Source organism: Rhinatrema bivittatum, chromosome 16, assembly GCF_901001135.1.
Source record: "Rhinatrema bivittatum chromosome 16, aRhiBiv1.1, whole genome shotgun sequence".
Classification (NCBI taxonomy): Eukaryota; Metazoa; Chordata; class Amphibia; order Gymnophiona; family Rhinatrematidae; genus Rhinatrema; species Rhinatrema bivittatum.
In genome coordinates, this window is record NC_042630.1 from 15309314 (window position 1) to 15449111 (window position 139798).

General features: G+C 51.3%; 5 protein-coding genes and 1 pseudogene across 10 annotated transcripts; 3 read left to right on the forward strand and 3 right to left on the reverse strand.

Moving 5' to 3' along the window:
* Window positions 1-10824: 10824 nt before the first annotated feature.
* On the reverse strand, window positions 10825-12813 carry LOC115078189 (annotated as a pseudogene).
* A 221-nt stretch (window positions 12814-13034) lies between these two features.
* Window positions 13035-26779, forward strand: ALOXE3 (arachidonate lipoxygenase 3). 2 transcript variants are annotated; one of them, XM_029580957.1, is made up of 14 exons: window positions 13035-13219; window positions 15622-15826; window positions 16004-16085; window positions 17567-17689; window positions 17778-17881; window positions 18040-18212; window positions 22247-22390; window positions 22490-22693; window positions 23750-23836; window positions 24364-24533; window positions 24999-25120; window positions 25422-25522; window positions 25985-26155; window positions 26428-26779. In XM_029580957.1, the coding sequence occupies exons 1-14, from the start codon at window positions 13073-13075 to the stop codon at window positions 26605-26607; spliced, it is 2013 nt and encodes a 670-aa protein (XP_029436817.1). In that variant the 5' UTR covers window positions 13035-13072; the 3' UTR covers window positions 26608-26779. The 2 variants fall into 2 exon arrangements, with proteins under 2 accessions (XP_029436817.1, XP_029436818.1); XM_029580958.1 differs by lacking the exon at window positions 22490-22693.
* Window positions 26780-31547: 4768 nt separating this feature from the next.
* On the reverse strand, window positions 31548-47844 carry GUCY2D (guanylate cyclase 2D, retinal). Its single transcript, XM_029580908.1, has 20 exons — window positions 47703-47844; window positions 43913-44779; window positions 43177-43478; window positions 41807-42158; window positions 41601-41685; window positions 40916-41012; window positions 40462-40599; window positions 39621-39701; window positions 39190-39366; window positions 38755-38911; window positions 38121-38270; window positions 37648-37796; window positions 36457-36620; window positions 36130-36322; window positions 34509-34683; window positions 33977-34075; window positions 33724-33818; window positions 33401-33486; window positions 32904-33033; window positions 31548-32477 (listed from the first exon to the last, which is right to left on the reverse strand). The coding sequence occupies exons 2-19, from the start codon at window positions 44637-44639 to the stop codon at window positions 32934-32936; spliced, it is 3327 nt and encodes a 1108-aa protein (XP_029436768.1). The 5' UTR covers window positions 44640-44779; window positions 47703-47844; the 3' UTR covers window positions 31548-32477; window positions 32904-32933.
* Window positions 47845-50135: 2291 nt separating this feature from the next.
* CNTROB (centrobin, centriole duplication and spindle assembly protein) lies at window positions 50136-96282 on the reverse strand. 3 transcript variants are annotated; one of them, XM_029580429.1, is made up of 20 exons: window positions 96126-96282; window positions 82586-83314; window positions 79081-79165; window positions 78740-78824; window positions 77830-77995; window positions 77360-77476; window positions 76353-76469; window positions 76037-76135; window positions 75389-75625; window positions 75151-75297; window positions 74304-74437; window positions 74076-74201; window positions 73829-73991; window positions 72881-73328; window positions 64202-64356; window positions 63551-63608; window positions 62633-62809; window positions 51345-51483; window positions 51175-51262; window positions 50136-51081 (listed from the first exon to the last, which is right to left on the reverse strand). In XM_029580429.1, the coding sequence occupies exons 1-20, from the start codon at window positions 96186-96188 to the stop codon at window positions 50944-50946; spliced, it is 3471 nt and encodes a 1156-aa protein (XP_029436289.1). In that variant the 5' UTR covers window positions 96189-96282; the 3' UTR covers window positions 50136-50943. The 3 variants fall into 3 exon arrangements, with proteins under 3 accessions (XP_029436289.1, XP_029436292.1, XP_029436290.1); XM_029580432.1 differs by having other exon boundaries at window positions 96070-96170; XM_029580430.1 differs by lacking the exon at window positions 96126-96282 and adding an exon at window positions 95949-96064.
* A 5-nt stretch (window positions 96283-96287) lies between these two features.
* On the forward strand, window positions 96288-100392 carry TRAPPC1 (trafficking protein particle complex 1). Of its 2 annotated transcripts, none has more exons than XM_029580433.1 (5): window positions 96288-96429; window positions 97753-97851; window positions 98950-99020; window positions 99431-99569; window positions 99697-100392. In XM_029580433.1, exons 2-5 carry the CDS (start codon window positions 97753-97755, stop codon window positions 99823-99825), a joined length of 438 nt encoding a protein of 145 aa, XP_029436293.1. In that variant the 5' UTR covers window positions 96288-96429; the 3' UTR covers window positions 99826-100392. The 2 variants fall into 2 exon arrangements, with proteins under 2 accessions (XP_029436293.1, XP_029436294.1); XM_029580434.1 differs by having other exon boundaries at window positions 96404-96540.
* A 17282-nt stretch (window positions 100393-117674) lies between these two features.
* KCNAB3 (potassium voltage-gated channel subfamily A regulatory beta subunit 3) lies at window positions 117675-134391 on the forward strand. 2 transcript variants are annotated; one of them, XM_029581826.1, is made up of 15 exons: window positions 117675-117898; window positions 120151-120194; window positions 120514-120551; window positions 121052-121131; window positions 121789-121833; window positions 123002-123046; window positions 123210-123253; window positions 124894-124986; window positions 126045-126092; window positions 128711-128796; window positions 130453-130573; window positions 131186-131280; window positions 131562-131682; window positions 132025-132113; window positions 133043-134391. In XM_029581826.1, the coding sequence occupies exons 1-15, from the start codon at window positions 117675-117677 to the stop codon at window positions 133127-133129; spliced, it is 1260 nt and encodes a 419-aa protein (XP_029437686.1). In that variant the 3' UTR covers window positions 133130-134391. The 2 variants fall into 2 exon arrangements, with proteins under 2 accessions (XP_029437686.1, XP_029437685.1); XM_029581825.1 differs by lacking the exon at window positions 126045-126092 and having other exon boundaries at window positions 124894-124980.
* The last annotated feature ends 5407 nt before the right edge of the window (window positions 134392-139798 follow it).

Below are 139798 nucleotides of genomic sequence, written 5' to 3' on the forward strand. Positions count from 1 at the left end.
TCAACTGAATATTTTATTTGTAAAATATAATTTTGATTGTAAGTTTTTATTGAACACCAAAGCTGTACATGTTTTTAGCAATTTAACTTCACCTTCAGGAAGCATTTCAATACAGATCACTTCCGAAACTTGTTTGAATTTTTTTAATCTCTTCGTTTTTTTTTCTTTCCTGTCTTCTCTTCCCAGTGCTTCTTCTTCTGTTCACCTCCTTTCCATATTGTTTCTTCTCTCCCCATCCTCTCCAGCCATTCTTTCCCTCTCCCCTCACATCCCATCAGTTTTCCCTCCCGCTCCCACAACCTTCCTCTCTCCCACTGATGCCACGGCTTCTGAAGCCCAGATCTCTCTTCCCAGGGAAAAACAACAACAACAACAACTGGTCCATGTTTGCTTTGGGCAGGACCCAGGGTGGTCACCCCTGTCGGTTCCCTCTAAGTGTAGCCGTGGCTCTGGCAGCTGCGCAGTGGCCCGCCGTTATTTGCTTATTTTTAGCAGTTCCTGAAAAACAAGACGGTGCATAATTAGGGAAGGCAATGATCCTAAGAGAGTTTACCATGAGAATTCGGAGCTACCGCCCTGGGCCATCTGGAGTTGGGTGGCGTGGGGTGGAAATCCGAGGTGGGACGGGGGGGGGGGGGGGGGTTGGAAACAAGGCTTGTGGTCCTGAGCCCATTGGGTAGCGGTGATGGTAGCAGCTGGGCCGAAGGCAGGGAGGTGGCATGGTGGTGGCACGACAGGTTGGGAGTGCAGCGGAGGGCAATCTCTACCAGCCCGTGGCCGGAGATTCAGATTTGTGGCAGTGGGGGAACGGCGGGCCCTGCCCAGGACTCAGTAGAGCCCCTCGGAAAAGAGTCATTCCTGTAAGTGGGCAGGGAGGCAGGAGCGCCTCCATGCAAAGCCAACTAAGTGGAATATTGCAGCACATAGCGCCTGGGATTTTGGAGGGGGTGAGGTTTGCAGGCTGAAAAAATAATCAGACCCCTAATTCTAACAGGAGAGAACAGGGTTGTTGTTTTTTTTTTAAGAACCCAGTAAGTCCCAAGCCCTGAAGTTCTGTGGGGGAAATCATAGGGCCGATTATTTTTAGAATCGAGTTCTTGTGAACAGCATTCAGCCGCTATCGGGGTCCTTGATCGGCGCTGGGCCCCTTATCAGTAGGAAGCTGGCGCTTCTCAGGAAGAGGATGTGAAATGCTCTGACCACATTTAAACTCCCTCCCTCGCCGCCCCAAACCAAAGATAACACGGCAGATGTCCCCAGATAAGGAACGTAACCGTGGCATCATCTTAGACCCCCGATCTGTCCGTGCCTCATCAGGTAAAATCAGCGGTGCCTGCCACCTTTGCAAAACCCGGGATGTTGCGACACATAAAACCCCCTTTTGCAACCCGCCTGCCTTTGGGACGCTCTTACAAGCACCGATCCTTCCTGCTTTAGACTATTGCAACTCTGCCTACCCTGGTCTCCCTCACTACCCACTTAGACCTCTTCAGTTAGCCCTGAATGCGGCTGCCCGGTTGCTCGCCGGGACTTAAGTATCGCTCCTGTCCGACAGCGGATGCAGTGCGAGTTGGCAGGGACCATCCGCAGCCTTAGCGATAATGCTAACTCCACCTGGATCAGTTCAGTCCTTGAGTTATCTACCCCTTCCCGAGCCCTATGATCATCTTCCGTCCTATCCATTACTGGTAAATGGGCCACCTCGATTCCCGGGCCTGCTCTCCGGAACTCCCTCGCTCCACTGGTGCGCTCTTTAAAAGATCCGAAAGAATTAGAAAAAAAAAAAGCACTGAAAAGGCACTTTTTGGGAGCAGCTTTGCCTCCAGACGGCTGGACTTCCTTGCCCTTCCCGTCGCAGTAGCGGTACAGTCTTCCTCCTGGAGGCCTTGCCCTGGTTTTATGTGTGGTATCAACGCTGAGCCTTTCTGTTTTCTTTTCATCTGATTTCCTCGCTGTTTCTCTCATGTTTTAAATTATTATTATGTGTGTGTCGTTGGAAACCCCCCCCCACCGAACCGTGGAAGGCACGGGCATTTAAATAAATAAATAATATATATATACATAGGGACCCATTTGGCCCAACTTGTCTGCCTGGCGGCTCCTGCTCGCACGTCCCTAGGTGAGGGGAGGCGGGCCCCCAACCTCCACCCTCTCCCATATCCGCATCCGTGATCTCCCCACGCTACTGGGGAGCTCCTCAGCTGCAGGACTTAGGTGTCAAGGACTCGGAAATCGGATGCCTGCTGTGTACAGAGGATCAGGCCACCCTCTCCCTCGCCTTAGAAAGCCTACACGGAAACCGAAACCTGCTAGGAGACACCCGGAGGAAACGAAAATGATGGTTTTCCAGAAAAGGCCAAAAGGTCGCCAACACAAATAAACAAGAAGAAGTTGAGCGTTGGCTGGACAATACGTAACTCGACTGGAGACTAAATGCATCTGGGGATTTTAAACTGGCCACAAGACACTACAAGAAAAAGCCCTGAGATCCTTATATACAACAAAGAAACCTCTGAACAAATACAACTCCCCTGATGAAACTACTATAACAATTATTCAATAGCATCATTCAGCCGCTATATGGTAGTGAGATAATCTGGGGCCTATTATTAGTCCCAAACTATACAGAATGGCACAGAATCCCAGGAGAAATCCCACACCTTCAGTTCTGCAAACACAGAAGCATCCCGAATCATGGCTGCAGAGCAGAATTGGGACACTTCCCCTTGCTGATCACCATGCAAAAAACAAAAAACAAACAATATTCAAATTCTGGCAGCTCAATACAATAACTGCGACACCAACTCCCTTCAGCGCCAGGCGCACTCTGTGATGAAACAAAAAAACCCTGCAAAAACCACACTCGGCATCCGTGCAGAAGACCTGCCGTACCAATCCAGCATTAACACTAGGATCAAAAACAACTATGAAAAGGCAGCAATGCAAATATCGCCACATGCCCTAGAACACCAATATACTTCCTGTGTGGAGGAGCAAAATTGGAAAACAGAACAAACTGGCCTGCTATGGATCCAGGGATGGATTTGATTGACTGCTGTCCTAGGCACTGATTTGGTGCTGGTGCCATGTACCCCTCTTCCTTGCAACCCCCCCCCCCCCCCCCCCCCGGGCAAACCTCCAAGCTCTGTGTGATGCCCCTGGACCTCTGCTCCAGTAGCCACCCTCAAAGTGCAGTGAGTGCAGGGACTGAACCCTGGCTCGCAGGCCCTGCTCCGACATGCAAGCCCACAGAGAATGGGGCCAGCAAGCACAGCCTTGGCTCCTGGCTCACTGCACACGGAGAATCGCTGCTCGAAGTCCGGGCGATGTAGGCAGTGGGAGGGGCAGGAATTTGCCGCCCGCCAAATTTTGCCGCCCTGTGCGTAATCCCGGCTTGATTCCATGCACCCAGCCCTCTCTTGAGTAAAGAACTATTTTTCTTCGTGTTTCAATTTTATATCGTGACGCATGGTCCCTGAATTTCTGATTTCCATGGAAAATCCCCTTTTCTCACCTTTCTTTCCTCCAGTGAGTTCATTTTGAGCCTCTCTGTGTAGGGGTTGGGTTGCGCCATTTTGGTTGCCCTCTTCTGAACTCCTTCCCTTCCATCTCTGGGCTCGTGTCACCTGCCCCTTTGCCCTCATCCCATAAGGTCTGGACCTCCACTTGACAAATAGCAGGCTTTTCTGGATCTTTCTTGTCATGAAAGGCGATATTCATCTGCTATTCATTGTGTTTTGAAACGCCTTAAAGTTTAGTTGGAAAAGAAAGATATTTGGAGCATGCAGGAGGAGGAGCCAGCTTCCCAGCCCCAAAGGGTCAATCGGCCTTAAATATCTCCTCCCCCCCTCCCCGGGAGATCTTAAGAACATAAAAATGACCATGCTGGGTCTGACCAAGGTCCAGCGAGCCCAGCTTCCTGTAGATCCAGTTCCTGTTACTCCCCAATGGCTATCCTAAATCTTCCTGGCTAACGACTCTTTCCGGACTTTTCCTCCACCTTGTCTAAGCCTATTCTAAACCCAACCCGGCTGGTGACCGCCTTTTCTGGCAAACATATGAGCGGTGGAGACGCAACCCAGGACCTCATCCATGCAAAGCATGCTCGCCAACGTTGAGCTACATCCCCCTTATATATTAGAGCTACTCAAGAGTATCAACCAGCAGAAGGCAAAAGTATGGGTGAAACCGTACGAAACCACAACGCTGAATCACTCGGATAGGTTCAAGCACCCAATTACGATACTGACTATAATAGCACGACCTCTTATACTGTGCCCATCAGATCTCTGAGCATCATCATGACTTAGAGAGTTTTGAATTTTTATGTGAAAATGCACATAAAAGCGAAACATATCTGGAGGAGAAGAATGGCCTTCAAAGATGGCAAGATACGAAGAATGCGGTTATTCCACAATAACGTTCAAGATCAGAGTTGCAGGGAGGTGGTGTTAACGAATCCCCATCCCCGATGTAGCAAAGCCCTTTATAGCACAGTGACCACTGACCACCACCCTTAGGCGATTTCTAGTTGGAGACTATGCACAGAGTAAATTACAAATGCGCGTTCTTCCTCAGCCTGCAGACAGTCACAATACAAGCTAGCCAGAAAAAAAAAAAAGGGGGGTAATATGGCAAAAACAGGGAGAGGTCGTGGAGGGGACTGGAAACTTTCTCCACATGTGAAGTCAAGGCCGAGTGGAGCAGAGCTGGTGAGAGAGGGGCTGCTCATCACTGACCGGGTAAGAATCAGCCCAGTACCCCTGCATCCCAGCGGGGTTGGGGGCCTGGTTTCCTTAAATTGTCCCCATAATGCCAGCAGGATCTCAGGGCTGTGCGTTTTTACAGGCTCATTCCTGGAGTGGGAGGTTGATCGTGATTGTGGAACGTAATGGTCAAAATCTCAGGGGGGGGGGGGGGGGGGGGGGGGAGACCGTGTGGGTCCGTACCCCAAATCTTCTGGGTTCCCATCGACGTCTCTGCCGGTTAGATTGCATTTCTAGCCTGGCGACAGGATGCAACATATTTGGCTGCTGTTTCCCAGGATTAGATGGAGGTGGGAGGTGTCTTGGTGTTCTAGTGCCCGGTGGGATATTTTGCAATGCTGCTCTTACATCGGTCGGGCTGTTGCTGGGAATTTGTGCTTTGCTATGGCAGGTTTGCAGGGTTCTGTGCTAATCCACCAGAATATTTGAATATTCCTTTTTTGTACGGCGAGTTTCTATTTGCAGAGCTAGAGGGGCAGGGTTTCTGTCTTGGCTTAGTGATAGACCCCATCTTATGGATATCTCCTCCTTCTCTCATTTCTGTGTCGTCCCCCCCCCCCACCCCCCGTTTTCTTCCGCCTCCTTTCTCCCTTGTTGCTATCTCTCCTTCCTGTCCTCTCCTTCTTGGTGGGGGTGGGAGGGGGCACAGTAGTTCCAGCTGAGCCTCAGTTCTAGCACCATGTGCCTTCATTCTCAATCACTTGGGGATTTTTTCTCTATTTTTATTGACACAAATCTTGCCCTTGCAGCAATGTTCCTAAGGCTGGGAGCCATACACCAGGGCTCCCTTCCTGTACCTTGTATCATGGGCTCAAAATCCAAGCACCCAGGGCCACCCTTAGCCATGACCACAGCTCAGCATCCCAGGGTGTAGAAGAACTGGTCTGATGAGTGTTTAGGAGTGGGGGGTCTAAATCCCACTACTGACACTGCACGAGTTTGCTTTTTCATATCTGTGTGTGTGAGTGTGTGTGTGTGTGTGTTTGTATAGATATAGATAGATATGCACACAATTGTGTGTGTGTTACTGTATGATTGCATGTTTGTGTATGAATGTGTATGTGTCTGCATGATTGCATGTTTGTGTGTCATTGCATGATTGCATGTTTGTGTATGAATGTGTATATGTCTGCATGATTGCATGTTTGTGTATGTGTGTGTGTCACTGCATGATTGCATGTTTGTGTATGAATGTGTATATGTCTGCATGATTGCATGTTTGTGTATGAATGTGTATATGTTTGCATGATTGCATGTTTGTGTGTCACTGCATGATTTCATGTTTGTGTATGAATGTGTATGTGTCTGCATGATTGCATGTTTGTGTGTCATTGCATGATTGCATGTTTGTGTATGAATGTGTATATGTCTGCATGATTGCATGTTTGTGTATGAATGTGTATATGTTTGCATGATTGCATGTTTGTGTGTCACTGCATGATTTCATGTTTGTGTATGAATGTGTATGTGTCTGCATGATTGCATGTTTGTGTATGAATGTGTATATGTCTGCATGATTGCATGTTTGTGTATGAATGTGTATATGTTTGCATGATTTGCATGTTTGTGTAAGAATGTGTGTGTGTGTGTGTATGTGTAACAAAAGGTGACTCAAAACATGAGGCAGCATTATGGGAAGAGGTGTCGTTTGCATTTGCCATGGTGATTAGTATAAAGGAGGTTTCGGAGAGCAGATGTTGATAAGAGGAGACAAGGATCTGTTTGTGCTCAGTGCCAAAACACAATAGAAGTACAGTCACAGAAGTTAATTTCTGGGCAAGAGCCAGGCACACACACGCTGCAATATCACACCTACAAGCGCACACACACGCATATGCACTGTCATATTCACATGCAGAGATGCACACCCAGCATCGCATCACACACACACACACATACCCTGTCACACTGCACACACATTCAGAATCCGATCACGTTATTGGCATGGCAGTTTTACATGTTTTACCAAAGTCATGTACAGAATGAGTGAAATAAAAGGAGAAGGAAAAGAATTATAAAAAGATAATAAGTCGAGCAGAGGTACAGCACCTGGAAAGTACAGCTTCAGAGACCTGTCTTAGGTTTAGTGCTGGTCCATATTGCCCTTGGTCGTATTGTGCTGCTCTAGCTGCTGTTTCTCCTGTCTCTCCGGGGATTAGACGGCGTTTTCCCTGCTCATTCTTTTTGTAGGAAGTCTTAGATTTTGTCTCTCAGCTTTGGAAAATGTGTCTTTCTGATCTCTTTGTATTTTGCACAGCACAGGAGTTAATGCATTTCTGTTTCTATTTCTCCAGTGAGTCGTTGTTTCCTGGGGTTTCCAGTTCCGTTTTTGCCTGCATCTTTCTATTTCTAATCGGTGATCACTTATCACTGTCGGGCTGATACAGTAAGGAGCGGTAGGAAGAGCTGCGTTAGTGCTGGGCGCACCCGCGTTTGCCGCACGCACAGTCCGGCTCACCTACCGCTCGATACTGTATTTAAATAGCTTGCAAATGCAAGCCGCGTCCAAGAAGCGTCCGTGAAGCGTTAGGCCTGCACAACCCATTTTACTGTATAGGCGCTTTATACAGCGCCTATACAGTATCCTGGGAGGCGGGAGCCGGCAGGCGCGCGTTCATCGAGCCAGAGGGAGCCGGCGGCGAAAGCGGCCTCCAACAGCCCCTGCCGGCGCGAATGAATGCACGCCTGTATACGCCTGTGCAATTTGGGTGCTCAAGGCGTGACGTCACACTTGACGCCAAACGTCATGACGTCACGCTTTGAGCGCCCAAATTGCACAGGCGTATACTAGCGTGCATTCATTCGCCGCCGGCAGGGGCTGTTGGAGGCCGCTTTCACCGCCGGCTCCCGCCTCCCTCGATGAACGCGCGCCCGCCGGCTCCCGCCAGTAAGTTTACTTTTATTACTCTTTATTCACTTTTGTTTTAACTTTTGCCCTGCGCCTTGCCTCCTTTTTCGCTTTCGTTGCTTCGGGAGGAGGGTAGAGAGGACTGGGCTGTCCCTTTTTCGCTCACCGGCCAGGGCAGGTGAGCAAGGCTGGGGGAAAGTTTGCTGCCTACCCTTACCCCTGCCTCTAACGCAGGGGTAAGGGTAGGCGGTAAGTTAGCAGGTTAAACGCGCAGCAAAACTGCAGGTTAAAAAGGCGATAGTCGGGGCGCGCGTTACTGAATGTGGGGGGGAATAGCTAATCCGATCGTTTACATCTCATATACATGCCGCGGGCAGAAAGGGTTACTTGTTGATTTAAAGAGGCGGTAAGGATGGGTTAAAGGGGAAAGTGGATTGCAGGTTGGGTTAACGCGGCCAAATTGTGAGTAGAAGGCGGGTTAGAAACAGGGTAACCGCGGCCGCACTTTACCGTATTGACCTGTGTATTTGCTTAGAGTCTCCCTGTTTCCTGCATTTGTGACCGAGGTGAGGTACTCTGCTAGCATGTATTTTCTGCGTAGGGATCTGTAGCAGTCCAACTTATTCTATTTTCCAATTTGCACTTCCCAGTAGGAGGTGTATTGGTGTTCTGGGGCAGACTGCACTAGTTGCATTGCTGTCTTTTCATAGGCTGGGCTGTAGTTTGAATTTTGAGTGTTAGTGCAGTGAGATACACACACACACATACATATACACAGACGCACACACACACACAGATAGTGTCACATCACATTCCGGGGCTGGCTTTGTGTCTCTCCTGCAGGTGCATCATGGGACCCCCTTCAGCAGAAAAGGCCAGACTGGGAGTACAGGGCCCCCCCCCGCACTGACTCTGAGACTTTGAGCCTCTCCTCTGCTTTCCCACCCCTCCTCCTTGTGCTTTTCTGGGACCTGCCGTGCTGTATTCAGCTCAGAAATTTTGTCCCTGCGGAAAATCAGGATGAGGGAGTGGAGCACGTTTTCCTGTCATTCCAATAGTTCCTTTCTTAAAGTGAATGGCTGCACGTTTATCGGTGGGAGGGAGAGGGAGGGAGTGGCAGGGGAAGGCACAGCACTCCCCCCCCCCCCCCATGATATACTTAAATTCAAGACTGTTTGGTTTTTTGGGGTTTTTTTTTACAAAAATACAATTATATTTTATTGAAGAGAAAAGTTTACAATTTCAGTCCTCTGAAGGGAATACTAACAAAAAACAAATACTGTATTAGTCCACATATGAACAAATCACACATCTGTGGAAACTGCATTTCATCATGAGCTTTAAGCTTTAAAGGAAACTGCGTGCCCTCTGGGTGCCATGCAGTTTTTCAGAAGTACACACCACAATGTTTTTTCCCTATCAGGCAGCGTGGATTTGTGCACACATACACATTTCCATAACTGTGCATGCGCTGTCATTTTCTTGCCAAACAAAAGTCCAGATTAAGCTTTCTCTTGTCATTGTTTTTATTTTTACAAATGGTGTTGACCTGTCTCTTACTTCTCAGTGTCCTGTGACCTCTATCTTTCAACTTCACTCTTTTCACCTCCATGCATTTGTATTTATTTATTTATTTATTTATTTTACTTTCCCTCACAGCTGTTTTCCCTTCCTTGCTCTCCTGGGCACACTACAAACATATGTGCGCTCTAAACCCAATGCGTAAGCTACAGCTGCACACAAGCAACTCTTCTCACACATGCTTCATTCCCACCACTGCCCAAGCAGCAATCGTTCCAGGGCTAGTATGGAGGCTCCTGCTCGAGAATTGGAGGGGAGTGGGAGAAAGAAAGAGGAAGACAATCTCTCTGGGGGCTGAAAGGAGACCCCTAGTACTTATGAACCCGGGGACAGGACAGCAGAAGGAAGATGGCTTCCCCTGAGTTCCAAATGAGGTACAGAAAAGCAGGAGCAGAAGGATAATCTCTCTAAGAATACAGGGACCTGGCACTGGGGGGATTAGAGGGAGCAAGACGAGCTTTCGTGGAAAGAGCAACGAAAAACAGAAAGCAGCTCATGTGCAAGGCCCCTCTGGAGGGGACTCCATGCCTGACAGGGGACACTAGCACACAGTGATGCTCACCTTGCACTGCTCGCAAGCTCTGTTTATTGTGCACTATTGAAAACAGAAGGAACCCCATTACCCAATCCCATTATTAAACTGAAATCTATAATCCAGCTAACAATTTTGAATAGTGATATCCCTGAATGTGCTATCACATCTTGATAAAAGTTCATAAAATTTAACAGTGGTTTATTTTCAGTCCTGTGCATGTTTATCCCTTTGAACCGTAATGCATAGCAGTGAAAAAGAAAGTCTAACCATCCGTTTCACTCGGTTACCTGCCGAAGAAAGACACTGACTTCATCAGTGACATCACTGTTCAATGGGACATATCTTTCCATGCAAACTGGATTTGATATTCCAGTGATGTAGGGAAAACATAAATGGAAAGCTTTATTTGATTGTACAGCCATATTGCTCTTACACTGCTGTTACCTTCCACACCCTTTACAGCCTGCACCAAAAGCAGTTTCGCTTTAAATCAGGACTTCTTGGAGTATGTAAAGTTGCCTCCCTGTAATTCTCAGCTCCTTCCTGCACACATTTATTTTCAAGGGAGCTAACTGGTCCATTTTTGCTAGAATATCATATACCAAACCAATCAATGGGAAATAACTAACATTTTTCCAATCATGACTGCTTTCAGGAAGTCAGGAATTTGCACTTAAAGAGCTTGAAAGAATGAGCTTGGCAGAAAAGCTATTTAGCTGACAGAATCAGAGCATAACTACCCCACGTATTCATCTGAAATGCTGCACGGTACCCAGAGGGCATAGCTTTCTTTATCAGATCATAAGCAGATGAACCATAGCATTGGCAGCTCAGATTATTCAGTTCACATGCCAATACACATTTCTGTATGTAACCTTGATTTTTTTTTTTTTTAAACGTTGTGAATGGTGGGATATAAACTGCAAAATGTTTGTCTTTCCTTCCCCGCCCCCCCCTCCAAAAAGGACCCTATGTCCTCAAAGCGATTGGCACGCCATATTTCCACGGATACCTGAAGCTGGGGGCTTTAGTTTAAATATGTGGTATGTGCTATCTGAAAAACACAAAAGACAAGTGGAAAAAAACCACCTCTGTATATTATATACAATGAACACTAGCTATAGGGATATGAAAATCAGTCGTACTTCTTTTCCTCCATTATAGATCAATAAACTGAACATTAAACTTGCTTAAAGCAGAAAACTTCATGGAATGAGATTTTGGTTCCTATTCAGTGGGGAGAGATAGCAATAGTATACTTTGAGGTATGCAACACTTCATGAAAACAACATGGATTCACATATTTTATATTTTTCACTTTCAATTAGCTCTTTTCCTCAACTGATGCCCAACTCTTTAAAACAGAGATGGTATATGGGGGATAGGAGAAGGTAAGCTGAGGAAGGTTGGGTTTTTTTTTTCCCGCTGCTACTGCGCTGCTCATGTCACTAAGGGGAAATCCAAAAACCCTTGTGGTCTTCCTCATTTAAAGTTCCATGATGATCTCTAATGGGCTCAAAGTGTAAAAGAAATATATTACTCATATTGTTCAGTGCATGGCTATTTCCTCCATGTGAGCTTTCAGTTCAGTCTTGTGTCAGGTTTATGATGGTTTTGTTGCCCATAAATTTGCCCAGAAGCCTTTGCTCCGCACTGATGTTGTGGTATGCATTCTCCTTCATGAGAGACATGGTCTCATTTCCATAATAGTGCAATGAGCTGTTTTGGGATGTGAAGTTATATTTAAAGCCTGCTATATGAACCTCATTACAAATATGAAGTGCCAGGGCAATAGCAATTAGACCAGTTGTTGGATGAGTACGTGTTTTTGATTTGGGGAACAGTACAGGAAAATTAAGCATCTCATGTGCTACTTTTCGAAGAATAACAGGGTTGAGTATCCTGACTTGAGTGGAAGGGTATATCATCTTTAAGGCTGGTTTCCTCCAAAAGCCACGAGTACTCGCACGTCTGTGTTGCAGCAGGTCTGACAGCCACTTTACATCACGAGGCTTGAAAGTCAAGAGCACCACGGTTGTGTTGGGATCGTAGTGAATGGGATCTGAAAATACGGATTCTGGATAGCAAAGTCGGAATGTCGTTTTTCTCCCCACATCCTGCTCATATCCTATCACGGGGGCATCGTTCATCCGTATAATTATGTCGTAGGAATCAATTTTTTCCCCCAACGTCTTGTTTCGTAGAATCCCCCCATTTCCAACAACAATGCACCGCTTGCAAGGACATTTCTCGACCTCTGCAGGAAGATGGCAGTTTTCCAGTTTCGCCAGGGCTGCTTTAAAAAAACTTTCTCCTTTCCGGACTCCATAGGGCAAATTGAATTTATTATTGCCATGGATAATATTCTGCTGCTGAAAACTGTCGGAGCACAAGAATGGCTCCACGTCGGACATATTCAAAAGAAAGCGGAAGTTCTGATTGAAGCAAGTTTCTGCTATTTGGACCTTATCCACGTTGATGGCTGGCACCCAGTTAAAACTTGTCTTTTGAAGAATGCAGTGAAGGTTGAAATTCAAAAAGACAACAATCAGCGTTACTGCCAGCAGAAACTTTCTCAGGACCGGATGAACCTTTGGCATCCTTGCTGATTTGTCAGGCAGATCAGATTAAGCCATTTTCTTTCCAGTTCTCAAATACATTGGTATTAGTATAAACCAGATTCACTCAGCTCTCCTTCTCTAACCCTCCTTAATGAAGGCTGCAGCTCCTTGCCTGCAGCACAGCCCAAGCCAGTTGAATGTGATGGTTTCCTGAATGAAATCCCTCAGGCCTGGCACCACACATTTGACTCTTGCTTGCTTATGGGTGGACACAGGATGCATCCAGCTCCACACGCATTGCTTGAGATGGGCTCCTCTTTGCTCGGTGCACAAAGGGAGAGATTCTTAAAAAAAGACCGAGAAGCTCACGGGGCCGAGAGGGGAAGTGGGAGCCAGCAACGCGGCTTTCTTCCCTCGCTCCTGCTCCTACTGCCGCTGCAGCGCCGGCAGAATCACGGGCCCGGCACCGAGCGCCATGGGAGGCGCAGGAACTACGAATCCCACGATGCACTGGGGGGACGGAGGGCCCTCACTCTGGCCTGGCCCAAAGGTTTCTCCTCTCCACCCCCCCCCCCCTTCCCCTCTGAGACTAGGCCCCGAGGTAGCTGTGAAAAGACAAAGGCTGCCTGTGATGAGCTGGGTGTGGGACGTGAAGGGAGGGGGATAGGAAGGAGGTGTGGGGGAGGGGCTGCCCTGCTCTCTCTCTATATAAGAGCAGGGCAGGAGAGAGAGAGAGAGAGATCTCAGTCACTCGCTGCCGGTTGCCCTCCCTGCTCGGAGGATGCCGCTGTACCGGGTGACGGTGGCCACGGGCTCCTTCCCCACCGCCGCGACCTCTGACGCCATCTCCCTCACCCTGGTGGGGTCCCGCGGGGAGAGTGGCAAGCGCCGGCTGGACAGGGAGGGGGCAGGGCTCCTCGCCGGGGCAGTAAGTGTGCACGGGGGGGTAGAATGAGAGGGACAGATCGGACAGCAGCACGGGCTGAGGGGGCAGGCTAAGGCCAGGGCTGGATCCTGCCCCTAGAGCTCAGCTGGGGTTGGTTTTTGGTTTTGTTTTTGGATGACAGCGCCCGAAGCTCGCAATGCATGAGCAGGGCTCTGCCCTCCTGACTCTGTCGGACACTGCCCCCCCCCCCCCAATCCCAGGGGACCGAGGTGCCTCCGTTACAGCCGACTTCTCCCCGGGCGCGCAATCGCCCCTAGCGCCTCCTTGGCAGCGCGACTCCTTATTTAAATATTGCCTGGGGGCGCGTTAGGAGCCCTCAGCGCTCGCTTTCAGCGCATTTTTTTTAATTTTTTTTTTTTGCATCGGCCCCGTTGTGTTCATCCCGATGCAGCAAGGAGTTTTGTGCAGGTTAGCGCCCCTCTCATGCAAATCCCGGGCCGACGATGGCGTTAGCTATGTTATTACCCCCCCCATGCAGAGAGCTGCTCCGGCTGCAGACTTAACTCCCAGTGCACGGTAAAGTTTGCAGGGCAGAAACTGGGGGCGCCGGGACCTAATGTCAGGATTTAGCTTACTGCATCGGGAATTACACTTTTTTATTTTATTTTATTTTTTTTAGCATGCACATTATTAAACTATGAGCTGCCGTTCAGCTCAGCTTATTACATTCAGCCCTGGAGCTCAGGCAGGGGAGAAGAGCTCTCTGCTTTAGCTTCAATCCCTCCCCTCCCAGGCTGTGCCGGGAACTGGAGGGGAGGGGGCGAGCCTGGAGCGGAGCAGACCCACCCCCCCCCCCCCGTCCTGCAGGGAACAGGAGGGGGTGCAGTGAGGTTGGAGTGTCTGTATATTTCTATTTATAATTTGTAATCACTCTTTTTTTTTAAATGTATTTATTGTGTATTTAGCTTATGTCTTTTCATTGGTAATTCAAGGTGAGTTACAGTCAAGTACAGGAAGTATTTTCCCTGTCCGCAGGGGACTTACAGTCCAAGAGGTCTATGTACTAAAAGTTTTCTCCCAATTGTGTATCTGTGGTCAAAAGTCTTGGTAAATAGGGATCTGCATTTGTGACCGAGGCAATGGAGGATGAAGTGACTTCTCCAAGGTCACAAGAAGTAGGGGTGGGATTTGAACTCTGGTTTCCTTAGCTCGCAGTATACTGCTCCCCTGGTCTTTAGTTGGGGGGGGGGGGGGGGGAACGACACATTTGCTAATGCGTAGTTTCTAGGTATTCCGGCTTGTTCTATTTCCCCACTAGGAACGTGTATTGCTAATAATACATTTCACTTTATAGCCCTCATTTCCAAATAATGCTAAAGGCAGCTTATGGCATTTATAGGATTCAGATACAACAAGTCCCTTCCCCAAAGAGCTTATCATTTAAGTGGGTACCCGAGGCAACAGGAAATAAAGCGAATTGCTCAAGGTCACAGGGATTGTCAGTGGGGCAAGTGGTTTCCCTTTCCCACTGCTGTAACCCTGCTGGGAAGAGAGCCCAGGGTAACCCTGCAGTTCTGTTGTTGCTGTTTGAGTTCTGGGAGTCGGTGCCGTTTTAGTACGGCAGCAGGCTTGCTTCTGCAGGTCCCGAGTGACTCTTGTGCACTCCGCGATGTATCTGCTAAATGGAGGGCGTTCGTGTCACCGTTACTGAGGCGGCAAGATACATTTGAAACTTATTTTTTTTTTGGCATGGTGAGTAGTAAAGGGAAACGTCCTAGTTCAGGACAGGCCGTCATTTCAGAGACCACCCTCAGCCACGGCAGAATGGGTTGCTTTGAACTGATAGAGACGAGGCGTTCATCGGACATCGGGACGCGATTTCTGAAACCTAAGTGCACTGCATGCTTGTATAGGAAAGAAAGTTTGATATTTAAAAGTCTGAGGGTAATTTCCAAGTCTGTACAGTTTGGTGCAAAGTCTGGGGGTACGTTTACTGTTTAAGCTTTACCCCAGTTCTCTTGACCGTATGTAGTTTTAGGCGGTGTTAGGGCGCACAATTCCCAAAAAAGCCTTTTTAACCAGGTACAATGAGATTTACCTATGTAAATTCCCTAAGGCACCACCTGCCTCTTGCCGCTTTAGAAAACTGTTTTTCCTACGTCCAGTTATGTGTTTCCCATCATGATTGTTGAGTTTAATTATCAAAATCTCAGGGGAGGGGTGGCCTCTGGGCCTGAACGTTAAAGGTCGGGGGAGGGGCTCGAGGTTTGCCTAGGCACCGGCCCTCCCTTTGTTTGATGCTGGCATTCAGCGAGGGAGCCCCTCTCCCCGCGCCCGATACGTCAGGCAAGGCTGCGGGGAGCCCGCCTCCTAACTGCCGGAAGCCGACCGGCGTGACCCCCGGTGCCCAGTGCCTGCTTCTAACCCGGCCTCCCCTCGCTCAGGTCGACGAGTGCCAGCTCAGCACCCACGAGGACTTGGGGGAGATCCTGATGGTCCGACTGCACAAGGAGCCCTACGCCTTCTTTCCCGAGGACAGCTGGTACTGCAGCTCCGTCGCGGTGGAGGGCCCCGGCCAGAGGACCCACGTCTTCCCCTGCTACCGCTGGATGGAGGGGTACCTCACCGAGACCTTCCGAGAGGGAACAGGTGGGGCCAGGCACTCAGCTCATAGCGGTCCCCTAAGGATTTCATGCACCTTCCTCTTACCTCTGCATAGTCTCCTGGTTTCTTTACACCTGTCTCATGCGTGCTACTGTCTACCTGTCTCTGAGCTAAACAGGGGTATCAGTGTCATCCCTCTCATTTTGGCTTTTCCTTTTTTAGCTAAGAAAGTTACCGATGACAGGAGCCTCATCCTTCTGGAGCATCGGTGCTCTGAACTGAAGTGTAGGCAGGAGTTATACCGGTGAGAGCATGTGTTGGGAATTTGGGAGTGTGAAGTCTCTTGGGGGTCTAGGGTATACAAAGTCTCTGGCAAGTGCCAGTCATATGGGGTAGGGACAGATCTCTGGGATCAGGGCATCTGACTGGCGTCTTTTGCAGGCCCGGATTTAAGCTCTAGGCCACATAGGCCTCGGACTAGGGCAGCAGATTTTGAAGGCGCCTAAGAGGTGCCCTCTCTCATTTATTTTAGTGCCATGTACCACTGCCACTTCAAAGAGGTACCGTTGTGGCTTTCTTGCCAAACAGTTCTCCCCTGCTTTGCAATCTCTGATAGCGAAATTCCCCGCTATGCAAGTTTTTGGGAGGATACCCTGCCCTTGCCCCACAGTGTTGCCTAGGGGGCGCCAAAATCTTAAATCCGGCCCTGGTCTTTCGGTCTCTCTTGTTGTTGACATGTTGCCTGGGGTCCTTGTGACCCTTCTGGTTGTGATAGGTTGACTGTGGCCCTTGCATCTGTACTACTGTTGATGGATTGGCTGGGGTCCTTTGGTCTCTACTGCTGGTGACTGGCTCTAGTACTTGAGGCTCTGCTGTTGATGGACTGGCTGGGGTCCTTGAGTGTCCGCTCTTGGTGACAGGCTGACTGAGGTCCTAGTATCTCTTGTTGATGATGGATTGGCTGGGGTTCTTGAGTGTCCGCTCTTGGTGACAGGCTGACTGAGGTCCTAGTATCTCTTGTTGATGATGGATTGGCTGGGGTCCTTGAGTGTCCGCTCTTGGTGACAGGCTGACTGAGGTCCTAGTATCTCTTGTTGATGATGGATTGGCTGGGGTTCTTGAGTGTCCGCTCTTGGTGACAGGCTGACTGAGGTCCTAGTATCTCTTGTTGATGATGGATTGGCTGGGGTCCTTGAGTGTCCGCTCTTGGTGATAGGTTGACTGAGGTCCTAGTGTCTCTTGTTGATGATGGATTGGCTGAGGTCCTTGAGTGTCCGCTCTTGGTGACAGGCTGACTGAGGTCCTAGTGTCTCTTGTTGATGATGGATTGGCTGGGGTTCTTGAGTGTCCGCTCTTGGTGATAGGTTGACTGAGGTCCTAGTGTCTCTTGTTGATGATGGATTGGCTGGGGTCCTTGAGTGTCTGCTCTTGGTGACAGGCTGACTGAGGTCCTAGTGTCTCTTGTTGATGATGGATTGGCTGGGGTCCCTAGGCCTCTGCTGCCATTCATAGATTTTCCAGGGGTTCTTAGGTCTCTGCTGTTGGTGATCCGTTGCCTGGAGTCCTTGAGTCTCTGCTGTAGGTGATGGGCGCCTGTGATTCTTGGGTCTCTGTCACTGTTTATGGCTTGACTGGGGGCATTGGGTCTGTGTTGCTGGTAATGGATTGGCTGGCGTCTTTGAGTCTCTGGTGTCAGGATTGATTGGCTGGGGGCCTGGGGTGGGGGTGGGGTCTGCTGCTGGTGATTGGCTGACATAAATTACCGATGTCCTTATCTTTCCCCAGATGGAAGGATTTCCAGCCAGGCTGTCCACGGTGCATTGATATAGATTCCATGAAAGACTTAAATTCTGATGCAAAATATTCCCTTGTGAAGCTGGCTCCGCCCATGCTGATCAGGAGGCCTCAGTAAGTTACCATCAGCCCCAGGATGATCTATCTCCTTGTCTCCAGGGTCTCTGGTTCTCATACCTGGCTTTTCTCCTGTGATTCTCAGAAATGTGGAGATTAAACTAGAGGCATTTAGAAAAGTCCGGGGTAACTGGAAGAGCCTTCAAGAGTATCAGAGGGCTTTGTCTTTCGTCCAGACACCTATTTCAGGTTGGTGCCTATGGCCTTTGAGAGGCAGGTCACCCCAGCTCAGAGATTTATATCTCATTTTATTCTATGAACGTAACATTGTAAACCGCTTTGAATAGTTTCTTGGAGCGTGTGGTATATAAGAGCTTTTAAGTAAAAAATGCATCGCTCTGTCTCAGAGTACGTGTCTCAGCATTGGAGGGAAGACTCTTTTTTCGGTTACCAGTTTCTGAATGGAGCACACCCAAATGTAATCCGGAGATGCAACAAAATCCCGTCTAATTTCCCAGTGACTGGGGAGATGGTTGCAACATCCCTCGGGGGGTCCACAAACCTGGAGGATGAACTGAAGGTAGGAGCACCGACTGCTCTCAGCCCCAGCGCTGGCACGTCGAGTTCCAGTCCCTGCCTGGGCCCTCGCTGATATTCTCTACTATCCCCAGAGTCGTTCTGATCCTCTGCCGCCACTCCTGACCCCCTCTGTACGCTCTACCATCTCCAGACTCACTCCGTGCCCTCTGCTGCCTCTCCTGGACTCACTCTGTTCGCTCTACAATCTGCGGACTCGTCCTGTGCCCTGCCTCTCCTGGACTCACTCTGCACTCTCTGCCAGCTCCCAGAATCACTCTGTACGCTCTACAATCTGCGGACTCATCCTGTGCCCTTCCTCTCCTGGACTCACTCTGCACTCTCTGCCAGCTCCCAGACTCACTCTGTACGCTCTACAATCTGCGGACTCATCCTGTGCCCTGCTTCTCCCGGACTCACTCTGCACTCTCTGCCAGCTCCCAGACTCAGTCTGTACGCTCTACAATCTGCGGACTCGTCCTGTGCCCTGCCTCTCCTGGACTCACTCTGCACTCTCTGCCTCACTCCGCACTCTCTGCCAGCTCCCAGACTCACTCTGTACGCTCTACAATCTGCGGACTCATCCTGTGCCCTTCCTCTCCTGGACTCACTCTGCACTCTCTGCCAGCTCCCAGACTCACTCTGTACGCTCTACAATCTGCGGACTCATCCTGTGCCCTGCCTCTCCCAGCTCACTCTGCACTCTCTGCCAGCTCCCAGACTCACTCTGTACGCTCTACAATCTGCGGACTCGTCCTGTGCCCTGCCTCTCCTGGACTCACTCTGCACTCTCTGCCAGCTCCCAGACTCAGTCTGTACGCTCTACAATCTGCGGACTCGTCCTGTGCCCTGCCTCTCCTGGACTCACTCCGCACTCTCTGCCAGCTCCCAGACTCACTCTGTACGCTCTACAATCTGCGGACTCATCCTGTGCCCTGCTTCTCCCGGACTCACTCTGCACTCTCTGCCTCACTCCGCACTCTCTGCCAGCTCCCAGACTCACTCTGTACGCTCTACAATCTGCGGACTCGTCCTGTGCCCTGCCTCTCCTGGACTCACTCTGCACTCTCTGCCAGCTCCCAGACTCACTCTGTACGCTCTACAATCTGCGGACTCATCCTGTGCCCTGCTCTCTCCCGGACTCACTCTGCACTCTCTGCCAGCTCCCAGACTCACTCTGTACGCTCTACAATCTGCGGACTCATCCTGTGCCCTGCTTCTCCCGGACTCACTCTGCACTCTCTGCCAGCTCCCAGACTCAGTCTGTACGCTCTACAATCTGCGGACTCATCCTGTGCCCTTCCTCTCCCGGACTCACTCTGCACTCTCTGCCAGCTCCCAGACTCACTCTGTACGCTCTACAATCTGCGGACTCGTCCTGTGCCCTTCCTCTCCCGGACTCACTCTGCACTCTCTGCCAGCTCCCAGACTCACTCTGTACGCTCTACAATCTGCGGACTCGTCCTGTGCCCTTCCTCTCCCGGACTCACTCTGCACTCTCTGCCAGCTCCCAGACTCACTCTGTACGCTCTACAATCTGCAGACTCGTCCTGTGCCCTGCCTCTCCTGGACTCACTCTGCACTCTCTGCCAGCTCCCAGACTCACTCTGTACGCTCTACAATCTGCGGACTCATCCTGTGCCCTTCCTCTCCTGGACTCACTCTGCACTCTCTGCCAGCTCCCAGACTCACTCTGTACGCTCTACAATCTGCGGACTCATCCTGTGCCCTTCCTCTCCTGGACTCCCTCTGCACTCTCTGCCAGCTCCCAGACTCACTCTGTACGCTCTACAATCTGCGGACTCGTCCTGTGCCCTTCCTCTCCTGGACTCACTCTGCACTCTCTGCCAGCTCCCAGACTCAGTCTGTACGCTCTACAATCTGCGGACTCGTCCTGTGCCCTTCCTATCCTGGACTCACTCTGCACTCTCTGCCAGCTCCCAGACTCACTCTGTACGCTCTACAATCTGCGGACTCGTCCTGTGCCCTTCCTCTCCTGGACTCACTCTGCACTCTCTGCCAGCTCCCAGACTCACTCTGTACGCTCTACAATCTGCGGACTCGTCCTGTGCCCTGCTTCTCCCGGACTCACTCTGCACTCTCTGCCAGCTCCCAGACTCACTCTGTACGCTCTACAATCTGCGGACTCATCCTGTGCCCTGCTTCTCCCGGACTCACTCTGCACTCTCTGCCTCACTCCGCACTCTCTGCCAGCTCCCAGACTCACTCTGTACGCTCTACAATCTGCGGACTCATCCTGTGCCCTGCTTCTCCCGGACTCACTCTGCACTCTCTGCCTCACTCCGCACTCTCTGCCAGCTCCCAGACTCACTCTGTACGCTCTACAATCTGCGGACTCGTCCTGTGCCCTGCCTCTTCCAGCTCACTCTGCACTCTCTGCCAGCTCCCAGACTCACTCTGTATGCTCTACAATCTGCAGACTCGTCCTGTGCCCTGCCTCTTCCAGCTCACTCTGCACTCTCTGCCCGCTCCCAGACTCACTCTGTACGCTCTACAATCTGTGGACTCATCCTGTGCCCTGCCTCTCCTGGACTCACTCTGCACTCTCTGCCAGCTCCCAGACTCACTCTGTACGCTCTACAATCTGCGGACTCGTCCTGTGCCCTGCCTCTCCTGGACTCACTCTGCACTCTCTGCCAGCTCCCAGACTCACTCTGTACGCTCTACAATCTGCGGACTCGTCCTGTGCCCTGCTTCTCCCGGACTCACTCTGCACTCTCTGCCAGCTCCCAGACTCACTCTGTACGCTCTACAATCTGCGGACTCATCCTGTGCCCTGCTTCTCCCGGACTCACTCTGCACTCTCTGCCAGCTCCCAGACTCACTCTGTACGCTCTACAATCTGCAGATTCATCCTGTGCCCTGCCTCTTCCAGCTCACTCCGCACTCTCTGCCAGCTCCCAGACTCACTCTGTACGCTCTACAATCTGCGGACTCATCCTGTGCCCTGCTTCTCCCGGACTCACTCTGCACTCTCTGCCAGCTCCCAGACTCACTCTGTACGCTCTACAATCTGCGGACTCGTCCTGTGCCCTTCCTCTCCCGGACTCACTCTGCACTCTCTGCCAGCTCCCAGACTCAGTCTGTACGCTCTACAATCTGCGGACTCGTCCTGTGCCCTGCCTCTCCTGGACTCACTCCGCACTCTCTGCCAGCTCCCAGACTCACTCTGTACGCTCTACAATCTGCGGACTCATCCTGTGCCCTGCTTCTCCCGGACTCACTCTGCACTCTCTGCCAGCTCCCAGACTCAGTCTGTACGCTCTACAATCTGCGGACTCGTCCTGTGCCCTGCTTCTCCCGGACTCACTCTGCACTCTCTGCCAGCTCCCAGACTCACTCTGTACGCTCTACAATCTGCGGACTCATCCTGTGCCCTGCCTCTCCTGGACTCACTCTGCACTCTCTGCCAGCTCCCAGACTCAGTCTGTACGCTCTACAATCTGCGGACTCGTCCTGTGCCCTGCCTCTCCCGGACTCACTCTGCACTCTCTGCCAGCTCCCAGACTCAGTCTGTACGCTCTACAATCTGCGGACTCGTCCTGTGCCCTGCCTCTCCTGGACTCACTCTGCACTCTCTGCCAGCTCCCAGACTCAGTCTGTACGCTCTACAATCTGCGGATTCATCCTGTGCCCTGCTTCTCCCGGACTCACTCTGCACTCTCTGCCAGCTCCCAGACTCAGTCTGTACGCTCTACAATCTGCGGACTCATCCTGTGCCCTGCCTCTCCCAGCTCACTCCGCACTCTCTGCCAGCTCCCAGACTCACTCTGTACGCTCTACAATCTGCGGACTCGTCCTGTGCCCTGCTTCTCCCGGACTCACTCTGCACTCTCTGCCAGCTCCCAGACTCACTCTGTACGCTCTACAATCTGCGGACTCATCCTGTGCCCTGCTTCTCCCGGACTCACTCTGCACTCTCTGCCAGCTCCCAGACTCAGTCTGTACGCTCTACAATCTGCGGACTCGTCCTGTGCCCTGCCTCTCCCAGCTCACTCCGCACTCTCTGCTTTACAGGAAGGAAACATCTTCATTGTGGATTATAAGATCCTGGATGGAATCCCTGCCAATGTCATCAACGAGCATCAGCAGTACATCACAGCCCCCATGTGCCTTCTGTACAGCACCCCCCAGGGCGAGCTGATCCCCATCGCCATTCAGGTAACGAGTTTTTCCGGTCTCTGTGCAGGTCTCCCCCTGCCCCCTGATACTATAAAATGCTTTTTTTTCCCCCCCCCCCTCCCCCCCCCCTTCCCGTAGCTCTGTCAGAACCCGGGCCCAGAGAGCCCCATCTTCCTGCCCAGCGACTCCGAGTGGGACTGGACCCTGGCCAAGATGTGGGTGCGCAGCGGGGAATTCCACGTGCACCAGGCGCTGTCCCACGTGCTGCACACGCACCTCCTGGGGGAGGTCTTCTGCGTCTCCACCCTACGCCAGCTGCCCACGTGCCACCCACTTTACAAGGTAAAGCGGCCACGATAGGGGGGAAGTCGCTGATCTTTCCCCAGAAGACACGGCCACCTCCTAAAGGGTCCGACCTGCCCCCACCTTCTCTCCCCCCCCCCCCCCTGGCGGTCAGATGGGCGGCAGTGACGGCAGGCCAGCGGCTTGGGTAGGTAGCAAGCACGCGTTCCCCGTCACTGCGGCTGCCCCTCCTCCATCCTGCGCGTCCTGATTACAAAAGAAGGGTGCACGGGGGGAAGAGCAGATGAAGAGATGTGCTAACCATGTCCCCCAGACTGCTGACCTGGCACTACCCCGAAACCTAAGAGCACCCTGAAGGGTAGGAGGGAGAGAGATGATAAGGAACCTGGGAGTGGAGAGAAGGAGGAAAGGGGAGGTGGAGAAGAACCTAAAGGAAAGGAGCGGGGGAGAAAGAGAGAAATCCCCAGTGCAGGGGGAAATGGAGCCTGGCAGTGGAGGGGATGGAGAGGAACCTGTGGGGATATGAGCAGGAGAGGGAGCTTGATGAGGGAGGAGATGGAAAGGGTGGAGGAAGATACATTTAAGGGGCTTGGGAGATGGAGAGGTGGGGGAGGGAGGTGGTGGGGGAGGGGATGGAGAGGAAGCTGGTAGGGGTTGGGGAGAGAGAATGGGGAAGGAGTAGGTGGGGAGGACCCTGGAAGGAGCAGAAGGGAGGGGGAGAGAGAGAAGGAGGTGATGATGCATCCCCACCCTCTGTACCCCTTCTTTTAAAGATCCCAGATCTGCCCATGTGTGTCGCGTGTGAAGCTCAGTCACATTTCCTTTCCCATGTATGACCAGGACTGAAAAGCAGCACAGTCGTGCATCTTGGTCTTGCTTTAGTAGGTCAGAGGACAATGTCTTAAAGAACAGGAGAGTCCTGTCTAAAGGAGACACCTGGCAACGCCACGGGGAAGGGGGGGTCAGAGGTTAAGTGAGACTCCAAAGACTCTTAACAGGGCAACAGGGCCTGAGCAATGACGACTGGTGGGCTGGGAGGACTGGTCTATCCTACGTACCAGCCCCTGATCCTATTTCCTCCTCCTCCTCCTCCAGCTCCTGATACCGCACATGCAGTACACGCTCCAGATCAATGTCCAGGCTCGGGCTTGGCTACTTAAGGCTGGAGGAATCTTGGATCAGGTGAGAGATGCCTCGCCCCCCCCCCCCCCCATCCCCCGAGCAGACACGGGGAGCTGCAGCTATGCTCAGGGGCGGGCGTGGACTTCTGTGGGTGCAGAAACTGTACAAATGTGCCTGCGAATGTAAGATGTTTATTGATTAAATACTTTATTTTGCCACGTGGGACTTCCCTCCCTTTGGAGTACAATCTATAGAACTCATTCATGAGCCTGTAAGGCAATGTCTTGTTAATCTTTGTGAGGCAGAGGCAATAAACTGCCCCACAATGGGCTAAACACCAGCCAGTCTCATCCCCAAGGTCTGAGTAAATAGCCAGGCCTTGGCTTGTTCATGAAACTTTAAATAACGTTGCCCTTCTCTATGGAGCTGCTAGACCATAACAGCTAACTGCAGTGTTACAAGTTAAAGTCCGTGTCGGTATTCTGCTGTGGCGACGACGCGGCCTGGGTTCCTCTCCTCACTCCAGGCCCAGCACGGCGAGCAGCCTGTAGGCCCGCTTTTCACTGCCTGTATGTTTTGCAAATCAGGTATTAGCGGCCGGAGGGCCCGGGCTCCCCCTGCTTCTGAAGAGAGGCCTGGCGACCTTGACCTATGCCTCTCTCTGCCTCCCGGAGGACATCCGAGCCCGAGGGCTGGAGTCGCTGCCAAATTTCTACTACCGAGATGACGGGTTGAAGATCTGGAACGCGCTGGGGAGGTGAGGTGCAAGAGCAATATGGGCGTGCGTGGGTGTGGTGATGGAGAAGGCATTATTTGAACAGACAGAGAGGACGGCTGGCAGTGTAATTGACTGCTGAGAGCAGGAAGCTTTGATACTTGCAGACCTAGTTTACAATCCCACTGCTGCCACCAATCTCACTGAGAGAGAGCGCAGACTGCGACTCCTGAAGACCCAGGTTCTAATTCCGCTGCTTCCACCGGTCTCACTCTGTGACCGCCGGTCGGTTCCCCCCCCCCCCCCCCCACCCAAACCTGTGACGCTTGCGGGATCAGGTTCCGGTGCCACTGCCGACACCAATTAACAAGAGTTTTCTGGAGTTGGCAGGTTAGGAAGAAAGGGACGATTGTCGAAGGCGGCTGACCGCTTGCATTCAGGAAAATATCACGAGGCACGATGCAGAGATTCGGCCAACGTCATTCTTGTCCTCCCCTCTTCTCTCAGTTTCGTGTCCAGCGTTGTTAATTTTTATTATGAGAGCGACTGCTCAGTGCAGCAGGATACGGAGCTGCAGTCCTGGGTGGCAGAAATCTTTCAGGAGGGACTGCTGGGGAGAGCATCTTCAGGTAAGAGAAACCTTATGCCAGGAGGGAGAGGGAGGTAATCTGGACTCTTACTGGCAACACTCCCCCCTGCTTACATTTTATGTGGGCAAACAGGGGGACAAACCCACTGTCCGACTGCCAGCACCCGGCCCCATTTAATCCTCAGGGACCGGAGGGTCACATTCTCCCTCTGCCGCCCTGTTCCCTGCACAGATGGAATTAACCTGCCGTCCCGAGGTCTCCGAGCTGTTATACGGCTGGGATTCCTGGCTGCTGTGCTGCGTGGTGACGGAACGGCTTCTCTCTTTTTTTCACCTTTCAGGTTTCCCATCCGCGCTGCACACCTGCACCGATCTCAAGACGTTCCTGACCATGGTTATATTTACCTGTTCTGCTCAGCATGCTGCTGTCAACAGCGGGCAGGTACGAGAAATCCCGTTTCTCTGCTGCTGTTAACAGTTCCAGTCCCAGGCTCTGTCACTGACTTTCTGTATCTGGATCAGTCCAAATCACTTTATCTCCCTGTGCCTCAGTTCTAATCCCAGTTCTGTCACTGTGTGATCTTGGGGGAGTCACTTTACCTCCCAGTGCCTCAATGTTAATCCCTGGCTCTGCCTCTTTGTGTGTGACCTCAGGGATGAGTCACTTTATTTCCTTATATCTCAATTATAATTCCTGGCTCTGTCACTCACTCTGTCTGAGTGTGACCTCAGGGGAGTCACTTTCTCTTCCCGTGGCTGTGCTGCTGGCTCCCTACATGACCCGGGGCCTGACCCCCCTCACCTGGGACCTCACCGCCGGTCATACAGTTTTGCAAGTTAATTATTTTATCTGTTGCTTACTAAGAGGTTCTCTCATCTCTGTTTCATGCTGTGGGGGCTGCAGTTTGACTTCCTCTCCTGGCAGCCCAATGGGCCGGCTTCTATGAGAAATCCCCCTCCCAGCAGCAAGGGCACTGTCACGCTGAGGAGCATCCTGGAGACCCTGCCGGAGGTGAACAGTACCTTCTCCATCATCCTTGCACTGTGGATGCTGGGTCGTGAGCCAGGAGAGATGGTAGGAAAGCCTAGACTGACAGACTAAATAATAACAAATCACCGGGACCAGATGGTTTTCATCCCCAGAGTTCTGAAGGAACCCAAAAAATGAAATTGCAGACTTGTTTCTAGTGATTTGCAACCTATCATTTAAAGAAGCCATGGCACCAGAAGACTGGAGGGTGTATCTTATGATATGTGGCTTTGACTCTGTAAAGGGAATCAAATTTGTTTTCATTTCATTGTTTATTTTTATTTTTTAAATTGTTTTTATTTGTTTATTTTTCACAGAGTCCTTTAGGGACATACCCAGATCAGCACTTCACAGAAGAGGAGCCCCAGCGCTGCATCTCAGCCTTCCAGAAACGCCTGGCAGAGATCTCCTGCAAGATCGATCGCAGGAACTCGTCGCTGGAACTGAAATACAACTATCTGAACCCCAGGAACATTGAGAACAGTATATCCATCTAGCAAGAGACCGCAGACCCCCCCCCCACCCCCACCACAAAAAAACAAAAACAAAACCTAAACAGAAATTTCCAGCAAGGTGTCAGATCTCGCAAGTTCCCCACAGACTCTTCTGGTCCTGCGGGTCCTCAGCAGAGGAAGGGAAAACCAGGACTTGGGGACAGACTTTGCTTTCCACAGGGGTTGTTTGACTTGCCCTCTTATTTTGCCAAGACGGCTCCCCTTTTCAGTGCTGCACTTTCCCGACTCCAGTGCAGGTCTCTCCGTCTCCCCTGTGCAGATTGTCTGTCTGCGCGTTGCCGACACTGATTGCATTTGATTTTTGCGATCTGCCTCCCCCCTCCCGGTCCCTCACTTCTTGCCTGACGTCACTCTGATTCTGCTGCCCTGCCTGGCCAATGCTGGGTTTCTCAAGGGTAATGCAGAAAGAGACCAGCCTGCCCAGTCCAGTCTGCTCGGTTATGCCTGTCCACACTGCCAGGGGTCCAGCCCAGCTGCCGGCCCAGAGAGTCAGTGACAGAGCCAGGATTAGCATTCAGGCACAAGGAGATACAGTGACTTCCCTAGCGTCTCACACACACACATAGTGACAGAGCCGGGGATTAGAACTGAGGCTATACGAGTGCCTGGTCTTTCTCCTTGATACCTGACCACCTTGGGCAGGTGAGAACGTGCGGCTCCCCCAATTCAGTTCACACCCGGTACGCTCTCTTCTAATGTCAACCTTCCAAGGTCTTCCCTGAAAACCTGACCTCCCACGTCCCCTGCATGGGCTTGCTGGAAGGACCCAGCTGCTAATTTAATTCTGTCATCGCCATCCATGTCCCCGTCTTGTGCTCGTCTCCCTAAACACCTCCCAAATTACCCGTTCTCTTCTCGTCACCCTAACTTTCATGCCTATTTAGTTTCTCTGTACGCTGCTCGGGGATGATATTCAACAGGACGGTCCTAGCTCGGGGGAAGTAAAACGGTTATTCCGGTCATTCCTGTTCCTACTGCAAGCTTGACTTCCAGGCTGGGCTGCAAGGTCGGAGCCTCCTAGGCAGATCAGAATGGGAGATGGAAGGTGTTTGGTTCTGCTCTTGTACATTAAAGTTAGTTTCGGAGGGATCCAAGATGGCGGAGAGGTAAGACGTGTGTGTGAGCGTCTCTCCTTCCAGTTTGCCTTACCGTAGTTTGATGCCGCAAGAAGAGAGCGAGGGAGCGGCTCCTCCTCGACTCCTGCGATTTTGGGACCAATGGACGCCCATATATACGTCGGGGAGTTGAGACTCCAGGCAGGAGCTCGCTGGCAGCGGTTCGGAGGGAAGATGAGTCCGGAAGCAGCCCTGAGCAGTCGTTGGTATTCTCGCCGGAGGATAGACGCCGGCCCGAAAACCCAGCGCAGAGACACGCCGAGCAACAGAGAGAGGAACCAGAGGTACAACAAATGGGTGCCTCGGGGGTACCCTCTCTAGAGCCTACGTTGTCGGAGGGAAGTCTCTCCACGATATTACATCCGGGTTCCGAGTCGGGAGAAAGACTCGAAGCGGATCAACAAGTGGAGAGAGGGGAGACGCCAGAACTGCCTCGAAATTTGAGAGAAGGGATTTCTGCTGGCGCTGGTGAAGATTTTCAATTCTGTGAGCTGGTAAGACCACAAACCTTTACCTTACAGACTATTTGGGAAGCAATAAAAGAAGCTAATAGCAATATCCAGCGCCAGATTTTATCAACTGCTAAATCTGTGGAAAATCTAGAAACAAAAATGCTGAATGTTGAAAAAGATCTTTTGGAAAAAAACGAAGAAAATACAATCCGTAGATGTAAAAATTGAAAGTATGAATAATCTTCAAAGTGAATTAATTAAGGAGAATCAAATTCTTCATCAGAAAGTGGAAAATTTGGATAATCAGATGCGTGCTGGACATCTGAGATGCATTAATTTCCCAAAACTGCCGTATATGGCTGCTAAAGATCTATGGAGGAAATATGTGATTGAAAATTTAAAAATTACTGAAGAGACGCTCCCTATTATATCTAAAGTCTTTTATATCCCACCAAAGAAAAGTATTGAGTCTGATTTAGATAACTTTCAGATATTGGTCCCTAGAGAAACACCAACTATGGATATCTCAGAATTGCTTGAGCAATCGGAAGAAAGTGTAGCTACCCCAACAACCTTGATAGTAGTTTTTCTACTTCAATCTGACAGAGAATGGGTCTTTAAGAAATATTTCTCTCATCGAACTGAAACTTTTTTTTGGCTTTAAAGTTCAGATATTCCCTGACCTCTCGAGGCTGACGCAGAAAAGGCGTCAACAATTTTTGTTGTTAAAGCCTCAAGTGTTGGAGATGGGTGGATTGTTTTTGTTAAAGTTCCCTTGCAAGTGCTTGGTTAAGTTTCTAAGCAATTCTTTTATGTTTTTTCAACCCTCTCAATTAACATCTTTTATCGCTAGTAAAAAAAAAGGTTCTGTTGTATTCTCCTCTCCTGTAACTTGATATGTAAACTTCTAAAGGTGTGTCAAAAGGTCTGTTAGAAAAATAACTCACCCAATATTTGATTATTGATGTACAAATTTCCTTAAGGTTGTGTGAATCTTGGATCCATATTGTGGGCTACAAAATATACTACACAGATTTGTATAGTTAGGATTACAATTGAAATTATTATTATTAGATGGAAATTTGCTATGGTCCTTATTTTGTGTTGTTTATTTACTTAATGATTTGAATCGTGTGTAGTGTATGCATTTCAATTTCAAGTATTCTTGAATTAAAATTGTAAAACTGATAAATAAAAAAAAAAAAAGTTCATTTCGGTTGCTTCCCGCCTCCTTCTGGTTATTTCCATCCAGTGTGCGTGCACCTCTCACCATCATTCTCCTCTCTATGGCTCCCTTCTAAGTTGGACCCAAAACATAAAGCAGTGGCAGAAGATCCAAACTGCCTTCCACAGGGCCCCACCATCTCCGCCCACTGCTCCTCAGCTGGTAGAGCGCTGCCCTCAACCTGTTGAACCAACCCAGCAACCTCGGGGGGCGGGAGCAGATGCTGAAACCCAAGTGCACTGCGTCTAGCGCTCTCCCTCGATCCAACTCTCTGGTCTCCCAGTCAAAGAAATTGACAAGATTTAGCTCTGGTAAAACCCAAGCTGCCTCGGATCTTGCAATCCACTGGATTCCAAAAATTGCACCGTCCTCTGTTTTAGCAGCGATTCCGTTAGTTTGCTCAGCACAGAGGTCAGACTGACCGGCCTGTGGTTCCCAGCCTCCTCCTTACTTCCACTTTTATGAATAGGAATCACATCCGCCCTTTTCCAGTCCTCCCGAACTACTCCAGACTCTAAAGAGGCATTGGAAAGGTCACCAGCGGAGCTGCCAGGACATCTCTAACTTCCCTTAGTACCCTCGGACGTATCCTGTCCGGCCCCGCTGCCTTATCTACTTTAAGTTTCATTAGCTCCTCTCGAACACGCTGTTCTGAAACTGTACACATAAATACGTATATAATGTATTCACCCCCCTGAGTAAGCCGGCCTCAGGGTGCTGAGGACTTGTTCGTCTGCCTGCACAAGGGCCCCCGAACTTCTCCTTCCCCAAGGACCTCTACCTTCCCCTGCCACCAGCGGACTGAAGCTTGTGAGATGGTGGAGCTCCGGATCTGAAGAAGTAGGAATCATGGGGAAAAATGGACGCATCGCCCCCAGGTTTATGAGCAAAACCCTGGAATTCCTCTGAGTATCCGCCCCCTCCCTCATTGACCCTCTCTGAGCAGAGAGAAGCCACGTGCAGTTCACACCCTGCCTCTCCGGTTCATTTTAAAAACGAGAAGGCATTGCTTCTCCAGCCCAGCTTCCTGTTTCAGAAGCTGTGTTGAAGGGGCTTCCTGTCTTTCTATTCTTCTAAAAGCACAGAGCCCCGGAGTCCCCGAGGAAACCCAGAACGTCCTGCGATACCTTTTCCTGGACCAGCCTAAGAATTATCCTGGGCCAAGAGAAGGAGCTCATGTGATAACAATTCAGGATCATTCTTGGCCTGGAGGAAAATCCTTGTTTAAGAGAGAATCCTACTATTTGTGGAGCGATGCTGCCATCTGGTGGATATTGGGGAGATTGTAGCTTAACTTAGTCAAAAAAAAGGGGGTCAATGGTATACCACACAGATATAATCAGCAAAAAAATTAGTGGAAACCAAACAAAGGGTTTGTTGAAATAGAATGTGAAGAGTCTTTCACTACTGCATATTTGAAGACATTTTATAATAACCAAAAAATTAAAAAATATATATTTCATTAAAAATAATTTTTGAAGGTGGGTGATGTGTAGACCGGTTGGTCACTTGTTAAGTGTCACAACGACAGGCTTGCTGACACCTTTTAGGCTATAATATATATTTATCTTGGTTTCCACTAATTTTTTTGGAGATTGTAGCTTCCCAGCCCCTCTGTAATTGCTAATCTAATACAGATCAAACGGGGCTCGTCCATCCATGGGGGGTGGGCTGCTTTTAATTTTGCCCCCCATAAGCAGGACTGGAGGGCAAGGGCAGGGGGTTCATCCCTGGAGATTGGCAGATAGGGGAAGGGCCTGTTGGGAGAGACTAGTGAAGGTGAGGCACTAGAGTTGAAATGCACTTACCTGAACCCTGATAACAGTGAGGCCGTGTAATGCCAGCCAATTAGCCAGCACATCCCGCCAACCGTGCCCACTAGCTAACTTGTCCAGTTCCACCCCCCTCCCCCGCTGTTCTCCAGATCATAAAGTCTGTCATCAACCTTTCACTAGAAGTTAAATGGAGGCATCCATTGCAGAGCAAAGGGAAAAAAAAGGCAAAGAGATCCAGCCAGAAATTCCAGTGCGTTCTCTTTTATTTACAGTGTGGTATAATGGAAGTTACTAATCCCTAGCGACCCCTCTCCTCCTTCCCCCAGGCATAGCTGCAGCACAGAGGGGACCGGAGGGCTCCACGTCACAAAGCTGAGCCAGGGCTGCCTTTATTCCCGTCGCATCTGCAGAGCTGTAGCTCTCCCCTCTCTTACAGAGGCCTGGAGCTGCGGGGCCACAAACGCAGCCAAGCTCCAAGCAAACCTGGCTCAGTCTGCTCCTTATGGAATCGAGCAATCTACTGACCTCATGGTCAAGGTGCAGAGAAACAGCGTGTGCCTAGGCTAGGAAGGCACCCACACATCCTCTGGATATCAGGGATCAGGTGCCACCTCCTCCTTCCCTCCCCTGACTTTTGCTGAGGGGAAGGAATACAGAAGGGAACTACATCACTGAACATCTCCTTCCTCCTCCTCACTGTCAGTTTATATATATCACAAAGTGCAGGAGGATGGGGCACAGATATTGTACAAACTAATTTGTTGGGGTTTATTATTTTTTTTGAGGTGGCAAATTTACCAGGGGCCCGAAAAGGAAGCTCACAGTTTCCCCCGACCTGCCCTGGTGACCCCCACAGCTCGTGGGGTTTGCAGGCTGTCCACAATAATATGCGACTGGGCCCCAGGGTTTGAACGTGAATCTCATGCACATCTTTGTGGACAGCCAGCAAACCCCACGAGCTGTGGGGGGTCACCAGCGCAGGTCGCGGAAGCCCCGCGGCAGAGCACATAGGTTGGAAAGAGTGCTGCCCGTCCCTCGTGCTCGCTGCTCCAGTTCTACACGGCCGTGCTCCGCTCTCTCTCGGCGGGGGGAAAGAAAAGCTGCGGATCCAGAGGGCTGAAAATTGAAAAGGTCAGAAGGAGCACCAGCGGGGGTTCCTCACGTGGCCAAGAACGCGGCAGGCGGCTGAATGGAATCCATGATGGAAGGAAATGGAGCTTCTTAAAAGGCCTGGCCTCCTCCATCCGACCTCGAAGGGCGGAAGCGTCAGCGGAGCATCAAGTGGCTATAGAGAAATCCACACACAGCATTGGAAGGATGGAGAGGGGTCGGGTTGCCTAATTCGAAGCTTGGGTTCTTTCCCTGAGCCCTTAAGCACAGTAGGACTGGGAGGGAAGAAAATTTAAAAATGAGCCCATCCTTAACACACAAATCTAGCTTAGCTTGGATGGATTGGCCATTGGGCCGAAAACAGGAGCAGATGGCTGACAGCGTTGATGGATGGAAGGGTGGATGAGCGAGCTATAGGTTATTGGGTTGATGGATGGATGGATGGATGAGGCATAGGTGAGGGAGGGCTTGGTTGGTTGGATAGATTGAACGAGTGGGAGGGTGGTTGTGTGATGGGATGGACAAACGATGGACTGTACTCAGACACTCAACACTTGCCCGTTTAGCTTTTTCACACACCCCCTCCCCAAACTGACCGCACCTGTATGGGCGCCTTGCACGGACTCCCCTCTCACTTCAGCCTCTGCTTCTGGGCCATGCTTTGCTCTTTCTCCAGTTTCTTCCTCCGAGACTCGGGGATCTCGGCCAGGCTAATCCCGTGATTGCTGGCGCTGGAAAGGAAGCATCAGGCAGAGGTGCAAACTCAGAGGGTGCAGGTCGTGAAGAATCCCCTCCCCTTCCCTCAGTTCCAGAAAGTGCAGAGAGAGGGGGGGGGGGGGGGGAGGTGCACAATTATGGACACAGGATGCAGACTGTCCCCCCCGAAAACCTTTCTTCTCAGTGCTCTCACTGCCTCAGGGAAAGTGGAAAACTCGCAATCCACCAGTAGGTCTCCCAGCTCAGGACAAGCAGGCTTTGTGTCTTTGAAAGCAGAACACATCGCTCTCTCTCTTCCCTACCTCCCGATGACTGAAGAGGAGCGTCACTGTGCACCCCTGCTCCCCTCCCACCCCCCCCATACTGTTGTGCCATTCGTACCCTGGGAGAAGATCAGGCGGAGTTGGAATGGGCTTATCAAATCCAGCTCTTCCTATCAGCCAGTAGGTGTCTTCTATACCTTTACCCTGCGAAAATACAGAACCATAAAAGCACAGCAAGGGCTCCCCAGCAGAGTGAGGGATGCATCCACCACCGCGTTAGGGGGGGGCCAGGGCTCAGACCCCACGTGAAATGAGCTTGCCGGGTCTCAGCTGAATGCTGCCTGGATGTATCTCGGCCGAGAGGGGGGAGAGACCGCGGGTTTGTCCCCTTTCACGCGCGGGCGGGGGGGGGTCTGGGGACGGCGTCCCCGGCCGCGTTACCTTGAGCTCGGTCTTCCCCCTCACTTCCACCTGGAATCCTTCGTGCAGGGAGCGCAGGATGTTCACCGTGCTCACGTTCACATGGATTCGATAAGCTGCAAGAGGAGAGCACAGGCTGCCTCAGTGCCGGCTTTGTGAAAGGATTCCCCTTCCGTGCGCCCCCACCGCCCCCCCCCCCCACGCACAGGTCAGGAGGGGGGGGGGGGGGTGGTGTCTCCGAGCTGGGGAGGGCTAGCAAAGACGCGGCACGTACGTAGGCCTGTGGACTCCATGCGGGAGGCCGTGTTCACCGTGTCTCCGAAGAGGCAGTACCGGGGCATGGTGAGTCCCACGACTCCAGCCACACAGGGTCCTGAGAGAGGGGGACAAGGAAGGAGGGAGGGACAGAGTTAATTATGGACGTTGACAAGTGCACCACCTCGTGCTGGCTGCCAGCCCTGTCCTCTCATCAGCCCAGTAGCGCAGGATTGGAGAGGGAGCGAAGTCCAAACGGTTGGGTGCTCTGGACGGGTCCCTCCTGCTGCCACGGACTCTGTACTTGGTCTTTGGGGACGAATCACGTTATCGCCCTGTGCCTCAGTTCTAATCCCCGGATGGTGGCGTGGCGTGATGGTGGATAACCCCCCCCTCCCCCCCCCCTTCGAGAGATGACTGTTTCCCTGCTTCTCAAATATTACAGCTCAGCTGTCCAGATGTTTGGGTTTTTTTTGTGGATTCCCAGGGAATCCCGGTTCCTTCTCACCCCGCAAAAAAAAAAAAAAAAAAAAAATCCTGCATGGCCCCACCTGAATGCAGCCCGATCCGGATGCGCACCGGCACGTCGGGCATGTGCCTCATCTTGAAGGAGCCCACCGAGCTGAGGATGTCCAATGACATGTTGGAGATCTCGGCCGCGTGGCGGGTGCCGTTGCGCTTGGGAAGCCCCGACGCCACCATGTATGCATCGCCGATGGTCTCCACCTGCCGAAGAGACGTGGAAGGAGGCGGTGAGGGAGGGCAATCTGGGGGGGGGGGGGGGGGGCAAGAACTAGGGCTGGCTAAAAGGCAATATTGAAAAGGTTTCCTGCTCCTCTGGCTGGGTCGCGAGAGTAGCTCCTTCCCAGTAGGCCCCAACTCAAGATCTCAAGGGACTTTCACCTGAAAACGTGGGCGAGGGTGGCCAGAGTAATACCTGAAGGCCTGATTCATCAAGATCTTTTCCCATAGACCCAGAACGAGAGAAAAGCTGTGGTGAAACCAGGCTTTCCACCCCCCATCTCTCTGCCTTCACCCGATTTCCACCTTCCTATGGTCTCTCCCCTGCCCTGGCTTCACCACTTGAGCTGCTGGGGCCGGGGAGGAGAGAATGGGACATTCCCAGATTTCTGTATGAAGAGGGGCAGTGAACTCGAAGGGGATGGACGTCAAAGAGCTGGAGGTCAGCCCCTAGAAGCCTTGCAGCATTACATCTTCTGAGCCAAGGCCAAGATTTGGAGTTGCCTGCAAATCGGGATTTATCGTCAGCTCTTAACCACTCTAGAGACAAAGTTTCATGGACACAATCCACCCTTAACGTCTCCAACCTCGCTCGTGCTGGTTCGGATTCTTGCTTTGACTCGATTTAGTCCTTCCCTTTCCCCATCATTTTCCTCTTTCTAATCTCCACTAATTTCAGTTTCACTTCGTCACTCCTTTTCCAAGATTCCTTCTCTCCACCTAGACCAGCGTCTCTTCCTCCCCTTCATCTAAACCGTTCTTGCTCCACCTCGCCTTCAGGCCGATGCTCATGACTGAGCGCCTGCTCTCTTAATGTGCGCCAACCCATCTCTCCCGGGTGCCCAACTTACAGGTCGATGCAATACAGGCTCAACGCATGCGTTTTGGATGCACGTCAATAACCCCTGATGCAAGACGAGAGTTAGCATGTCCAATCAAGCGAGTAGGTAAAAGTGCTCATCACATGTAAATTTATGTGGATGAGACTATTACCTAATTCCCCCCAACTGAAAAAAAAATGCGCCTGATGCACACATTTTAACTCACAAAAATTAACATCTGCCTGGAGCAGGCATTAATTCTTAAGGAGCCCAAAAAAATTACATAAAAGCAGAAAATACTGCTTTTCTGTTCGCTTTTTCGGTTCCTCTGACTTAATATCATTGCGATGTTCTCCTGGGTCAAGGGCAGGAGGATATGAGGACGGCAGCTCTAATCATGGCAGTTCCCGAGACCTTGAACTCTGGCCCAGCGCCAAGGCTAACTCAAAGCATGGGGCAACGCCTCTCTGGCTTTGCAGCCCTAGGCAATGGCCAACTTTGCCCGGCAGGCACAGAGCATGCTGGGAAAAAGTTCAGGAGCTGAGGACCGGTGCGATGCATCAAGGGTGTCTTTAAGGGGTCCCTGGTACCCTCGGCGAGGCATTCGGACCTTGTAGACATCATGGGAGCCGATGATGGCGTCGAAGAGCGTGTACAGGTCATTGAGGAGGTCGACAACCTCAATGGGCTCGCTCAGGGCAGAGATGGTGGTGAACCCCACGATGTCACTGAAGTAGATCGTCACCTGGTCAAAATACTCCGGCTCCACCGGGGTGCCCATCTTAAGGGACTCTGCTACTGATCTGGAGGAGGAGGAGGAGGAGGAGGAGAAGAAGAAGGAACAGAGAGGGAGGAGATAAAACAGAGGGAGCTAGCGTGACACGTCTGGACACAGAGGTGGGAAAGCCACCCCAGCCCGGCCCCGTCGGCGACTTACGGGGGCAGCATCTGCGTCAGCAGCTTGTCCGTCTTCTGCTTCTCCACCTCCAGCTCCTCGGTGCGCTCCCGGATCAGATCCTCCAGGTTGCTGGAGTACTGCTCCAGCATCCGCAGCATCGAGTCGATGATGTTGGTTTTCCGGCCCCTGTTTATGCTTTTAAACTGCGAGAGGGGAGGGAAGGGGAAGGGGAAGGGGAGCGGCAGAGCAAGGGTCAGTCCTGTTGCGGGGCGTACCCGAGATCTTGACAAGAACAAATAAAAGCAGGGAGAGGCGCCCACCCCCACGAGAGGCAGGAAGCATAGTGGTACTCAGACCTGGTGCACGAGCAGCCGGTGGCGGACACTCCATCTCACCCTGGGCTTACTCCCACTTCTCCTAAGCTTTTTTTGCGGAAGGTTAAGGGAATTAAAAAAGGATGGCTGGACCCACCAAAGTAAAGGCAAAAAATAAAATAAAATAAAATAAAATGACCATTTAATAAAGATAGAATCATAAAAAGAAAGATGTCAATAGTAATACAAAACATTTTTAATTCAAAGTTCTACTGATTTTGAGGTGGACACCTGGCATTTTGTCCTTTCATCCTCACCAGTTTGCTAGGCAGGAAGAAAACCTATGACTCTTTTTATAGTATTGTCTGTGTTTGTGAGTTTGATGTGTGTGTAGTTGTTTTTGTGGGCCCTTCTGTATCATCTCTTATTGTGTCTTGTTTTTAGTGCTTGGCATATTTTTTTTTTACCATTATTGAGTGTGAATTATTCTTTGCTTTTGTTTATTATAATTGATTTATTGATTGTTTTGTATAAAGTGTTTAAAAATTTGAATGAAACATTTTTTTGTATTATTATTGACATCTTCCTTTTTTGATTGTCTTGCTTGGAAACATGTTTCATGTCACTGTGCGGGACTGTATTGTGTTAGCTAGTACTGAACTGCAAGGGTTTTCGTACTGCTCTGTATGTGTACCTGCTTGCGTCCTGTTTCTGGGCGAGGTGGGTTGCTAGCTGCTTACAGCTCCATTTTACCTTGCTAATAAAAGCAGTGCCATCTTACTGCTCTTGCAAAGAAGAAACCTTTTTTTTCCTTCAGAAGGCATTCTCTTATCTAAACTAATTCCGCTGTACCACAAAGCTCTAACAGTCTTCCCTTCCTCCCCTCTCTTTTCACCACATCATGACTCCCCCTCACCTGATCAAATATCTGGTCGATGGTGAGCCTCCGGTCGGGCTGCTCGCTCCAGCACTGCTTCATCAGCTGGATACACTCGATGGGTGCCTGGTCCACGGAGACAGAGGGCCGGCAGAGCGGCGGTGGCTTACGTACCTTCTTGATGATCTCTGTGGGGCAGAAAGAAAGGAAAAGTGGAGGGACATGGTTGTGTGTGTGTCAGCGCAAAGCAGCTTCCGACTGTGCAGGTTGACTGAACCATTTGCTCCTGGTCTTGTGGTTGCTACAAAACTAAAAGACAGATCTCTTCCCTCTCCACCCCCAAATGGACTACATAAATTCATCCCCATCCTGTAGGATTTCTCAGAGCAAACTCAGACCACCTCAAGAGAGGAGGGACGTCACCTTCTGGATAATAGGCCTCCATGGGTCCCGGCCGTCCTCCGTTGTGGGGAGGGGGAGGGACGGGATACAATACCGTGTTGGCCACGCACCTTCTGCGGGCAGCTCCAGCATGCAGAAGGGGGCCCCGCGCAGGATCAGCTCCTGCATGATGATCGAGAAGCTGTAGACGTCGCCCTTGAAGGTGCCCCGGCGCTCCAGGGCGGGATCCCGCAGCAGCTCGGGTGCCGTCCAGAACAGGTCTGCCGGGGACAGGAAGAGAGACCTCCCGTTATTTCCATCAATGACTCAGCATTGTCTATCTATGGATAACGCCAGCCATCAATACATACAGGCATGCACAGAATTTAGCATCCATGTATCCATCCATGTAGAGCATCCAGCCATCATCTACAAGATCCATCCATTGTATTCACCCATCTAGGCACAGTATTAATTTGTCCATCTACAATACGCATCATAATATCCATCCCTCTATGTATAATACCTATTCATCTCTTTTCAGGATCCAGCTGCATTATTTTTCAATCCACTCCTAGAGTCTACCTATCCATTAATTGATACTGCACACAGGTGGATAAATACCATCTTTCCATCCATCCACCACATCCATCTGCCCACCAAATGCATCTTTCCATCCTCTCTTCTGCTCCCCTTTCCTCTGCCTCCCGTCTTCTCCTGTGGTTCTCCTTGCCCGAATGCAAACCTCCTCCTCCTCCTCCATACCTCCAGGTCTGGACTCTGCCCTCGGGATCCTCTGCGCCTCCAGCAGCTCATTGTAGCCATAGTCTGTCACCTTCAGCACGAACCTCCCATCCACAACGCAGTTCCGGGATTTCAGCCGCCCGTGGGCCACCTCCCGATGATGGAGGTACTTCAGGCCCTGAGGGAGGAAAGGGACATGGCTCTCTCATTTCATTCGCTCCTTCATTCCTTAAAGCACCATAACGGAGCATCTAACACATATTGGAAGATGCTACTCAAAAGTCACCTGGGAAACTCCCATGGATGCCTTCGAGAATAAACCGAAGACATTCTTTGCTGTTAATAACAATAACGAATGCACTCGAGATGCTTTTGATATTTGTTCTGGGGTTGGGTTTTTTTTTTTCCCAAGAGGCTTCTGCCTTTTATTGCATCTGCCCCCTCCCCTGCTCCCACCTTGATGAGGTCCAGTAGGAGCGAAGACTTGAACATCCAGTCCAGCTTCATGTCATTGTTGCGGATCAGATCCTCCAGGCTGCCGCGGGAGCAGTGCTCGCATACGATGGCACAGACGCCGCAGTCATGGAAGAAGCCCAGGTACAGGTTCACGTTCTCGTGCCGCAGGTCTCGCAGCTGGATGGAAGATATGGCAGAGCTGAAATGTCTGATGCCCGCAGCCTCTCGGGCTCCAATCCCACTGCTGCCACCAATCTCATTGCTGAGAGCCCAGAGCTGCGGCATCCGCAGGCCCAGGCTATAATCCTACTGCCCCCGCCATGGCTGAACTCTTCGGTGCCTTCCCCTACCAGGGTACTCTGCAATACCCTCTGCTCACCCTGCCCTACCCGCAGCATCTTTCTAAACGCCCAACCCTTTGCAGAACGGACCTTGCAGAAGGCGGTCTTTGTAGCAGGTTTCATTTCACTGTATTTCTCTCCTGGGAACTTCTTAAGCCAGACCCAGTCCCCCTGTGGGAAGAGATGAATTATTACGCCAGGCTCGGCTAATTACATGGGGTTGACGATGTCACTACCAGCCTACATGCCACCAGTAGACATGACATCCCCTAAACACGACGACTCTTAAACTTTCTTGGGAGGCGGGAGACTTGACAATCACAGTGAAATATAAAGCGTTCCGGGAAATCACACAGCGCTCAGCTGCAAGGGAGGGAGGATGGAGTCAGGAGGGGACTCACTAAAGGCCAGATATGTTCATCTTTATTACCCCCCCAGAGACACAAAATGGAAAAAAAAAATCCCATCAGGACATTTAGAGCTAATAGCTAAAGAAAAAAAACATTAAAAATTCTTCCATATTCCCTTTCTGCTCACAGCCTCAAAAATGTAAGCATTCTATTTTCATTTTTTGCGGGGGGAGAGGGGAAGAAGAGAAAAAACTTCTTCCTGCCCCGCCGCGCTTCTAAATCATTAGGAACCCGTTCTCACTGGGGATACAGCGTTTAGAGCAGGGATTTCTCCTGCCCCTTGTAACCCATCATCCAGGCATCCTCGGGATGGTTCCCTGGCTTAGAGGTGCCTCCCTCCCGAGCCTCGCAGGCGTGCGCTCTTCAGCCAAGGGCACTCCCTCCACTTGCCCGGGGGGGGGCCCAAACGCAGCCTCCACCTATTTTTCCAATTAAAACATGTCTTGCCCTCATTCCAACGAGTTCCACTGTAGAATCGCTGCCCTGGCCAGCTGACTGGGGGAGAGGCATGGGGCAATCACCTCAAAAATGGCCACACTGGAGGTCTCGGGCGTGGCAGTGGTGCTCTTCCCGGAGGTGGAGTGGCGTGGGCTCTTGTTGCTCTTCAGTTCGCCGATGATCCTCCCCGACAGGCAGCTGCGGCTGTCCTGCTTCACCTTCTGCAAAGCGCAGATTCACAAGAGTGGATGAGAGAGGAAGCCTTTCCACTAATCCCACGTCACTGCCATCCCCTCTCTCAGCTCATCCCCCACACACTCTTCCTGCCCTTTCCCTCCACCACTCCCTCCCCTCTCTGCTTACCTCCAACAGAGTCATCTCTTCTCTGAGCTGCAGTTCTTTGTTCTTACCACTAGGTGGGGCTCATGCCAAGCAGGGCGGGCTAGAGGTAGAGCAGCACCAGGGGTGCGTGGGAGTAGGGGGGGGGGGGGGAGTGCCTCAGCCACTCCTGGGGCAGGGTCATCTCTAATCACTCACCTTCTTGCTGGTCTGGGAGTTGATAAAAGCCAGGTCTTCCAAAGTCAGGATGATCTTGTTGGGCCCCTTCAGCAGCTGGGCCTGCTGGATGCGGCGCCTGGGGAGGGCGTGGGAGGGGATGGAGGAGCAGAAACAGCAAGGCAGGATCAGTTCCCAGGTTTGCTTCCTTCTCTTAAATCTCATTTCTACTTAAAATGTGGTTTTCAGTTTTGGAACTTTATTGTCGGTGCCTATTGGTTTTCATTTGCTTGTTTGCCATGGGCCCCTGGCATAGGTGATTAATCCAACGTAAGTAAACAAAATAGAAATGAACACAAGATAAAACGCAGAGGGGGCCAAGCCAGTCTCTGTTTATTTCACATGCTGTGCTCCCTGCTGGGTTGCTGGTTTCACCCTCTTTCTCCCGGACCCCCCCTCCCGCCCAATAGCATCACCAGACAGAATCAGGGGTCAGTCATAGGCAGAAGCAGCTCCTGGTTTGCCTCCCACTCTGTTGTATCTACAGATTTGGTCTCCCTAAAGGAGCTTAAGGAATACGATTCCCAGCATGCAGCGGGAGCAGAGGCAGAGCCGACATCGACCTATCCCTGATGACCTGGGGGGGGGGGGGGCAGGGGGGTTTTCTCCTGAAAGGAAGCTCCAGAGTTTCATCCCCTCCTCCCCCACCTCATCGACCGATACGCACCTGAGGTAAAGTGCGAGGGAGGTGCCACCCAGGATCAGTGTGGCGATCAGGACAAAGACAAGCAGCAGGAAGGTGGGGTCCACGCCTGGAAAGGGGAGGAGACTACGGTAAGACACTCCCTGCGGCAGGGACAGGAGACAGGTAAGACGCTGGAAGGAGATTATGGCTGAGAAGTCCCAGAAAGACGGGGAGCCCCGGGGACTCACCTCCTGTGCAGATGACGCCGGTATGGAACCAACAGTCTGAGTCGGTGCCAGGGCCGGAGCTGTACGGGAAGTGAATCTCATCAATGTACCTCAGCGCGCCAGTGGCCGCGTGGATGGTATAGGTGGGCTTCAGCAGGGACCCCTCTCCATCTGTGTCCAGCAGGACATAATCCATCAGAAGCTCTCCATCCTCGTCCACGGACAATCCATGGCTGAAGCCTTCCACACTGAGGGACCTGGCGTGCCGAGCAATGCTGGCACCCGTCACCCATTCTCCTTCTGCTCGGGTGCGCTCCACCACTTTGGCCAGAAAGTAGATGGAGTTGTAGACAGTTCCAAAGAGAGGGGAGACCTACAAGGAACAAGACAACGAGGTTCCTGTGCAGATCTGAATTACTTCATAGAGAGTATGAAAGCAGCAGTATGATCTACATCACCTTACGAAGCAATCATCTCAGATGACTTCAAGGTAGCCAGTCAATACAATAAATCAATTGGGAAAGCTGACAGTATGATTGGTTGCATTATTAGCGGTATTTGCAGGCAAAAGGAGGCAATATTGCTTTGAGTAGATCACCTTTAAGACCCCTCTGTAAATACTGTGCTCATTTCTGGAGACAGGACCTTCATGGGGACATTGAGAGGAAAGAGGCGGTTCAGACAAGGAATACTAAAATGATACAGGTCGAGAAACTCAAACCCTATGGAGAGAGGCTTAGGACACTCAAATTATCTTACTGGAAGAAAGAAGGGATGCAGGGAGACAGGACAGAAACTTTCAAATATTTGAGGAGTGCCAAAGTATGGGAAGGTGATGACTTCCTAGAAGAAGAAATTCAAGAACAAGGGGTCATGATGTAAAGCCACAGAGAGGAAAGTGTAGAAGATGAGAAAATAATTCTTTACTGAGAGGTATGGTTGATACTTGGAACAGCCTACCAGTAGAGGAAGTGACAACCAAAACCAAATATTTGCGACAGGCACAGAGGTAAAGGGCAGGAGGGGAGGAGAGAAGAAAGGGATATACTTGGGACACTTGTAGAGGGAAGGCACGCAAGTACGTTTGAGATATTGAGTGAGGGAGCTAGTGTTGGTTTAGGCAGTGGTAATTTGTGTGCTCATCTACCCAAGTGGTAGAAAACCAGTGAGTGAGTCTCAATCTGGGCAGACTGAATAAGCCCGTTGGTCTCTATCTGCTGACGTTTGCTATGTTATGTTAGTTCTATAGCCTGGTGTCCCAGGCTCACTTGCCACCATGCTGAGTTCTTCCCAGTGCTACAGCCTTATAGCTTCTAATCATCTTGGAATCACCCTATTTTCGCTGATCAGTTTTTCCATTTCATCTTCCCTATTATGCTACCCCATAATACCTCAGTTGGCTCAATATCAGCTTGGATCATGTAGTCCTTCTGAGCTTTTTCAAAGTCTTGGTAGAAATTCCTCTTGCCAGAGTCGATGGTGATGGTGAGGACAGCATCGTAGGCCCTGCGAAGCTTGGTGTTGTTGGCCAGGAGGCGGTAGGGCACCTCATGGTATGGAAGGCTGTAATGCAATGTGTCATAGGGCATGAAGACGAAGGAGCCATCTGTCATCCTGAGATCAGCTGCCTTCTCCAGTAAGATCCTCTGATCTTCCCCACCAATCAGCACTGAATGCATGCACATGATGACAACTAGGGATAGAGAAGAAAAATGGGTCACATGAGGCTCCCCCATCATTACATCCCTTACTATAAGCTGTTCTAGGAGTGTATTACTCTTAGAGACCTCCAGGAGATAGATCCCAGGCTACAACCTCTATAAAGGAGCTACAGTGACTAGATGTGAAAAGTAAATTCTCTACAAATGTTTTAGGCAATAGGTTCCCCAGGCTGTTTTCTGTGTATAAAAGGTGGTACAATTACTAACGAGGTGACCTCTAGGGGTGTGTTCCATATGGATAGTACCAGGCTGTACTGTGAACAAAATGGTCTGCTGAGATGACTCCCAAGAGAGCATTCTCTATGGATAGACCTCTCCAGATCTCATCTTCTGTATATAAAAAGGTGGGACAATGAATAGTGAGAGGACTCTCTATGGTTATCTTATTTACTTATTATCCTCCTACCTCTTACTTTATATGCAGTCCGGATGTGCTTTAGAGCTTCATGAGCCCCTCTGGGCTCTGTCTTCATAGCAACCACCATGCTGACTGGCAGGCCGAAGCCACGGAGGGAAGTGGCCAGTTCCTGTCCCGTCTCTACCCAGAGGTCTTGTGTAGAAGTCACTATGGCAACATGGGCCCACTGGAAGAACTTGAGCACGGCAAAAAGAATGCTTGAAGAGAGGGGAAGAGGCTTAACAAAGGTGGTGAGGCTGCCTGCCTCAGGGTCCAGGTTCAGGCAGGCCCAAGAGAAGATGGCTTTGTTCCAGGTCTTTCCAAAGAGCCCGGCCGCAGTGCAGTAACCAGGGTTGACTGGGCCTACAAACCCTGAGGCATAGTTCTCCATGTTTACAAACGCAGCCAAGGCCTTGGAGGTCTGACAGTCCTCGTTGAACATGATGTAATCAAACCAGTGGCCTCGCTTCAAGGATGGATCTTTGTTAATATGACTGACAGCAAGCTTGGCTGCTAGCTCAGGCAGGGCTTTGGCTAGGAAGGGATCACAGGTCCAAGGGCCTACAATGCCTACTTTGAAGGTGGCTGGCTGAACATGGCATGCAAAGCATAATACCAAGAGGAAGATAACATGGGTCCATTTGTAATCCCAAGGGCAGAAGATTCTCCACCCGCACCCCAGGTGGTTGGACAGCATCAACAGGAAGTCATGGAAATGGGGATGCATTAGGGACATTGTCTGGGAAAGCCCTGGTCGCTCTGGCCTTCAGTCGTCCTTGCTTCCTGGCAACCAATCCCAAAGCCACCCACTGGGTGTGAAAAAGGAGCCGGCTGCTACCAGATGCATGGTTAAGATCTTCTGCTCATCCATGAAGACTTGCAGGGAGAAAAGAACAGCAGTTAAAGGGGTATTTTCCGCTGGAGTCAAAGAGCAGAAACAGGGTGAGGGAATGACTAGCTGTCCAGGCCCCAGGTCATCCAGGGACATAAATGCAAGTTGAGCTATTCCATGCAAATGGGGGTAGATAAGGCTATCAGGAAACATTGCCCTATGTGTTATCCCACTTATTTATTTAGACATTTTATATACCGTTGTTCCATATAAAGATCACAACGGTTTACAAAATTAACATTCATATTATAAATCAACAAATAGTTACAGTTTAAGGGGGTAGTATTCATAGACAGGGATGAACATAAATCAGATGGGATGTTACATATTAACTAAAGATCTATGACATAAGTCGAGTAGTACGGGAAATTAATCTGATAACAGTTTTCTCATGATAGTCAGTACATTGTATTGAGATTCTTACAGTCTCTCGTTAATTTAATCCTAATACCTCGATTAATATCTCTTGTCCTTCTTGTTAATGCAGTTCTCTGCATTCTGATGTTTTTTTTTAAAGTTAGATTATAAGCATTTTTGAATAGCCATGCTTTTAGCTCACGATTAAATCTTTCTCTCTGGTATCAGGTGTAACTTCTCAGCTAGCGAACTCCAGAGCTTTGGACCCACTATGGAAAACACATGGTCTCTTACTTGCATCAGATCTGTTCTTTGTATTGTAGGAATAGTCAATAGCCCTTCATTTTGAGATCTTAGTGTTGGCTGGGGTGTGTATGGTTGTAATGTCACGCCTAACAGACTCCTGTTATTGGAGTGAATGATTTAGATGTTAATACTTTATAACAGATTCGCAATTGCACTGGCAGCCAGTGGGGTGAAATCAGTAAGGGGAAGATGTGATCAAATGTCCTTGTTAAATAAAAGTCTTTGCAATACTTAAGCTCTCAACTGGGGTTTGGGTTCTTTAGGGTATAGGGCAGAGTCCATCAAAACTTCTCTGTCTCCATCTGCTGGTGGGAGGCAAAACCCAGGAGTCTGGACTGATCCTGGTACGTACAGGGCACAGATTGTTTAAGACATTTTGCTGCTTTGCCCTTGGTGGAGGTGGGAGACAGTTTAAGGTCAATATCTGAGACTGCAAGGGGCCCCTGTACTATTTTGGTCAAACAACACAATGATCGACTTTCCCAGCCAACTTCAGATCCGTCCTGTGTTGAAGACATGGCTGTCCCCACTATTATGACCCAGAGCCTCTCAGCTCCCAGCCTGACCTTCTTATAGTTTCTGCTACTCAATTGATGGCTTTAGATTGGAAGTACTAGACAACACTGGTCCTCGAGTGCCAGAAACAGGTCTGGTTTTCAGGGCATCCACGATGAATATGCATGAGGTAGATTTGCCCACGATGGAGGCACCGCATGCAAATCTCACTCATGCATATTCATTGTAGATATCCTGGAACCCAGACCTGGTTGTCACATTGAGGACTGGAGTTGCTTACCCCTGCACTAGAACATAAGAACATGTCATACTGGGTCAGACCAAGGATCCATCAAGCCCAGCATCCTGTTTCCAACAGTGGCCAATCCAGGCCACAAGTACCTGGCAAGTACCCAAAAGCTAAGTCTATTCCATGTTACCGTTGCTAGTAATAACGGTGGTTATTATCTAAGTCAACTTAATTAATAGCAGGCAATAGACTTCTCCTCCAAGAACTTATCCAATCCTTTTTTTAAACACAGCTAAGATAATGTAAGATGGTGCAGGAGTGGGAATGGTTAGAGGAGATGGGAAAGGGGATGCAGCCTCTGTTTTTGGAATGAAGGGGGTTAGGTTTGTTGAGGTTTTGCTATTTTAGTATAACTGTACTTTGACATTTTTGGGATCCACCAAAGCTCCACCCCCAGAAGAGCTAGCTGTGGAGATGAAGATTGCCAAAGCCATCACAAATGAGTAAAACTAAAACTCCTGTTGCAGCCTGTGATTGCCACAGCGATTAGGAAGCAGATCTTTGGTGGGGAGGACCAGGTCTCCCATCAAGGATCCTGGAAGAGAGGAGTCTATGACTTCATTGTATGTTCTGCATTCTGGAACCCAAGACACGCCTCAGCCTGTGCCCTTGAAATGCCCTTTCACTGCCAAGTACAGCTAAGGGCCATTGGGGCCATGCTGCTTCGCCTACTGTCTACAGAAGAAAGAGGAAACATCACAAGAAGAGACAAGATTGCAAACGTAGACACCACCGTGTACACGCACCTTGCACAGCTGTTCTTTATCACTGATGAGGGAGAAAATGCACTTGCCCCGTACTTCCATTGCTGACCCCCTTGTGATGGTACAACTTCTCCCCCCACCCCCCAACCATGGACATCGCTCTCCTCCTCCATTACTCAGGCCATTTTAGTGCAATCTTCATCCCCTTCAGCTGCAGTCCTATCCCCCCCCCATCCACTCAGGCTGGTGTGTGTGGGGGTAGGGAATTTTGGTTGCGCGCACACACACACAGTTTGAGGAAGGGGGAGCAGGGAACAGAGGGGGTATGCTGTCAAGCTGCTCCTGCTGTTCTCCGGGCTCGGTTTTTCTCTGCCTTTGGGTAGAAACTTGCACCTATAGCTTTTATCTTACCTATGTAATTGCATGCATTAAGTTTCTGCAAAAGCGCAGATGTAAAAGTGACACAGGCAGATAAATTAGCAGACAATCCTACAAAAAGAAGGAAATGTGGAAGAGGAGAAAGGAGATCAGAAGCCTTAATCTCATGGGAGATAGAAGATAAAGTAAAAAGTGAAAACAAAGAACAGAGCAATATAGAATATAACAAAGGGAGACAAGAGAGCAGAGGGAGAGCCCTGTAGACAGCAGCTGAAGGGACTAGTCTTACACTATTTCCCCCTTTCCTGCTGTTTCCTAAGACCCCAGCTTGTAAGTTAATGAAGAGGGGACCCTTACCAGGCACAGCTGGCAGCAGGTAGTCTCTGGCTCAGGAACGTCACCTAGATCCCAAAGTTTGGAAGGAGCAAGGTCCGTGGAGCAGACAGGATGGCATCGCTTCCAGGGCCGGGCACATAAGGAGGGCAGTGGCGGTGGAGGTCCCCCCTACTCCCAGGTTAAGCTGTAGGCTGGGGGCTTCTTTTGGCGCAGGACTCCGCTTTCAGCTGGCAGCGAGGCTGTTTCTTTCACTCCCTACCTAATCCTCTCTGTATCTGCACTTAAGATGATTAATGTAAGGACGCTGCGGGTAAGGCAGGCGTGGGGGAGATGCTAGAGATTATATCTCCTGGTGTTTTAATGTCCCTCCCTTGGGGGGGGGGGGAGCAGGGAGGAGAGACCATCTCAGACATCATAGGACAGACAGGGATCTGGCATCACCTGTTCCGACAGCAACACAATTTGGAGGCAGTACCCTGCCTCACCTCCTCTGCACTCCTGAGGCTCCCCGCTTCAAAAAGCTGCCCTACCTTCCATCAGTGCCAGCACCAACCCGTCCCAAGCACTGTATGCACTTATAAGCAGAACTAGGCACCTCTGCCTTTCAGAAAGAGACTAAAATGATTCGCAGATTCCTTGAGCGGGTGGTCACTGTATCACTAGTGCCCCAACTGAGCCTCTCCCACTCCTCGCTGAATAGTTACTGCTCCTTCCTCTCTCATCCCTGCCCCTATTGTCCCCGCCGTAGGTCCTGTCGCTCCATTGCTTCTGTTTGTCCCTCTCTCTCTCCTGCCAGCACTTCCTGCTCTCCCTTTTCATACGGCTACGATAAACACTGATGTATTTTGAACACAGTTGCAGCTAAGAAGGGAGGGAGGTCCTATAAATTAATGATGTGCGCTGGCTCCTTCCCGCTGGGATGCAATATGTGCGGGTGTCCTACCAATGGTCATTTCAGGAGGCTGGCAGGAGAAGGCTTCCAGATTCAGGGTGCAAGGTGCGAACGCACATGCTCTAAAAGGTTTTGGGGGTTCTGTGGTTCTTGAAGTGGGGGGGTTGGCTGAAGCTTGGTTCTCTTTTCCTTCCCCTGCTTGGAATGACTTTCTTATTGTATAAGAGACCTCCCTCACATAGCTCTGAGTCCTAGGCTTTGATCTTCTCAGGAATAGATTATTGCAATGGATTATACCCAGGTCTACCAGAATCAACTCTCAGACCCCCTTCAGTTAATCCAGAATTCGGCAGCCAGACTTCTCGCAGCGACTCCCATTAAACAGCACATTTCTCCTATTGTGCAGAGACTACAGAATACACTTATTCATTCTCTGTTAAATAATATTGACTCCATTTGGTTATGTTCTACATTACGAATTTACAAACCCTCAAGAGATCTTAGGGCAGCTGGGAAAAATGTATTAGAAGTTCCCCACAGTGAAAATGGCCGCTTTAAATGTAACAAGACAAAGAGCCTTTCCAGTAGCCGGACCTACTCGGTGGAATGCTTTACTGGTCACCTTGAGACAAATACACAATAGAAAGGAGTTCGAAAAAGCTTTAAAAACTCATTTTAAGGAAGCATTTGGGAATCTCAAATTCGCTTAACAGTAGTTAAACTTCAGGGAGATAAAGATAGTTACTATATGCTGCATTTATTTTAGGGTTCTTAAATTTTATCTGTTTTTCCTTCTTTTGTTTTTTTATAACAGATTAAGGCAAACATTAACTGCTTTAATAGTATATATTAGCTTGATAGAATAAAAATACAATTAACATTTTGATCAAACTTTATTTTACTTTAATTTTACCTTTATTGTAAACCACTTTGTGTGTATGTGTATTTATATATTAGACCTCAGCCTCGGCCACACTTCTCAGCAGCATCAGCCTGGATATCTTACCATGAAAGCCTGTCATATAACGAAGATGACCTCAAGCGGGGTGATGAGGGCACCATATTGGTCCTTACTTCTGCCAGAAGAAAGCTCACCCTGAGAAATCATATGGGACAGCTTGAATCTGGAAACCTTAGCCCACCCCCCCCTCCTCTTGGGATAACAGATCTGTAAAGCCCCTAGGGGCAGAGCGCTTAGCCAGCGGAGCAGATTACATTAAGCAGGGCAGAGCTGCTAGGGCGCAGGAGGGAGCTTAAGGTGGTGCATGGCCCTTCAAAAAGAGGGATGCAGGAGGCGCTGGTACTTACACCACTGAGAAACAAAATCAATGGGCAAAGCTCTTATTCAGCAGGACACGGGCCAAAGAGGCAGGAGAGCCCAGGCAGAGAAAGAAGAGGGGCCAGCGTCTCTGCGCAGTAAACTCAGCTCCGGGAGTGCCCTTCTAATTAAAATCTAAAGCAGGCACTGGGCCACCTTTACAGGCCCAGGACCTAGGGCAGACTTAGCTGAACCGGTTTTATACTGAGACAGTAGAACGTGAAGATACACCACAGAGAAAGTGCACATTTTAACAAAATGTCTTTACTTAAATATTAAAAAAGAACATTTAGAAACTTTACAGACAGCAAGAGGGACTGTAACATTTTTTTCTCTCCTGTAGAAAAGGTACTTACAAGACCACACTCAGACTATTTACAATAGATAAATGCCTTGATTCCACAGAGAGCGGCTAGCACCCCCCCCCCCCCCCCCAATTTATTGAGAAAAGCATAAAATAAATAGATAGAGGCACTGATTCAAAAGGAAGGTCTCCTTCCCCCACTCCCCCTGCCTGTGGGTCTGCACCGCGGCACCAGAGCCTGCTAGCAGAAAGGGAGGGGGCAGAGTTAATCCCCAATCAAAACAATTTGCTGCCATTCAACTGGATTTCTGACCAGCCTGGATCATGGTTGGTTGAAGTTGGAAGGGGTGACCTCTAGAAGAGTACGCCATCGACCGTAGGACAGAGGCAGAGGGGAGGCTGAGTTTTAGAGAGACCATGACCTTTACAGGGAGCTGTACCTTGGCACTGTCCATCTACTGGGACGGGCTATTCTCTCATCATCCCGCCTGCTGCCAACAGCTGGAGCCAGAGGACCACAGGACTGTCTTACTGATGGTCATCTGAAATACTCCCCAAACCCTTCTGGATATAGTTTTCAGGGTAAAACCTCACTTTCCCAGGACAGAGGATGGTACAGCTGGTGGCAAGCAGGAGACCCATCTAGAGGTGCCCTAGAATAGAGTGCGACAGACGTCTACCCCCGACATCTCACAGGTTGGGGTGTGGGAGCTGATCCCATCTTCAGTTGGGCAAGCCTTCCACCTGGTTATCTCCAGATGCTGGATTTGCTGCTTCTAGTGGTGCCTGGGCCAGGGGGCACTGCCTTCTTGCTGCCCTTCGAGGCAGCCTGGAGCTTCTCGCTGCTGGTGTGTGCAGACCGTGGGCGACGTGGGACAGATGGCACCTAGAAACAGAAAACCCCCCCCCCACAAAAATACTTCTGTTAAGCCCAGCGTGGCATGAAGACCACCGATAGAAAGCGATAGGCACTCCATACCTCCTTCCTGACTGCCTCTCGCAGCCGCGGGTCCAGGTTGCGGCGGGCCGAGGGGTGGCTATGGTTTCCCTCCTCCTTTTCTTGGAACCTACAAGACAGGTGTAGCCCCTGGCTGTCAGTGCGGGAACGGGACAAGTTCCCTCCGCCCTCACTCTCCTCCCCTCGCTTACCTTTCCTGCTCCACTGCTCGCAGATATGTGAAGAACTCCTCCATCACGGGTATGGTGTGGTCGGAGTGAGCGTGGTGATGCTGAAACAGGCGGGAAATGTCCGCCACCTCCTTGGGTGACAACATTCCATCCCCAGGACCTAAGGGGAGAAGCATAAATCAGTGTTCAGGCTAAGCCATGTGGATACCCAAACCATGGCCTCAGTCATGGTGGCCTAGTCAATAGACACTTCAATCTCTAGTAAACAGGCCATCCTGGGTTCAAAAGGAAAATTGGGTCTTACCTGCTAGTTTTCATTCCTGTAGTACTACAGATCAGTCCAGACTCCTGGGTTTTGCCTCCCTGCCAGCAGATGGAGACAGAGAAAGTTTCATTGACTCTGTACATAACCCAATGTGCCACCTGCAGTCCCTAGTACTGACCTGTACCCAAGCCAAGATGACAGCAAGAACCATAAATTTCTAAGCAAACTCACTCCCCTCCAACAAGCCAGAAGAAGGTGAAGTTGTCCATAGAGACAATGGAAAACTTGTTTCCCAAATTTAATATAAGCAATCAGCATTGTGGGTGGGTCCTGGACTGATCTGTGGTACTACAGGAATGAAAATTACCAGGTAAGAGCCAATTTTCCTTTCCCTGTACGTACCCGGATCAGTCCAGACTCCTGGGATGTACCTAAGCTCCCTTTAACTTGGGTAGGATGTGGAGAGTTACGCTCATACGAACACTTTCACTAAAGCACATGGAAGCCAGAGCCCAGACATCCAAGCAATAAATGTCTAGCAAAAGTGGGCAACAATTTCCCAGTAGCTGCCCAGAAAATTTCATGTGGAGACACCTGCTGTGACTCAGCCCAGGAAGTTGCCTGAGAATGCGGCAAGTGTGCCCCTAAACCCCTCGGCAGTGGGTGCCCTTTAGAAATGTAAGTCGACTCGATCACTTCTTTCAGTCACCGCACAATTGTAGCCTTAGATGACTTATTTCCCTTCTTTGGATCACTCCACAGTACAAAGAATTGATGCGATCTATGGAAATCATAAATGACCTTTGGAGGCATGCATTATTGAAGTATCTAATCTAAGAGTCTAAGCTCTCCACATGAGGCATAGAGGAATCCAAATCCATAAAAGCTGGAAGCTCTGTTGTCTAAGACGGAATGTCGAGACTTCTTCAGGCAGAAAGGAAGGCACCATGCATAAAGATACCCTTGAATCAGACATCTGTAGGAAGGGATCTTGACATGACAGTGCCTGGAGCCTCAAAATTCTCCTGGCTGAACAAATAACCACTAAGAAAACCACTTTAAGAGTCGTCCTTAAACCGTATCTCTCTTTAGTGGTTCAAACCGAGCCTCACAGAATCCTCTAAGGACTAGATTCAGATTCCAAGATGGACAAATGTTCTGCACCTGAGGACGCAAGTTCTTAGCTCCCTTAAGAAACCTTAGAACATCCGGATGGGCAGACAGAGGATACCCTTGCACCTTACCCTGGAGACAACCCAATATCACTACCTGGACACAGAGAGTTAAAGGCCAGTCTCTTGTCCAGAACATTTCTGTAGAAAAATCAAAAAAACATGTGACACCATAGCCTGCACTCCATCAACAGCAGACCAGGACTCAAAGATCCTCCAATTTTGCACATATGTCAAAGATGTAGAAGGTGGAAATAACCACTTTGGAATATCCCCTCCATCTCAGTTTTCTCTCAGAAGTGAAACCGTGAGACAGAAGTGAGCTGCCTGACCCAAAAATATTAGGCCCTAGTGGAAAACAGTTGACTGATGTCCAACCTCAGGGACCCATCTATGGCCATGTTGATCAGATCTGTGAAGCATGGTCAATGTGGCCACTCTGGAACTACCAGAAATCACATTACTTGGATGTTTATCCACCATAATCCCTTGTCCATCAGATAATACGGGAGGGAAGACAAAGAAGAATCCCTCGAGTCCACGGCAGCACCAGAGCTCTGATTCCTTTGTACAGTGTTCTGTTCAGGGGCTGTAAACTGCGACATCTTGGTATTCCTTGATTGGGATATCCCCATCTTCCATGAATGAGACATCACTGCTTCAGACAGCTCTCATTCCCTGGGGTCTAACTTCCTCTGACTGATAAAATCAGCCTGAAATGTTCACTCACGCGATGTGAGATGCTGCCAGTCGCTCCAAGTGCTGTTCTGCCCAGAGAATCAACTCCCGGGCCTCTCGAGCCGCAGCCTGATTCTTGGTTTCGCCTTGACGGTTGATGAGGTTCACCTTCGTTGCATTGTCTGATAGAATCTGTACTGGATGGCCGCATAACTTTGGCAGACAGGCAAGCAATGCGAAATGCACCGCTCTCATCTCTGACTGATAGGCCATGATGCCTCCTGTTTTGACAACTGGCCCTGCGCAGACTGGTCTTTCCATACCGCCCAATATCTGAGAGGTTTGCACTGGTCATGACTATTATCCAATTTGGAATCTCCAATTCTGCACCACACTTGAAGTTGGTGCAAGTAAGCACCATGAAATACTATCCCTGGCTCCACTCTATGGAAGAGGAAGATGAAAATTTTCCAATAACGGATTCCAGTGGGAGAAGAGAACCCCGCAGAGGCCGCATATGTGCGAATGCCCAATGCATTCATTCCAATATTGATGCCATAGAACCCAGTCCTGTAAATAGTCTCATACCCTTGGCACCAAAAGCTCTAGCAGAAGCCTAAATCTGACTCTGCAATTTCAGCAATCGCTCTCCGCCAGTGTGTCGAACTGAGCTCCCAGAACCTCTAGAGTTTGTAAGAGGACTGAATGTCTCATTGCTATGTTCACCACCCAACCTCGAGACTTCCAAGCTCGTCAGTACCTTTTGTATTGATTGTTGACAGAGGTCATTTGATTTTGCATGAATAAGCCAGTCATCCAGATACACCAACACACCCTCCTTTTGCAATGCGGCTGGCCCCACCATCATCACCTTTGTGAAGGAACGTGGAGCCGTTGCCAGTCGAAGGGCTAGAAAATGAAAGTGTTCTCTTAGGACCATGAAATTCAGGAAACTCTGGTGCTCCAGCCCGATAGCTATGTGCAGATACGCCTCTATCAAGGTGAGAGATGCCAAGAACTCTCCCTTGCGTACTACCACTATGATGGACCTCAGTTTCCTTGAGGAAATGGGGAACCCTTGAGAGCTGCATTTATCTTCTTCAAATCCAATATCTCTTGAATTGGATATAGGGGGGGAAAAGAAACAGGATGCTTAACTTAAAATTGACCTCCGGCAATGCTGAGTGTGTTCAGGGTCTGAGCCAAACTCAGCAAGACATCTCTGTGAAAAAAGAAAAAATCTGAGCAGAATCCAAAGCGGCTCTCAAATCACATGCAATTTCTCCCTCTTCTAGAAGTGAGAAAGCCAATTCCCTATCAGAATCCTCCGATGTCTCATGACCTACACTCCCTTGAACATTACCAGGGACAGCCTCCCTGCGGCATTTGCCCACCATGACTGACAAATGGGAGGCCCGATTACATGATCCCTACATAGTAGGTTGCTTCACCTTCACTGGGCACTCCTGCAGAAAGGTCTGCAAGCCCTGGAAACAGTCCACCCAGGAGGAGATGGATCTATACCAGAGTCCATAGGCCCAACCTTGTTCTCTCCAACTTCTCTCGGGGAAGCTTCTGATCTTGGGAACAAGGGAAGAGAACTGACCATTGCCTCAACTCCCACTCCACTCCCCTTCCAGAGACATCACGGGTCGAGGGGATGCCCCAACATGGGCAAAAGCTGTAGTCAAATCACTCTGAGCATCTAAACGGCGCCGACACAGAGAGGACTGAATTAATATTAGAGGGCACAGATAGCAAGGCGCTTGGACCTGTTCGTTCCCAGCACCTAGCTCTCCTGAACTTCGGCTCCAACCGGCCTCCTGTGCATATACCAATACCACCTGGGCGTATATGCACACCCCTTCAGAATGCGCACAAAATACACGCTCAAGGCTAGGTTGTGGTTCTACGCGCACAAATAGCCGTGCAAATAGGCGCTCCAGTCTAGATCGTGGCCTTACGCACTTGAATCAAAGTCGCAGACGTACATGCTCAAATCTAGGCCGCGGCCTTACGTGTCCAGGTCCCAGCACATGCAAGCACTACGTGGTGAGAATGCTCGCACGCGAGAAGCAGCGCTGCAGTGGCTTACCACACAGCTAAGTAACGCCTGCGTGCACCTTCAGCACATTTAGGCCTGGATCCGTTTAACATCTGACACAAAGTCATCGGCCTGAAGAGCTTCTCAGAGATGAAATCCGAGAATCCATGGAGACTGGGGCCAAGAGCCAGCATCTTGCAAAACACGCTTTGCGCATAAGCAAATTAGAACAGTCAGGAGATGTCTACCAGAACCAGAGACAACGACTCAGTGCAAATGCCTCTCTGCGGGACAGGGAACCGCCGGCGTCAAATGAGGAGGGAATTCCCCTGCCTCTCCTGCCCGACACTGCTAGGGAATCGAAATTGGCTGCCAAGGAAAGCCTCAGCGCTAGAGCCCCATCACCCGCAAGGCTTGTTCTACCGGTGTGATCATGCTCGACGCAGACCCCAGAATGCCACACGCACATGGTGTTCCTCCCCACACCTGCAGCACCACAATGGCAAGCAAGGGAACAGTCCCTCAGCGCCACAGAGCCAACACCCAAACTCCTCCACAGGCAAAGAAGCTGCTGAAAAACCTCATCGCCGAGCTCCCCAAGCTGCTAAGGTAGCTTCTCCCCCTGGAACCTCGCTGCTGCACAGATTCCTTGTTCTCTCTCTCTCATTTTTTTTTACTCTCTATGAACAAAAAGATCCTTAGAAACCAATACTTTCCTTTGGTGCAGAGGTTCAGGTTCCAGGAGCGCAGGCCACATGGCAGATAGGAAAAGAGCCAGAACACTTGCTATATCCATCTCCTTTTGCTAGAAATTTTGTCTTTTAATCTTTCTGTTCTCTCTCTCCAGACTGCAGGTTTTGCAGCTCCTCCATCTGCTGGAGACAGAAATACTGAGGGACTGCAGGTGGCACACAGGGTTATGTACAGTGTCAGTGAAACTTTCTCTGTCTCCATCTGCTGGCAGGGAGGCAAAATGCAGGAGTCTGGACTGATCTGGGTATGTACAGGGAATCCCAGCAGTGCCTTCATTCTATCCCACTGAACCCTCTAAGGGGAAGGAAGAGTGGCCCAATGGTTAGAGCAAACCAAGGTTCAAATCCTGCCTCTCTTGCCTCTCCTTGTGACCTTGGGCAAGTCACTTCAGCTCCTGTTGTCTCAGGTACCCATTTAGACTGTAAGCTCTTTAGAGAAGGGACTTCTTGTTCCTTAAAAAGGTACTATAAAACCAGGGGTGGCCATCTCCAGACCTCAAGAGCCATAAAGAAGCCTGGTTTTTAGCATATCCACAAAGGAAAATTAGTTTCTTACCTGATAATTTTCGTTCCTGTAGTACCAAGGATCAGTCCAGGACACCTGGGTTGTGACTCCGCACCAGTAGATGGAGACAGACTAAAACTTGTGGGCGGAGCCATATATAAGCCCCTGTGCCAGTCACAGCCCCTCAGTCATACGTAATGTCAAAGTAGAAAGCAATAAGGCAACCATAGCCAACTAGCAACACGCTACATAAATGGAAACAATACCAACCCCTACGGGAACCAAACTCCCCAACCGGGAGAGCGAACAAACAAGCGGATAGCTTTAATCTTGAAGAACCCTGAGCGGACTCTCCGTTAGGTTAGCGTAGCACTGCGGGCGGGATCCTGGACTGATCCTTGGTACTACAGGAACGAAAATTATCAGGTAAGAAACTAATTTTCCTTTCCCTGTACGTACCAGGATCAGTCCAGGACACCTGGGAAGTACCAGAGCTAAGTTACCGAGGGTGGGAAGCAGAGAGTCCCGCTCGGAGTACCCTCTCTCTAAACCCTCTGGCCTCAGTAGCCTGAACCTCCAACCGATAATGTATGATGAAGGTATGCAACGACTTCCAGGTAGCCACCCTGCAAATCCGTTGAGGCGAGACCTGAGAAGAATCCGCCCAAGACGCAGCGGAAGACCGCGTCGGATGAGCCTTGAGACCCTCGTGCGGAGGATTTCCCCCGCACTACGTACGCTGAGCCACTGGCCTCCGTGATCCAACGGGCGATCGCTGTGCGAGACGCCGCAGAACCATTCTTTGGGCCCGAAGGTCCTCTGCACATCCAGTTTTCGCAACTCTTTCGATCTCGGGTCCGAAGACTCCCCGACCGCGAAAACGGGAGCTCCACTGATCGATTCAAGTGAAAGCCGACACTACCGTAGGCAGAAAGAACGAACAGTCCGTCAGGAAACCCCTACGGCAGAGATCCACAAAAAAATGGCTCCCTACATGAACATGCCTGTACTTCCGAGACACGGCGTGCTGAAGCCATCGCCGCCAGGAATACGTTCTACAAAGTAAGATCTTGGACTGTAGCGCGCTTCAAGGGCTCAAACAGTGCCGAGCCTAAGGCGGAAAGAACCCAGTTGAGGTTCCAAGCCGGACAAGGAGAACGCAAGGGAGGACGGAGGCGATTAGCCCCCCCCCCCCGCAGGAAACGGGAGATATCCGGGTGAAGAGGCAGGAGCTCCCCGGATCTTTCCCTGCAACCAACCAAGCGCCACCACCTGGACCCGTAGCGAACTGCACGCGAAGCCTGTGGCCAGCCCGGCCAGGAGAAAAGCCAGAATATCGGAAACGGCAGTGGCAGCGGGGTCCAAACCCCACTCAACACACCATTCCTCAAAGATTATCCATACCCGGACATACACCAGGGACGTAGACTGCACCTCCACAGCGTAGCCATGACCGCGTCCGAGGGACCTTTTCTCCTCAACCGATTCCTGTCAAAAGCCATGCCGCGAGACAGAAGTGATCCGCTTCCTCCAAACAGACAGGGCCCTGCTGAAGCAGCCCCGCGAACCCCTAGAGACGAAGGGGAGCCGCCCCCGACAACTGGAGGAGGTCTGCGAACCACGGGCGGCGTGTCCACTCCGGTGCCACCAGGATTGCAATTCTATGCGCCGCAGAAGCTTGCCGATCATGGGCCATGGGGAAACACGTACAGCCGGACATCCGTCGGCCAGGGAGTACCAATGCGTCGACGCCTTCTGTTCCCCTTTCTCGACGCCGACTGTAAAATCGCGGAGCCTTCGCGTTGTGCCACGTGGCCCTCAGATTCATGTGGGGAACCCCCCCCACTTCCTGCAGATGAGGAGAAACGCTTCGTCCGCCAGCTCCCACTCTCCGGGATCCAGGCGGTGACGGCTGAGATAATCTGCCTGGACGTTGTCGACCCCGGCAATATGAGACGCCGCAATCTTGCTGCGGTTTCGTTCCGACCAGGCCAGCAAGGACTGCGCCTCCTGCGCCACCAGCGGACTTCTTGTCCCGACTTGGCGATTGATGTAGACCACTGTAGTCGCATTGTCCGAAAGAACTCGGACCGCCTTTCCCATAGCACCGGTAGGAAGGCTTGAAGAGTCAGACGGACCACTCTGGTCTCCCGACGGTTGATAGGCCACCGGGCTTGCGACTCTGACCAAAGCCCCTGCACCGATGTCCCTAGGCAAACTGCTCCCCAGCCGGAGAGACTGGCATCCGTGGTCACCACCGTCCACCTGGGCACCAGAAGGGACACTCCACAGGACAGAAGACTGGGATCCAGCCACCAGAGTAGGCTGGACCTCGCCTGGCCCGCGAGTGGGAGCGGTAGGTAGAAATCCTCGGAAACCAGCTTCCAGCGGGATAGTAACGAGGACTGCAAGGACCGCAGGTGAGCGAAAGCCCAGGGTACCAACGCGAGCGTTGAAGCCATCAATCCCAGAATTGTCCGGTAATCACACACCCGCGGGCGGCTGAGATATAACCAACGCCGCACTAGAGATTGCAGCTTGCATATCCGATCTTGAGATAGGACCACCTAGCCCCGCTTCGTGACGAATATGGCTCCCATATATACCAAGGATTGAGTGGGAGTCAGTTGACTCTTGTTGTAGTTGACCACCCAGCCCAGGGACTGCCAGAGCTGTAGGACCCTGGCCACCGCCCGCCGACACTGATCCTCTGGCTTCGCCCGGACCAACCAATCGTCCAGGTAAGGATGAACCGGGAGACCTTCCTGACGGAGCTGCGCTGCCACTACCACCATCACTGTCGTGAATGTCCGAGGAGCGGTCGCGAGCCCAAAAAAGGGAGCGCTCGAAATTGGTAGTGCCTTCTTAGAATGCAGAACCTTAGGAACCGCTGGCACGATGGCTGGATGCCCACGTGAAGGTACGCTTTTGTGAGATCTGGGAACGCCAGAAATTCGCCCGGACGCACCGACGCAATCACCGAGCGAATAGTCACCATTTGGAAGTGGGGAACACGAAGGCATCTATTTACCCCTGTTAGATCCAGGCTTGGCCATGACGTGCCGTCGTTCTTGGGAACCACGAATGAAATGGAGTACCTGCCCCTGCCCCGCTGATCGACAGGGACGGGGAAATGGCCCCCAGCTTGCCAATCATCGGATGGTGTCCAGCACCGCCGCCCTTTTCTTGGGGTCCTTGCAGAGTGAGACCAGAAACTTGTCCGCTGGGATGCGAGCAAAATCTAACTCGTAGCTGTGTCTTATCCTGTTGAGGACCCACTGGTCCGACTTCACTTTGGTCCATTCCTCGAAAAATAAAGGTAACCACGCTCCCACATGTGGAATGACGTGCTGCAGGCGCGGCGAGGGATGGACCATCCGAACTTCATTGCGAAGCCTCGTGTCCCCCAAAAGGACTGCTACCACTGAAGGTTCCGAGAGGAAGACGGCCTATACGAAGAGCCGGTGGATCTTTGAGGGCGCGATTTCCTGGGCCCCCGAAGCCTCATCCAATTCCTTGCCAAACAGCAATTTCCCCATGAAAAGCAGAGCCCTCCAGGTGAGCCTTGGACGAGCATTCGCAGCCCAGTTGCGCAGCCATAGGAGACGACGCGCAGCCACCGCCGCCACCATGGACCTAGCGGATGTACGCAGCAGATCATGCAGGGCGTCTGCCCCATATGCTATCGCCGCCTCCAATCTGCCTGAGAAGCCTCCTCCGCATACAGGCCCGCATTCGCCTGAAGGACATGGGCCCAGCGCCGACTAGCTCCCATAGCAAAGTTAGTGCAGATGGCGGCCCGCACACCCAGGGCGGATACCTCAAAAACGAAGTTAGTGCAGATGGCGGCCCGCACACCCAGGGCGGATACCTCAAAATCTTCTTAAGCTGCACTTCCAACTTCCTGTCCGGGATATCCCGGAGCGCCGTAGCTCCTGTGACCGGGATAGTAGATCTTTGTCACCGCGGAGACCGCTGAATCCACCTTTGGAAGACGGAGAAGGTCCAGCGCCTCCCCTGGGAGCGGATAGAGCTTATCCATGGACTTGCTGACCTTCCATCCCATTCGCGGAATAAGATATCCGAAGAAAAATGAAACGGGAAGGCAACTGCCGGACCCATAAGGCCCAGCAGAACAGGATCCATAATGGCCTCTTGGCGGACCACCACAGGTGGGGCCTCTATCCCCAGCTCCTGGAGTATGGCCGGAAGAACGTGCGACAGTTCCTCCCTGCAGAACCGGACTACCTTGGGGTCATCCCCTTCCACGGACTGTACTCCCGTTCCCACGCTGGGCTGGGCGGAGCCATCCGCCGCCGCCTCCTCGGCCCCCCTCAGGGGCTCTTCGGGAAAATCAGCATCCTCCACAGGGGAATCCTCCAAATTCGATTCCTGCGGTATGCCCCGAGGGGCCTGATTCCCCCTTGAGGGCTCCTGGAGGCCTCCGCAGCTCTCATAGCTTTTCTGTTCCGTGGAGGAAACTTGTGGGGACCCTCTGTAGGGACCCCCCCTCGGCTGCGCTTGCTACGTTTGTACCCACGCACCTTGCGCAGTCATAGCGCAACGTCCTCCGAGAAAAAAACCTGACCCAGAAGAATCGGCCCCAGAAACCTCCCCGGACCGAAGCCCCTCCGAGGAGCCCCCTCCCGCCGCGTTCCGCTGCGGGGAAAGCGCGGGAGGCAAGGCCGAATCCCCCGGCGCGATCCGCGCGATTTTACTTCCTGTGGCCAAAATGGCCGCCACTCCCGCGCTAAGCGGGAATAAGTCCTGAGGCCTACCTATGTCGCGTCCAAGCCGCGGCGGCGAACGCGCGATCCGGGAGCGAGACCCCCGAGGTGCCCCGGACGGCCCTTCCCCGCCTGGGACGCAGGAAAAAACAAAAACCCTCACAAGCCAGGCGCGCGCGCGCGCCAAGCCGCAGGCCCGACACGGGGAGCCGCGCGGCATGCCGGCGAACGCGGGAAGACCAAGACGCGCCTCAGAAATAAAAATTAATTAATTAATTAATTCGGCGAAAAAAACCCCCCTGCAAGCGGCACTCCCCTCGAAACGGAACGGCGATGCAAGGAAACGGAGGGCCGGCCGAAAACAAAAACAAAGCAGAAACACTTCTTTTTTTTTTTTTTTTTACTGACGCTTGTCGCTGTCCCGGGTCCTGGAGCCCTGTACCTGCAGGGGTGAGTGAACCGGGCTCCCCGGTGTCACCCCTGACGCTGCTACTTGTGGAGCCGGGTCCTCGACCCTAGCAGCGGCCTCGACCAGGGGGGGGCGGTCCCCTCAGAACCTCTCAACCCCCCTGGGAGGCAGGGCGGCCGGGATCTGACTCTTTGACGAAAAGAAAACAACCTAATTTGGCAAAAAACCACTAACTAGGCCTAAGAACTGAGCACAAAAGAAAAAAACCGCAATCCTGATTAACTACCAGAATCAGGGCAGGCAGGGCTGTGACCAGACCTGCACCATCTACTGGAGACAGAGTAAGACTGAGGGGCTGTGACTGGCACAGGGGCTTATATATGGCTCCGCCCACAAGTTTTAGTCTGTCTCCATCTACTGGTGCGGAGTCACAACCCAGGTGTCCTGGACTGATCCTGGTACGTACAGGGAATGAATATTGCACCTCCATAGTATGTAAATAGTTTCATACATATTCATTGTGGATATCTTGAAAACCAGTCCTCAAGAGCCACAACCAGGTCTGGAGTTGGCCGCTCCTGTTATAAACGAATTGGAAAGGCAGTCTACAAATACAGAAAGTTACTCTAATTAATCGCCCAGAACTGTTGCTCTATTGTGTGAGAAGACTGTCCTAGCCTCTGCTTCAGCAGAGGGGGTTTGCTCCGGTCACCTCGTGCTGGTAGATTGGAGGGGTGAGGCTGTCTGCCCTGCTCACCTAGGGCTGGTTTGGTTGGGGTGCCCGCTCCTTGGCTCCTGATCCGGGAAATGATTTCGGGAGCCCTGCTTTTCTGCACAGCTGGTGGCATGCGATGCATGGACTGCTGACTGCCTACTGGAGGGTGTGTCTGTTCCCAGATTCCCACAGGTTTGTCTCGGACCCCCAGGGAATCCCCTGCAGACAGACAGATGCATTATTATACCTCCTTGTTATGCTCTGCAAACAAACAAAAATCGCACCACCCCCCAAGCTGCCTTTTCCCTGGCCATTTGCCTCTTATCAGGGATCCTCCCATGTCCCATCCAGCTTTTGACAGCAGTCTTACCTGTGCCAGGCCTCCCTCCTCACTCCTTCACACTGGATTTATCAGAGAGCCACTGTACACAATCAGGCCGCTGCTATAATCGTGCACTGAGCCTAGCGCACAGGCTAACGAACTCTTGGATGCGCTAGGCTAACACACGATGCAATAAGAGGATTAGTGTGTACAAAATGTGAATCCAAACCAGCGCGCAAGTAATAGTGCTCTTACCGCCCAATACAAAAAAACCCAAAAACCCCCACAAAGCTACAAAAAAAGCTCAAAATCCGGCTTTTCTGTGGTTCCTCCTATTTAGTATTGGCGTCGATACTAAGTAGGAGGAACCACAGGAAGCAGCATGAAAAACATTTTTTTGCTGGTGGTCAGGCTAGGAAAATGGATGCCCATTAATTGAGCGTCTGCTTTCCTAACTTGTGCACAGCCACTTCTCCTGGGCACCCGAAGGCACGGATGCACTAGGGACGCACAATTTATCCCTAGCGGGTCCCCTCATTTAAAATAATGCATCGCATGCCCAGGAGAGGTGGCCGGGCACGCAATCAAGAGCGCCTGGTTTTATACGAGCCGAGTGTGTGAGTGCGCAGATTTCTTACCTTCCTCGGGTCTTTTCTGCTTCTGATTAAGGGGGTCTCCAGGTGTACGGTCCAGCAGCTGAAAGGGAATCCCAAGAAACGGCATAGGATGGACACGGAGCGAGAGAAAGAGGAATGCGGCAAGAAAACAGATTGAGAAAGGAGATAAAAAGACAACACAGAAAAGTAAAAAGGGACAGGGAGATATGTAGGTGTTTCTCTTTGTAAGAGTTTAAACAGCATATTCAAGAGGTTTATCTGGATAAAAGTGCTGCTGATTATAGCCTTCTAACTTCAGGCCTGGCTGTTCAGTTAGCTGGGTAACTAACCAGCCAGCGCCAAATATCGGGGCTAAGCGGCTAAGGATAAATCACGTCCTGGCAGCGGGTCATGATTCGCCTGGTCAGAAAAGGCAAGGGCAGGAGAAGAACTGAAGCAGCAAGATTTGCTCCGCTAGCTCCTGAACTTAGACAAACCTTTTGAATGGCCACAGAGCTGTAGGCGGCCAGGACACCAAAGAGAGACCTTGGGGTGAGAGGGCATAGAACACCACACACAGAAAGCAGACGTCCTGCTGGAGTAGGGCTGGGGGGTGCCCAGCAACTCTCCCACGCCAGATGGATGCGCCGCCGCACCAGGGCCGAAGGAGGTCTGGATAAGGTGGGCACGCACCAGCTGGATGTACTGCTGCAGTTCCTGGCGTTTCAGCTTCTCCACGCTGCGGCTCTGCGAGATGCTGCCCTCGCTGCCTGCCGGGTCCGTCGCCTTCTCCTCGGAGTCGTCGGTGAATGGGTGCTCCGCTGGGTTCTCGTGCCCGAAGCCCAGTGCTGTGGAGAACCAAAAGCATTTTGCAAGAGATTCTCAGTTCTGCTGCTCTCATCGTGGCTTTTCTGGTCCATACTGCAACTGCAAGCCAGAGTTATCATAAATGCTTCCAGCACTACCCCCTTCCCTAGTAATGACGGCAGAAAAAGACCAAATGGTCCATCCAGTCTTCCCACTCTATACAGGATGACCCCATGTTTCTGTTAAAGGTAGTGACTGTCGCTGCGTGCAGTTTACCCCCAAGCTTTGTGTTAATATTATTACCCTTAAACAAAACCAAACAACCGTCAAACCCACAACAACATTACTGCTAGCAATATTTTTACAGGGTGAGCAGCCTTCCTGATAATTCATACAATGCTGCTGCTTGCACGCACTTTGCTTTTCGACGTGGCTCTGCGTTTCTTTCATAATGTCTGCATATCAGTACCCTGGACCATAAAAGTCAGGGCCCAGCGTTGGTTGTCGGCTGAATCCAAGTCCCCTTTTCTCCACCATCGAAGCAGAGAGCGGATGCTGCAGTTAAGGGTAGTAATCCCCCTGCCTTCTGTTAAGAGGTAGTAACTGCTGCCGCTCCATACTCGTTACCCACCATGCACTCTTTTCTTAGATTTCCAACTCTAGCCTTTAGGGATCCACAGTGTTTATCCCATGTCCCTTTGAATTCGTTTACTGCTGTTGTCTTCACCACCCTCTCTTGTGAAGAAATATTTCTCTTTAGTAGCCTAGATAGCCACCAGTCCTAGCATGGCTACTGCCCCAACTCCTGGCCTCCCATGCCCCCAACCTGTCGTTCTGACCCAGGAGAAGGAGAAGTGTGCTCCTACCTGTTCATTTTCTCTCCTGAAGTCCCACAGATCAGTCCAGACGATTGGGGTTTTCCCCCATACCAGCAGAAGGAGACAGAAGAAAAGCTTTATTGTAGTGTTGGGGCACAAGACAGGGCGCCACCTGCAGTTGCTCAGTATAATCTGCAACCAAGCTAAGAACAAGCAAGGTTACAAAAACCACAATGCCAACAAGAGGAATCTGAATGCCAAGACATCTGACCTAAATACACAAAGGGACAAGAGCGGCATTCTAGACTGATCTGTGGGACTTAAGGAAAGAAAATTAGCATGAAGCTGTCTTCTCCCCACAGATAAGCAGGCTGAATTAGCCCTGCTGTCTGGGGGAGCGCCCCCTGGCTGCTCGATGGGGGAGCATTGAAAGACGTGCTCCTGCACGCCTGCGCGGTACCTTCCCATGCATCTGCCTGCATCGCCTCAGTTTTTTGCTTTCCCACGCAGCAATGGTCACGGGTTCTTCTCTGTCTCGCCTCTTCTCATAGTTCTCCTTTTTCCTCTACCTAGGCCAACCCCCAACCACACTTTTCACTGCTACCATGGCCCCTAAAGCCCGGGGGGGGGGATCAAGTTTTGACAATGCAGCAAAATCATGTCCATCACTGATGGCCATGCAGTCTGGACCACAACCAGGCATCCTGCCGGGACTGCAGCAGGATGTCCCCCCGTGTCCAGTGTCAGCGGGCTGTTAGAATCACGGAGCTGAAACATTTACAGACTTCGGGATCCTACGCCCCCTCCCAGTGATTGGCACATTCTTCTCCAGGATGGGAACCCTAAAGGCCGGACAGCCAGAAACGAGCGTTCTCCCTGCAACCATCCTCCAATAAGTCTCACGGGGCCATATCCCTGAAGGACTGGGCAGGGGAGGAAGAGGCCGTGTCGAGGAGGCCTCGGCACCATGGACATGCACCAGCCCTTCTGTGTCGAGTGCGGCAGCCCCGGCTGGAGACATACAGGGCCCCCACCATCAATCCTGATGCAACACGTCGCCTGCAGCAAGTCTGCCGACGCTAAGCATCGTACGAAGCATAGGGCCAGTGCATTGGATCCTGCGGCGTCAAAGTGTGCCCCCAAATCATCGGCCAAGAGGCACCGAAGCATGCAGCGAAGCATTAGACACAGCCGGCACCAAAGGAACCTGCATACCCACTATTGACACAGACTCCAACGCCGGGAAAGGCCAGGGCCCGCCACTCCACCTCGACGCATCAGCGCCATGTGCCACACGACTCAATGAGGGAAAAGCAGGTCGCACCCACTCTAGGACTCCACCAACTCTCTCTGATGTCGAGGGCTCTGCGCCCTCAGAGGTGAACGCTACATGCCCGTCAAGCCCTTCCCTCTTCTGAGCTTCCGATGAGCGTTCAGCAGCCTGGAAATGGAAAAGCTTCACCCAGAAGGGGGTGCCAACAACATGAGTACCTGTACCATTTTATAGATTAGGTCCGAATACCGACTCTCCCAGAGTGGACAGGAATGCTCCTCTGCTGGCCAAAAGGAGGAGGAGAGGAGCATCTGCATCACTGCAGAATGCTGCTCCCCAATTCACAGGGATTCTTCAGTCCTTTTTTTGACACTGGAATGTCTTCTCAAATCCTACAATCTAGTCTGTCCACTACAACCTCTGACTGACTATGCTTCGCCCCTGCGTGGGGAACCCCTGGATTGGGCACAGCATGATGAAGAGATCAGCCCGACACCCCAGTTGACGCAGGAACCAACGTATTCCTCTCCCCATCTCCTGGGTCTTCGACAGGCAAAGCCTTTGATCCCCCAAACCCATATCACCACCGGAAGACCTATAGAAACATAGAAATGACGGCAGAAGAAGACCAAACGGCCCATCCAGTCTGCCCAGCAAGCTTCACACATTTTTTTCTCATACTTATCTGTTTCTCTTAGCTCTTGGTTCTATTTCCCTTCCACCCCCACCATTAATGTAGAGAGCAGTGATGGAGCTGCATCCAAGTGAAATATCTAGCTTGATTAGTTATTTTATTTATTTATTTATTTATTTTATTTAAATGCTTTTAAAATATACCGACATTCATAGGACATATCATGCCGGTTCACAATCAACATTGTAAAGGAGGAAGAGGAAATTACAAATAACAGGGAGGGGGGAGGTGGAGCAGTGAAGGAAAAAGGAGAGGATGGGGGTCAGGTGACAGTAAGCGCAGAAGTTGCGGGAAGGAGAAAGGTAGTGAAGTGCTAGGGGAGAGAGAAACTGAGAATAAAAAATTAACAAATTTACAAAATCAGGAATTCCCTAGGATGCATCAAGGGATTAGAAGGGGTAAGGGAATTGGAAGTGGCAGTGGAGGGGGTTTAGGTCTGATTGGAGTCAGGGTATGCTTGTAAGAAAAGCCAGGTTTTGATGCCTTTTTTGAAGTTGGGTAAGGAAGGTTCAAGGCGGAGATACGTGGGAAGAGAGTTCCAGAGGGAGGGGCCGGCTATGGTAAAGGCTCTCTCTCTGGTAGTTGAGTGGTGTGCTATTTTGAGGGGTGGGATGTGTACAGTGCCCGCCGTGGAGGCTCTGGATGGACGATTGGATGTACGGAAACGTGGTGTTTCCTTGAGCCATTCGTGGTCATTTTTGTGAAGCATGTTATGGAGTATTGTAAGGGTTTTGTATTTTATACGGAAAGGGATGGGGAGCCAATGCAGTTCTTTTAAAATGGGTGTGATGTGTTCTCTCTTACGAGTGTCTGTGATGATTCGTGCCATGGAGTTCTGCAAGATTTGTAGGGGTTTAATTGTGGCGTAGGGCAGGCCTAGGAGAAGTGAATTGCAGTAGTCTAATTTTGATAGGATTGTGGACTGCATACAAGGCGAAAGTCTTGAAGGTGGAGGAGGGGTTTGAGCTTTTTGAGGATGTGGAGTTTATAGAAGCCGGTTTTTAGAAGGGATTTGATGTGTGGATGAAAATTAAGGTGTTTGTCTAATACAACACCTAGGTCTCTTACAGATGGCAGGATGGGGAGGGTTGTGGGGGTAGTTTTAGTAGAGGCCTGTGAGGTAACCTCGAGTTTGTTGGAAATGAGGATGATTTCAGTTTTTGCTGTGTTAAGAGCGAGTTGGAGGCTGTCTAAGAGAGAGTTAATGGAGGCAAGACAGGATTCCCAGAAGTTTAGAGTTTCTTGTAGGGTTTTTTGCATGGGGATGAGGATCTGTACATCATCCGCATACATGAAGAAATTGAGACCGAGGTTAGAAAGTAGATAGCAGAGGGGAAGAAGATATATGTTAAAGAGGGTGGAGGATAAGGAGGATCCTTGGGGGACACCCTGGAGTTAGGGGCAGTAGGGGTAGTAACCGCCGCAATAAGCAAGCTACACCCATGATTATTTGTTGTACCCAGACTATGTTATACAGCCCTTATTGGTTGTTTTTTTCTTCTCCCCTGCCGTTGAAGCAGGGAGCTATGCTGTCCTATTCTAGATTTTTAGAAACAGCGGGTTCTATCCTCAACCTGGAGACCAAAACAACTACTGGACCCTAGGGCTGAAGTCCATGAATTACTCAAGACTTGGCGTACCGGTGGAGTCCACTGCCCTGCCTTCACATTCAGTCCTGGACGTGGTTATGGACAGGGCACAGGAATCTCCGTTCTCTGCGCCTGTCGCCTCTAGAAAGACAGATCTCAAGTTTAGAATGAGAAAGTTGGTCCAGTCCAGTTGCTGCTCGGATCTGTGGTGGTCAAATCCACCATGAAGCGGGCTAGAAAGACCAACTCCCCTCCAGATAAAGATAACCATTACCTGGATGACTTCAGAAAAAAAGGTATTCCAGGGATCGATGCTGAATGCTAAAATTCAGCAGCACCAATTCTACATTACCCAGTATCTCTAGGAATGCCTTTAGATCCAGAAGTCAGAGGAAGATCAAGGTGTGGGTGATCGACTCCAGAGATGGAGCATTACAGACATGAAAGAAAGGCTCCGACAACTGCTTCACACAATCTATGAGGGGTTTGACTCGTTTGCTTGGACCTCTGCCGCAGCCCATCGTGGCCATGAGGATAGCCTGGCTGTGAGCGAGTGCCATTCATGAGGATGTTCATGAGAAGCTGGCAGACCTGTCTTGCAAAGGGGGCAGCTTGTTTGGGGACAAGCTGTGGGAAACAGTTTCCCAGTTAAAGGAACAAAGTGTAGCGGTGTCCTCTCTCAGGTCTCCAATGGAAAAGACACTTCCAAAGCAATACTACTACACCTTCCAGAAGCTGTACTATCCCAGGTGGTCGTACAGACCTTCTTCGTCAAATAGGCCCCGTACCAACCACAAAGATCACAGCAACAACCACCCCAGCAGAGGAACTGTAGCCACGCCCAGCACCCACAGACACCAGTGCAGAGCATGGGACAGAAGCCTCAATCTTTTTAAAATCGACCGGGTCACACCTACTGGAAGCGTTGGGTGGTCGTTTAGCTTCCTATGCTCGGGCAAGGGCGCAAATCACAACAGACCATTGGGTTCTGAACATTGTCCAGAATGGTTACCGCTTAAACTTCAGGTCTAAGTCCGCATTACCACATCTAGCTCCATCCCTATGCGCAGGAAGTTCACGCGTTACTCCGCCAGCGGGCCATTCAGGTGGTGCCTCCAAAGCAACAATTCCAAGGATTCTACTCCCAATACTTTTTGTCCCCCACTTTTCTTGGGAATAAGGTTCTAGAGACTTGCGTGTCCTCAATCGCTTCATTCGCTGAGAGAAGTTCAAGATGATGTCCCTCAAAACCATTTTGCCTTTTCTGCAACCCAATGAAAGGATGTGTTCCTTGGACCTCAAGATGCCTTTGCCCACATACCAATGCATCCTTCTTCCTGGAGCTACCTTTGTTTCCAAATCAACACCAGACACTACCAATACAGAGTGCTGCCGTTCGACCTATCCTCAGCACCTAGGGTGTTCACGAAATGCCTAGCAGTAGCTGCGGCCCATCTTTGTAAAAGAGGAATAAAGCTCTTCCCCAGCCTGGATGACTGACTTCTCATCACCTTCAGCCCAGAATGCCTGCGCACGCACCAACTTCAGATGATAACCCTCTTGGAGCAGCTGGGATTCATCATCAATGACGAGACGTCTCATCTGGACCCCTCTCGGTCTCTACAGTTTATAGGCACCATCATCAACATGAACCTGTGCAAGGTTTTCCTTCCGGAGGACAGGATTTGCACTTTCCGGGCCCCTTGCTGCGATTTTAAAAAGCCTTTCCCGCCCCACCGTGCGCCAAGTTCTCACATTGCTAGGTCACATGGCAGTGGCCATGTATGTGGTCCCACAGGCACGTCATCACATACGCTGCCTTCAGTGGGGACTAAAGTCCCAGTAGTCCCAACGATCCCATCCCATGTCAAGGACGGTGAATCGAACTCGTGTTGACTGGTGGGTGTGACAGAGCGGGGCTTCGTTCCCTGGCTGGGGACTCCCAGGCAAGCATGGCTAATTCAGCCTGCTTATCTGCGGGGAAAAAAGCAAGTTGGCTTACCGTAAACAATGTTTTCCCATAAGAGAGCAGGATGACTTTGCCATGCATCCTCACCCTCCTCCCTGGACAGTTCTATCTTCCAGCAACTACCGCTGCTTTCTGCTCTATGCTTTCTTACAAACTGAGGCGATGCAGGCAGACATGCGGGAAGGTACCGCACAGGCATGCAGGAGCCACCAGGGGGCGCTCCTCCAGACAGCATGGCTAATTCATCCTGCTATCTACAGAAAACACCATTTACCATAAGCAAACTTGCTTTTCCTTATCACCCCCCCAGAACAATCCAGATTGGGATGTACCACAGCTTCTCTAAACTGGGTGGGAAGCTGAAAAGACCCGCTGAGCCACAGCTCTGATGATGATAGGAGTCAACCCCTTCTCTATAGAAGAGCCAAACCACAGTGGGATCATCCCCCTCCGCTTACTCTCACAATCCTGATCTTCCCCCTCAGGAGAGCCTCGCCAGGGGCTACCTATTCCAAAACAAAACCACCTCTGGCCCCAAGCTAAGCCACTTAGGCCGAGAAGGGCCTGCACCAATGCAGCAGAGTTTTTTTTCAAAACAAAAGGCCTTATGTTTCAACATAAAGTCAGGGGAAAATGGCCCCACCAGACCCACTCTACCCCATCAGGGAATGCCGAAGAACCAGCCCCCTTTCCCTGCAGCTTGGTGATGCCCTTTTTAACGGAGGCCAAGAGCATAGGATTAGGAAAGGCCTCTCTGCCTTCTCACTTTAAGTTGGGAGGAGTAAAAAAATGGGTGTTCTCACACATTTCTGCTCACCTGTGGCTGGCCTGAAACGAGACCTGTGGGAGACTTAGTAAATGTGGCCAACTTCGACTCTGGCACCGTGGGGGGAATCTGCACATAGGCCTTAAGTTGTATCGCTGCTTCTCTTGGCACCAGGAGGATGGCCCCCAAAACAGGAAGGCCATAATTCTCCGTCTACAGGAGGGACTTCCCTACCATCTGCTGAAGACCGAAAATACTGAGCGACTGCAGATGACACGCTGATTTATGTACCAACCGTACAGAAAAGCTTGGCTCCATGTGCTGGCAGGGGAGAAAACCCCCAGTCATCTGGACTGATCCGGGGACGATAAGGAAGAACCTTTCCCTAACCTGTATTAAAAGAGGTCAGGATGCATTACTAGCCGACACCATTACCACTGCCTGAGTTCCAGTATCTGCTTTTTCTCTGCAATAACTAAGCATGCAGAGGGGGAAGGGAGCTGTCCCTACCATTGCTACCTCTGACCCACCTGCTAATTACAGCTGGGTACAGGGCATAAACAGTTGGCTGCTTCCTGCTAAACGGCTGGCATGCAGGGGAGAAAAATCTCAGCAGGCCTCCTAATTAATGCCGGTGACCTTTTGGGAGACAAGGGAGGGGCAGCGGTGGTACACGCGGCCTGTTCACTCAATTCCATTCCTGACTGCCGACCCCGGGAGAAGAATCCTACGTGGACAGCTACAGGTCCTGGCTTCAACATGTGATCCTTGAGGCCGATTTAAAAAAATAAATAAAAGTATCTTGGTCCTTCCACCACCGACACTGTGCAGGCTGCAACACTTTGTATGGGATCAAACTAAATTCTTCAGAGAGGACGCTTGCTGGGGGCTTTCAAGAACGCTCCGGGTCCTGTCGTCAGCTCCCGTTTCATAAGCTCCTGCCCAACATCAACTCTGAATAATTCATAGGCAGGTCCAACACAAACTGTTACGAGGGGCTCCATCGAGCCCTATGCACAGCTCCGATACTATGAGGGCTGTCAGTGGTTGCTGCTCAGAGCCTGAGACAGGAGAGGGGAGAGCAGAGGCAGTGGATGAATTAATAATGGGAGCTTCTGAGCCTGAGCTCTTACTAATGAGGAGTCACGGTGGGTGGCAGCTCCCGCTAATACCCAGCTGAACCGACATGTGCAGAGCAACGGAGGGAGGGAGGGAGGGAGAAACGAAGGCCAGAGAAAAAAAAAAAAAAGATATGGCAGGGACAGTTCCAGAGCCAGGAAGATTTTACCAATCGAGATGGAAACACAAACCACCTCTCCCTCCCCACCCTGTGAATACTGACCACCTTTTTACCTGCTCAGTACAAAAATGCTCCTCCAGATTCCTAAATCCGGGTCAGAGCTTCAGGCAGCCTGCGTGGGTCAGCAACACTCAAAGGACTGCGTAAGGGGGGTACCTGTCTCATCTGGCAGGGGCTCCAGAGGGTTGAAGCTGTACTGGCTGACGAGGCTGTGGTTCAGGAGCTGGCTGAGGTCAGATGTCAGCAGCGGGTAGAACTTGCTCTCCCTGGAATGGAGGCAGCCGCTGTGCTCCACCACCCGCTGGCCAGACGTGCCGGGCAAGGTTTCCTGCTGCCGAGAACTGCGCTGGAGGGCCGGTTGGAGGGGCACGGCCCAGGGGAAGGAGGCGCGAGACTCCCAGCTGTCAGCAAGGAGGCCCAGCTCGGAGACGGTGAGCCCAGCCCGCTCGGGTGGGGAATCCTGGGACGCCCCTGGAGGGTCTCTGTGATCCATCTCAGACCGTGGCAGGGAGGTGAAGGAAGGCGGAGGGGTCCCACCTAGGGTCCTCTGGGTCACGGCCTCTGTCGAGGTAGACTGAGGAGGATGGGAAAGATCCTGCTGCAGCTGTGAAAAAAAGTCAAACCCCCACCCCAAAAAAATACAGAATTAGGATTCTTATGCTGAGATTTCCTTGCGTGAATGACAGACGTCAGCAGAAAATCCTGCTCTGTCCTCGCCCGTCAGAGATGTGGATGAAGTCTTGCTCTCTCTCCCCCAGATTGTGCAGCTTTGGGAGTGAGAGTGGAGGGAGTAGTGAGGGCAGGGTTGGGTGGTTGAGGTGGTACTGGGATCTCCCAGTCACCGATTCCACTATCAAGCATGTAGGGGGGTGAAGGTCCAGCCCCCTTCCCCCAGATGTTCCACATTCAGCTGGAACTCATTTTGGGGTGGTGGGAGGGAAGAAAGGTAGGCGGGGATGCAATATTGACCCCCTCCCCCAGACATCCTCATCAGCAACTCATCTGTTTGGAGGGGGGCGGCTGGCAAGGTCCCAACCCCCTTCCCCCTGACAGCGACTGCCGTGTCAAATGTGCACGACTGGCGAGAACCCATCAGCGAGTCACCTGCTGGCCTGGATGGGACCCCTCACTCATTAAGAGGTGGAGAGCTTCGTTCCAGTGAGACTGCATCATGGTCCTCAGGCGTCCCACCATCTCCGTCCTCTGCAACTCTGTCTTCCTCTGGTTAACCAGCAGGTCCTGGATCTCCTCCTGATTCTGGGCTAACCTGTCGAGAGCAAGCCACCTGGTATTACTCGTCTGCTGCTGCTGCTGCGGGCGATATAGGCCACCCCGCACCCTCACCCCGTACCTGAGCTCATACTCGTCCATCACACGCCTTTGCTTCTCCTCCTGTTCCTGCATTTCCATCTGGACCTGGGCCAACTGACTGGCCATCTTCTTCTCCTGCGTTGCATTCAGCTCCAACAGCTGTTTCCTGCAGTCCCAGAGATGTCAAGGTGATTGGGGAGAAGGGAGGAGGGGTGCTGGGAGATGTAGCAGTGGTGGTGGGGGGGGGACACACACGCTGGGCTCTCACCTGTGCTGCTCCCGCATGGAAGTCATCTGCTGTGCAGTCTCCTTGTGCAGCTCGGCCAGTCGCTCTGTGACCTGCTGCTCCAGCGTCACCTTCAGCTCCGTCTCCAGCTTCAACTTTTGTGACTCGTAGCGGGCCTGGAAGGTGGGAGGGAGAGACAGATGGGCCATGCTGCCCCAACCACAGGCAGTGTACCCTTGGCTGTAACGCAATGGTTCCCCAATGCTATCCTTCAGGTCCACCTAACCAGTCTGATTTTCAGGATAGCCACAATGACTAGGAATGAGATAAGACTCAGTAAATCTCACTCGTGCATAATTCATTAGAGATATCCTGAAAACTCAACTGATCAGGTATGTCTCCAGAAGAGACTTAGGAGCTACTGGCATAAAGGCAAGCCCACAGTCCCAGAGCAGACTGGCATGCAATCCCAGCTATCGCACAGGGGCTGGGATATGGGGTAACAGCAGAGAACGACGAGTCAGGAGAGGTCTAATCCGCGCTCTGCATGGACTTCGGCGCTGTACATGTGTCAGGAATGACCCCTCTTTCATAAACCAGGGTTAGTCTCTCAAATTTACTCTGAGGTTTAATCAGATTAACTTGCATTATGCCAAATAGCTTCCTTCTGGAATTTGGAAGGTGACATGCGGGCTTGGACATTTGGAACCGTGTCTGTATCGTTATGCTCTCTGCGTGACCTCGGAGCTAGACTTTATGGCCTGGGTCTCAGCATGTAGGCCTGCCCTGTGCACCTTGTATCCTCATGCTGGAGCAGAGTACGATTAGATTAGATTATGGCCTGCTGCTTCAGGGCTTGGGATCTGCTCATGGACCAGCTCTGCTTTACCTTGGCAAGGCTGAGCTCCAACTGCAGGCTGTCCCGCTCCCGCCGGGCCATATCCAGGCTCCCCTCCAGCTGCTGCACCTCCGCCTGCACAGAGGCCAGGACTTTCTGAGTGTCCAAGGCATGCTGAGCTTCTGCCTGCACGGCCACCTGCAGGAAGAGAGAGAGAGAGAGCCAGAGCTCCTTACCCATAATCAAACACTCCTCCTCCCTCCCAGTCCACTTGGTGCTCACTCCTCACCTTCTCTCTCTCCAGCTGGCATTCACTCTCCTCCTGCAGCTGGTGATAGCGCTCCTCCAGCTGCCTCTCCCTCTGAGCCCAGGCCTCTTGCTGCTCCTCCAGTGTTGCTCGCAGGGTCTCCAGCTGTCTTTGCTCGTACGCTTGTGCAGCCAAGCTAGCATCCCGCTCAGCCTGCACGCCCAAGCAACGCTCCTTCTCCGCTATCAGGTTGCTTGTCAGCAGCACCTTCTCCCTTTCCTTACAGGGCAAATAAAGAACCAAGGCTTAAGGCTCCTATTGCACCACAAGATGAAATGAAGCCATGAAAAAACACAACATGCTCGAGTGCTTGGCATGATGGGATTACACCCAGGCACCTAAGTCACAGCCTTTCCCAGCATCCAGGCATGAAATGGCACAGAGCCGATTCAGACGGGATCCCTCTCCCTCCTCCCACAGTCTCCTGCACCATTCACACTAGAATCTTCTCTCCTTCATGCCATGCTCACCAGGATCTCTCCTCCTCCACCTCTTGTCAGTCTCCCCTTCCCCATTTTCCACTCCTCTATATCAGGGTCACCAAAATCATCATCTCCTTTTCCATCTCCTCTACGTCCTTCAGTGCCAGTCTCACCAACATCTCTCTCTGCCCACGCCAACCTTGCTTACCAAATTCTCTTTTTCTCTCTCCCACTCCCTAGCTACTCGTTGCTCCCTCGAGAGTGCTTCCACAGCCTGGGACAGGTTTGCCTCCAACCTGGACAGCACCTAAAAAGAGTGAACAGGAGAAAGCAGAGGCTGCATAAGATGACAAAGCACTTTGTGAAGCCAGGGGTCAAGTCGCACTATCAGAACTCCCTCAACCCTCCTTCCAGGCAGCAGGGTACAGGGAGTTAAGCTAAGAGGAAAGGCTCAAAATTGGCTATGCAAGAGGGCTGGGAGGTGGGAGGAGGGCGCTGGCTGGAAGCTGTGCCTGGGGGCTCACCTCCTGCTGCTGTGCTCGGGCCTTCTCCGCTGCTTCCTTCTCCTCCTGCAGTCGGCTCATGGACTCGCTCCTCTCTGCTTCGTGTTTGTTCCACCCTTCCACCACTTTAGCCAGAGTCTGAGAGAGACAGAGGATGTGGACAAGTCTAGTAGCATAACTGAGTATAAAAAACGTTTGGACAAGTTTCCAGAGGACAGGTTCATTAACAATTATTAGCCAGGTAGACTTTGAGATCATAACAGGGGATGGATAGGAAATTTGGTTCTCACCTGCTAATTTTTGTTCCTGGAATCCCACAGATCAGCCCAGACGCCTGTGTTTTGCCTCCCTGCCAGCAGATGGAGACAGAGAAGAAAAGCTTTACCAACACTGCTACTTAACCTAGAGTGCCACCTGCAGTCCCTCAGTATGAGAATAACTATAACAATAATTGAGATCCTCAACCCCCCCCCCCCTCAACGAACAGAAGGGAAGCAGAGCCTCTATGGAAAACTTGTTTCAACCACATTAAGCAAAACAACATTTAACCAAACTGCCATGATGAGTGGACTTTACTGAACAGGCAGGGTTCTGGACTGATCTGTGGTATTCCAGGAACAAAAATTAGCATGCAAGAACAAGCACCAAGGATCACCAACCCCCTTGCTTGCCACCTCAATCAGGGAGGATGGCCCCCACCATGGACCCAACAATCCCCTAGGAGGAAGCTCCTGAAAGAAATCCATCTTCTATTTTTTTTCTTAACTCCAGACCGCAGGTTTTAAACCTCTACCATCTGCTGGAGACAAAGAAATATAGGTGATACGGAGGGACTGCAGGTGGCACTCTAAGTAGCAGTGTCCGAAAAGCTTTTCTTCTGTTTCCATCTGCTGGCAGGAAGACAAAACCCCAGGAGTCTGGACTGCTCTGGGGTATGAACAGGAGCTGCTGGGTACTTCCAGATGACTCAGGATGGGCCCGGGTGGCTGTAGGGAGCTCACGGCCCGGGACAGGTCACTTCTGCTCACCTTGTCCAACTGCTCGATCATGGCATCTTTTTTCTTGTCAGCCGACACAGCGATGGCCAGCTGCTGCTGCAGCTCCAGGGTCCGGTTCTGAAGATTCTGAGTGTGCCGCTCGAGGTGCTGCAAGAGATAGAGAGAAGGTGGGAGGGCCAAGGATGTCCATCAAGGCCTGAAAATCATTAGCCCAAGGATTAGAGCAAGCTGGGAATTTCAGTTACCAGCCCCCTTTCCTTGTAACTTTGCTCGCCCAGCACAGCTCAGGTCCTGTATTACTTCTCCTAGGAGCTCCATTACTGAGAAGCAGCAGTGGAATCAGGATTACAGCGCGGAATGCCAGAAGCCCCAATACATTCAAATGCAGAGGAGTATTTTGATCACAATAAACCACGGTCAAGTCTGCCCCTTCTCCAAGAAGGCCCAGAGCTGGGATCTTCGCGTGCAACAGAGGTCCTGAGAGTCTCTTCTTCTTTTACCTTACGCCGGGTTCGTTCCTTCTCCAGGGAGTCTCGGAGAAGTTGGATCTCTGTGTAGGAGGAGGGGTCCCTTGGGACTCCAGGCCTCAGGCTGGCATAGCGGGGAAACAGGTCCTCGATTCCGGTGACTGAGAATGGAGGGGAGACTTCCTGCAGGGGTCGAGCACTGTACATTAAAAAAAAAGAAAAAGAAGATTATTTAATGGAGCTTTAGAGAATTTGGGGGAAGAGATTAGGATACTTGAAGTTTATAAACTACAGCCAATACTTGACAGAAGCACTGCCACTCTTCCAGTGCCTTCTCCTGGGCTAGTGTCGTACCACAGTGCAATAATTGTCTCCTGACATCCTGTCAGCATGGAACGCCACTTCTTTCTGCAGTATTCAAGATGCAGCAAAGCATTTTTCTGCCGGATCTGAGCTGGAAATCTTAGGATAGAGAAGTCTCCTTTCTTCACAGTGACTTTGGAGGGAGAAGAGGACTTTAGGCTTACTGCAGCACTCTTCTTACTTGTCTGCCTGCACTATAATGGTCTGGCATAGACCTTTGTGCACCTCGGCTGCCTCTCCCACCATAACGTGGAGAGAAAGGGGAAGGGCGAGGCTCTCCACCAGCTCCACACCACATCCACCAAACTTATTTGTAAGACATACACTCAGTGCAGAGTGCAAACTTCAGACGGTCGGTCGTTTAGTTGTACTCCTCGGCTTGGATCATCAGAAGGAACACTTTCGTACGGCCCTGCAGAGCCATCCATCAGCACAGGTACTAGAAGAGCTGTGGCGGTGGCTACTACTCCCTCCCCGCTAAGATATCAGCCCCTGGAGGGATCAGGGATGCTATCTTTTTTCCCCCCAGCACCATTTACCTCCCCCTCCCCCAAGCACCCTTCCCAGCTCGGCTTCTTACTTGATGAGGTGGACCGTGCTATCACTTTCAAAGGAGTCGTTACTCTTCTTCTCGCTGGCTCGGGGTAACATGCCCAGGGAGTCCCCTGTAGGAAGGAGAGAGCAATATGGTGCGACGGAGAAATCATATCAGGCCTACAATGCACAAGGGCATCTTTCCCCGCTTACTAAGCTTTAAGATCAGTAACACGAGTGGAACTTAGAAAAAGCAAAAAGCATGCAGAGGGACTGCACACCGAATAAACCCCTGGCATCAGAGATGGGGCATTTCATGTATTCACCAGGATCTGCGGAAAATAAGGCAGGTAGGTAGTCTGGAGAGCCAGTGATAGGGACACTTACGGTTGGAGCAGGCTGCAGATATCTGGAGCATGCTCTGTAGGTGCGAGCGTACCGACTCCATCTCGGAAATGTGCCTCCAGCCGTTCTGAGCAAAAGCAGAGAGAAAGATAACCACTACGCTAACAAAAACGCGTAAGACTTAGAATCTGACGGCAGAAGGCCCCTTCTAGTGTGTCCAAATTAATTCCTTTAGGCCCTAGTGGATCTCCGGTTTCTGCTTCACTTTCTGGTAACTAAGACTCCTCTGTGTCCATTCCAGACTTTATAGACTTCTCTTTCTGTCTCCACCTTCTCCCTTGGGAGGCAGTTTCATGTACCCCCACCTTCTGGGAAAAAATCTCTTCTTATATTACTCTCGAGCCTACCCCTTGGAGCCTCATGAGCTTTTGTTCTACAGCATTCTTTCCTCTGGGGGGGGAAAAAAAAAAGTTTGCTTCCTGTGCATTATTTAAACCTTTGAGGTTAAATATCATATTCCCCCCTCACTCCACCTAAGGTACATAGATGTAGGCCCTTCTCATCTCAGGCCTCTGGGGCAGATTCTGCTACAATGGGATTGGTTTTCTCTAGACGCCTGCACTCTCTTTGTATCCTTTTGGAAGTACGGCCTCCAGAATGGGCCACAGTTACTCTAGATGAGGTTTCCCCAAGACTTACACAGAATATTTATCATCTTTTGGTTTCTATTTGTCCCCATGTACTCTGACATTCTTCTGGATCTCGCCACTAACCTTGTTGCCTTGTTTTGATAACTTAGATGATCTATGGATCACCCTGAGGTCTCTGTCCTGGCTGATGTAGACTGGCATCTCGCCTCCCCCATCATGAGCTGCTCCCAAACAAGTGACCCTGCACTTTTTCTGTTGAGCACACAACTACTCAAGTTGAGATTGTTCCTCAGTCTGTCTGTTCCTTCAGGGGTAGTCACAAGTCCGTGACATCTGCAAAAATATGCTATTCTCGGTTTCATTCTGTATTCCTTTCTAAATAGTTCTAATGCTCCTATCTGCTTTTTCCACTGCTGTCACACACTGAGCTGAGGTGTGTTAGCATGTGCGAGTTTTCTCTCTTGCACATGGTTGAGAGGTAGACACTAGAGGGTGGTGATGACAAAAGGAGTGGACTGTGGAAAAGAAGGGCAACTGGTGGAGTGCCTCAGGGGTCTGCCCTGGGCTCAAAATCTTTGTTAGCAATATTGCAGAGGGATTGTTAAGAAACATTTGTCTATGCCTCTATCAAACCATAGAGTGACCACACCTTGAGTACTGCGGGCAGTTCTGGTTGCCCCATCTCAAAAAAAATAAAATAAAAAATAAATGATTGATTTAATTTTACTATTCTCTATTCCGCAGCTTTAATCCGTTCAACGCAGATAAACTTGCATTCCGGAAAAAAAAAAAACGACAAAACAATATAAAAAAAAAAACAACCCCAATGGCGCAAAGGCGTCTCTGCTCATCTCACGACCTAACTGCTCTTAAATCTTGCTTCCGTTACATACGTCACCGGAAATTGTATCTACAGGGTGCTAAAAGACTACAAGTCCCATACTACCACAGATGATCCAATTCATTATCTTCTTCTACTAATTGTAAACAGACAGCATAACCACACTCCACCTCTAGCTGTTTTCTCAAACAACAAACCAATCAATTTCTCTGTTCGGAAGCAAGATTTAAGAGCAGTTAGGTCGTGAGATGAGCAGAGACGCCTTTGCGCCATTTTTGAAAGTGTTTGGTGAGACATTGTTTGTCCGGGTAAGTTTTTGTTTTTGTTAGAGTCGATTAAAGTTTGTGTGAACCATTTTTGGATAGATAAAAGGGAGGATTGTGTGGGGTTTGTATGGTCAAGGGTAGGTGCACTTTTAATAGGTTTTTGTTTGTTTTTAAGGATACTGAAGAATATTGGCCGTTTCAAGTAACAAACATTGCGAAATAATCCCCTGAGGAAGATTGTTTTTTTACAATCGAAACGTGATTCATGTTGGGAACAATTTGACTTATACTTCACGATGAATTGGCTAAGTATTCCTCTTTACAAGATCTATGGTTAAATTTTCTAACCAATAGTGGAAAGTGAGAAGTAAACATTTTTCATATGGGTATACCTTTTTTAGGGTGTTTTTGAATGAAGTTAGATTAGTGGTAAGTAATTTGTTTGAATAAAGTTTAGAATTGAGATGAGCAATATGACAATAAATGATTAAAGATATTACATTCTGCTTTACAAGCTGATTGAAGCTTGCGGCCCATTGCGAGGCGAGAGGCTGCAGATGTAAATTTCAAAGCAAAAATTTTTTATGATATTGTCATTTGCCATTGAGTGGGTTTGAGATTTATATATTGGACTTTGATCCTTTTCCCTCTCTTTGTCAGTTTTGATTATAATAGAGAGGTGTTATGCTTCTTTGATTTTTGATAATTTCTTATGTAGGCCAAGCTATTCAGCCAACCAGAGTTATCTGGTTAACTTCAGCCAGCCAGTACCAATGCTAAGCAGCCAAAGCGAATCACCACCACTCAGTGCTGTCCCCTTCTTTGTCCAACTAAATTTTGCTCGGACAAAACTTTAGTCAGAGAGGAGGAAATTTCAAACCAGCAATGTTTGCCTGGTTAACTCCCATTCGGGCCGATACAGTAAAGTGCGCTCCGGTGAAACGCACTGTTAGCCCGGGTTTGGATGCGTGTTTTTGACGCGCTAGCTTTACCTCTTATAGTGTAAGGGGTAATAGCGCGTCGAAAAGGCGCTGCCAACCCACCCCCCCCCCCCCCCGAAACTAGTAGCGCCCGCAACATGCAAATGCATGTTGCGGGCGCTATTAGACATTCCCACGCGATACAGAAAGCAAAATGTGCAGCCAAGCCGCACAGTTTCCTTTCAAAAATTAACGCCTGGGGCACTGGGGAAGGGTACAGAAAAGCAGTAAAAACTGCTTTTCTGTACACCCTCCGACTTAATATCATAGTGATATTAAGACGCTTACTTATGCCAGTGTCCGTTTTCCGAACCCATGGCTGTCAGCGGGCCCGAGAACTGACGCCGGAAAAACTGAGCATCGGCTGTCAAACCCGCTGACAGCCGTCACTCCCGTCAAAAAGGAGGCGCTAGGGACGCGCTAGGGTCTCTAGCGCCTCCTTTTACCGCGGGTCCTCATTTAAATACTTGATCACACGCCCAGGAGAGTGGCCTGGGCGCGCGTTGGGAGAGCGGGCGCTCGCCTCTGAGTGCCGGCTCTCCCGCGGGTTTCACTGTATCGGCCCGATTGTTAGCTGGACAAAACCTTTAAATATTAATCCCTATGGTAGAGGGGAACTACACAAGTTAACTACATGCCTAAAGGGTGTGGCTCTCTCCCCGTGCTAATAGATTCTGTCTGAGAGGAACTACATCTACTAATGACCCTCTCAGAGGGTTAATGAGCGTCCTAGGTATGAGGAACTAATGGCAGAGGCTGACAACATCACTTCATGCTGGTGTCTAGCTCCTTTCTGGAGGCCCTTCTCACCTGCTTCACAGCACTGGTCTGGATCCCAGTTAACAGAGTCCGGCTCATCTCCTTTGCCAGAGTATCCAGGTCCTCATTGTTCTGACCCTTCTCATCCATTCCCCCCAAAGTCTTGGGTTCATACCTCAGAGTCACAGGAGGTGCCGAGTGCTCCTGAGAAGCCTCGTACCCCAACTGACCAATGAGCTCATCTGAAGAACTGAACGGGAAGACCTGGGGCTGGAAGGAACTAGAGGTGACAAAGGGCTCCTGACTGCCTCCGAGCTGTGAGGAAAGGAGAATGTGGGAGCTGCTCTCCATCTTCTCTGCAGGCTGGAAACTTATGTCCTGTGCGCTGCTGCTGGGAGAGGTGGTCATCTCTCTCAGGGAGATCGCTGGTGACCGAGAGTCCCTCTCCCAGTCCAGGAAGGCATGCTGGATGGAGTTGCAGGACTCTAACTGGCTCCGTGCTGCTGCTTCCACTTCCTTACTCCTGCGAAGGGAGGCATAGAGCTGCGTGGTGACCTCCGAGGACAGCGTTGGCGACAGAGGAGCCGTGTCCTGCTGTGATGTAGCAGAGTCCTCAAGCAGGATCTTGGAGATCCTAGCTGGGGTGGCAGGGGCAGAGCCGGCATAGGAAGCTGGCAGGGGCTCCACGTCGCTCATCAGATCCTCACTACGTAGGGATAAATCCAGATGGGGTAGCACCTTGTTCATGAGGTAACTCCAGGAGGTGATATTCTTTAGGGTCTGTGAAAGACGAAGGGAAAGAGAGATTATATGAAGTCCTGTCTGCTCCATAGCTGCTAAAGATCCCAGAGCAAAGATATGAATCCTACTCACATTGTTAAGATAAATGATCTGGGTGTTGTATAAGAAATGTACATTAAAATAACCAGTTATGTTCACACTTCTGGCACACTTTTTCATGTCTATTTGATAGAAAATAAAACCATGGACTGATGACCAGCCATGATGGGACAACAGGTATGTTCTATCAGTTAAAACCTGGTCATGCCCCAGAGCTGGGTTGGTCAGGTTAATGCTGCCCTCTGCTGGATCTGCCATGTAATAGTACAAGACACTGAAGAAGGCATTACAGGTCCCTCCACACCAGGACAGGAAAATTGGTTCTTTCCTGCTAATTTTTGTTCCTGTAGTACCACAGATCAGTCCAGACTCCTGGGTTTTGCCTCCCCCTCCAGCGGATGGAGACAGAGAAAGTTTCACAGACACTGCCTCTTAACCCAGCGTGTCACCTGCACCTCCTCACTATTACCAAGTACCCAAGCATAAATAGTTAAAAAAGTTTAATACTCAATGTTATAATATTCCTGGTATGAGCAGAGGAAAGAGGAAAACTTCTCTCCACCACTGAGCAGGACTCTGGACTGATCTGTGGTACTAAGGAATGAAAATTAGCAGGTGAGAACCAATTTTCCTTTCCCTGTACGTACCCAGATCAGTCCAGGCTCCTAGGATGTACCAAAGCTTCCCTAACTGGGATGGAACTGCGAGAGTCCTGCTCAAAGAACACTTTCACCAAAGCTATCAACATCCAGAGCCCGGACGTCCAATCGGTAGTGTCTGGCAAAGGTATGTAAAGACTTCCAAGAAGCCGCCCTGCAAATCTCTTACGGCAACACTAGTTGGCATTCTGCCCAGGAGGCCGCCTGGGAATGGGTAGAATGAGCCCTTAACCCCTCCGGGATAGAACGACCACGACAGATATATGCGGACCCAATAGCCTTCTTCAACCACCATGCAATCATGGTCGTCAACGCTTTCTGACCCTTTTTCGCACCACTCCATAGCACAAAAAGGCGATCTGACAATCTGAAACCGTTAGTGACCTCCAGATACCACAACAAGGCCCATCTGACATCGAACCATCTTAATTCTTTTGCATGAGGCGCAACAACCTCCAAATTTGTAAAGACTGGAAACTCCACTGACTGACTAAAGTGGAACGCTGAAACTACCTTTGGCAAAAAAGACGGAACTGTCCTCAGAGAGACCCTGGAATCTGAAATCCGCAAAAAGGGTTCTCTACATGACAGGGCTTAAAGCTCAGACACCCTTATGGCTGAACAAATCACCACCAAAAAAAACACCTTCAAAGTCAGATCTTTGATGGTGGCCCTCTTTAGAGGCTCAAATGGCACCTCACATATGCCCTTGAGGACCAAATTAAGGCTCCAAGAAGGGCACACCTGACAAACGGGGGGGGGGGGGGCGCACAGATGTTTGCCCCTCGGAGAAAACGTACCACATCCGGATATGCAGCTAGGGCTGTTCCATGAGCCTTGCCTCGCAAGCAGTCCAGAGTGACACCTGTACTCTCAGGAAACTAAAGGACAAACCTTTCGACAGGCCTCTCTGCAAAAAGGGCAGCATCTGTGCCACCGATGCTTACCAAGGATCAACCCCCTGCTCCGTATACCAAGCCTCAAAAACTCTCCAAACGCCGACATACGCCAAGGAAGTAGAAGTCTTACGAGTGTGCAACAGATTAGAAATAACATCTTCAGGATATCCTTTCCTTCTTACTTGCTTCCTTTCAAAAGCCAAGCTGCTAGACAGAAGCGATCCACTTGATCTGAAAATATAGGGCCTTGTCATAGAAGATTTAGCAGATGGCCTAGTTTCAAGGGGCTGTCCAGTGCTAGATTGACCAAAACTGCAAACCAAGGCATTTGTGGCCCCACCGGAGCCACAAGTATCACCTTTCCTGGATGGACCTCTATTCTCCTTTCAACCTTGCCCACCAGGGTCCATGGTGGAAACACAGATCAGAATGTCATGTGGCCAAGGAAGAACCAGGGCATTGACTCTTGTTCCATGCTCTCTTCTTCGGCTGAAGAAACATGGCGCCTTGGCATTCCTCTGAGTTGCTATGAGATCCATATGAGGTATGTCCCATCTACGAGAAATTAGAGTCATTGCCACTCCCAAGAGCTCCCAGTCTCCCGGGTCCAAAAGTTGCCAGCTGAGAAAATCCACTTGCACTATGTACGAGGCCGCTATCGAGGTCAGATGCTGCTCCGCCCAGGACATCAGCATCTCCGCTTCCAGAGCAACCGCTCAACTCTTGGTACCTCCCTGGGGGTTGATGTAGGCCACCATCATTTCATTGTTGGACAGGACTCTGACTGCACAGTTGCGCAAAAGAGGAAGAAACTCCTGCAGGGCCAACCACACCGCTCTCGTCTCTAGGCCGCTTCTTCCGCCGACCACTGGCCTTGCACCGACTGAGACTGATACACAGCTCCCCAACCAGAGAGACTGGCGTCTGTAGTCACTACCCTCCACTGTGGCATCTCAAGGTCCACCCCTCGGCACAAATGGTCCTGGCCAAGCCACCACGAAAGACTGGACCTGGCAGATTCTGTAAGTAGTAGTGGAAGATGAAACTGCTTCAAAATCAGATCCCAATGGGATAAGAACACTTTCTGTAGAGGTCTCATATGAGCAAATGCCCACGAGACCAGCTCCAAGGTCGAGGCCATGGAACCGAGAACCTGCAAGTAATCCCAGACCCTGGGCACTCGGGCCTCCAACTGGTTGAGTCCGCAGGTTGACAATCCGCTCTTCCATGAGAAAAACCTTCCCCACTATCAAAGCAGCACCCAAGAACTCCAGAACCTGCAAAGGAGAAAGGTGGCTCTTGGACAGATTGACTATCCATCTCATTGATCTCAGACATTGCAAGACCACTTCCACCGCTCGTCGGCAAAGGTCTTCTGACTTCACTCAGGTGAGCCAGTCAGCCAGATACAGGTGGACCAGCATGCCCTCCTTACTGAGGGCTGCCGCCACCACCATGGAGAAGGTCCTCTGGGCTTTTGCTAGGCTGAACAGGAGTATGAAAAATTGAAAATACCTCCCCAGGTTCATAAACTGGAGGTACCTCTGATGATTCGGGTGAAACCATAAGTGCAGATACACCTCCTTGAGAGCCAAAGACGACAAAATATCCCTGCTTCTCACCGCTGCTATGATGAACCCCAAAGTCTCCATCCAGAAATGGGAAACTTTGAGAGCTACGTTTACCTTCTTTAAATCCAGAATTGGACGAAAGGTTCCTTCCTTTTTTGGCACCACAAAATAAATGGAATAACGCCCCATCCCCTGCTCATCTTGGGAAATGGGAACAATGGCCCCCAACATCTGCAGCCACTGTATAGACTGCTGGACAATCAGCTTCTTCTCTGCCGAGGCACAGGGAGACACCATAAACAGGTTTCTGAGCGGCCGAGCAAATTCTAAAAGCGTAGCCTTGTCCTATCACGCTTAGAACCCACTGGTCCAACGTGATCTTGACCCACTCCTCATAAAAACGAGTTAGATGACCCCCGATGACTGGAACTGAGAAGTGGGCCGGCCTTGCCTCATTGCGCAGGCTTGGCTCTGCCACTATTTTGGCCGAAGCCGTCTCGGCCTGCTCTGTGCCCCTGAAATGGCTGGCTCCTGGACGGCGACCTCACTGAGGTCTGCCTTTGGCCAGCACCCAGAGCTCTGCTCTGACAGAAAAGCCTTTGTCCCCGAAACAGAGAGCACACCGGGAGAAATCCTTTGGACCCTTTTGGCTTGTCCTCTGGTAGCTTGTGGACTTTGTTATTTCCCAGATGCTTTATCAGCTGCTCCAAGTCTTCCCCAAGCAGGTTTGCCCTTAAAAGGCAATGCTCCCAGCTGATCCTTTGATGATATGCCTGCTGATCAGTTCTGTAACCAAAGAAACCTTCTAGCCGAGACCGCAGACATCATAGTCCTGGAAGAAGTACGAATAAGGCCATACAAAGCATCTGCACCATAAGCGACCGCCGACTCCAATCGCTCTGTCTGCTTGGACTTTGTAACTGCTGTACCCATCTCAAACTAGCCCAAAAGCATAAAGCTGCTGCACACAGCCACATGGATGCCAAGATCAGACACTGCAAAAATCTTTTTAAGGTGCACCTCAAGCTTCCTGTCTTGCAAATCCTTAAGAGCTGCTGCGACAGCTACCGTAATGGTGGTCCTTTTTGTAACAGCCGAGACCGAGGCATCCACCTTCAGCACCCTCAAGAGCTCCAGAGGGTCTTCAGGCAAAGGATAAAGCCTATTAATTACCCAGCTAACCTTAAGGCTAGTCTCCAGAGTGTCTCACTCCGTGACCACCAGCTTTCACTGACCTGTGAAAAGGGAAAATTCTGGCTAGTCATGACCTGATCCACTTCCTCCAGGTCAGCCTGCTCCTGTGGAACAGTTATTCCCAACTCCACCAGGACTGGCGGGATCAGGGACCAGAGCTCCTCTCTTTGAAACAGGCAAACCACCTTGGGATCGCCACCTTCCATCGCCAGGACCTTCCCCGCATCCTCTTCCGGATCCTGCGGTAAGCGAGTGGGATCAGCATTGGGAGAACCATCCCCGGATGGCAATCTCCGATCAGACTCCTCCAGAAAGATCAAAGACCCTACGAATGCTAGTGGATCCTGAAAATCTGAACTTCTTCTTGGGGGGAGGTTCTGCCATCCTCCACTTAGGAAAGAGCCGCTCCGTGGCCTTGCGGGCCAAGAAGGCTTTGTGCAGCAACAGCACAAACTCAGGTGAAAAAGGGGAGACATAAAAATACTGAGGAGCTGCAGGAGGCACACTAGGTTAAGAGGTGGAGCCTGTGAAACTTTCTCTGTTGCCATCTGCTGAAGAGAGGCAAAACCCAGGAGTCTGGACTGATCTGGGTACATACAGGGACCTAGATGTATCATTTTGCTATAAATTTCACAGGGAGAGAGGGAGCCTTTATAAAGTTCTCGTATAAGTCAACTATTTATACCACTGTAGGAAGGTCAACTAGCAACTCAAGGTGAGGTTTTGGTGGTGGTCTAGGGTTTGGGGAGCAGTTTGCCATGCACAGTCAGAGGTTCGAACAGCATAGTTCACAACAGTGAAGATTTGATATGGTTTGGAGTGAGGAAAGGTACACAAAGATGAGATTTATACAATGTACTCTTAACATTAAACCTAGCTGCTATCAAGCTAGGGCAAGAGCTCTTAATCCCGTTGCGGGCATATCTCACAGCATAATGCCAGGAAAAAAAGGTGTAGTTATTTGTGATATAACATGCGTTATGCTATTGCACGCAATGTCAAACCCTCCAATTTTCATAAACTCCACCCTTTTGACTAATTTTGAAAATTTGCATACACATCTCATGATGCGTTAATCGCATGCGTTATGGCATTAAGGCCCTAATGCCTGCGATAAGGCCCTAACGGGATTCGATAAATGATCCTGCAAGGTAGCTAAGCACTGAAAGCCCTGCTAGTCTCCTTCAAAATTTTAAAACAGGAGAGGGCAGACACACACATGTGGACCGGTCACAATGAAGCGATGTTCCAGTGGTCTTTGAAATTAACCAACATGTACGTCTCAAGGTAGGAGGCTCCCCACATCAGCTTTAAGTGGATGTGGATGTAAAGAAACAGACATGCATATACATAACATGCAGGCAACTGCTGTTCCTGATCTTGTTTCCCCAGTTGTGAATTTTCTCCTATCTCCATGACTCCTTTGGCACTAGAGGATGAAGTGCCAGTTATTTTGATTGGTTACGCACAACTTCAGCATGGTTTTCAGTAACACGGCTTTGGACTTCAGTCATAATTTGGCCCCCCTGGTGTGCAGAGAAGGGTTTCACCTCAGTGACCCCCTCCTCGCTCCTATCACCAGCCACTCTGTTTCATTCTCAGCTGTCTTAACCTGGGTACCCTAGGAGATGCCACTGCTCTCTCAACAACCTATGTGGCACTCCTGCTCCTTCCCCACCCTCAGCTTTCCATCATTCATGGACTCCTCCTTCTATCCTGTCCCCCTTAGTTTCATACCCCCAGACTCCAACTTCTTCTACATACAAGATAAGGCAGAAGTCAGTGCGATGCGGACAGTCAGCTCGGTTATTTACCATGGCTGCCGCTGAAGGTGGCACATGCGGCTGCCAGAACTCTGCCATTGCTACTTCCAAAACGAGTCGCATCTGGTGCATGCTCTCCCCATCTCACTCAGCCTGGGGATAAGAGACAGGGTGGAAGGACTCAAAGGCAGTGGTTCAGGAGGGAGGTGGTGCTGTGTTCAGGGTGTGCACGGTACAATGCAGGGCCCGGCTATCCAGGCTGCCAAACTCCAGGTGCCTGCCGAGGCTAGGAAGGAGAGTCATGCGTAACTCCAGTTATACTTGGAAAAGAGCTCCCATGTGCGCGACAGCCACCACTATTCCTTCTTGTTGCTACCAGGTTTATTATTTTGGCAAAGCATGTAAAACTGTTGTGCCAAAAGTATTATCAGATTCTGCTATGAGAAGAGTCTGGGTGCTGCTCTGGACCTCAGCATCACTCAGTGGTGGCTTTTCCATGCCACACCAGTTGAGAAACACTATTCTGCCTTCTGTTGAGATCCCAGCATTCAGCAGATACTAGTATTTCTATTGTTGTGTACTCTACTGTGTATTTTATTTGTGGATCACCAGAATATAAATTGTTAAATAAATAACCCTAATGGATATTAGTCCCAGGCTAAACTGTTTGACTCCCTCCCTCCCTACCCCTCTACCCACCCACCCCTGGGACTTGTTTTCTAATAATGACTGCCTAACTTCCCATTGGCAGCGAGATAAATTAGTACATTGGTAACAGTCAAGGAAATACAAATCACAAACTACCAAGATGAGGACTATCCAATGTAACTGCTGTAGAGCCTTTATTCTGAGGGAAAGCATCTGGAAACTTAGAGCTTGCCCAATTTGTGCACAACTCTCTTCCTTGAAAATGGAGCTGACTGAGATAAAAGCTCAATTAGCTTCAATTAAAAGTATTACACCCACATTGCATTACACAGATAATAATTCCCCAATATCACGGAAAAACCAGGAGTCAAGAAAAGGAGATCCATTAGGCTCAGGTAGGACCCAAAGTCATCCATTCTTGACAGATGAGCAGCCAACAGGTACACCCTCCCACTCAAACAGGTCATTAAGAAATTCTTTACAATCCAGGATTACAGTGGGCTCTGGTAGAATTAGACCTGTGATAAGGAGACACACAATGTACCAAATGCAAAAAGAACAAGCCCTCTCTATATTAAAAACTGAGGAAGTTCTTGAGAAAAACATTGCAGTATTACCAGAAAAGAGAGAAAAAACACAATGCATGCAGTATTTCAAGATCCATAACCAAAAGAAAAATCTAATTGAGATGGATAACTCTGTCAACAGTGGCACAACTACAAACAGAAAGAGTAAAGTGAATAACAAATCTCAACTAATATCTCATAAGGAGTCCAGGAAAAGCAATAACCTTAAAGAGGGTACCTGGAAGGCTATGACCACAAATGCTCATAGTTTGGGAAATAAAATCCCAGATCTGCAGGCCCTAATGGCTGAGGCAGAATTGGACATTGTTGCTATCACAGAAACATGGTTCACAGAATCTCATGAATGGGATACAACAATACCAGGCTACAACTTGTTAAGGAAGGACAGAGAGGATAGAAAAGGGGGAGGTGTGGCTCTTTATGTCAGAAACAACATCCAAGCATCTGAGCTACAAGGAAGTTGGGGTAAAGAAGAAGCTCTATGGGTCGACCTAAAAAAAGATGACGGAGTGTCCATTTATATTGGAGTGGTTTACAGGCCTCCAAACCAAAAGGAAGAGCTGGACAGAGATCTGATTGAAGACATCCATAAGATAGGTAAGAAGGGAGAAGTGGTGATCGTGGGTGACTTTAATATGCCAGATGTAGACTGGAAAATCCCCTCTGCAGAAACTAAAAATAGTAGAGCAATAATGGATGCCATGCAAGTATCTTTGTTCAAACAAATGGTGTTGGAACCCACGAGAGAAGGTGCTATACTCGACTTATTGCTCAATAATGCAGATAATGTCTCAGATGTCCAGGTGGGCGCCCACCTCAGCAGCAGTGATCATCGAACGGTATGGTTTAATATCACTAATAGAATAGGGAAAAGAACCACAAAGACCCGAGTTTTACAGTTCAAAAACACAGACTTGGAGGAAATGGGAAAGTACCTGGAGGAAGAACTTAAAGGATGGGAGAACGAGAGAGATGTGGATCAGCAGTGGACCAATCTAAAAGGAGCAATCACCAAGGCAACTGCTCTATATGTTAGAAACATAAAGAAAAGCAAAAGAAAATTGAAACCTATCTGGTTCTCAAAGGAGGTGGCTGACAAAATTAAAGCTAAAAGAACAGCATTCAAGAAATATAAAGGATCCCAAAGGGAGGAGCACAAAGAAGAATATTTGTATCAACTGAGGGAGACGAAGAAAACAATCAAGTTGGCAAAAAATCAAGCAGAAGAGAGGATTGCCAAGGAGATAAAAAATGGTGACAAAACATTTTTCAGATACATCAGCGAAAAGAGAAAGGTCCAAAGTGGTATAGTGAAATTGAAAGGTGGTAATGATCAATGTGTGGAGACAGACGAAGAAATGGCAGAAATATTAAACGAATACTTCAGCTCTGTGTTCACTAAAGAAGACCCTGGAGAAGGACCATCTCTACACAACAAGAAACTGGAGGGAAGTGGAATAGATGAAAATCCTTTTACAGTAGAAAATGTGTGGGAAGAGCTAAAGAACCTGAAAGTGGACAAAGCCATGGGGCCTGATGGGATTCATCCAAGGATATTGAGGGAGCTCAGAGATGTTCTGGCGGGTCCGCTGTGTGACCTGTTCAATAGATCCCTAGAAACGGGAGTGGTGCCGAGAGACTGGAGAAGAGCGGTGGTGGTCCCGCTTCACAAGAGTGGGAACAGGGAGGAGGCTGGCAACTACAGGCCGGTTAGCCTCACTTCGGTGGTGGGAAAAGTAATGGAGTCTCTGCTGAAAGAGAGAATAGTGAACTATCTACAGTCCGGAGAATTGATGGACCAGAGGCAACATGGATTCACCAGGGGAAGATCCTGTCAGACAAATCTGATTGACTTTTTTGACTGGGTAACCAAGGAATTGGACCAAGGAAGAGCGCTCGATGTCATATACTTGGATTTCAGCAAAGCTTTTGATACGGTTCCGCACAGGAGACTGGTGAATAAAACGAGAAGCTTGGGAGTGAGTGACAAGGTGGTGACCTGGATTGCAAATTGGTTGACGGACAGAAGACAATGTGTGATGGTAAACGGAACCTTCTCGGAAGAGAGAGCGGTTTTAAGTGGTGTACCGCAAAGATCGGTGTTGGGACCGGTCCTGTTCAATATCTTTGGGAGCGACATTGCGGACGGGATAGAAGGTAAGGTTTGTCTTTTTGCGGATGACACTAAGATCTGCAACAGAGTGGACACGCCGGAAGGAGTGGAGAGAATGAGACGGGATCTAAGGAAACTGGAAGAGTGGTCGAAGATATGGCAGCTGAGATTCAATGCCAAGAAGTGCAAAGTCATGCATATGGGGAGCGGAAATCCGAATGAACTGTATTCAATGGGGGGGGGGGGGAAAGGCTGACGTGCACGGAGCAGGAGAGGGACCTTGGGGTGATAGTGTCTAATGATATGAAGTCTGCGAAACAATGCGACAAGGCGATAGCAAAAGCCAGAAGAATGCTGGGCTGCATAGAGAGAGGAATATCGAGTAAGAAAAGGGAAGTGATTATTCCCTTGTACAGGTCCTTGGTGAGGCCTCACCTGGAGTACTGTGTTCAGTTCTGGAGACCGTATCTACAAAAAGACAAAGACAAGATGGAAGCGGTACAGAGAAGGGCGACCAGGAAGGTGGAGGATCTTCATCGCATGACGTACGAGGAGAGATTGAAGAATCTAAATATGTACACCCTGGAGGAAAGGAGGAGCAGAGGTGATATGATACAGACTTTCAGATACTTGAAAGGTTTTAATGATCCAAAGGCAACAACAAACCTTTACCATAAGAAAAAAATCAGCAGAACCAGGGGTCACGATTTGAAGCTCCAGGGAGGAAGATTCAGAACCAATGTCAGGAAGTATTTCTTCACAGAGAGGGTGGTGGATGCCTGGAATGCCCTTCCGGAGGAAGTGGTGAAGACCAGAACTGTGAAGGACTTCAAAGGGGCGTGGGATAAACACTGTGGATCCATAAAGTCAAGAGGCCGCCAATGAAGAGTGGGTGACTCGCCAGAATGATGGCTACTGCCTGGAGACAATACCCTTATTCAATAAACATACACATGGTTACTGTGACTCCAACATCACTCTAAGCTTCAACAGCAAGAGGAAATGTGGAAAAAAGGATTTGCACTCACAAAGACGGGAGTAGCTGGCTTGTTACGGCGGTTACTACCCCAAACCAAATATCCAAATTACTACCTCCACCTTCCTCTATTCCTGATGCCTTTCAACTAGCTTGATCACTCCATTCTTATACTTCACTTTCAATGCATATCCAGCATAGTTCTCTGCTTCAACAGCAGGGGAAAAGAAAAACTGTTACTTCACACATCCAGCAGAGCTCTCTGCTTAAACGGCAGGGGAGAAGAAAAAAGGGTTCGCACTCACAAAGCGGGGAGTAGCTGGCTTGTTACGGCGGTTACTACCCCAAACCAAATGTACCTGATACTTCACTCTCGACGCATATCCAGCATGGCTCTCTGCTTCAACGGCATGGGAGAAAGACTGACACATCACAAATTTCCAGCATAGCTCTCTGCTTCAACGGCAGGGGAAAAGAAAAACTGATACTTCACGCATATCCAGCATAACTTCAACGGCAGGGGAGAAGAAAAAGGATTCACACTCACAAAGCGGGGAGTAGCTGGCTTGTTACGGCGGTTACTACCCCAAACCAAATATCCAAATTACTACCTCCACCTTCCTCTATTCCTGATGCCTTTCAACTAGCTTGATCACTCCATTCTTATACTTCACTTTCAATGCATATCCAGCATAGTTCTCTGCTTCAACAGCAGGGGAAAAGAAAAACTGTTACTTCACACATCCAGCAGAGCTCTCTGCTTAAACGGCAGGGGAGAAGAAAAAAGGGTTCGCACTCACAAAGCGGGGAGTAGCTGGCTTGTTACGGCAGTTACTACCCCAAACCAAATGTACCTGATACTTCACTCTCGACGCATATCCAGCATGGCTCTCTGCTTCAACGGCATGGGAGAAAGACTGATACATCACAAATTTCCAGCATAGCTCTCTGCTTCAACGGCAGGGGAGAAGAAAAAAATTGATACCTCACGCATATCCAGCATAGCTCCCTGCTTCAACGGCAGGGGAGAAGATAAACAACCAATAAGGGCTGTATAACATAATCTGGGTAAAAACAAATAAGCATGGGTGTAGCTTGCTTATTGCGGCGGTTACTACCCCTACCACCTCTAACTAATCAAGCTAGATATTTCACTTGGATGCAGCTCCTCCACCGCTCTCTACATTAATGGCGGGGGTGGAAGGGAATTAGAACCAAGAGCTAAGAGAAACAGATAAGTATGGGAGAAGAAATGAGGGAAGCTTGCTGGGCAGACTGGATGGGCCATTTGGTCTTCTTCTGCCGTCATTTCTATGTTTCTATATATCGTCAGCAGACCCTGATAAAGTCTCCACCTGCAGAGATACAAGCAAGCAGGCAGGCAGTCACAGGAATCATTTTTATAGGGCAGACTATCACCATAGAGTTTCTGTTTTACCTTATGGCAAAACTGAAGCAAAGAGGCAGTGGGAGAGCAAACCCAGGTTTTCCCCGTGCCAGGAAGGCTGTGACTTAATGCTCCTCTGCCACCCTGTCCCCTCTCCTCGCTAAACATCTTCTGCCTTGTTTGAAGCCCATGGCCAGTGAACTTAAACCTGGCAAATCCAGCTTCGTTCCTACAGGTCAATGCGGTGCACGAGCTTGTGCTCCATTTCCAAACCCATCTTTCCAGAGCAGGAGGCAGAGATCCTGGCTGTGCCTCAAACGTTCAACCGCAAAACTCCTTCTCCTGGGGAACTGAAGTCATCAGCTGCCACCTTTTGGGATCCTGGATTGGCCACTGTTGGAAAGAGAAAACTGGGCTTGATGGACCCTCGCTCTGACCCAGCATGGAAACTTATTTTTTCTGTTTGCCTTCCCTCATTCTCTTCCTCACCGTGCACTCCAGAGAAGTACTTTTTCCTCCTATCTGTGCCTGTGCGACCCCCTCCTTTTACCTCTCATCCTCTCCCCCCTTATTTTCCAACCCCTCCCGTCTCCCTTCCCTTCTCTCTCCCCTTTCAGATTCGGATAACTTGATCGGCCTGACAATTTCACGAGTGCTGCCAAAGCAACTTGCAAAATAACTAAAACAAAAAGGGGGGGAAGAAAACAAAGGAAATAAAGCACAAAATGACAATGGATGTCACCTTTCAGCCTCTTCCCTTCCATCCCCTGCTTTTACCTCTCGCAGTAGCAGAGTCCTCGCTCTTTGCGGATCCTGTGCGAGCCCGCAGCGCTGCCGAGCAGGCACAGGCGGTCCCTACCCCCGAGAGCGCTAACCACACTCACCCCCTCCCCCTTACCCCGCCTCCGCCAGTTGCACAGCCGTTTAAACCCCGCCGCGAGAACCGCCTCACACCTCATCCGCCTGCGACACGGCCGTTGACCGTCGCGTCCTCCCTGACGTCACGACAGCCGCCATCTTGCTACAGGACGAACACTCATTCCAGTCCCCCCGCGCGCCCCCTCCCAAAAAAAAAAGGCAACCGCTGCAGGTGGCCCCACCCTCCTCCACCAGCCAATCACGGCCCAACGTGCTGTGCGTTGGATAACGACTTCAAAGGAGGCGGGGCTTGAGAAAGCGAGGACGGAAACGGAAGCGGAAGAAGTCGCCCCGGGGAGCTCAGCTGGGAGTGATTTTTCGCTGGCGCGGAAAGGGGACGGTAAGTGTGCGTTATCGTGGGGCGAAGGAGCGGAAAATAAAGAGGCGGGGCTCCCTGTTCCCATTTTAAGAAGGCGGAGCCGAACAACATAGCAACACAATCGTCCTGCCAGTAGGTCACAGTCCTACCCCCGAGAATTAAGAGGGTTCCTGCCTGAGACTAAATAGCGCAGAACCCTAATCCTGAGACTAAATAGCGCAGAACCCTAATCCTGAGACTAAATAGCGCAGAACCCTAATCCTGAGAATTGGAGGAGAGGGTGACTGCTAAGAATTATCCGTGTTGGTGACAAAATCAGAACGCCAAGAGCTATTCTGCGTGAGCAGCAAGCTGCAAAACGATCTGTAGTAGCAGCAATTCTAGTAACGCTCTTTATTTTTGGAAGTGTAGTAACATCGTGGGGCCATGCGGTGATCACTACATTTCCAATAATGAAAAGTAAATCTTGTGGGTCTGCCCAGAATTGGTTAGATTGCAAAGTGCTGGGGCCAATGACTTGTACGATTCTGGAAGGAGCCCTGATGGGTGACCCCTGACCTTAATACCTTCTCTCACCGAGAGGCTGCAATCCGAGACATTACTGACCTGGTGGGGCTTTGAACCCACAGCCTCAGTGTTACTAAACCGGCTCCCAACCCGTGGGGCAGCAAGGCTTTCACCCCCTGACCCTTTATTGCAATGTCCAGACCAAGTATTTTGGGGATAGTATATAAAAATAAAAAAAAATCCCTGCATAATTGTGAATGAATGGTCATGGTGCCAGACTCTTGAATTTTTTTTTTATGGTAAGGTTAAATGATTAGATACTATAAAAGTCAAAATATTAAATAACATTGATAACTTTAATGTGAGCAAATGTGTATTAATAGATTTATTTTTATTTGGGTTAGTATTTATAAAGTGGTCTACAGCAAATTACGTACAAGAAGTTGCTTTCTCAAAGAGCTTATCAGTTAAGGGTACCTGAGACATGGTAAGACTTAAGTGATTTGTCGAAGGCCACAAGCTCTGTCAGAGTGTGATGCAGGATTTTATCTTCTGAATCCCAACACATTATTTTAACTAGTTTATTAGTAATGAATGTATTAACCAGGGTCCCATGAGGCAGTGCTGAGGACATGTACTTGCTTAGGAGAAGGTATAACAGTCAGAGGAAGACAGAATGTGACTGTAGGTGCAACATGACTACTCCGAGGACCATACGACTGAGATAGTGGAGATTGCTTAGTCTGAGCATGCACAGCTATGCCAGGGTTGGTAAGGTCAAGGAGCCTGACTATTGAAATGAAACGATGACCAAGTCTGCTGCCTCTCATCCCATAGATGACCGTGCACAATCTGTACATCTTTGACCGGAATGGGGTTTGCCTGCACTACAGCGAGTGGAACCGCAAGAAGCAGGCCAGCATCTCCAAGGACGAGGTGAGCAAGGACAGAGTGGGGCGGGGTAGGTGCTTATCCATAGCCAGCATCTCCAAGGACAAGGTGGGGTGGGGGTAGGGACTCGCCTGCAGCCAGCATCCCCAAGGATGAGGTGAGCCAGGGCAGGGATAGGGGCTCGCCTGCAGCCAGCATCTCCAAGGATGAGGTGAGCCAGGGCAGGGATAGGGGCTCGCCTGCAGCCAGCGTCTCCAAGGATGAGGTGAGCCAGGGCAGGGATAGGGGCTCGCCTGCAGCCTGCATCTCCAAGGATGAGGTGAGCCAGGGCAGGGATAGGGGCTCGCCTGCAGCCTGCATCTCCAAGGATGAGGTGAGCCAGGGCAGGGATAGGGGCTCGCCTGCAGCCAGCATCTCCAAGGATGAGGTGAGCCAGGGCAGGGATAGGGGCTCACCTGCAGCCAGCATCTCCAAGGATGAGGGGAGCCAGGGCAGGGATAGGGGCTCATCTGCAGCCAGCATCTCCAAGGATGAGGGGAGGCAGGGATAGGGGCTCGCCTGCAGCCAGCATCTCCAAGGATGAGGTGAGCCAGGGCAGGGGATAGGGGCTCGCCTGCAGCCAGCATCTCCAAGGATGAGGTGAACCAGGGCAGGGATAGGGGCTCATCTGCAGCCAGCATATCCAAGGATGAGGGGAGCCAGGGCAGGGATAGGGGCTCACCTGCAGCCTGCATCTCCAAGGATGAGGTGAGCCAGGGCAGGGATAGGGACTCGTCTGCAGCCAGCATCTCCAAGGATGAGGTGAGCCAGGGCAGGGATAGGGGCTCGCCTGCAGCCTGCATCTCCAAGGATGAGGTGAGCCAGGGCAGGGATAGGGGCTCGCCTGCAGCCTGCATCTCCAAGGATGAGGTGAGCCAGGGCAGGGATAGGGGCTCGCCTGCAGCCAGCATCTCCAAGGATGAGGGGAGCCAGGGCAGGGATAGGGGCTCATCTGCAGCCAGCATCTCCAAGGATGAGGTGACCCAGTGTAGGGGTAGGAGCTCACTCACAACCAGCATCGCTAAGGGTGAGGTAGGGCAGGGCAGGGATAGGAGCTCATTTGCAGTTTCATCTCTAACGTCTGACTCCTTTTCACCGGTGTAGGAGTACAAGCTGATGTATGGGATGCTCTTCTCCATCCGCTCCTTCGTCAGTAAGATGTCTCCAGTGGATATGTATCCTTCTGCTGATGGGAGGATGTCTGCCAGGAGCAGTCTGTCTGTCAGTGTTCTGGGATGAGGTGTGGTATCCTAGTGCTGGTCACTGGGGGGATTTTTAGCTAGGAGAAGAAAACAGCAGTGTGGAGGCTTTACCCTAGTTTTGCTGGTACAGCCCTGAAGTCCGTCCCTAGTACTGCAGGGACTCAGACTGGCTCCCATCAGTGTGTGGACTGTATCCCTAGTGCTGCGGTATGTCAGACCGGCCACCTTCAGTGTGCAAAGTTTGTCCCTAGTGCTACAGGGTGCAGACTGCCTCCTCTTCTAGTCCTAGCACTGCAGGGAGTCTCAGGAAATTCTCTTGTAAAAGTTCAGAGATTTTGCTGCTGCTCTCGGTTAATGAATTTCCTTAATGAGGTCGCCTTCAGGAAGGATGGCTTTCTAGCCTTCCAGACCAGCAAATACAAGCTGCATTACTACGAGACCCCCACGGGAGTGAAGATTGTCATGAACACGGACCTGGGTGTGAATAACACACGGGAGACCCTGCACCAGATCTACAGTAGTGTAAATATTGCTCTTGCTCCCTGGATGCTTCCAGGCCATGCATAAGTGCCTGCTCTGTGCAACATGAACATATAAATTCATAGAGCATCTCTTCTCTTTTTTTTTTTTCCCCCCTCCCTCACTACAGATATTCGTGGAATATGTAGTTAAGAATCCGCTCTGCAGCTTGAACCAGCCCATTCAGAGCGAGCTCTTCCGCTCCAAGCTGGACAGCTTCATCCGGGGACTGCCCTTCTTCTCCGCCCGGGCAGGCTGACCGTCTGCTCTTAGCTTTTCTCCTGTCTATGGGCAAGGGTGACTGCCTGCCTATGGGCGGTGTGACCTCCCGCCCTCCTCTTTTCCCCGGTTTGGATGGGCTGACCACTTCCCCATGCCCCTCCCAGCAGGTAGGGGAAGACTTTTGTGGTCAGACAGACCTGTGAAGCGGAGCCTCGAAAACTGCCTCCACCAAATGTTCGGCTGTGGACTGCACCTTAAGCCGAAAACGCCTGCATGAAGGCAGAGCTTCAGTAGTGTGAAAGGATAAAGTGTTAGTGGGCCGTGCATTATCAGACCAGAGGATAAGTGGGGCCTTCCCAGCACGCAATTCAGAATGAGGTAAGGGCAGGGTGAAAAATGACGGCCAAGCTGAACTCTGCCTTCTACAGCTCTGCGGGATTTTCTTGCCGCCTCCATTATCTAGAACTCTTCCCTTTCCTTTGGCCCCCCCCCCTGTCCTTCCTTCCGTGTCTTCCCTTCTCACTCTCTCCCTGCTGCCCATTTCCTTTCCTCTTTGTTATGTGTGTTCTGTAAGTACTTGGAATAAACTTGGCCAGGCACCTGGGTGTTAGCGTCTGCTCCTTGTTCAGTATCAGTTTGCTTTGTGCTCTTCCAGGAGCCCCATAACTTTAAGAACATAAGAAATTGCCGTGCTGGGTCAGACCAAGGGTCCATCAAGCCCAGCATCCTGTTTCCAACAGAGGCCAAACCGGGCCACAAGAACCTGGCAAGTACCCAAACACTAAGAAGATCCCATGCTACTGATGCAATTAATAGCAGTGGCTATTCCCTAAGTCAACTTGATTAATAGCCATTAATGGACTTCTCCTCCAAGAACTTATCCAATCCTTTTTTAAACACAGCTATACTAACTGCACTAACCACATCCTCTGGCAACAAATTCCACAGCTTAATTGTGCACTGAGTAAAAAAGAACTTTCTCTGATTAGTTTTAAATGTGCCACATGCTAACTTCATGGAGTGCCCCCAGTCCTTCTATTATTCGAAAGAGTAAATAACCGATTCACATCTACCCGTTCTAGACCTCTCATGATTTTAAACACCTCTATCATATCCCCCTCAGTCGTCTCTTCTCCAAGCTGAAAAGTCCTAACCTCTTTAGTCTTTCCTCATAGGGGAGCTGTTCCATCCCCTTTATCATTTCGGTTGCCCTTCTCTGTACCTTCTCCATCCCAATTATATCTTTTTTGAGATGCGGCGACCAGAATTGTACACAGTATTCAAGGTGCGGTCTCACCATGGAGCGATACAGAGGCATTATGACATTTTCCGTTTTATTCACCATTCCCTTTCTAATAATTCCCAACATTCTGTTTACTTTTTTGACTGCCGCAGCACACTGAACAGACGATTTCAATGTGTTATCCACTCTGATGCCCAGATCTTTTTCCGGGGTGGATAGCAGCATCCCACCAAGGATGACAAACTAATCTGTTCTCAAATAGTTGGAGGCTGGGAGTGGGGAAGGGGCAAGAGAAGAGGGACTTTGCCCCACTCCTGGATTCCTGGGTCCCCTGGACCACACATGGGCTGCAGCCCCCCCCCCCGGGGAGAGAGAACATCTGGAGCAGGAGGTTACCACATGGGCCATTGAGCTGCCGCCTGTGTGCTGCAGCGAGAATGACTCCTCACCCGTCTGACATGGAGCCTGTGCTGCTTCTCCTGCCACAACTGCCAAATCCTCCACGAGGGCATGGGTACTCGCCCGCCCCCAGCTATGTAATTATTGGAGGTCTCTGACCAGGCACCTGGACCTGCTCTTTCACCGTCTCTGCCTGGTGTTTCAGTCAAGGTTTGGGCAGGGGCCGAGCTGGGTCGAATACACGAGTTATACTATTTAAATTTAATTTAAGGCTAAAACGCCCACTCCTCTTACTGTCCCCAGGCACGAGTTAACCATCTAACATTGTACGTGAAGGATAAAACGTCTGCTGCCTTTGCACGTGGTATTCTGGGAGACGCTCAGGCTGAGAGCTGGGATCCGTCATGTGGATTTGTTGGTCTCTGCCTCCCCTCCCCCCCCCCCCCACACCTTTGCTTCCAGGCTGGATGAAGGCTGGTGTCTTGTTTCCTGTACTCAGCCCTTCCACGTCAGCATTAATTAAAGCCCCTGCTGTGGGTCAGTTTTCCTAGAACCTGATCTTGGCTTCTTACACCCGATCCCTCTCCTGCACCGTGGGCCAGGCCAGCAGGACCACCTCCGCCTTGGCCCTCGCGTGCTCTCCATATGGTGACAGGGCTAGCGCTTAGAAGGGAGGCACAGGGCCATATCCTCTACCCTGGAAGGTCTGCAAGAGAACCGAAACCTTATGGCAAATCAGGGCCCGGACAGGTCAATCTGGGAAAAGCAAACAAAAAAATTACTCTTTTCCAGAAACTAAAGCACCTCCCACCACAAATCTAAATTGTACGTAAATAACCAAAAATAGGAGCATATTCTAGGACTTACCTTGGCCTGACACAATGCATCTGGGAGCTTAAATTTGCAATAAAATACTACAAGGAAAAGCTCTGAGTGCCCTGCCATCATTAAAGAAACCCTGGGCCAGTTCCAAGCCTCCAGTAAAAAAAAAATGTAATATTACTTGCATCATTCAGCCGCTACCCTTATGTTGGTAACTGTCCATCACCCTCGATTTTTGCTGCCTTTTCAGGCCATTTCATGCTGGATTCTAGTTCCATAGGTTCTCGGAGCTCCCACCCCAAATTAGCCCTTAGGAATCCTAGTTAAAAGCCTTATTTACTAAGTAAATCGCGTCCTAAATCCAGTAAAAAATCAGTCTTGGCCTTTTACGTGTTTCCCACGGGTCTGAATGAGTTTGTGGATAAACTGCGCTTCGGCGCCTAATCCGGCCCCCCTGGGTAAAAGTTTGTGCTATGTAACAGCGGGGAGAGGTGTAAGCATATTCAGTGTGAGGCCGAGAGAGGGCGCATGCCCAGGGCAGGACACGATTGGCACAGTGAGGCTACGCACAGAGGTGCCCTCCCCCTCTGTGGTGTTTTACAAACCTCTACACTAGGCCTCTTACATGGGAGTGAACGTTGGGGTATGTGTGTGTGTCTGTCTGTCATTAACCCACGACTAGAGAGGATGAGAGAGCCTCAATGGAAACCCTGCACCCCTGGTTCTGAGAGCAGATGCTCTGCGCCCTCAGAAACTGCTTCCCAGCAATGAGTGCGGAGTACAGCTAGGACGTTTTCCCATTACCACACAGAAAAGAAATTCTGGTTTCAGCTCCGTAACAATGTCACCAGCTCCCTCCACTGCCAGGCACTCCGTGAAGAAACACAAGACATTGGAAAAAGTATTAAACCTATTGCACCAAATCAGCACTAACTACCAGGACTCGCACAGCATCAGTCCTACGTAGGAAAAGGCAGCACTGCAACTCTTACACCGGGGTCTAAAATAGCACTTCCCTTACTGGAAAAACGACAAGCCGAACTGCTCCAGATCGCTACATAGAAACTACATGCTAGCAGAATATCTCACCTCGGTCACATACATAAAACATGGGAGTCTCACCCAATACAGAAATAGAAATGTGTAGACAAAACATGAACTGGAAGTTCCAAGAAGGCCAGGCGGCTTGCAGTGCAACTCCCGAGAAAGAGAAACACAAATGCATTTCCTCCTGTGCTGTGCGAAATCCAAAGACACAAGGTATGTACATCTCCCAAAGAGAGCGGAAAAATCAAAGCGACTTCCCACAAAAGAATGAGCAGGGAAAACTCTGTCTAATCCTGGGCAAAACAGAAGAAATAGCAGCAAAATATATTGTATCCTATGACCAGACCAGAAACATAACGTAACCAGAGACAGTCCTGGACAGCACCAGAACCCGGGAGTTGTCTAATGTGTAGGAATCAATAGCAGGCCAGCTTGTTTCATTTTCCAAGCTTCACCTCCCAGTAGGAGGTGCATTGGTGTTCTAGGGTCTATGGCAAAGTGCCTGTTAGTGGCACTTTGCCACTAACAGGCACTTTTAATGGCAGGGGGGAGGTGATACCCAGAATATTCTTTATTGGATGGTGAGTAAGGGGAAGCATCCCAGTTCTATTCTGCATCCATTACTGGGAAGGTTTTGGTGGAGGCAGTCTCTGCAGGGTTTCTTGAGGGGCTCTGTCTCATTCTGTATGACTTGGGGTTCATGATACACTCCAGATTTAACTCCCAAATAAAAAAAAATTGAATAATGCTAGCAACAATTTTAATGGTAGTTTTATTTATGTATCCCTTAATTTTCCAACATAGAGGATTGAAACTGACTAGTTTCCTTATCACATGCAGTGATACTTGTAGTGTCTTTATATCCAATTTAAAACTCTCAGATGCACTCACGGTCAGGAGAAAGTATGTATAGCCTAGGTAGGGTGTTTCCTTCTTCATAGTTGTTTAGATAAATCTTGAATTTGTGTTGGAAATGTTTTGGCTTTTTCTGGAAAATCCTAACTTTTGTTTTTCCAGGTTGACTCACAGCGCCCAGGATATGTGGCAGGTTTCTAGCAGGTATCTGTTTTCTTGTGAATCTTCCGGGGTAGTGGATACAATGACGATATGACAGGTGTTTGCTTTCAATCTGGGACTGGGGATCTCTTCAGTAGGGGAGGGAGAGCTGGCCTTCTCCTCAAGACGCACCCCTCAGCACCTAAGCAAGCTGTCGAAATACAGCAGGCACTGCCATAGTCAGTTCTGCTGCTGTACCTCTTGCCGGTTACCAGTCCCCATAAAACAATACAATCAAGAAATATAAAAACATCATTCATAATAGTAAAACCATGTAATAAAAAGAATAAATACTTCAAAACAGCTGATGAATAGAATAACATCCAATAATTTACAAATAGTTCCCAAACATCAATAAAATATTTCAAAACAGCAGACGCATCAATTAACACTCAGTAATTAAAGCTAATGAAAAACATTTGCCACTTCATGCCTGTCACCATGCCAGACTTTCTCCTCTCTTCCTGTCGCACATACATGCTCCGTCTCTCTCACACACAAGCACATACATGTTCTCCCTCCTTTTTTCACTCTCTCACACACACACACACACACACCCACCCCCCCTCTCTCACACGCTTTGCAGGGCCCTGTGAGACAGATGGCGAGGGGAGGGAGGCAGGCATTGTTGTAGCAGCAGCATGAGGCATCCACTTGCATTTTGCCAAAGCAGGACGCGTGCATGATGCAGCAGAGAGCAGCTTTAATTTGTGAGGGCAAGGCCGGCCCAGGAGTCGGGGGGAGGAGGCAGCAGACAGTGCAACGGATTTACTCGCCTTCTGTAGTTGGAGAGCTGTGGCTGCACGGCACTGTCCAGTCGTGCCAGGACTTTACTGAGCAGGCAAGGCCATGGAATGGCAGCGGCGGGCGGGCACCACGGCCAGGAGGAGCCAGAGGAGGGGGGAGAGCTGTGCCCCAAGCGGACAGGCAACACAGCAACCGCCCAGGAGCGAGGCCTAACTTGAGGGAAGGAAGAGAGAGGCAAAGGAGGAGCAGCGGAGTCTCTAGACAAAAGTATTTGTGGTGGCAACAGAGAGGCAGGCCGAGTATGGAGGGGGGCGATCCAAAGCGACGTCACGTGGCCCCCCCCTCCCCCTGCCATTAAATAGTCTATAAAAGGTACAATAAGAACAAGTGTCAAGGTCCTTCTGTGCAATGGAAAAAACCCAGCCAGTTTCAATCTCCCAGTAGAACAACCATTAACCCCTTACAATTCACCATACAAAAAAACCCACCCTTTTAAATTCTGTTGGCATCTCAGTAACAGCACCTCAGATACTTCGCACTTTGTGAAGCAACACAAAACTAGCAAAAAGAAACTTACAGCCTATAGAGCAAACCTGTCATGTTGTAACAGCACCGACTCCAAGATCTCAAAACAGTAAAAAGCCCACTTTTGAAGAGGCAGCACTGGAAATACTACACCAGGCCCTAAAACACCAATACACCTCCTTTTAGGAAAAGAGAACAAGCCAGGCTCCTAAAGATCCCAACACGAAACTACTCGCCAGCAGAATGCCCCATCTCGGTCGCGTACACAGAGCAACTACAGAATAAAGAGACCATAAAGTATAAATGGAAACGCAACAATGGAAAATCATCAAACAATAAAAATAAGAAATATAAAACATGTCCAACAGTGGAAGCAACCTACTGACCAATCACAATTTTAAAAACTGTCTCGAGAGCTGCCATAAATGCATAGGACTGACTAGTTTCATTTCCATTCTCTCTCGCTCACTGTGCGCCCAGGGTTTCTCTCTCTTTCTCTTCCTCACTCTCTCTCTCTAGGCCCGGGGATCTCTTTTTCCCCTGCGCTTTCTGCCTGATTCATGACTAGATGTGAGCAAAACCAAGGCACTAAACAGGTAGACACCGTAGATCACCCTTTTGCCCAGTGTGGCAAAATACCAGCCTCACCCCCCCAGTCTGTGTGTCCTGAACGCATGTTACCTCGCTTGCTGGCAGGCGGGTGGGAGAAGACCACGGTTCAAGCAGGACCTGTAGTCAGCGCACAAGCGAGCAGACTGAAGGGGTCAAGCGGTCCTTTTCTGTTGATATCTTCGGTGTCCCTACGTTACACAGTTCTCTGCATTAAGGAGGGAGCAGCACAGGACTGCCCATGACGCAAGGGGGCATTCACCCAGCGCCGAGTCCTTGGTGAAAATATGTACCGAATAAGCGGGACGTGAAGCCGGGACGGAGATAGCTGATAGCTTTCTGATGCCTTTGGGGATAGAGGTCTGCACCACAGACCTCATGAGATTGGGCTGAAGGTGGGGGCTGGCCTCGGACAGCTGGCATGGATGTATTTGTCTTTGGAGAATGGCACCACTGGGGCTGTGGTTGGCACCTAATATAAAGCTGTGCCGCTCTTAAATGCTCAGTGACAATAGCTGCGCCGTATCTGTGTGTGAGCTTGTGCCCTGCCAGCCTGGATCAGAGCCACAGGCAGCTTTAAGCTTTTTCACTAAGCTGTTGAGTCTGTGAAGTTAGTGCTCGTTTGTTTCTCTGTGAGAGAGATGGACGGGAGGGGAGAAGGGAGAGGCAGGAGGCAGCGGGAGGGAGGGAGGGTGCAAGGCAGAGAGCCGGCATCCTCAGGTTTCCCTGACAGGGCATTTTACTCTACGAGCTGCCGGCTACAGGTGCATCCAAGGGCGTGACGGCAAGGGAGGGGCCTGCAGAATACACACAAGAGAATAAATGAGCTTGTAGGCGAGACAGGTGTCCGGAGGAAAAAGGGGGCAGCAGGTGCAAAGGTACTCGCTGCAGCTAAAGAGCACCACGAGTTAGTGTGGGGGGGTCCTCCAGGCGGGGCAGGGAGGAAGAGCGGCCTCCACGCTGGATGTAAGCACCCAGGCAGAGGCAAGAGCTAAGCTGCGGCCAAAGAATCGGTGACAGCCACCTCCCCCTCGCCCATTACCCACCCCCCATCCCACCCGCCGCCTCCCGAAAGTTACAGCGCCCGTGCCGGACGGCAAACAGATCCTCGGGCTCATCAGCGTTGCTTGGGCGGCAGCTTGGGAGATGCTTTCCGGCTCGTCCCGCGCGGGCTCGTCCCGGTCCTCCGGGCGCTTCGGCGTGGAGGAGCTCTACGGTTTGAACAGCTCCAAGAAGCCGAAAGGGCGCCCCGAGGGCAAGCCCCGGGGCCAGCGGCAGGTTAGGGAGCGGCGCGAGGAGGACGGGGGCCCGGTGCGGCAGCGGCTGTTGGACCGGCGTGGGCTGGAGACGTACCTGCAGGAGGCGGGGCTCTCCCTGGAGGAGATGGTGGCGGAGCAGACGGGCATGCCGTACAGGTAAGCGTGCAAGGTGCGGCAGAAGGACCAAATCTTTCCCCGCCCCCCCCTGCGCACTTAGTTGCTCCAGTTGGCAAAGCTCTGGATGTACTTTTTTTTCCTGACCGATGTCTCTGCAGGACAGGGCCTTTGCCGTTCTGTGGTGAAGCCTGATGACTTCGGAGCAGAAGACGGCCTCAGCTTTGTGCTCTATTTTATCCGTGCAGTAGCTGAGCGCGTAACCAGTGAAAGGAGCTGGGAGGTAGACCGCCCGCTCGGGGATCCCAGCCTGCTGCTGACTTGCTCTCTCTCTCTCTCTTGCCCCCACCGCCCCGCCTTCTCTCCCTGACATGGATTAAGGCTGCACTCATCCCCCCGGCGAAAGCATCTCGCTGCCGGTTTTCCTGCCACAAAAGGCATAATCCGGACTGACAGCTGCTTTCCTTCCACTCCACTTTCAAATCTGTGCCATTAGCTGGCCCCTCGATCAGCGCCGGTCAGGGAGCCCAGGCTGTGCCCAGCGGAGAAGTCCTCCTGCCAGGCTCTTCCGCTTCTCCCCCTGAGCCAGACAGAAGCAGCAGCAGCAAATAAACCCACAGACCAAATGCAAAGGAGAAATCGTGGTCACCCATATATCATTGTGATGGACCACGGCCCTACACAACATCACAGCTGCGTCACACGGAGGCATCATGCTGACCCTATAATGGTGACCAGTGACACCACAATATACCCGTGCAGACCTCTGATGAGGCTCAGTGACATCAGAATACAGCTCTGCAGTGCTGTAACCTTATAACATCAGAATACACCTGGGCAGATCTCTGACCCTTTGACGACACTCGGTGACATCAGAATACAGCTCTGCAGCGCTGTAACCCTATAACAAGGACCAATGACATCATAATCTCTGACCCTTTGACGACACTCAGTGACATCAGAATACACCTGGGCAGATCTCTGACCCTTTGACGACACTCGGTGACATCAGAATACAGCTCTGCAGTGCTGTGATAAGGGCAGATGACATCACAATACGGCTGTGGAATGCTCTAACCTTGAAACAATGTTGAATGTCCCTGCCCTGGGGGCACACTTAACTGGTCAAAGCCTTCAGGATACCCCTAGTGAATATACATTAACTTATCGCATTATCGGCATTGCCGTTGCTCTAGGTAGCGTGCAATCTATACCTGAAACATCGTACGCACATGACATAACATTCGGTGGATCTCACAGCATCCAAAATTCACAACCCATCTTGACACTCGTTCAGTCTCCTGCCTAAAAACAGCATGCAATAAATGCTATGAATCTCCAGGCCACGCTATGGCCGATTAAAGGCCTTTCTAAGAAGCCACGGTATTCAGACCTTTTCTTTAAAATCCCAGCAATCTTGGTGAATGTCTGTGGCTCTTGAGAACCGGCCACCCCCCAGGGAGAATATTTGCCCTATGCCAGCATCACCTCGCCCTGGCCAGGGCAAGGCTTGCCACATCCCCCCACCCCCCAGACACATCCCCACCAAAAGGACCCGGGAGGAGTCAATGCAGCAGAGGACTCGGAGTAGGGAGTTCCCGTGGAGACCGTTCCACTTGGACTTTTGGGATATCCCTAATAAATATGCAGGAGGTACAGGTGCATGCGGATCTACCTCTTGCATGTCTGCTAGGGGTACCCTGAGAACCCGGGCAGATTGGCAGTCCACAGTCTCTGGAGGGGGCCTATCCCTGCAGAGCACCCCTGGAGGCACCACAGTGGCAGAGATGGTTAGTGACAGCCTCCTATGTTTCCTCTCACCGCAGGCATACAACTCCCCCCCCCCCCCCCCCCCCAGCTTCCCATCGCAATTGTAAGCACAATATGTGTGCATGTGAGTGGATGTCAGAGGAGGAACAGGGCAGAGGAACCAGGGGAAAGGTGATAGCAGGGGGAAACAAACTACTCCGTCCACAAAATAGAAAGGGAAGCATCCTGTCATCAGTACAGTGTGAGTGATATTGCCTGTATTATATCTGGGTAGTAATGGATGGATGGGAGAGCCCAGGCAGGGCAGTGGGGCTTTATGGTAGTCTGCTGCCCTCTGGTGGATTTCTTGTGGAAGTGCACCCGCGAGGGAACCAGATTCCACCCCCCCCCCTGATGAAATGATGGTTTCAAAAGCTTGCAAACCTGGAGTGGCACAAGGGGATAGGAGCAAAGAATCTGCAGGCTTTGGAGGGGTGTAAAAGCCACAGAGATTAAATCATAAAAGAAGCATCCTTCCCCTCACTGCTGGAGCACTTACAGACTATGGTGGGAAGACGAAACGAAACTCCGGGGACGACGACTGAGAACCAACGTCAGGAAATGTTTCTTCACGGAGAGGGTGGTGGATGCCTGGGATGCCCTTCCGGAGGAGGTGGTGAAGAAGAAAACAGTGAAAGATTTCAAAGGGGCATGGGATAAACACGGTGGCTCCCTAAAGGCCAGAGGATGGGAATGAAGAGAAGAGCGCATGGGGGTAACTTGCTGGTGCGGCAGTCACTACCTGTAACCAATAAACCTGATACCACACTTCTGATGCAACTCCAGTGGCAGGGGGAAAGGGGAATTGGAGTCAGACAGCAAACAACGAGGGCCCCTGACTTTTACGGTCTGGGAAACTGATAAGCATGGGGGAGACCTGCACGGCACAGCAGACACTGCCATGAGCTTCCTGGGCAGACTGGATGGGCCATTTGGTCCTTTTCTGCCGTCATTTCTATGATTCTATGTTAAATGAAGAAGCACAGACTGAACATTACCAGTCTTCTGTCTCTCCCTTTCCCTCCATCCGTCTGTCTGTCTCTCTTCACCTCTCTGTCTCCCCATCTCGCTCACTTTTTTGGCTTTCTCCTTCCTCTTTCTGCTCCTCTCCCCCCCCTTCCCATATTCTTTCCCGTCCCTCTGTAACTGACTCTGGCTTCTCGTCACCGCTTTCCTACCGTATCTCTCTGAAAGAGCTGATGCAACCGGACTCTGTCGTACCGCTGGGACGCGGGAGGGACGGGGGGGGGGGGGGGGCATGAATATACAGAGGAGGCCTGAGACTCCTCCCATGCAAAGGGGGAGGAATAGGCGGGAGTGTAGTAACGAAGCAAGCTCGAGCTGACAATGCTACCCTTTCATCCTCGCTCACCGTCTCTCTCTCTCTCTCTGCATCTTCTGTTCTGTGGTGGGCCAATATGTGAGAGACCCCGCTCAAGATGCAGTTACCGTGAAAGAGAAATGGATGAGGGCCTGGAGGAATCTAAGAAAGGCCTGGAAAACACAACACTCCCCCCCACCCCCCCCACCCCCCCATCTTGTAGTCCAAAACAGAGCACCCGGCAAAGGACAAGCACTGAGTGCACCTCCTCCATCTTCAAGAAGGCTCCATGCTTCGCACGCATCCCCAACCAAGAACAGGGTCTCCTCGGCACTGAGAAGGAGGAGGTTACGAAGGACGTGGCTGTGAGGATCTCTACTCCCCCCACGCAGTCACCAAGCCTGTAGATCCCGCAGGCCTTTGGCAGACCCCGCTCTTGCTGGAGGAGCCGCATTCGGACATCAGATTGTCCAAGGCAGGCAGCCTCACCGCTCAACCCCGAATCGCTGGTGTAGGAGCGCTCATAGGCCTGGAGCCGCTGGAGCTCTGCAAGGAGGTGGTTGAGGTGGGGATAGCATTGCCACCCACGCTGAAGGACCGCTCCGCGGTCTTGCACCAGTGGAAGGGAGAGAGTCGTGACCTGAAGATCGGGTTCCCCATCTCGCACCTCAACCTGGGCTGCAAGATCCCAGGAAAGGGCATTGTTTCTTTGCCGATTCACCTGGATCAGACCTGTGGCATGCCAGGGTATGGGAACGTGGATAGCTTTGCCCTGATTTAGGGGCATGACACAGGATGAGAAGGATCGCTGCAGTCAAGCAGCGCTTGGTGAGCCCCGGGCAGGAGTTCTCCCAGAACGCAGGCTCAGGACGGGTGAGTTTCTTTTTCTTGCCTTTCGCGACCCTTCGAAATGGATTACATTCAGATCCTGTAGGTATTTGCCTATCCCCAGAGGGCTCACAATCCATATTGTTCTGTAGCTATGTCAAGGTGATGTATTCTAAGGTTTTTACTGCTGCAAAGGTTAATGGCTGGAAAACAGACTCCTTCTCTCTCAAGTCACAGGGTCAGACAAGGCTGCCCTGTCTCACCTCCTTTCTTTGTTTCTATTATAAAGCTCTTTAGGGGACACATCAGATGGTATGTGAGAATCAGAAGGATCACAGTCCCAGGCAACCAAGAAAGTCAGCCAGCGTTGGCCGTGCTCGGGTGACATTTGCCGTCTTCTCTGGGGATACAGGAGGACGTACGTGAAGGCTTTGGAAGAGCTTCAGATTAACGGTGAACCATGGGGCATCACAAACCGTGCTGTTCAATCTGGCTTCTGATCCGTTTCCTCAGCTCTACCAGGATAAGCCTGATCAAGATCCTGGAGGTGTAGTTGGCGGGAGGGGAGGGAGAGATGGAGACGCCCAGAAACATTGGGGGGACTCATGAAAGCTGTCCGTTGAGGGAAAGAGCCTGATGCTGACGAATAAGGGCTCTCCCCAGGCTACAGTTCTTAGTATGGGCGTGACCTCCTCCAGCAGTGATGGCCAAAACATCAGGGCAATCTTCTCCTTCATTTGGAACTCCAAGATGAATTGTGTGAAACATGAAGCTCTTCTCAAGCATTACCTAAGATGAGGAAGGAAGTCCCCATCTTCACCACCATACTTCAGACTCACCCTGAGGAGCACCAACAAGGACCATGTGGGTTTCCTTATGCTCTTCCTCCTTCCAGCCTCGAAGAGGGAGAACTCCCTGCTCAACAATTGCACTCTCCCTCTGTACTAGAAGGTGGTGGAGTGGTTCTTGGAGCAGTTTAGGCTATAACATGTCTCAGTGGCCTTATAAATACCAAAGACCATCTACATACCTACAGTATACCTACAGAACCTGAATGTAAACCGATGTGATATCTCAGATCGAATGTCGGTATCTAAAAATAATAAATAAATAAATATACATACCAGTCTGCACAAAGGACACTGTTAGAACCTGGTGAGCAACCTACCAAGCAGCAGTGAAGGGTCATACAGGGCAGCTTGCCTGTCAGGGTATTCAGGTAAAAGAGAGGCCTTGGCAGGAGCAGCCATGGTCCAAGAGGCTGCACAGTTGCAGAGACAATCCCTCAGCTGTATTGGGAGTGCCTTGATTCGCAGGACTTGCTGACGGCTATGGACCGTGAAGTCACGGACCAGTTGATGTTCTACAAATGTTTTCCAAAGACACACTGGTGGGAAACCATCAAAGATGCTTGAAGGCTTCCCTGCTGCATCAGGGACCACTGCTTCTACAGCCAAGTCCATGAGCAAAGCCCGTCAAGCAGCACTGTCTGAATTTTCAAGAAGGCTCCTCACCCAGTAAAAATGTTTCTAGCAGTACATTTTTTATGGGTTTTCATAAGGCTTGGGGATAACTGCACGGCGTGACAGCTGCTACCTTTAAGAGAAACCTGGGGGTAACCTGCATGGTGCAGCAGGTACTACCATGGGCAAACTGGATGGACTGTTTGGTCCTTTTATAAGGAACTGCATATGCGTGAGCCCCTCTTGCTGTCACGCACCTTCATAGGCAGAGTCCTGAGACCCTCACCAGTGGCGGGCAGGTGAGCTAACCTTGGCACAGGCCAGACTATGACTGAGTCCAAAAGTCTATACAAAGACCAGGCTGCGGCTGAAGCCAGGCAAGGACAAGACTGACGGCTCGAGAAAAGGCTGAGGCTGAAGCAGAGCTGAAGACTGCAGCACAGCCACAGGCAAGGACCGAAGCAAAGCTGAACGAGAAGTCAGAACCAGGCTGACACTGGAGGCTGGATCCAAAAGCAAGAACCAGACTGAAGGACTTAAACCAAGGCAGGAACCAGGAGACCTTCTTGCTGAGGCAACAAATCCAACTCCAGGCAGGCCACGTAGGCCCGAGCGTGTGACATCATCGTCGGGGCGGGTACCCGGCTCTCCCACCAACGTGCGCCGAATCGTGCGCACCGCTGCGCACGCACACCCTAAGCCTCTCTTCGCTGGCTCTTAGTATCACATGCATCAGAGCGTCTAATGGCGATTCTGTGCCGCACGGTGAACGTCCACCGCCAAGGAGTCTGGGAAAGCGGCTGGATTCTGACGCTTTTCTGTGCTGTCATTATTATGTACTGTGTTATCTCTGTTGCTCCTGTTCTCCAGGAACCATCTGGTGCTCCATATGGGAGAGGCTGTCCCTCAGATCTTCCGTAAACCGATCCTCAGCTCGCTCTGTGACTCACCACAGTTGCCAGGCCTGAGGCCTGTGAACGTCAAAAAAAACCCCCTTCTGTATCAATCCACGGTGGAACTGCATCTTGAGTATCGTGTGCTTTTCTGGTCACCCCCCATCTCAAAACAGATATAGCAGAGCAGAAAAGGTACAGAAAAGGGTAAAAGAAGCGATAAAGGGGATGGAGAAGACACGACTGAGAGGGGGATATCACAGAGGTTTATAAAATCAGGACCGGGATGGAACAAATAGGGGGCAGTTATTTACCTGGTGAAATAGTGCAAGGAATAGTGGACCCTTCTTGAAACTACCAAGGAGCAGAACTAAAACAAATTGGAGAAAGTATTTTTTTTTTTTGCTTGACATAAAATTCAGCTGTGCAATTTGTTGCCGGAGGATGCTGTGAAGGCCTCTGGCATAGCGGGGTTTGAAAGGGGTTTGGACGCGTTCCTGGAGGAGACGTCCGTAACACGTTATTAGCCAGGCGGACTCAGGAAAGCCATCGCTTATCCCTGGGCATGAGCGACAGGGGAGCTAGATCTACTCTTTGGGATCTTCTGGGTATTTCTTAATGACCCGGACCGAACACTGCTGGAGACAGGATGCTGGTCTCGATGGAGCTATGGTAAAAAAAAAGAAAAAACAATAAGTGTTTGAATCCCGCGCAGTGATACTGCGAGCCACATCATAATAATTTTTTTTACTGAAGGCAACGATGAACTTACGGCACGCAATAAATATGGATTTCCAGCACCAGAGTTCACCCTCTTTAATTACGATTCCGTGTGTGACAGAATCTTGCACTGTTGCTGCCTGTGCTGTCCCTGTTCTGTGATGGGGCAGGGTGTGTGGGAGGGAAGCTGACACTGCCGCTGCCTGTGCTGTCCCTGTGCTGTGATGGGGCAGGGTGTGTGAGAGGGAAGCTGGCACTGCCGCTGCCTGTGCTGTCCCTGTTCTGTGATGGGGCAGGGTGTGAGAGAGGGAAGCCGACACTGCTGCTGCCTGTGCTGTCCCTGTTCTGTGATGGGGCAGGGTGTGAGAGAGTGAAGCCGGCACTGCCGCTGCCTGTGCTGTCCCTGTTCTGTGATAGGGCAGTGTGTGTGAGAGAGAAGCTGGTACTGCCGCTGCCTGTGCTGTCCCTGTTCTGTGATGGGGCAGTGTGTGTGGGAGGGAAGCCGACACTGCTGCTGCCTGTGCTGTCCCTGTCCTGTAATAGTGCAGTGTGTGTGGGAGGGAAGCCGGCACTGCCGCTGCCTGTGCTGTCCCTGTTCTGTGATGGGGCAGTGTGTGTGGGAGGGAAGCCGGCACTGCCGCTGCCTGTGCTGTCCCTGTCCTGTGGTAGGGCAGTGTGTGTGAGAGGGAAGCCGGCACTGCCGCTGCCTGTGCTGTCCCTGTCCTGTGGTAGGGCAGTGTGTGTGTGTGGGAGGGAAGCCGGCACTGCCGCTGCCTGTGCTGTCCCTGTTCTGTGATAGGGCAGTGTGTGTGAGAGAGAAGCTGGTACTGCCGCTGCCTGTGCTGTCCCTGTTCCGTGATGGGGCAGTGTATGTGAGAGGGAAGCCGGCACTGCCGCTGCCTGTGCTGTCCCTGTCCTGTGGTAGGGCAGTGTGTGTGAGAGGGAAGCCGGCACTGCCGCTGCCTGTGCTGTCCCTGTCCTGTGGTAGGGCAGTGTGTGTGAGAGGGAAGCCGGCACTGCCGCTGCCTGTGCTGTCCCTGTTCTGTGATGGGGCAGTGTATGTGAGAGGGAAGCCGGCACTGCCGCTGCCTGTGCTGTCCCTGTTCCGTGATGGGGCAGTGTATGTGAGAGGGAAGCCGGCACTGCCGCTGCCTGTGCTGTCCCTGTTCTGTGATGGGGCAGTGTGTGTGAGAGGGAAGCAGGCACTGCCGCTGCCTGTGCTGTCCCTGTTCCGTGATGGGGCAGGGTGTGAGAGAGGGAAGCAGGCACTGCCGCTGCCTGTGCTGTCCCTGTCCTGTGATAGGGCAGGGTGTGAGAGAGGGAAGCAGGCACTGCCGCTGCCTGTGCTGTCCCTGTTCCGTGATGGGGCAGTGTATGTGAGAGGGAAGCAGGCACTGCCGCTGCCTGTGCTGTCCCTGTCCTGTGATGGGGCAGTGTATGTGAGAGGGAAGCCGGCACTGCCGCTGCCTGTGCTGTCCCTGTTCTGTGATGGGGCAGGGTGTGTGAGAGGGAAGCCGGCACTGCCGCTGCCTGTGCTGTCCCTGTCCTGTGATGGGGCAGTGTATGTGAGAGGGAAGCCGGCACTGCCGCTGCCTGTGCTGTCCCTGTCCTGTGATGGGGCAGTGTATGTGAGAGGGAAGCCGGCACTGCCGCTGCCTGTGCTGTCCCTGTTCTGTGATGGGGCAGTGTGTGTGGGAGAGAAGCTGGCACTGCCGCTGCCTGTGCTGTCCCTGTCCTGTGATGGGGCAGTGTGTGGGAGGGAAGCCGGCACTGCCGCTGCCTGTGCTGTCCCTGTCCTGTGATGGGGCAGTGTATGTGAGAGGGAAGCCGGCACTGCCGCTGCCTGTGCTGTCCCTGTTCTGTGATGGGGCAGTGTGTGTGGGAGAGAAGCTGGCACTGCCGCTGCCTGTGCTGTCCCTGTTCTGTGATGGGGCAGGGTGTGTGAGAGGGAAGCCGGCACTGCCGCTGCCTGTGCTGTCCCTGTTCTGTGATGGGGCAGTGTGTGTGGGAGAGAAGCTGGCACTGCCGCTGCCTGTGCTGTCCCTGTTCTGTGATGGGGCAGTGTGTGTGGGAGAGAAGCTGGCACTGCCGCTGCCTGTGCTGTCCCTGTTCTGTGATGGGGCAGTGTGTGTGGGAGAGAAGCTGGCACTGCCGCTGCCTGTGCTGTCCCTGTTCTGTGATGGGGCAGTGTGTGTGGGAGAGAAGCTGGCACTGCCGCTGCCTGTGCTGTCCCTGTTCTGTGATGGGGCAGGGTGTGTGAGAGGGAAGCCGGCACTGCCGCTGCCTGTGCTGTCCCTGTTCTGTGATGGGGCAGTGTGTGTGGGAGAGAAGCTGGCACTGCCGCTGCCTGTGCTGTCCCTGTTCTGTGATGGGGCAGTGTATGTGAGAGGGAAGCCGGCACTGCCGCTGCCTGTGCTGTCCCTGTCCTGTGATGGGGCAGTGTGTGTGGGAGGGAAGCTGGCACTGCCGCCGTCTCTGATGTACCTCTGCTGTGACGAAACGGTGTCTGGAGCCTTGGACACGTGCCGCAGTGGAGCAGCGCCCTGTCTCTTTAAGAAGCCTCTTGCTGCCTGTCACTGACTCTGCATCGGATGCTGAGGCTGCAGGATCTTCCCCTGTCGCCGTCTGTCCCGCTTCTTGGCAGGGAAAGGGTTAAAGTAAAGAGAGGGGGGAGAGTTTTGGGAGGGGGGGGGCACCCTCCGGAGTGTAGGGGGGGGGGGGTCAATATTTGCAGCTAGTGAATGAGGGAGTGGGAGGGGTCTGGCAGCAGCACTGGGGGTCAGGCTGGTGGGATAGAGCGGGAGAGGCATTAGCATATCCTGCAGAGCGCTCTCCTGCTTCCCACTGCTGCAGTGTCGCCCCTCCACTACTGCTCCTCCATTCCCTCTCTCTCTCTCTCTCCCTCTCTGACTTCTTGCAGGGAAGCAGGGCTGGGGGGGTGGGTCAATAGAGAAAGAAAGCTATGCGTGCCCGGGTGCTTTGACTCCACTCCTGGGACCCACCCCCCCGCCCGCTTTTCCCCTCTCCAGCGATGCAGGTGTCCATCGCCTGCACGGAGCAGACACTCAGGAGCCGGAGCATCGAGGACAGGCTCTGCGGGATCCGTCCTGCTGCTGGCCAGAATGGAAGCGGTGCAGGCCATCTGCCCAAATACCGGGCAGCGGCAGGGGTGACCCCGAATGCCCACCACAACTTGCCACGGTTTCCCGCCCTGATTCGAGAGTCAACGGGCAGAGCCACGGGGATGAAGTACAGGTAGGAACAGCTGGCACCTGGGCAGCATGGAGAAAGAGGCATCTAAGTTGGCAAACTGCTGCAGGGCATTCTGGTGGCAATGTTCTGGATTTAGCACACTGTGGTGCAGTACTCCTGTAGTAATGCTCTGGATTTGGCACACTGTGGTGCAGTCTTCCTGTGGCAGTGCTCTGGATTTGGCACACTGTGGTACCGTACCCCTGTAGTAATGCTCTGGATTTGGCAAACTGTGGTGCAGTCCTCCTGTGGCAGTGCTCTGGATTTGGCACACTGTGGTGTAGTCTTCCTGTGGCAGTGCTCTGGATTTGGTACACTGTGGTGCAGTCCTCCTGTAGTAATGCTCTGGATTTGGCACACTGTGGTGCAGTACCCCTGTAGTAATGCTCTGGATTTGGCACACTGTGGTGCAGTCTTCCTGTGGCAGTGCTCTGGATTTGGCACACTGTGGTACCGTACCCCTGTAGTAATGCTCTGGATTTGGGACACTGTGGTGCAGTCCTCCTGTGGCAGTGCTCTGGATTTGGTACACTGTGGTGCAGTACTCCTGTAGTAATGCTCTGGATTTGGCACACTGTGGTGCAGTCCTCCTGTGGCAGTGCTCTGGATTTAGCACACTATGGTGCAGTCTTCCTGTGGCAGTGCTCTGGATTTGGCACACTGTGGTGCAATCTTCCTGTGGCAGTGCTCTGGATTTGGCACACTGTGGTGCAGTACCCCTGTAGTAATGCTCTGGATTTGGCACACTGTGGTGCAGTCTTCCTGTGGCAGTGCTCTGGATTTGGCACACTGTGGTACCGTACCCCTGTAGTAATGCTCTGGATTTGGGACACTGTGGTGCAGTCCTCCTGTGGCAGTGCTCTGGATTTGGCCCACTGTGGTGCAGTACCCCTGTAGTAATGCTCTGGATCTGGCACACTGTGGTGCAGTCTTCCTGTGGCAGTGCTCTGGATTTGGCACACTGCGGTGCAGTCTTCCTGTGGCAGTGCTCTGGATTTGGCACACTGCGGTGCAGTCTTCCTGTGGCAGTGCTCTGGATTTGGCCCACTGTGGTGCGGTACCCCATTAGTAATGCTCTGGATTTGGCACACTGTGGTGCAGTCTTCCTGTGGCAGTGCTCTGGATTTGGCCCACTGTGGTGCGGTACCCCATTAGTAATGCTCTGGATTTGGCACACTGTGGTGCAGTCTTCCTGTGGCAGTGCTCTGGATTTGGCCCACTGTGGTGCGGTACCCCATTAGTAATGCTCTGGATTTGGGACACTGTGGTGCAGTCCTCCTGTGGCAGTGCTCTGGATTTGGCCCACTGTGGTGCAGTACCCCTGTAGTAATGCTCTGGATCTGGCACACTGTGGTGCAGTCTTCCTGTGGCAGTGCTCTGGATTTGGCACACTGCGGTGCAGTCTTCCTGTGGCAGTGCTCTGGATTTGGCACACTGTGGTGCGGTACCCCATTAGTAATGCTCTGGATTTGGCACACTGTGGTGCAGTCTTCCTGTGGCAGTGCTCTGGATTTGGCACACTGTGGTGCAGTACCACTGTGGAGCTGGCACGCTACACGGCGGTTCGCCCGCGTTAATGCCGTGGATTTGGCATACTCTAGCGTGGCACTCTCACTGTATCACTTTGGATTTGGCAAACTACTGTGCGGCACTGCTATGGGAGCGCTCCGGATCTGAAATCTTGGCCAGCCTTTGGGGGGTGTGTGTGTGTGTGTGTGGGGGGGGGGGGGGGGGGTGGTGGCAGAGGGAAAGGTGGGGGGAGGGGAAGGCGGTCAGGGGACGAGAGTTTGGTTCTTGTACGGCAGCAGCAGGGAAACTGGAGGCAGGCGACGCTGGGAGATAAACCGGGAGGAATGCTGCCTTAACGCTTCTTCACGCAGGGAAAAGAAATCTTTGCTGTACACGGCACTCTTCTGTCTCATCCTTCCACCTCACCTCGGTGTCTCCCTGCACCTCGCACACACGTACAGGAACTGCATCACTCGGAGGAGGGCAGGGAAGGGAAGGGAAGGGGAGAGAGGCTGGGGAGAGAGGGGGTGCCAGCGGCCGAAGCCCACCATTAAGACAGCCTCGTTGTAAGAGCCAGGAGCCGGGCCCTTCGCATAACGCTCCTGCTCCTGGGTGGACTCCGCTGTAAACGGGTTCAGTTCAGAGATCACAGGCCCCCCCAGGAAGAGCTTCCCTTGTGTTGAATTCAGTCGGTACAGCTGTGGGTCGGTGACCTCTGACCTGTGACCTCTTCTGTCTCTTCCCAGGAACCTGGGGAAGTCCGGACTCCGTGTGTCCTGCCTGGGCCTCGGTGAGTTCCTGTCCTGGGCCGCGGGGGGGGGGGGGGGGGTTGCAGGGATGTCAGATCGCCCTCCCTGGTACTGCGGTTGCCATTCATTGTGCCTGCGTTGCCACGGTCGGCCCTCTCGCTGGCGCCTTGGTGAGTATTAGTGCGGTCACTGTTAACCTTTCACCTCTGGATCGCCGACGAAGCGATGACCCACGGTCGGGGGGCGGGGGACCCGTCCGATGGGTGATGCAGTTGTTCATCCTATGGATTCCTAATGTGTCCTCCCCTCATCTGCGTCCTTCTGCCTGACCCCCCTGTCCCTTGCTCTCTGCCCCTACAGGTACCTGGGTGACCTTTGGATCTCAGATCTCCGATGAGGTAAGTGGGTCTCAACCTCCAGCCACCCCCCACCCCGCCTGTCCTCCATACCTCCCTCTCTGGGGGGGTCACCACGACCTGGAGTTTCTGTCTCTCCCCCCCACTCCCCCTGACTCAGCTTACTCTGTCTCCCTATGGTTTCGGCCTCCTCTCCAACCCCTCTGACCTCCGCTGGCTCGCCGGTGTCCCTCGATTCTCCACTTCCGGTCCCGCCAGCTCACCCTGCCCCCCCCCCTCCATTTCTGCCTTCTTTCCCTGCTCCCCCCCCCCCCCCCCCCACTCACCACCCCGTCTTATCCTATTCTTGTGGTTTATCCCTCAACTTGGCTCACCCTGTTCCCTGGTTTCGGCCATGACCCCCTGGCTCACCCTGCACCCACCCTTCCTTCCCCCCCTCCCCCCCCCCCCCACCGTGCAGTTTTTGCCCCCCCCGGTTGCCAGCCTTGGCTTTTGACCGCGGCTCCGTTTCCCTCTCTCTCTCCCTCCCTCCCCGCTGGCAGATGGCGGAAGACCTGATGACGGTGGCCTACGAGAGCGGGGTGAACCTCTTCGACACGGCCGAGGTGTACGCCTCCGGAAGGTGCGCTCCGTCCGCCCTGTGCCGGCGCTGGTGGGGGCCGGGGGGGGGGGAGAGAGCAGGGACACTTTGACTGGCTGCCAGGCCAACCTACGGTCAAACCTACGATCAAAGGGTAGGAAAAAGGCAGGGGGGAGGGGGGAGGAAAGGAAAGGGGGTGAGGGAAAGACGGTGGGAGAGAAAGTGAGAAGAGGAGGAGTGTGGGGGAACACGAAGACACCCCTAAGAGAAGCGGTGCGGTACCAGCAGCGCACCCCCAAGGCGCTAGAAGGCACAAAACAGCCATTTAAAAAAAAAAAAAAAAAAATGGAAAATGCTTCCTTCTTGTGCCTGCCACGTATCTGAACGTTTCTAGCAAACTCTGCCCCCTTTCCCCTTCTTTCCCCTTCGGCCCGTGCATTTTGAGGGGCGCGAGCCTCTCTGTGCAGGGCTGGTGTTGCAGGCCCCACCTGCGTTTGCTCCTGCCTGGAGCCCCTTTACCTGCTCCTGTCCTCCTGATGGACAAACGGCTAATGCCTCGCTCTAGGCTTCTCTTTTCCCTGCTAGGACGAAAGGCGACCAGCAGGACCGCAGCCTTCCCGGTCAGCCCGGAACGAGAACCTCCTGTCCTCACCCTCTTCACACCACCTTCTCCTCTTTTTTTTTTTGCGGGGGTTGTAGGGCGGAAGTGACCCTGGGGAACATACTGAAGAAAAAAGAGTGGAGGTGAGCAAGCCCTTCCCATCTGTTGGTCTGTCCGTGCCCGCAGGGTGGTCCCGCCGCGCTGAGGTGGGATTCACAGCTCTCGTGCCGCTCCCCTCCCCCCTCCCCTCCTCCAGGTGTGTGTACGTGCGCGGGGTGTCCCTCTCCTTCTGCCGGCTGGGCGCGACTCGCCCCCGCGCCGTCGCTTCCGGCCGACCGAGGGGCTGGGCGCCCCGCATGGTCCAGGCGCCTCCTGGCACGTGCCCTGGGGGGGGAGAGAGAGGCCACGGCCGATTGGATGAGACGGATCACATGACTGCAGGGGGAACCCGGCGGCACCAGAGTGTGGCGGTCGGCTGATCTTCGGGCCGATACAGAAAAACCCGCGGGAGAGCCGGCGCGATGCAGTAAGGAAAAATATGCAAATGAGCGCCTCCTTTTTGACAGGAGCGGCGGCTGTCAGCGGGTTTCACAGCCGACGCTCAATTTTACCGGCGTCGGTTCTCGAACCCGCTGATAGCCACGGGTTCGGAAAATGGACGCCGGCTAAATTGAGGGTCTGTCTTCTCACCCGCGGGCCGATTTTTATTTATTTATTTTTAATTTTTTTTTATTTTTGGGGCCTCTGACTTAATATCGCTATGATGTTAAGGCCGGCACTTTCCCGGTGCCGGCCGAAATTAACGCCTACCTTTGGGCAGGTGTAAATTTCTGAAAGTAAAATGTACGGCTTCGCTGCACATTTTACTTTCTGTATCACGCGGGAATGACTAATAGCGTCCACAACATGCATTTGCATGTTGTGGACGCTATTAGTTTTGGGGGGGTTGGCTATGCGTTTTCGACGCGCTATTACCCCTTACTGTATAAGGGGTAAAAATAGCGCGTCGAAAATGCGCGGCCAAACGCGGGCTAACAGTGCGCTCCGCCGGAGCGCACTATACTGTATCGGCCCGCTTGTTAGGTAGTGGTCACACATATGGCGCGCGCGTGCGTGTGTGTGAGAAATGTGTTCCGTGGGAGGGGCTTGTGGGTGTGAACCAAGGGGCACCCAGATCATTCAACGGGTTCCTGCCTACAGCTTGCATTATAGACCCTGACTAATGAGCCTCTTCCCCCCCCCCCCAGTGTATTCTGGTACTTGTAGTTCTACTGCTCTGGGAAACCTCGTAACCCTTCTGTCTCCCCACAGACGTTCCAGCTACGTCGTTACCACCAAAATCTTCTGGGGCGGACAGTAAGTATTTACCATCTGAGTGCCCGAGACCCTTTCCAGCTGGAGTCCTGACACCCCCCCCCCCCTTCTCCCAAAGATCCTCACCCCTACAGAGGGAGTCAGATGCCGTCTGGGAAGATAAGAGTCTAAATTCTGCTTTTCTTTGTTTTCTCTTCACCTGTAGGGCAGAAACGGAGCGAGGGCTCTCCCGAAAGCACATCATTGAAGGTAGGAGGGGCAGAGGCTGGATGGTGTGTGGGGAAGGGAGATGGTGAGGGCATGCAGTGGAGGGTGAGGAGGGAGAGATTCTGGAGTCTGATGCTTTGGAGGGGGGAGACCCTGCACTTCTGCTTTGGAGGAGGAAGAGTGTAGAGGGGAGGAAGGAGCCTCAGAAACCAGGAGGGACCGAGAGAGATGTGTGGAAGAAGACAGGCAGGCAAAGATAGGAAAAAGCGAGTCAGGGGGCAGAGGTTAGAGGTCAGAGTCCTTATCCCTCCTGTGGCTAACTGCAGCCCCCTTTCCCTAGGGCTGAAGGGCTTCCTGGAGAGGTCAGGGGTCTCTGACCCTCCCTTGGCTATAACTGCAGTGTCCATCCCCCAGGATTGAGGCGCTCCCTGGAGAGGGTTCAGGGCTTATCCTAGGAGCTTCTGTACCATCGCTCCCCCAAGGACGAGGGGGGCTCCCCGGAGAGGATCAGGGTCACGGTTCGGGTCGCTGTAATACCGTAACTGCACTGTCCTCCAGGGGTTTCCTGGAGAGGGTCAGATTTATTTCACTTTCTCGGGAATCTTTTGCTTGCCTCATTCCAGACTATTGCTGGAAGCGGCAGTCCAAAATCCATCCCACCCACCCCCATTGCTATGCCCTAAGTACCCCTTAGGATTCTCCACCCTTTCTCCCCCCTCTCCCCCATCTAAACCAAATTAGACAAATGAAACAGAAGTTGCCATCCTATCCACCCCTCTCTCCCGAAACCTTAGGTATTAACACCAAAAGCTGAGCCGCCGATAAACAGGAGTAGGAGACCTAACCGTTCCCCGCCGCAGAATAAAAATCCGGAACAGGTGCGGCCAAGAGAGCCTTTGTCCTCCCGGGGTCTCCCCAGGCAGCTCACGCCGGGATTTAGGGCCTACGTAGGCACAGGCTCTGCTTCTTCCAGACGGCAGTTTAGACGCCGTAAGAGGCGGTGACTCCGGTGGAGCGCTCTGGGAGGCGCGCGGGGTCTCTGTGCGGCTCTCAAGAGAGGGATAATTTATCCCTCTCGTAGGTTGATCTTAAATTCTGCCATTGCTTTGAATGCCGACGCCAACCGTTTCAAATAGCAGAAGCCAATGCAAAGCTTGTCGAGGAGTGGAAACATGGCTCCATGATCTCATACCTACAATCAATCTGCAGCTTATGGAGACGTTTCTTTTTTTTCTTTTTAGGTAGTCTATGTACAGTGCATTGCAATAGTCTATCTTAGCGACTACAAGAGACTGTACAACTGACCAGAAGTCTTTTGCGGACATCTGACTGAAGAGATGTGTGATTTTAATGTTGGCTGATGCCCAATATACAGGCCTGACGAAAAGTCAGTAAGGCCGTGTCGAAGTTTAATGTCTGGGGGAGCCGGTAATACCGAGGGTCTTCTAAGCCACAGTAACTCTGATTCCGTTGGGTTCAAGAGTCACGACGGAGGTCTCTGTAACTGGCGTCCCTTCCTCAGAGCTCAGTGGCTTCCTGGAGTTGGGGGTCACGATTGGGTTTTTCATGAGACTATCACCGCAGTGTCCCTTCCTCAAAATTGATGGGTTTCCTGAAGCCAGTTGGGTTAGAGCTGGGGGGGTCATCTCTGTGAGAGTGTAACTGCGCTGTCCCTCCTCCAGGGCTGAGGGGCTCTCTGGAGCGGCTGCAGTTGGAGTATGTGGACATCGTCTTTGCCAACAGGATGGACGCCAACAGCCCCATGGAAGGTGAGCGACAGTGGGAGTAGAGGGCGGATCCCGCGCTACAGCACGCTGCGGCGTTATCTGTCAGCAACCTTCTGACTCTGTCCTGCAGTACAAGCACCCCAGAACAACAGCTGTCCACAACTCTCCAGGGCATTCATCAGCCAACCGCCTCTTGTCCTTTGCCCAGTGTCGCCTCACTCAGAACAGCAATGCTGGACTATTAATAGGCATTATATGCAATGGCAGGGAATAGGCTACTTGCTTCCTTCTCCCGATTAGCTCCAAGGCAATGTCTCTTGTATGATAAGAGGCATCCTTCATGACACTAGTGTTTATACAGATGCCTGAGGGGAATTATAAGGTGCCAGGCAACATGCCTCCCTGGAAGATACTCCCATTCTGTGACCTTCAGAATGGCACTTAACTTCCCTGCATCCCCCACTCTGTGACTTTCACAATGGTACTTAATTTCCCTGCATCCCCTACTCTGTGACCTTCAGAATGGCACTTAACTTCCCTGCATCCCCCACTCTGTGACCTTCACAATGGCACTTAACTTCCCTGCATCCCCCCCACTCTGTGACCTTCACAATGGTACTTAACTTCCCTGCATCCCCCCACTCTGTGACCTTCACAATGGCACTTAATTTCCCTGCATCCCCTACTCTGTGACCTTCAGAATGGCACTTAACTTCCCTGCATCCCCCCACTCTGTGACCTTCACAATAGCACTTAACTTTCCTGCGCCCCTCTCTGTGACCTTCACAATGGCACTTAACTTCCCTGCATTCCCCCACTCTGTGACCTTCAGAATGGCACTAGACTTCCCTGCATTCAGTGTGAGCTCTCCAAACAAGGCCGCTGAGCGAACTCTTCCGTGCAGTGTTGGGCACCATCTGACGTTACTGCAGAGACATGTAGCATTTATGGCTGGCCTGGAGGGGTCTGCATTCACCAGTCAGGAGTCCCAGCTCTCTTTAACTTTCCTGGTACGCTCATTCTATGCCCCTTTCCCTCTCTTGGGATGGTAGCCAGGTTCTAGATGTGAAATCAGATGGCTTTATTCCCAGTTTCTAACTGTTCGTCCTTCACTACAGAGCTTGAGGACAAATCCCGGGTGCTCTTGCTGGAAGGTACACGGTGTGTGTGTGTGCGTGTGTCTAAGATAAGTGTGATCTTCTTTAGATGTAATGGAGGCGCTTTGCTGATCTGGAATTGCTTCTCCCATCAAGTGCACCCAAGGACTGGAGGAGGTGAAGGGGGCCCCTAGAAGCTCCCATGCATGCCCCCCTGTGCTCAGGACCCACCGACTCCTCAGAGGAAGGTTATAAGGGGCATTTAGAGACCCACATCAGGGCCCCGAACAGAGGGCAGGGTCCTTGATGGGCTGCCGCAGATCCAAGCTCAGCGGAGGGCTGTAGAAGCACTGGCCTGCTGCTGGGGCCCCTGTTTGCTGTGCTGCTGGCGCTTTTGGCTAATCGAGTGTGTGCAATAACCAGAAACACGATTACGAATTGTCTTTTCCCCGTACTCCTTCCCATCTGACTCTCATCAAGGACCCCACACCTGCCAGGCCCCGATCCTTACTCCACTTGCCTAATGCCCCTCTAGCATATAACCCAAGTCCTAGAACAATCCCACCCCCCTCACTCTGGGTCTGAGGAAGCCAAATGCTGCTTCTGCTGCTGCTGTTCCTCTGTTGGCCACAAGATGGCACTGTAAGAGCCGTGCTTAGCTCTCGTTGGGTGTCTGTCAGGACTTGGGTCCCCGATGAGAGCCAGGAGTCTTACTCAGGGTTGCCAACTGGCTGCAGATTTCAGGACAGGCTGATGCAGTCCTGGTTTTACTCCCCCCCCCGGCATGCGGGTACTTATAGCCTTGCTTTTCTTAGGGAATGCAATAGGGAAATCAGAATACATCCGAACCTGCAATGGGGTAAAACCAGGACTGGATCAACCTGTCCTGAAAATCTGGAGCCAATTGGCAATCCTAATTCTACTGTGACTGGGTTTAGTTGGTTTGATGGCAGGGGAGGGTGTGGGGTGTGTGAATTCAAGCCCAGGTCCCCCCCCCCCTCCCACCATTTCTTCGTTCACACTCTCCCCTCCCCCTCCACGAGCTGCCCTGACAGATTCAGGTTAGGCACTGACTCCCAGCCACCACCTTTATTTTTTTTTTTTTCCTTTTATGCTGAAATCATCAGAATAGCCTAAACCTCCTTCCCTGCCCGCCATGGCAGACAGAGAAGAACGGTGAGGCCAGAAATAGCAGGAACTATTTATAGCTGTCGAGAAGCGTAACTACACCACAGCCCTACCCACACACACAGAGAGACCCAAACACTCACAGGCACCCAGGGACATAGGCAGACAGAGATCCAGTAAAACAAAAACACAGAGAGGCACACGCAGACACACGCTACAGAGATCCTGTCTCACATGCATAGAGACACACATACAGAAATCCTGTCTTCCCTCACACGCACAGACTCACAGAGACACACGTAACAGAGATCCAGTTACACAGAGACACACGTAACAGAGATCCAGTAAAACAAAAACACAGAGGGGCACACGCAGACACACGCTACAGAGATCCTGTCTCACATGCATACAGAGACACACATACAGAAATCCTGTCTTCCCTCACACACACACGCACAGACTCACAGAGACACACGTAACAGAGATCCAGTTACACAGAGACACACGTAACAGAGATCCAGTAAAACAAAAACACAGAGGGGCACGCTCAGACACACGCTATAGAGATCCTGTCTCACATGCATACAGAGACACGCATACAGAAATCCAGTCTTCCCTCACACACACACACACAGACTCACAGAGACACACGTAACAGAGACCCAGTTACACAGAGACACATGTAACAGAGATCCAGTTACACAGAGACACACGTAACAGAGATCCAGTAAAACAAAAACACAGAGGGGCACGCGCAGACACACGCTACAGAGATCCTGTCTCACATGCATACAGAGACACGCATACAGAAATCCTGTCTTCCCTCACAAACACACGCACAGACTCACAGAGACACATGTAACAGAGACCCAGTTACACAGAGACACACGTAACAGAGATCCAGTAAAACAGAAACACAGAGAGGCACGAGCAGGCACACGCTACAGAGATCCTGTCTCACATGCATACAGAGACACGCATACAGAAATCCAGTCTTCCCTCACACACACACACACAGACTCACAGAGACACACGTAACAGAGAACCAGTCACACGTAACAGCACACAGAGGCACCCCCTCCCCCGCAGCATACAGAGAGAGAAACACGCAGTCGCACACGGTCAGTGGGTCAGCTGAGTCAGAACCAGTGCTGGGATCCTGGCCCCCATGAGCCCTTCCTTCTCAACCACCCGGGGTCCCCCCACTGTGTTTTAACAGACCCCTCCCCTCCCTTCCACTGTTGCTGGTCGGCTCAGTACAGGGAGCCGTGCACCAAAACTCCTCCCGGAACCCCTCTTCTCGCGAGCCCTGAATCCGGCCACCACCTGTCACCCATACTGGCCCACGATTGCTCCCCCCCACCACCACCACCGGAGGATGTGACCTTTGACTCTGCAGCATCCCCCTCCGCCCTGGCTGAACAGGGCCACGGGAGACCTCAGCCGGGATTCGAACCGGGCGCCTCCCCCGTATGGCGGGGGCCAGGCGTCCTCACTCCCCTTCCTTTTCTTTTTTTCAAACCCCTTGTTTCCTGTTCTGGCTTCAGAGATCGTGCGCGCTATGACTTACGTGATTAACCAGAGCATGGCGATGTACTGGGGGACATCTCGCTGGAGCGCCATGGAGATCATGGTGAGCAACGGAAAGGGGTGGGAATTCGGGTGGAGGGAAGAGGGGCGTGGGGGGGGGGGGAGGAGAAGAGGAGGGGGGAGTTCCTGAACATCCCCAGATCAGTCCAGACCAGTGCCTCTCTGCCTCCCTGCCAGCAGATGGAGGCAGAGAGGCACTGCTACATAACCGAGCGCGCCACCTGCAGTCCCCTCAGTATCCCTCTGTCTCCAGCAGATGGTAGAGGTGCAGACCCGCAGTCCTGACTGAGAGTGCAGAACTTAGCGTGGAGGTTCCGTTCTCTGGGCCATCCCTGGGGTTGAGCCGCGTGACCGAGGCATTGGATACCCCCTGGCTGCTGTGGCCCGCTGTCCCGGGAACCTTGATAGCCAGGAAACTGGCTCCCTCTGGGTACCCTGAAGACCTCTTCTGGGTGCCGCTGGCTCCAGTCAGGGAGGTACCTTTGTTTTTCTCTTGGTCTTTCTGTGAGCTGAATTAAGTTTAAAAAAAAAAAAAAGGAGAGGCAGCGAGAGACAAAGGGTCAGGAAACGCGGATCGTGGAGCAGTGCCGAGGCAGTCGGCCGGGCGGGGTTCCCAGCGACTCGCAGGAGCAGAAGAGCGAGAGGACGTGTTATTTAGTTTTTCCCCGGTGGGGCACCTTGTGCTGCGCGCCGAGACGTTCGCGCGACATTCGGCCTACTTCTTACTCACCAGCGCGCCGGCTTTTCGGCGCGATCGCGCGTCTTGTCGGCAGTGGCCACTTGGTGGGCGGGGCCTTTTCGCAGCGGTGCGCCAGGCCCGACTTCAGCGCAGGCCGCGTGCCTGATAAGCCACGGATGGAGGTTTGCGGGGCCTGCGGGCTCGGTTCTGCCCGCTTGAATACGCGCTCCCTCTGCACCGGTTGAGCATCGGGAGGGGAGGGACCTTCCCTCGAGAGTCCGAGGTCCGCATGGTTCGGGTGTTTTCGGAGAATGTGACGACGGTGGCAAACGTCAACTGCCGAGGAGGAGCCAAACCTCACGCTGTGGCTTGGGAGGCTCGACTGTTATTTCTGTGGGCAGAGTGTCACCTCGAGGACCTGGCGGCCTCCCATGTTGCGAGCGTAGACAACGTACAGGCCGATTTCCTCAGCAGACAGCAACTCGATCCCGGGTAGTGGGAACTGTCCCCGGAAGCTTGGAATCCCATTTGTGCCAGATTGGGGGGGGGGGGGGTGGGGTGTAGGTTCAGGAAAGGAAAATTGGTTCTTGCCCGCCCCGGTGTTGCTGCTGAAAGGCTGATGTTTCCTGGTACCTTTCTTGATTTTTCAAAGAGTTTTATTACCAGTTTATCTGTTCAGTTTTCGTTGAACTTAAGCGGTTGCCGGGGGTTTTGGGATTCTCCTTAGGATAAGGAATGTTAGTTAATCTTGGCTTGGGTACAGGTCAGTACTGAGGGTCCTGCGGGTGGCGCACCAGGTTACGTGGCAGCGCCTCAGAGTTTTGTTCTCTGCCTCCATCTGCTGGAAGGGGTGAATAACCCCCCGGTCTGGACTGATCTTTGTGATATTTCAGGAACGAACGTTAGCAGTTTAAGAACCAGTTTTCCTGTCATGAGGGTCGGCGGGGGTGGTAAGAGGCATAGGGCGGGGCTTCTCCCTTGCTGAATCACTAATTGCGCCGCTGCTCCCCCCTCCACCAGGAGGCGTACTCCGTGGCCCGTCAGTTTAATCTGATCCCGCCGGTGTGTGAGCAGGCAGAGTATCACCTCTTCCAGCGAGAGAAGGTGGAGACGCAGATGCCGGAACTCTACCACAAGATAGGTGAGCAGTGTGGGGGAGGCCTGGGAGGGGGGAGCAGGGAGAGGAACAGTGACATGGAGGGAGAGAGGTGTGGGATAGAATGGGGGGGGGGAGACAGAAGAAGGGAGAGGAGAAGTGGGTGAGAGAATAGGGATGGGAGAGAGGTGGGAGAGCTGAGGGAGATCAGTAGGGGCGGTGAGGAGAGCAGGGTGAGTGGTTTTGTTTGCCCGGCAGTGAGAGTGTCATGTTTCTCTCTCCTTAGGTGTGAGAGAACTGGGAGGAAGCCGGGGGAAGGGGAAGGGAAGGTGGAGAGAGAGAGAAAGCAGGTAGAGGCGAACCAAGGTGACTGGGGTGAGAACAGGAAGAGCTCAGCTGGGGCGAATGGGGAGAGGACAGCCATGATAAACGGGAAGACAGCAGGGAAAGAAGAGCTGGAGGTGAGCTGGGGAGAGACCAGAGGAAGGAAAACCAAGAAGCAGCCAGGGTGAGTGGGGAGAGATCAGGGAGAGGAGAGATGGGGGGTGAGTGTAGGATGAGCAGGGAAATAGCAGTCAGGGTGAGCAGAGAGAGAGAAGGGGGAGCGGAGTTATCTGGTGGAATTGACAGTGTCCCTCTCCTCTCCTCTCTCCTCAGGTGTGGGCTCCATGACATGGTCCCCTCTGGCCTGCGGCCTTATCACTGGCAAATATGAGGGAAGGGTGCCCGAGAACTCTAGGGCATCCATTAAGGTAAACCCCTCCCCATCTCTGCTCCCATGCCTAAGGTCTTTCGGTGCCTCCCATTCTCCCGCATGCCCCTGAATCAGCAGGCGGCGCCAGAGCGGACCCCCAGCTCTGTGGCTCCCTTGCCTCCCAGATAACGTAAAACTCAAGCTGTGGGCCCCCCCCCCCATCAGGATCTGATTCTGGGGGAGAGGACCGCAGGAGTGGAAAGGGATCGAGAATCGTATTCCAGCCGAATCCTGCAGGGGGAAAGCTCGGTGACCTCTCTGCCACCCCTGTCTCCGCAGGGTTACCACTGGCTAAAGGAAAAGGCGACCAGCTCGGAGGGAAAGAAGCAGCAAGCCAAGATCAGGGAGCTGCAGCCGATCGCCGAGAAGATGTGCTGCACCGTGGCCCAGCTGGCAATCGGTAAGCCCGGCTCTTGCGAAGCCGATGGTATGGATTTTTTTGTCGGTAACACCTTGTTAATACCAAATGTTAACTAGGTCCCCGCCCCAAAGACTCAGCAACCCGGAGCTGGTAATTCCAACCGCGATGTGCTAAAGGCCACAGGGTGCGATTGGTGGCAGCAGTGGGATTGGAGCCTGGATCTGCGGGTATCGCAGCTCCGTGCACTCAGTGCTGGGTCGCACAGTGAGACTGTGGTGGCAGAAACCCTGGAGCTTGGTTCTCCAAGCGTCACCATGCTGTGCTCTCAGCACGAGATCTCAAGGGAAGGCTGGAACCTGACGCTTTTCCTCTGTTCATCAGCCTGGTGCCTTCGAAGTGAGGGGGTGAGCTCCGTGCTCCTCGGCGTCTCCAGCCTAGAACAGCTGCATGAGAACCTTGCATCCATCCAGGTGAGAGCCAGACCTGCCCTGAGCCTTTGTAGGCCCTTGCACCTTGGCTGTGTATTTAAAGGCGGGAGGGTCATAAACTGCCACACCTGATCTGAGTTTTGCCGAGGGCTGAGCCTCCATGGGAACTACAAATCCCAGAATGCTCTGTGCTACGAGCTGGCGCAGAGACACACACACACGGACATCCCCCTGGGGGCTGAATCGTATTAGAAACATGCCCGACATCGTCACTAATGCAGAAATAGATAGGAGGTTGGTAGCCACGGGTCAGTCAGTCTGGGTACATTAAGGGAGTGGCTATTGAAAGAAAGCATCGTTGGCGTATCTTGCATCCAGCAGGGATTTACAAGAGGGAGTGTTGTGGGCATCAGGAGGCTGCGTAAAACACTTCTGATCGATTGCTTTCATTTGGTAAGCAAAGAATTAGACTGGGGGCGAGCGCCGGATGCGGTCAGATGAGATTTCGGTAAAGCTTCTGGTCCCCCACCTCCATCCCACATGGGAGGACTCGTGAGCTGCCTCAGGGGAGGCACCCGAGTTGGTGGACTGGGAACTGGCGGAGGGTAGCGGTAAAAATATATATATATTTATATATATATATAGTCTCCGTACAGGTTACCGGGAGCAGCGAGGGTGCCCATCCCCGAAACGATACAGGCAGCGTTGCCTGAAATAAACCCGGAGGGATCCTTGGACGTGAGGGCGAAGGCCTGAGCGTGGGGTGGGGGGGCTCTGTAGTACTGGATCAGAAGTGGGCAGACTGCTTGGGCCCTTGCCATCCTTATCTGCCATCCCATTCTCTGTTATCTACTTTTGAACAAATGGAAGGCAAAGACACAGAAAGCAGACACAGAGGAAAGGAAAGGAAAAAAAAAAAGGCGTAAGAGTAGGGTTTTTGTAATTAAAGGTCTGTTTTCCGTCCCGGACAGGTGCTGGCTCAGCTGACCCCGCAGATCACTGGAGAAATCGACGCCATTCTGGGCAACAAGCCCACCAAGAAGGAGGCCCGATCATAGGAGGCGCACGCCTGGGGCCCCCGCCTCGGCTCGACGCTGCACGTTACGGATGGACTCTGCCAGTCCTCAGGCAATATCCCTGCTCCCTGCTGCCCCCCACCCCCTTCCCGCCCTCGCTCCGGCTGAAACCTTAGCTAAAACGCTGCTGGAAACCCCCTCTCCCCCCCCCCCCCCCCACCTGACTGGGCTGCTCTTAGCATGATAACGAAGCAGTAATCTCCCCCGGCCTTCCCCCCTCCCCCCCCCCCCCCATGCTATATGTGACAGGGGCAGCGAGCTCAGGACGGTCTCGCCTCTTCCCTGCTTCTCATGGACAGATATTCGAGGGGCCCCGGGGGGAGGGTTCAGCCTGGACCGAGAGAGCAGGGAGGGGCCGGTGGGAGTACACGGACGGAGCCATACATACATGCACCCCCCCCCCACAGCACCCAGAGCATCACACGACAACGGTTACATTGGATCCCCCACGCCGGGTGCACCGGGCGCATTGCCCCAGATAGGGAAACGCACACCGATCCTCCTGCAGAACCACAACACGATAGCACAGAGAGAGAGAGGAACGGACGGGAGAGAGAGCACACACGCACGGGTCCAAATACACACGCATTCGTTCATCGTCACGCAAGCGCGCGCGCCGGATTTGCTCAAGTCTTCCTGTAAATAGCATCTTGGCTGCCTTTAGTCTTTTATTAAGGAATGTAATCCTGTCTAGATTCAGAGCCCCCCCCCCCCCCCTCCCCTCTGGCCGCTCCACCCCACCCCCCTTCCCCAGGGCCTTCCGGGCCGGCCGCGTCCCAGCCGAGGAACGTCCGCCGGCCCGCGCCTGCACAGCCATCTCTCCTCTCTATGCAACGGCGACCCGAGCGCGATAAGGAAAAACAGAACGGGGGCCGTCTGCGCACCCTGCCCGCATGGTCAAGCGCCAGCGGTGAAAGGGCGGCCCGAGAGCACCACCGAGTGTACCAGGGTGGCAGGAGGCAGCCACTGGCAGGGGGACTGGATCTCACAGGTCGGGGATTAGATGTGATAGGCCTCTGCCCCCCTTGTAACATGGTGGGGACTGGGCCTCGCGGGTTTACGTCGCCCCCTCCCCCGCCGTCACCAGGCGGGGATTAGGACACGGTCCCTGCTCTGGCTCAGCACAAGCCGAAGGGCCGCTCTCGGCTTCCCTTCAGCAGAATGATTCAGATACTTCCTTCCCTTTCTGAGCTGTACAATGCTTGGCCGGTAGAAGCACGCTGGGTTTTGGGGTTTTGTTTTGGTTTTTTTGGGGGGAGGGGGGGGGAGGGAGGTTAGAAGGGTGAAGATATCCCCATAGCCTTCGCTCTTGTAAACTTAATAAAGACACTCTCATTTCTCTGCTGTGGTGAAATGTTTTGGAACGATTCGAGCTGGTGCTGAGGGCGCTGCTGGAATGGGACGGGGCGGGGGACCGGCCTTCTTACAAAGGTTCACGCCAAGCCCCCGCCAACACATCCTACACCCCCCGCGGGCACACGGGACCCCGCCAACACAAACCCTACACCAAGGCCTCCTCAGCCTCTGTGTCGACAAACCTACCCAACGCCCCTATAGGCACGGTCACCCATCCGCACCCTTCATGCCCTGTGCGCACGTGTCTTTCTCGCCGCTATAAAATCCCAGATGTCCTGAAAGCACAACTTCATTTGGAGGGACCAGTGCACTCTGAACCGTTCCTGGACCACATTGTCTCTGAATGATTCTTAATGTGGGGGGGGGGGGGATTTCTCCCCAGATGGACTTCATCTCCCACAATGCACCGAGGGTAAACCAAGACTAATGAGAGCCGTGCCCAGCGGGTGATGGTCCCCATTCACCAGAGCAGGGCCCAGTTTTCTCCTGGCTCCCCATCGGTGCGCCGTGATGTGGTGGGGGAGGGGCAATGCCGAACAACCACGGTTCTAAACAGGACCCAGGGGTGCCGACCCTAAACAGGGTCTGGATTTTAAACTCTCTTATTCTGGAAAATGTAAATAATAATAGTCGTAAGAAATAATGCAAAAAAAAAAAAAAAGAGTAATCCAAAAGGCTCTGGGTTTCTCCCGTTTCTTCCCTCATGTCCTGTACAGGTGCTGTTTCAACTTTTAACCAGCTGCTGCCTGTAATAACACAGGGGTCGATATTCAGAAGATTTGCCCTGTTCAAACGGCTTTTGGCCTGGAAATTCCGGCCCCTCTAAGCTAAATTACTGCAACCCGCAAAAAAAAAGTTAGCCAGGCGGCAGGTAGGCCTGCCGGGGGAGTTCCCGGGAAATATTTTTTCAGAGTTAGCCAGCGTGCCCGATAATTCTGCGCCAACCGGCTTACATTTGCCCGCACAGATCCGGCAATGCAAACGGCTGACCTAGATGTCTACCCGTCATTTTATCCAATATTTTTGCTAATGAAAAAAAAAAAAGAGAAAAATATTGCGGCATGAGGACGCTAGAGGGCGGCAAAGACTAAAGAATCCCATAGAGCAGGGGTCGGGAACCTTTTTGGCTGAGAGAGCCATGAATGCCACATATTTTAAAATGTAATTCCGTGAGAGCCATACTAACTACAACCCCCCACCCTCCTGACTCCCCCAAGACCTACCAAATTAATTTACTACAACCCCCACCCTCCTGACCCCACCAAGACCTGTCAAAAGTCCCTGGTGGTCCAGCGGGGGTCCGGGAGCGATCTCCTGGACTTGGGCTGTCGGCTGCCAGTAGTCAAAATGGCGCCGATGGCCCTTTGCCCTCACTATGTCACTGGGGTTGACCAAAGGCGGCGGTAGCCCCTGTGACATAGTAAGGGCCAAGGGCTGTGGACGCCATTTTGATTCCTGGCAGCCGACGGCCCTTTGCCCTTACTATGTCACAGGGGCTACCGCCGCCATTGGTCGACCCCAGTGACATAGTGAGGGCAAAGGGCCATCGGCGCCATTTTGACTACTGGCAGCCGACAGCCCAAGTCCAGGAGATCACTCCCGGACCGCTCCTGGACCCCCGCTGGACCACCAGGGACTTTTGGCAGGTCTTGGGGGGGTCAGGAGGGTGGGGGTTGTAGTAAATTAATTTTGGAGGTCTTGGGGGGCGTCAGGAGGGTGGGGGATTTTGTTAGATTTTTACTTTTTTATTAAAGATTTGTCTGCAAGCCAGATGCAGCCATCAAAAGAGCCATATCTGGCTCCCGAGCCATAGGTTCCTGACCCCTGCCATAGAGGGAGTCTGGCATCATGCGACCATGGTAAGAAAATCGGGAGCAATTTTTAACTCCGCTGTCTGGCGGGTAAGGTGCACAGATGAAACCTTTTTGCAAAACTATCAAAGAGAAACTACCCTATTCCCGCAAGCTGGGGTTAACAGGGGAGGCAGAAAATATGCGTGTAGGTTTGAAGATCCAGTTCTACCCATATAGAGGTCGATATTCAAGGCCTACGTAAATGTCTGTAACTTTTCCGCGCAAAAAAACCCCCCAAACCTGAACGTTGAATATTTTCCCCTGCCAAAGGCGTTAAAATATGCATGCACAATTTTTTTTGTGCGTGCAAAATTTTACCTGCACAGAAAGGGGCATTAAGGGACGTGTACCGGAGGTGGGTGGGAAGGGTCTTTCATGTATTCAGCGCTGTCCAGGAAAAGTTACACGCACGGGTCTGAGAAACCACATTCCTAGATTCAGCTGGGCTAAAGTTTCATGTGTACATAAGTCCCGCTGAATATCCACCTTCCTTGGATGAATTTGCCAATTGACACGTCACTGAATATTGATCTCATAGTTTATTCCTTCAGAACAAACACGCCTCTGGAAGGCCTTCTTTAAAAGCTTCAAAAAATACAGCCGCCTAATGAAGCTGCACGACTTTATTTATCTGTTCTGGGTGGGGCAGTTTTTGGCTCAATGGATCCAACTGGCTAACTCCTTAATTAAAATTATCAATGCCACTTACACAGTGTTATGTAGTCAAAAATAATCAAAAGGGAACCAGATGGTTCACTCTATATTCAAGTTTTGAACTTTGAATATAGAAGAAGTTTATTGAAGTTTTAATAACACATATTCACACATATATATATATACACATAAAAAAACGGAGGGGGTTGGTAGGTCTATGATTATAATATGCTTGAAAAAGGCAGGGTTGCCTACACGGTTATATGAGACTTTTCCAACCCCTCACACAAAAAATTTCTTCAGTATCGAGTAAAGGGATTTCCACTTGGCCTGTAGGTTTATTGAACAGTATCAAACAATAAAAAATACCTTATAAGTTACAATAACTTGGCATAACAGCGATATGAAGTTTCACAGTGAGTGAACTGTCTGGTTCCCTTTTGATTATTTTTAACTCCTTAATTAGCCTGCTAGATCCTTTTGTTAGCTGCCCTCTAGATGTCCAGATTGTACTCTTCAGATGATAAGATGGTTTAATATTAAATAACAGGCACGCTGAAACGCACCCCAACAGTGTGGTCCATCTGTTTTAGCTGACATCATGACTGCCAATCTTTGTTGAAGCAACACAACATAAAAACAGCTGAAAATAATCCTAGATTTTCCTTTGCATCAAGATCTGCTCAATCCTTCTCAGCACTGCCATAGACCTCGTAAACCAATTTGGAAGTGTGCGAAATATCTAGAAACATGGGGTATGACTGCAGCAGGGGTGATCTGAGGATTAAGCCGGCACATCCCCCCTCCCCCCCCCCCCCCCCCACGAGATTGAAGAATCAGGGGGGTCTCTCCTGAAATACTGAACGGGTGGGAAGTGAGGGGCTTTTCCCCAGGGAACACAGAATGGAGGGGTGCACGGAGTTGTTGCAGGTTCACTTTGTGTGATTGTGGAAAAGCACAAAGACACAAGTCTCCGGGCCCTTTCCCTGGGGAGATTCTCTACTCTGAAACTCAAAAGGGCACATTCCCCCCTTGGCGAGACCCACTGCCCTGAACACAAATGAAACCAGTATCTTGCAGGCTTCCTTCCCTGATGGTGTATGCTATTCAAGGAAACACAAAGCCACATTCACACTCCGAGTCAAAACAAACAGAAGATTTAAGGATAACAGTGTTTTATTATATGCCCAGAAGAAAGCAATTCAGCAAAGGTTTAACAGGCATACAATAATAACACAATGCCATACTTCCCTCTTTCTGCTGTCACAAGAGCCCAGAAAAACAGCATGGCTCTGATGCTTCTAGTTCAGGATTGCAAAAATCTTCTCTCCCTCAGTTATACTCCCCTCTTTCCAAGAATGCATCTGAAAGTATTCTCTGAGAGACTGCATATAATTTTCCCAAAACAACTGGCTTTTTCTTGTGATTCTGCACATCTGCTCTTTACCTCTTCCTTTCCCACACTTGTTCACAGTCACGTGATATGTGTCAGTGTGAGACCTCTGAATCCACTAAAGGCCTAGCTTCTGAATACATCCTTAACCAGAGTAGTCAGACTTAGGATAAACAATTCCATTACAGGAGAAAACTGTTCCTCCTGGCCAGGTGCTCCATCTTGCAGGCCACTGCTGCTTATGACCTTTGCTGGCAACTCCTGTGTGATGTCAGATATTGGGGGCAGTGCTAGCTCAGTAGCACAGTGCTCAGGAGTGATTGCTCTATATTCCTTCTTCCTCCTAAGTACATCCCTGGCGTGCACTGTGGACAGGGCCGGAGTAAAACATGCCAAGTCTCTAAGCTATGTTAAATTTAAGAGGCCCCATTGTATTACCAAAAAAATGTAAAACTTGAAATGTATTTTTGTATTTAGAGGCTCCTCATAATCTGAGGTCCTAAACTGTAGCTTTGGAAGCTACAATGTAGCACTGACTGTGAAACTCCTCTGATGTTCCTAATAAGGACTTCCTCAAAGAACCTATTAGAGCCACGAATGCTTTCAATCTTCCAAGAAAAATCTGGTGCTCCATAAATTTCTTTAGAACCTCAACTGGACTTTGTGCAGATCTCTTCGAAGACAGTCCAAAATGTGATTGTGGCCACTCACAGCAAATCGGACAATGGATCATATCACAGACAACTGCAGTCTATGCCAACCAAGCAGACTAGACGCTACAATTGCACTACTGCTGAAGCTATCCAACGGCTTAAGGATTTGAACAGGAGCATCTGACTGTGGAAAGACTAAATTAATTATTTGCTTATGTGTTTATTGAAGAGGATATTGGGGAGATCCCAGAGATGGTTTTCAAGGGTGATGTTTCAGATGAACTAAACTAAATCACGGTGAACCTGGAAGATGTGATAGGCCAGGTTGACAAACTGAAGAGTAGCAAATCACCTGGACAGGATGGTATACACCCCAGGGTTCTGAAAGAACTTAAAAATGAAATTTCAGAACTATTACTATTAATTTGTAACATATCATTAAAATCATTCATTGTACCTGAAGATTGGAAGGTGGCCAATATAACCCCAATATTTAAAAAGGGCTCCAGGAGTGATCCAGGAAACTATAGACCGGTTAGCCTGACTTCAGTGCTGGGAAAATTAATGGAAACTATTCTAAAGATTAAAATCACAGAGCATATAGAAAGACATGAATTAATGGATCACAGCCAGCATGAATTTAACCAAAGGAAGACTTGCTTCACAAAGGGGTGAATAAGCGTGGACAAAGGTGAACCAGTATATGTGGTGTATTTGGATTTTCAGAAGGCGTTCAACAAAG

What these genes read in the sequence shown, in the direction of transcription:
- ALOXE3 (XM_029580957.1), top strand. Translation starts at nt 13,073, where the DNA reads ATGCCGCTGTACCGGGTGACGGTGGCCACGGGCTCCTTCCCCACCGCC. An exon ending in CAGGGCTCCTCGCCGGGGCA is followed by an intron (nt 13,220 to 15,621) that starts GTAAGTGTGCAC and finishes CCCCTCGCTCAG; the next exon opens with GTCGACGAGTGCCAGCTCAG. An exon ending in GACCTTCCGAGAGGGAACAG is followed by an intron (nt 15,827 to 16,003) that starts GTGGGGCCAGGC and finishes TTCCTTTTTTAG; the next exon opens with CTAAGAAAGTTACCGATGAC.
- GUCY2D (XM_029580908.1), bottom strand. Translation starts at nt 44,639, where the DNA reads ATGTCCCTAATGCATCCCCATTTCCATGACTTCCTGTTGATGCTGTCC. An exon ending in ACTCCCAGACCAGCAAGAAG is followed by an intron (nt 40,600 to 40,915) that starts GTGAGTGATTAG and finishes TGCGCTTTGCAG; the next exon opens with AAGGTGAAGCAGGACAGCCG. An exon ending in TCGACCAGATATTTGATCAG is followed by an intron (nt 36,621 to 37,647) that starts GTGAGGGGGAGT and finishes CCCCTCTCGCAG; the next exon opens with TTTAAAAGCATAAACAGGGG.
- CNTROB (XM_029580429.1), bottom strand. Translation starts at nt 96,188, where the DNA reads ATGGCGGCTGTCGTGACGTCAGGGAGGACGCGACGGTCAACGGCCGTG. An exon ending in AGAGAGAAAAAGAGAATTTG is followed by an intron (nt 75,626 to 76,036) that starts GTAAGCAAGGTT and finishes TTGCCCTGTAAG; the next exon opens with GAAAGGGAGAAGGTGCTGCT. An exon ending in TGCAGCAGTACATCCAGCTG is followed by an intron (nt 63,609 to 64,201) that starts GTGCGTGCCCAC and finishes ATTCCCTTTCAG; the next exon opens with CTGCTGGACCGTACACCTGG.
- TRAPPC1 (XM_029580433.1), top strand. Translation starts at nt 97,753, where the DNA reads ATGACCGTGCACAATCTGTACATCTTTGACCGGAATGGGGTTTGCCTG. An exon ending in CCAGCATCTCCAAGGACGAG is followed by an intron (nt 97,852 to 98,949) that starts GTGAGCAAGGAC and finishes TCACCGGTGTAG; the next exon opens with GAGTACAAGCTGATGTATGG. An exon ending in TGCACCAGATCTACAGTAGT is followed by an intron (nt 99,570 to 99,696) that starts GTAAATATTGCT and finishes CCCTCACTACAG; the next exon opens with ATATTCGTGGAATATGTAGT.
- KCNAB3 (XM_029581826.1), top strand. Translation starts at nt 117,675, where the DNA reads ATGCAGGTGTCCATCGCCTGCACGGAGCAGACACTCAGGAGCCGGAGC. An exon ending in TGTGTCCTGCCTGGGCCTCG is followed by an intron (nt 120,195 to 120,513) that starts GTGAGTTCCTGT and finishes CTGCCCCTACAG; the next exon opens with GTACCTGGGTGACCTTTGGA. An exon ending in CCGGGTGCTCTTGCTGGAAG is followed by an intron (nt 126,093 to 128,710) that starts GTACACGGTGTG and finishes TTCTGGCTTCAG; the next exon opens with AGATCGTGCGCGCTATGACT.